At 39.1% G+C, this 144179-nt stretch overlaps 2 protein-coding genes across 15 annotated transcripts in view; both read right to left on the minus strand.

Annotated features, from left to right (window-relative positions):
- Window positions 1-25389: 25389 nt before the first annotated feature.
- Window positions 25390-72355, minus strand: blmh (bleomycin hydrolase). Its single transcript, XM_061925632.1, has 12 exons — window positions 72209-72355; window positions 61295-61492; window positions 56825-56934; window positions 56547-56688; window positions 56028-56116; window positions 55834-55926; window positions 41497-41652; window positions 41259-41417; window positions 41117-41184; window positions 36191-36308; window positions 35883-35949; window positions 25390-25662 (listed from the first exon to the last, which is right to left on the minus strand). The coding sequence occupies exons 1-12, from the start codon at window positions 72216-72218 to the stop codon at window positions 25514-25516; spliced, it is 1359 nt and encodes a 452-aa protein (XP_061781616.1). The 5' UTR covers window positions 72219-72355; the 3' UTR covers window positions 25390-25513.
- Window positions 72356-81499: 9144 nt separating this feature from the next.
- The window catches only part of rap1gap2a (RAP1 GTPase activating protein 2a), a 293355-nt gene continuing 230675 nt past the window's right edge, over window positions 81500-144179 (minus strand). For 6 of the 14 annotated variants that reach the window (XM_061925638.1, XM_061925635.1, XM_061925633.2 and 3 more), the window contains 20 exons: window positions 139194-139229; window positions 114977-115009; window positions 114637-114861; window positions 114454-114557; window positions 110193-110271; window positions 110021-110074; window positions 105716-105799; window positions 105530-105630; window positions 102886-103015; window positions 102635-102790; window positions 102481-102552; window positions 98228-98314; window positions 98015-98155; window positions 91124-91273; window positions 90941-91056; window positions 90766-90864; window positions 90567-90687; window positions 85994-86096; window positions 85848-85921; window positions 81500-82773 (listed from right to left, as the gene is read on the minus strand). In XM_061925638.1, coding sequence (XP_061781622.1) covers window positions 82765-82773; window positions 85848-85921; window positions 85994-86096; window positions 90567-90687; window positions 90766-90864; window positions 90941-91056; window positions 91124-91273; window positions 98015-98155; window positions 98228-98314; window positions 102481-102552; window positions 102635-102790; window positions 102886-103015; window positions 105530-105630; window positions 105716-105799; window positions 110021-110074; window positions 110193-110271; window positions 114454-114557; window positions 114637-114861; window positions 114977-115009; window positions 139194-139229 — 1974 coding nt within the window. In that variant the 3' untranslated portion in view covers window positions 81500-82764. Of the gene's footprint in view, window positions 82774-85847; window positions 85922-85993; window positions 86097-90566; window positions 90688-90765; window positions 90865-90940; window positions 91057-91123; window positions 91274-98014; window positions 98156-98227; window positions 98315-102480; window positions 102553-102634; window positions 102791-102885; window positions 103016-105529; window positions 105631-105715; window positions 105800-110020; window positions 110075-110192; window positions 110272-114453; window positions 114558-114636; window positions 114862-114976; window positions 115010-116522; window positions 116556-124748; window positions 124798-139193; window positions 139230-139347; window positions 139548-144179 lie in introns of those variants that run through there. The other 8 variants (XM_061925637.1, XM_061925636.1, XM_061925641.1 and 5 more) reach the window with 4 other exon arrangements.

Here is a 144179-nt window from a genome sequence, read left to right on the forward strand (position 1 = left end):
GGCCACGTAGAGGAAAATCTATTCCCAAGTGGGCCGGACTGGTAGAATCATGTCATGACAACATAAAGATAAAGACAACTTCAGATTGTTTTCTTTGTTTAAAAATAGAACAAGGAAAGTCTGAAAAAATGCGGATAAGATAAAGATTAAGACATTCTGGAGGAAAGTTCTGTGGTCAGATGAAACAAAAATGGAGCTGTTTGATCACAATACCCAGCAATATGTTTGTAAGAAAAAGGTGAGGCTTTTAATCCCAGGAACACCATTCCTCCTGTCAAGCATGGTGGTGGTAGTATTATGCTCTGGGCCTGATTTGCTGCCTATGGAACTGGTGTTTTACAGAGAGTAAATGGGACAATGAAAAAGGAGGATTACCTCCAAATTCTTCAGGACAACCTAAAATCATTTGTTTGGATTTTGGGCGCAGTTGGGTGTTCCAACAGGACAATGACCCCAAACACACGTCAAAAGTGGTAAAAGAATGGCTAAATCAGGCTAGAATTAAAGGTTTTAGAATGGCCTTCCCAAAGTCCTGACTTAAACGTGTGGACAATGCTGAAGAAACAAAGTCCATGCCAGAAAACCAACACATTTAACTTAACAGCACCAATTTTGTCAAGAGGAGTGGTCAAAAATTCAACCAGAAGCTTGTGGATGGCTACCAAAAGCGCCTTATTGCAGTGAAACTTGCCAAGGGACATGTAACCAAATATTAACATTGCTGTATGTATACTCCTGTAGGGGATATAAAAAATTGCTATTGCGACATCCAGTGGACACATTTAGAACAGCAGTTTTTCATTAAAACATTTCAGCTAATTTTTATACTTACCAAAGTCATCTCGCGGGCCGGATATAACCGGATCAGGCCCGCGGGCCGTACATTTGACACCAGTGCCGTATCCCTTTTGCGTTGTCTCTTTATCTAGCACAGGGGTTCTTAACCTTTTGGACCTCGGGGCCCGGGGCCTACTCAAATATTGCCACTGAATTAGTAATTTAACTCTTGATTTTAGTTGTATTCAATAATTACTGTATAGCTAACCTACTTACAGTTTACAAATTTGTCAAATAAAGCATTTGTTAATCGCAAAGATTATTATCAGGCTGATTCCAGAAAGAAATAATAATCAATTATACTGAAAAAAAAGTGACCCTTAAATCAAAGGAAAATAAATTGCATACAATTATGCACTGCTCAAATTAATACATTCTAACTAAATTAATAGTAAATGATAATGTATATGTTTCTTGAGTAAACTGCCAATGGAATTTAAGAGCAAATTAAAATACAGCTTCAAGTTTTTGCGTTTTAAGCAACATCTCGAAGACTTTCGCTCCAGACTTCTTCTGTTTGTTTGATATTGTCATTACTGCCACAAGTGGCGGAAAAATGCATTACAACTGAGTACCGCTGCGGCAAGGACCACGGCTGAGAAACAGATTATTGTTAGGCGGTCCTCTAAGCGGCGTTCACGGCCCTATGGTTAAAAAACACTGATTTAGCACACACCTACTGGGAGGCGCGTCAGCTTTGCTCTTTTTGCACACATTTGAGAAGTTCTGCTCTTTCCCGAGAGATTATTCATAAAACAATTCATAAAGGAAACGACAGCGGTGCCTCAAATTGAGAGGGGCCCCGTAAAGAGTGTTTTTGAGATAAGAGCTAATTGTTATTTTTTTAAGTAAACATTTGAGTTACAAGCACCGGGACTATTACCATCTTAATGATAACGACAAAAAAGGTATTTGATCAAGGGATTTTACTTCACAAAAATACTGAGAGACATGGGTGTTGCAATTTAAGATGGGTTTTAGATAAAAGCTATCTGTGAGGCGTTAAGTTGCAAGTAAAAGTTTGAGTTCCAAGCATTTCCGCCCTTAGTTGGCGTAGCAAATGTCACAGTGAACCCTGTAAAATCCACCCAAAAGATCTGGTCTTACTCAGTCGCATTAGCTTATAGCTAGAGATGGACAAAACTTTGTTTTCCACCCATGGGAAAAAAGAAGAAAGTGAGTGTGAAGGACAGTGCTGAGAAACACAAAACCCAAAACCAGTGAAGTTGGCATGTTGTGTAAATCGTAAATAAAAACAGAATACAATGATTTGCAAATCTTTTCCGACTTATATTTGATTGAATAGACTGCAAAGACAAGATATGCAATGTTCGAACTGAGAAACTGAATTTTTTTTTCAAATAATCATTAACTTAGAATTTAATGGCAGCAACACATTGCGAGAAAGTTGGTACAGGGGCATTTTTACCACTGTGTTACATGGCCTTTCCTTTTAACAACACAAGAGACCAATTTTTGAAACTTTTCAGGTGGAATTTTTTCCCATTCTTGCTTGATGTACAGCTTGATGTACAATTAGGAAGGTCAAGACCTGTCTCCCATTGAAAATGTGTGGCGCATTATGAAGCGGAGACCCCGGACTGTTAAGTTGTTCAACAGTCCGGGTTCTCCGCTTCATAATGCGCCACACATTTTCAATGAGAGACAGGTTAGAAATCCCACTGTTTATATTAAACATGCTTCTCTGATGAGAGTATTTGGCGAGCGCCGTTTTGTCCTACTAATTTTGACAGACCTTGAATGCACAGTTTGTTTACATGTCCACATTCTCCGATGCTGCCACAGAAAGACATGTTTTATGCCACTCCTTCTCTGTCTCATTTTGTCCACCAACGTTTTATGCCGTGTGTGAATGCACAAATGTGAGCTTTGTTGATGTTATTGACGTGTGTGGAGTGCTAATCAGGCATATTTGGTCAAGTGCATGACTGCAAGCTAATCGATGCCAACATGCTATATAGCTTAGCTGTGTGTACATATTGCATCATCATGCCTCGTTTGTAGGTATTTTTGAGCTCAATTAATTTCCTTTACTTAAACTTAGACTTAGACTTCCTTTTTATTGTCATTCAAATTTGAACTTTACAGCACAGATAAGAACGAAATTTCGTTACATAAGCTCATGGTAGTGCAGGATAAAAAAGCAATATGGTGCATGTATAAATAAATATATATATATATATAAATAATATATAAATATATATATAAAATAAATAAATAAATAAATATATATATATATATATATATATATATATATATATATATATATATATATATATATATATATATATATATATATATATACATATATATATATATATAAATAAATAGATTACTGTACAGATAATATATTGCACTTTTTCACATGCGTCCACGTTTATAGGTGTATGTTATATTGTCTTTTTTATTCCAGCGAGTTAATCCATTTTTGGGGGGAGTTGAGGGGATAATTTAATTATGATGCGTTCAAGAGTCTTACGGCTTGAGGGAAGAAGCTGTTACAGAACCTGGAGGTTCTGCTTCGGAGGCTGCGGAACCTCTTTCTAGAGTACAGCAGTGAAAACAGTCCTTGTGTCCTCTGTGTATTTAATTTATATTTGCATGTCTTACATTTGATTTACATTATCTGTATGTAATATTGGCTGCATTTCTGATAGTTGTTTGTGTGCCATGTTGTTCCAGACCACAGCAAACATTACCCAGCTTGCAAAGATTGTAATAAATCCACTAGAAGAAGACAACCTTTAACTTGGACAAACATATCTATACCTTTGGCCATTCTAAGCCATGTTTTCCAGGAGTTATTTCCCACTCTAACGTGTCGACTAAATCTTACATTTCCACAACATCTGTTACCTTCATTATAAGACTAATATAAGGCTTTTAATTTTGTTGTTGTTATTTTAGTCCAATATGACTCTTTCAACATTTTGGGTTACTGACCCCTGGATTAAGGCAACGATCACACTGCAGGGTAGGAGGTCGAACTGTAAACGGAAGTAAACAGGGCTTCAATTCGAGTAGGTCTCAGTCTTGGCGCATTTGTGGCAACTTCAAGGATTTTGTGGAATCAAAGTTGACATTTTCTAAACGGAATTGTGCGTAGAATGAATGAAGACGGCAAGCGTTTTGGCTCTCGCAGTTTGTGGGGCATTCCGACGTCTGCTCCGGAGAACATGTGGACGAGCAGATGGAGACAAGATTGACGTGAGTTCTAAATTACTTTTGCCTGTTTTGTGCTCATTTTGTCAACTATTTATTTTACAACTGTCCTTTTTAGTGAATAATTATGGTGCTTTTTGATGACATTTTGGTCGGATGAAAGCGACCCGATTGTTCAGACTGCAGTTGCATCAGATATATATTGGATTTACTGTATATCCACATACGAAAGAGGCCTGGGTTGGATTTAAAAAATTTGGAATTGCACTGTTCACATTGACATTAAAAGAATCCGATATAGGCATTAAGGCAAAAAAAAAATCGTAATGGAACTGCAGTGTAAACAAGGTCAAAGACAGTGGATGACTGACAAAAGGCTTCACGTCGTTTTTTCCGTATTCAAAAAGTGCGTTTCCCACCTAGGCCTTCAGTGACGTCCGACTTCAATGATTACCTCTCAAAATACCATCATTTATGTCACCACATGACCATTGCTGTAGAAATACTCTACAGAAACACATTTACGCACTACTGAGCATTGGACCACCTCAACAGTGTACAAAACGGGTTATTTTCTGGCGCATTTAAAAATCAATAAACCCGCATCAGCAATTAAAACATATCTTATGTGGTACTGTCAAAATTAAAGTAGCAAAAAACATATTCAACGTGAAAAAATAAATAAATAAAATATTTGAACCCACAATTTGTAGCACCCATTCGACGCCGTATAAGCCAGTGGTACCCCTCGCAGTCGGCTGATTCGAGTTGAAATGGCGGGCATTTCCCCATTTCATCGCTGACATCGTCTCACAAGATGTAGTTTCTCTTTAAAATATCCTTCTTGAAAATGGCCTTGCAAATATATTTCTGCCACCTAAACAATGTTTTGTTCTCTTTCTTTGTGGGTCAACACTTCCTGCTCCCTGCTAAGTTGCAACTTGTGAGTGGATACTCTCTTTGGAATGACAAGTGAGTATCCAATCACAGTCTCGTTAACATCAGGCTACCTAGATGAGCTACTGTCAACAACTTGTGATCTGATTGGCTGTCGCGACTGTCTATCAACTCTTTGTGTGCTCAAATTCATCCGCTAACGGTCCTAGTGAGTATCCAATCACGGGATGTGTAAATGTTACGTTCAACGTGAGGCCAGTTAGAAGGCCTTACTGACAACAACTCGAGATCTGATTGGCTATCGCTACTGTCTATCAACTGTATGTGTCCGTTCACTTACAGTGCACAGACGCCTGCATTGTTGATTCTGAAGGCCCCAGGCAGATTTCGTACAGCATGGCAACATAAGCTAGCTGAATTCTGATTGGATAAAAACTCTAACCTAAAAACAACAGCATAATATGACATGACGAGAATATGAATACTTTAAAAAATTTAGGGACTGTAAATTAAAAATTACTTTTATCTTTAGTTATGATCATGATTTCTGGTTATGTTAGGCCAGCAGAGAATGCCTTGCTGGCCCTGACGGCCCACCACTGTCAAAAAGTTATCGGCACATTTTGATGAAACTTTCAGGAAAAGTCGGAAATAGGATAAGGAACAGGTAGTGAAATTTGGGGGGCGATCCAGATCACTGCCTGAATTTAAGATTTTTCTTTTCCAATTTGTTATTTTGCTAGCGTTAGCAGGAGTGAGTGAACAAGTTACCCGAGTCCTGATTCAGACAAAATGATATGTTCATGACTGGCCCATCTCCGGTTTGTCCTTTTTCAGAACAAATTAAGATAAGTTAAAGTGCCTATGATTGTCACACACACACTAGGCATACTTGCCAACCCTCACGATTTTTCCGGGAGACTCCCGAATTTCAGTGCCCCTCCCGAAAATCTCCCGGGGCAACCATTCTCCCGAGCTTCTCCCGATTTTCACCCGGACAACAATATTATATAAGGGCGTGCCGTGATGGCACTGCCTTTAGCGTCCTCTACAACCTGTTGACGCGTCCGCTTTTTCACCATACAAACAGCGTGCCGGCCCAGTCACATGTTGTATGCGGCTCCTGAATACGCATGAAAGTGGCTGCAAGACATACTTGATCGACAGCCATACAGGTCACACTGAGGGTGGCCGTATAAACAACTTTAACACTGTTACAAATATGCGCCATAACTGTGGACCCACACCAAACAAGAATGACAAACACATTTCGGGAGAACATCTGCACCGTAACACAACATTAACACAACAGAACAAATACCCAGAATCCCTTGCATCCCTAACTCTTCCGGGCTACAATATACACCCCCGTTACCACCAAACCCCCCCAAATCTCCCGAATTCGAAGGTCTCAAGGTTGGCAAGTATGACACTAGGTGTGGGGAAATTATTCTCTGCATTTGTTTGACCCATCACCTTTGATCACCCCCTGGGATGTACGTTGAGCAAATCCGTAGCCTACCTAACAACCAGGCCAGAGTTTGCGGTTAGAATCCCGAGCAGTCCCTGATTGATGAGCGAGGCGATTTTTGACTGCCCGCCTCAATGTCTTAACTCTTGTTTGTCAGGTTCGAACAATGAAAGATGATAAAATAAGAAAAGAAAAAAAAACACTCCCATGGCACATGTTGTCGCTTTACACAAAATAGTTAAGCGCATGACGTGTTGGGAGTTATGTTTTAAAGTCGAGGATAAAAGACCCCTGTAGTGAACAGTATATCAACTCATGACCGTCGGCTTCTCATTTCCCCAAAAGGCGCCTGCTCACTGGATTTTATTCTGCAAAAGTCTTCAATAAAGCTGTGGGCTGGAGGCCGGCTTTTGGAGCACATGCAAACAAAACAACACCCTTTCATCTGGCGCCGACAAATACAAATAATACGCTTATCACACGTTTGGTGACTTCGCTGATGTTTTCCTGAATAGTTTCAGACTCTAAGCTGTTTTGGACACTTAGATCTATTGGCCAACTTTCCTTCTCCGTAACATTTAATCTCTACGTAAGTATGCTTATAAAGTGGCGAGGGAGGATAAATAATCAAGTATCTTTGGCCAAAGGATAACCTGCTGTACGTGGAAAGTGTATCCAGATACAGTTTCGCTCAGTCAGTCAGGACTGGGAACATACATGCTGAATATTTCACTTCTTATAGCAGCTAAATAACCAAGTGGATAAGCAGTATTTCCTCGTGTAGTAGCCACGAGAGAATACTGTAATGCAGATTGTAAATATTATAAAACGCATGCGATAAATCAATGACATTCATGTATTGAGCTTAAGGCTTTAAAACGTATCTAACCCATAATAATTTTTTCTACCACCCCCGTTTAAAATGATGGAATCACTAGACTTGGCGAATATTCATTTCGTTGTTGAATGTTGCCGAAAAAAAAGCAGAACACAGACATGACACAAAACTATTTCAGATGGCAACTTCTTGTTTTTAAAAAATGAGTCAAGAAAATAAAATGTAGGAGTCAGTGACAGTTTCATTTTTAGATCGAGCAGAGTGAAAAAAATATGGAATCACTTATTCTGAGGAAATTATGCATTTTTTTTTACACATTTTAAACGGCGACTGCACTTTTTTTGCCCATCAACCATAATCCTTAAGTGGGAAAAAAACACATCTTTCCTTTTCCTGTACATTCTAAGTAGTAAAAAACTGTTGATAAGAGGCGACTAACAATGCAAATAATGCAGTTTTTTTTCCCGTCTTTATTTCCAAAGTGTTTTTGACTCTGAAATTATGTAACTGATTTTTTTGGCGTGTTGCATTTTGTCAACTACATTTTTTCAATCAAATTCTGCCAACAATTTCATTGAGTAATAATCTGTGAGAAAAATGTGCGTTTAAAAATATCCAGTTTGTTAATATGCAGTGTTTTAAGATTCAGTCTAAAATATATATATATATTTATAAAAATGTGTCACATCCACTTATCTTGCGAAGTTAATTACTCACACATTTTTAATCGATGAAATTGTCAGCATAATTTGATGTAAAAAAAAAAAAAAAACAGTTAACAATTTTAGTGTCCAAAAAAGCTTTTGTAGAGTAGGGAAGAGATTCATATGGCACCATTTCTCTGTGGATCTTGAGTGAGAGCAAAAGGGGTGTTAATCATTTTGCAATGCAGTCTGCAGAAAACTATGGAAAGTGCCACTATACATAGCAACTGACGCTGTGGTCAAAGTTGGAATTGCCACAAAACACATTTTTAAGATATTCAACAGTATACTGCCATCTCGCGGCTAAAGTGGACGGTGTAACATTTACAAAAGAACAATGCTGTAATGTATATTTTGAAATTATACATACACATGTTTTATAATGTCAACAAAGTTCACTTAGCACGAGGTGTGATGTGCGACCGTGTGTTGACTTTATTTGTTGGTTTTAGGTCATTTACACCAGGGTTTTTCAACCACTGTGCCGCGGCACACTAGTGTGCTGTGAGATACAGTCTGGTGTGCCGTGGGAGATAATGTAATTTCACCTATTTGGGTTAAACCAGTAATTATAGTCTGCAAATGATGTGTTGTTGTTGAGTGTCGGTGCTGTCTGGAGCTCGGTAGAGTAACCGTGTAATGCTATTCCATATCAGTAGGTGGCAGCCGGTAGCTAATTGCTTTGTAAATGCAGGTAAAAAAGTGTCTTATGATTAAAACAAAAATAAACAAAAGGTGAGTGCCCCTAAGAAAAGGCATTGACGCTTAGGGAAGGCTATGCAGAACGAAACTAAAACTGAACTGGCTACAAAGTAAACAAAAACAGAATGCTGGACGACAGCAAAAACTTACTGCAGAGCAAAGACGGCGTCCACAATGTACATCCGAACATGACATGACAATCAACAATGTCCCCACAAAGAAGGATGAAAACAACTGAAATATTCTTGATTACTAAAACAAAGTAGATGCGGGAAATATAAGACATGAAACTGCTACAGGAAAATACCAAGAAAAGAGAAAAAGCCACCAAAAAAGGAGCGCAAGACAAGAACTAAAACACTACACACAGAAAAACAGCAAAAAACTCAAAATAAGTCAGGGCGTGATGTGACAGGTGGTGACAGTACACCTACTTTGAGACAAGAGCTATAGTGATCCATGCTTGGTTATGGTTTAAAGTCATACCCAACAATTGCGACAATGACTTTTAACTGTCAACTGAGTTAATGATTTCTGCTGGTGGCGTGCCTCCGGATTTTTTCAACACAAAAAATGTGCCTTGGCTCAAAAAAGGTTGAAAAACACTGATTTACACCATGAGTGGGGAAAGTTGTTTGGATTGGGTCATATAAATTAATCCTGTGCTCAAGTCCCTTTCAAATTAAATTTGAAATGTAGACAATAATGTGCCATGGGGCCTACTGCAGACTTTCAACCTGCAGCTGTTGCAGTGAGCAAAGTCGTCCAAAAGATGACGCCATAGCACAAACAATAACGTACATTTTCAGTCTCTGTGTGTCGGTGTTACGACAATGTAAGTTTGTTGTATACAAAAAATTATAGCCGATAGCGAAGAAAAATCCATAGATTAGCCGCACCTGTGTATAAACCGCAGAGTTCAAAGCTTGGGAAAAAAAGTAGCGTCCTATAATCTGGAATATACGGTAACACCCCACCCCCTTCCCCTGTCCGGTGGGTCTGGCTTACTTGGCCTGGAAAATAACAAAAACATTCAGCGCAACACAGGAGGAGGCCCTTTTCAACCTCCAATGATGAATTTAGCCCAATGAGAGAGATTTAGGCTGTTGTGAGTGACAGGCAGTTAGTTGGTGAAGCAATATCGATGCTGAAACATTCAACTGATGGATCAGTTGTCAAAGACAAGATGAGGGCCACATTTCGTCAGTTCACGGTTATGAGTCCTCATCCTCAATCTTAGGTGTGTATGGGCACTAGAGATGCGCGGTTTGCGGACACAACCGCGGAGTCGGGCGGGTAAAAATAGACTTTAAATAGATGCGGGCGGGTGGCGGTTGAACCAATTCGGAAATATATATACATAGTTAAATGTTGTTACCCACATACGAAAAACGAGCAGCACTCTTTGAAACAGTCAATTATTCATCAGGCACTGCAGCACAACACAACACAACACAACACAACACAACACAACACAACACAACACAACACAACAGAAGAAGAAGAAGAAAAGAAAAAGATGGCACAGCGTCCCAGCAACAAGTGGCGCAAGTGAGCGCTCCTTCAGCGCAGCAGGGCGCATTTTAGAGGCCAGGTGCTCTCGCCTGAATCCTGGCACTGTAGATGCCCTTTTATTCCTGCATAGTGCTAAAAACATACTTGCCAACCTTGAGACCTCCGATTTCGGGAGGTGGGGGTGCGTGGTCGGGGTGGGGCGGGGGCGTGGCTAAGAGGGGAGGAGTATATTTACAGCTAGAATTCACCAAGTCAAGTATTTCATATAAATATACAGTATAATATATATATATATATATATATATATATATATATATATATATATATATATATATATATATATATATATATAAATATATATATATATATATATATATATATATATATATATATATATTACATATATATACTGTATATATATATATATATATATATATATAGTAAAATAAATATATATATATATGATAAAATAAATATGTATATATATATATATATATATATATATATATATATATATATATATATATATATATATATATATATATATCCATCCATCCATTTTCTACGGCTTATTCCCTTTGGGGTCGCGGGGGGCGCTGGAGCCTATCTCAGCTACAATTGGGCGGAAGGCGGGGTACACCCTGGACAAGTCGCCACCTCATGGGCCAACACAGATAGACAGACAACATTCACACTCACATCCACACACTAGGGCCAATTTAGTGTTGCCAATCAACCTATCCCCAGGTGCATGTCTTTGGAGGTGGGAGGAAGCCGGAGTACCCGGAGGGAACCCACGCAGTCACGGGGAGAACATGCAAACTCCACACAGAAAGATCCCGAGCCCGGGATTGAACCCAGGACTACTCAGGACCTTCGTATTGTGAGGCAGATGCACTAACCCCTCTGCCACCGTGAAGCCCTATATATATATATATATATATATATATATATATATATATATATATATATATATATATATATATATATATATATATATATATATATATATATATATATATATATCAAGAGGGACAGAGACAGCGCACAGTGCATGTGGATCACATGTTACCATGGTGAGAAAAGTTAAAGTTAAAGTTAAAGTACCAATGATTGTCACACACACACTAGGTGTGGCGACATTATTCTCTGCATTTGACCCATCACCCTTGATCACCCCCTGGGAGGTGAGGGGAGCAGTGGGCAGCAGCGGTGGCCGCGCCCGGGAATCATTTTGGTGATTCAACCCCCAATTCCAACCCTTGATGCTGAGTGCCAAGCAGGCACTCATGGAGAGACTGGAATGTAATAGAGTGATCTTTGTTTGTGTGTTGCCATCTCCTGGTGAATGTTGGCTATAGCGTACTGGGGTTACTTTTTGGTTGGCCAACGATTTACGTGGTGTTGCGCACCTGACGTCAAGTGTGTGAGTCTGTTCTGAAGTCTACAGTAAAGAGACGTACTTCATCCCCTCGCCTGTTTATTGCCTCCAACTCAATATATTACAACAAGGTCCGCATGGAGCTGGAGGGGGCGTGGCCTCCAGGTCCGCCTGAATTTCAGGAGATTTTCGGGAGAAAATGTGTCCCGGGAGGTTTTCGGGAGAGGCGCTGAATTTCGGGAGTCTCCCGGAAAATCCGGGAGGGTTGGCAAGTATGGCTAAAAAAAAAAAGAAGTAAGTAGACATACGGTTGGATATGTTAAACGAATTAGTCTACGTTACCGAGGCTATACCAAATAAGCCCATGTCTAATCTATATTGAGTTCGGTCAGCTGAATAATTTTGATGGTTACGTGTTGTTTGGGTGCACTACAATGCAAAGGAATTAAGGCAATTGTGTTGTTTATTGTGTTTTTTTTCTATTCGAGATATACTACTCTGTGTTAATTATTTGGCCTCGCTTTCAAGTGAAGCGCATCTCCGATTGGCGACAATGTAAGGCTAGTTAGCCTGCTTTGTTTGTCGCGACCGTCTATTTTCATTATAATTCAAGTTTGATGATAAAGTGCAGTCTTATGGGTTTGATTTCCCCCCTTCGGCTATTTGCCTTGGCCAATAAGTTGCAGGTAATTTATTTAATTCATTTTTGTTTAAATAGGGATGACATACATATTGCGTGATTGACAGCCTAAGGCTTATGAGGCACATTTTTTATTCATTTTTTTATTTCAACTTAAAAACGTATGAGCCTATATGCCTACAACATAGGCTATGTGTTTATCTTTATTTTCCTTCCTGTCATTGACAATGGAGATTGTTTGATATTTTGTCATGGATGCAGATCAATCAAAAAGGTTCATCTTTGTCGCGAAATTGTTCACTGTTTCAATGTACACCCCGCCCTCGTCCCTATTTGAGCATTATAACGTTAACAAGTTAATATTCATTGAAATAAATTCAGAACATTTTTTTTACCTAACGAAAATATAGGCCTAGTCTTTCTAAAACATTTTTTTAACTTCTTAAAAGCCTCGTTCTGCTTGCTGCAACTGTGCGCACAAAGTGTGAGGATGGAACGCACTCCTGATCTGAGGGCATTGGCAACAATAGTCAACACTTTCTTAACGGAAATGACAATAATAATATAATAATGATAAATAATATTATCACGCATTAATATCTCCTAGCCACTAATGCGTGGCCAAGAGATATTCATGCGTGGCACGCATTGAATGTCTCTGCTGCATTGGATCAGTCTCCTTTCTTTAACAGGCAAAAGCTTTATAACCTCACTAATGCCTTGCATCGTCTATATTAGATATATAACAACGGGTGGGTGGCGGGCGGTTGCGGTTTTGATAAAATGTTGGTTCGGGTGGATGACGACTTTTGTGATGCGGTTGCAGATGAAATAATTGCCGATCCGCGCATCTCTGATGGGCACACACCGTGTTAGTTGAGGGACCAAAAAGAGATAAGGTATCAGGCCGAGGAACTCTGTGTTTGCGATCGGCGTTGAAAGGCATTATCCGATCACATACTACACTGTGTTCCAAAATATTATGCAAATTGGATTTAAGAGTCAAAAACATTTATTTTTTTGTTTTTCCCATTAAAACCCATGGATGGTATTGTGTCTCAAGGCTCTGTACATCATTGACATCAATCTGAGACACCTGTGATAAATACACTATTTGATTTCCTATTATGGAGCTAATTTTTATTTGACAGTTATTGAAATATCTTGTGTGACATCATGCACAAAAGTGCACTTTATTTGTTTTAACCTATTGTAGTGGCGTTCTGTACAAAAAGTGCACTTTAATTTCGTGTTGTTTTGATATGTCATCTTAGTGACATCATGCACAAAAGTGCACAAATAGCTTGTTTTAAAAGTCAATTGACTTAGCTGTGATTTACCTCTCTGCATGAAAGTTTAAAATAAGCATATATTAATGCAGTATGAAGAAGAATGTTTTAATGTAGACACATAGAATCATCATACTGCTGTGATTATATGCATCAAGTGTTCATTCAAGGCTAAGGCAAAATATCGAGATATATATCATGTATTGTGACATGGCCTGAAAATATCGAGATATTAAAAAAAGGCCATATCGCCCACAACCAATAACTCACAAATTCAATGAATGCAAGGGTGATATCAAACAAGGGGTCCTATATTAACATGTAACTCAACCTGTTTGATCAAAAGTTATTTCAATTAAAAATATTTTAATGTATATGGTCTTATAATACTACAAATTCAACATGTGACCATTTTGAGTTCTTTACAGCCTATAACATGTCTTGAAACGCTGTTGTGCTTAATAATTTGGAACAGTGGACTTTGAGTTATTTATTGTATTTTGTTATTGGAAAAATACTGTCATCATTTTGAGATTTGTTTAAGGAAATTTTAATTAAACTCTAACAGCTGATGATTTGAAAATTATACTGACTGTCATGTGTATCATTTATTTATGAAAATTGGAGTAGAACGTACTTTGCATAATCATTTGGAACACAGTGTACTGTGTTTCACGAAAATTGGATCGGAGGCCGATCTATCGGCACATTCCTACTTTTTAGGTGAATTCACAACATATTTTTGTCAAGACTTTCCACACTCTGGAGCTGGTGTTGACAAGACAGCATAGGTAGTGGAGCGGTGCTGTGTTCATGCTGTTATAAACTAATGATTTTACTGGCACTCCTCCAGCAAAGTCTTCCGCTTCAGTGTGTCACGGTAGGCAGTGTCCCTAATCGTTAAACAGACATGCAAAGCGATCGATACCAAGGCGGGAATGCTCATCATGTCTTTTCTACTGTATGTCCCTTATGGCAGTACCACCTCAGAAAAAAACTAGGCTCTCCAAGTTCCACCATAATGACCAACAATAAAAGACAGTAGCGTGGTAGGCCAAAGTATTCATTAAAAACAAGGCAGGTGTTTTAGCTAACAAGTATATTTAATACAAACCCCGTTTCCATATGAGTTGGGAAATTGTGTTAGAAGTAAATATAAACGGAATGCAATGATTTGCAAATAATTTTCAACCCATATTCAGTTGAATATGCTACAAAGACAACATATTTGAGGTTCAAACTGATAAACATTTTTTTTTTTTGCAAATAATCATTAACTTTAGAATGTGATGCCAGCAACATGTGACAAAGAAGTTGGGAAAGGTGGCAATAAATACTGATAAAGTTGAGGAATGCTCATCAAACACTTATTTGGAACATCCCACAGGTGTGCAGGCTAATTGGGAACAGGTGGGTGCCATGATTGGGTATAAAAACAGCTTCATAAAAGATGCTCAGTCTTTCACAAGAAAGGATGGGGCGAGGTACACCCCTTTGTCCACAACTGTGTGAGCAAATAGTCAAACAGTTTAAGAACAACGTTTCTCAAAGTGCAATTGTTAGAAATTTAGGGATTTCAACATAATATCATCAAAAGGTTCAGAGAATCTGGAGAAATCACTCCACGTAAGCAACATTGAATGACCGTGACCTTCGATCCCTCAAACGGCACTGTATCAAAAACCAATCAATCTCTAAAGGATATCACCACATGGACTCAGGAACACTTCAGAAAACCACTGTCACTAGATACAGTTCGTCGCTACATCTGTAAGTGCAAGTTAAAGCTCTACTATGCAAAGCGAAAGCCATTTATCAACAACATCTGGGCCCGAGATCATCTAAGATGGACTCATGCAAAGTGGAAAAGTGTTCTGTGGTCTGACGAGTCCACATTTAAAATTGTTTTTGGAAATATTCGACATCGTGTCATCCGGACCAAAGGGGAAGCGAACCATCCAGACTGTTATCGACGCAAAGTTCAAAAGCCAGCATCTGTGATGGTATGGGGGTGCATTAGTGCCCAAGACATGGGTAACTTACACATCTGTGAAGGCACCATTAATGCTGAAAGGTACATACAGGTTTTGGAACAACATATGTTGCCATCTAAGCGCCGTCTTTTTCATGCCTGCTTATTTCAGCAAGACAATGCCAAGCCACATTCAGCATGTGTTACAACAGCGTGGCTTCGTAAAAAAAGAGTGCGGGTACTTTCCTGGCCCGCCTGCAGTCCAGACCTGTCTCCCATTGAAAATGTGTGGCGCATTATGAAGCGTAAAATACGACAGCGGAGACCCCGGACTGTTGAACGACTGAAGCTCTATACAAAACAAGAATGGGAAAGAATTCCACTTTCAAAGCTTCAACAATTAGTTTCCTAATGCACTTTGTGACTTCAATAATAAATATGGCAGAGTCATGTTGGCATTTTTTTCCATAACTTGAGTTGATTTATTTTGGAAAACCTTGTTACATTGTTTAATGCATCCAGCGGGGCATCACAACAAAATTAGGCATAATAATGTGTTAATTCCACGACTGTATATATCGGTATCGGTTGATATCGGAATCAGTAATTAAGAGTTGGACAATATCGGAATACCGGATATCGGCAAAAAAGCCATTATCGGACATCTCTACAAAAAAAACCTTTTCACATTGTCATTATGGGTTGTTTTGTGGAACATTTTGAGGACAATAATGTATTTATTCCATTTTGGAGTAAGACCGTAACTTAACAACATGCGGTAAAAGTGAAGCGCTGTGAATACTTGCCAGTCATGTTTGAAGGCAAATGAAAAGAACAACATGCTCATGTTCATTATTCACGGATTCCGGTGAAGTGGATTGGCTTTCTGAGAACATTTTAGGAGATCAAGGGAGCAGCGGGAGTCAACTTGTGATGCGGTTCCAGACAATGCAAACAGAAAATGACATATCTAAATGAAAGAACTATCTGTTGACATGATCACACGCTCCTTCAGTAGCAAAACTCAGAAGGTTAGGCACTGATAAAGGTGTTAGTTATAGACATGCAGTCAGGGTGTTTGGTATAGATAAGTAGTGAGAGTGTTAGTTATAGACAGGTGTTACGTATAGACAAGTAGTCAGTGTGTAAGTTATAGCCAGCTGTTCAAGATGTGAGGTACAGACAAATACTTTAGTTAGTGTGTTAGTTATAGACAGGCAGTCAGGGTGTTAGTTATAGACATGTACTTAAGTTATATAGTGTTAGTTATAGACTGGTAGTTATAGTGTTAGTTATAGACAGGTAGTAAAGTGTTAGTTATAGACAGGTAGTTAAGTGTTAGATATATATAGGGAGTCAGTGGGTTAGGTATCGACAGGTAGTCAGGGTGTTAGTAATAGAGAGGTACTTTAGTCATAGTGTTAGTTATAGACAGGTAGGTATAGTGTTAGTTATAGAGAGGTACTTTAGTCATAGTGTTAGTTATAGACAAGCAGTTATAGTGTTAGGTATAGACAGGTAGTTATAGTGTTAGGTATTAGTTACAGACAGGTAGTTATAGTGTTAGGTATAGACAGGTAGTTATAGTGTTAGGTATTAGTTACAGACAGGTAGTTATAGTGTTAGTTATAGACAGGTAGTTATAGTGTTAGTTATAGACAGGTAGTTATAGTGTTAGTTACAGACAGGTAGTTATAATGTTAGTTACAGACAGGTAGTTATTGTGTTATTTGCGGACATGTAGTATTAGTGTTAGTTACGGACAAGTAGTTATAGTGTTAGTTATCGGCATGCAGTCAAGGTCTTTACTATAGACAGATAGTTATAGTGTTAGTTGCAGACAGGTAGTATTAGTCATAGTTACAGACAGGTAGTTATGGTGTTAGTTATAGGCAGGCAGTCAATGTGTTAGCTATAGACAGGTAGTTATAATGTTTGTTACAGACATGTTGTTATAATGTTAGTTACAGTGTTAGTTATAGGAAGGCAGTTATAGTGTTAGGTACAGACAGGGAGTCAGGGTGATAGTTATAGACAGGTAGTTATAGTGTTAGGTATAGATAGGTAGTTATAGTGTTAGGTATAGACAGGTAGTTATAGTGTTAGTTACCGAAAGGTAGTTATAATAGTGCTATTTGCGGACAAGTTGTATTAGTGTTAGTTACGGACAAGTAGTTATAGTGTTAGTTGTAGGCAGGTAATCAAGGTGTTAGCTATAGATGGGTATTTATAGTGTTCGTTGCAGACAGGTTGTTATAGTTTAAGTTACAGTCAGGTAGTATTAGTGTTAGTTACAGACAGGTAGTTATGGTGTTAGTTGCAGACAGGTAGTATTAGTGTTAGTTACAGACAGGTAGTATTAGTGTTAGTTACAGACAAGTAGTTATAGTGTTAGTTATCGGCATGTAGCCAAGGTCTTAACTATAGACAGACAGTTATAGTGTTAGTTGCAGACAGGTAGTATTAGTCTTAGTTACAGACAAGTAGTTATGGTGTTAGTTATAGGCAGGTAGTCAATGTGTTAGTTATAGACAGGTAATGTTAGTAACAGACATGTTGTTATAATGTTAGTTACAGTGTTAGTTATAGGAAGGTAGTTATAGTGTTAGGTATAGGCAGGTAGTCAGGGTGTTAGTTATAGACAGGTAGTTATAGTGGTAGGTATAGATAGGTAGTTATAGTGTTAGGTATAGACAGGTAGTTATAGTGTTAGGTATTAGTTACAGACAGGTAGTTATAGTGTTAGTTACAGACAGGTAGTTATAATAGTGTTATTTGCAAACAGATATAATTAGTGTTAGTTACAGACAAGTAGTTATAGTGTTAGTTATCGGCATGTAATCAAGGTCTTAACTATAGACAGATAGTTATAGTGTTAGTTGCAGACAGGTAGTATTAATCTTAGTTACAGACAAGTAGTTATGGTGTTAGTTATTGGCAGGTAGTCAATGTGTTAGCTATAGACAGGTAGTTATAAAGTTAGTTACAGACATGTTGTTATAATGTTAGTTACCAGTGTTAGTTATTAGAAGGTAGTTATGGTGTTAGGTGTAGACAGGTAGTCAGGGTGTTAGTTATAGACAGGTAGTTATAGTGTATAGTCAGGGTGTTAGTTATAGACCGGTATAGTGTTAGGTATAGACAGGTAGTTATAGTGTTGGGTATAGACAGGTAGTTATTGTGTTAGGTATAGACAGGCAGTCAGTGTGTTAGTTATAGATAGGTATAGTGTTAGTTATAGACAGGCAGTCAGGGTGTTAGTTATAGACTGGTACAGTGTTAGGTATAGACAGGTAGTTATAGTGTTAGGTATAGACAGGTTAGTTTTTGTGTTAGGTATAGACAGGCAGTCAGTGTGTTAGTTATAGATAGGTATAGTGTTAGTTATAGACAGGCTGTCAGGGTGTTAGTTATAGACTGGTATAGTGTTAGGTATAGACAGGTAGTTATTGTGTTAGGTATAGACAGGCAGTCAGGGTGTTCTTACCTTACTATGACGATTTAGGCACATGGAGTCGCCTTATCAACACGGTCCAAACCCGATGGCACACGTTTGGGTATTGTGTTGACGGTATTGTGCTGTGCTGGACTTAAGACGCCATCACACATGCTCCAGCATGCAGACCCCCCTACATCTACATATGCAGGATCCTGGCGCCTAATCCAAAACTCACTGGTGCATACTTACAAGAAGGACCTTCAGGATACAAGAAGTGGATGTGGACGTCATGAAGATCATCAAGGTGGAACTGTCAACAGCGTTGATGAGTCACAGATTACAAGTCACAGGTTGTGCAGCTAACCTATTTACTGACACCTGCAGCCGACAGGGCCAAAAGGCACCATGCCAGGTATAGGAGTCTACTTAGCCTTGTGTGTGTTGGTGTGTGTGATGACGTTTTATTAAGGCCAACCTAGTTACACACTCATGTTGACATCGAGCAAAACTGTGTCCTCTTACCAGTCTCGCCTTTATTATAAGAATCCAGGATTGCAAGTGTTGAACGTCATTCCAGTCAGCATCAGCTGAAGCACTGGGTTAATCCTCACACTCACACAAATCCACACACAGGCATGCGCACACACACAGACGCACAAAACAGGCGGGGAAATGGAACAAGGCAATGAGACAGGGCAGGTTATTTCTACAACTCCATTAGCAGTTGTAAACAGAAAGCATTGGTAGACACATCACAAGGAGATGCCTGAGGAGCGTGCGCAGGTTCTAATTCTGCGTTGTTCAGCATCCTTTTTCATGGTTATCTTCCCTGAGGTGGAATTTAGAAGTTATTTTCTGTTGTATTAAACATGCAACATGGAGTAGACAGAAATGCACACACGCACAAACAGGATGTGCACTCATGTACAGTACATACTGCTTTGCTCAAGGGTACTTCAGTGAACTGATACCTCTCCAACATGTCCCAATGTTTGGGACCATAGCAGGACCTGAACCATACTTGCCAACCTTGAGACCTCCGATTTCGGCAGGTGGGGGGCGTGGTTGGGGGCGTGCTTTAGAGGGGAGGAGTATATTTACAGCTAGAATTCACCAAGTCAAGTATTTCATATATATATATATATATATATATATATATATATATATATATATATATATATATATATATATATATATATATCAGAAATACTTGACTTTCAGTGAATTCTAGCTATATATACACACACACACATATATATATATATATATATATACACACATATTTATTTATTTTATTATATATATATATATATTTTATTATATATCTATATATATATATATATATATAAAAATATAAATATAAATATATATGTATATATATTTATTGTATTATATATGTATATTTATATTTATTATATATATATATATATATATATATATATATATATATATATATATATATAAATAAGAGAAATACTTGAATTTCAGTGTTCATTTATTTACACATATACACACACATAACACTCATCTACTCATTGTTGAGTTAAGGGTTGAATTGTCCATCCTTGTTCTATTCTCTGTCACTATTTTTCTAACCATGCTGAACACCCTCTCTGATGATGCATTCTGCTTCGTCTCCTTGTTGTGTGCGCAGTTGTGCACTGCACTCTCTAAAAGCCGTAGATGTTATTGTCACATATGCATGTACAGTAGATGGCAGTATTGTCCTGTTTAATTGTGTCACAACATTGCTGTTTACGGCAGACAAACTGTTTTACGTTAGACGAAAACGTGACTGCTGTTGTTGTGTGTTGTTACGGCGCTGGGAGGACGTTAATGAAACTGCCTAACCCTAACCCACATAAGAAACCAAGAACTCGCCCTCGATCATTCTACAGTTATAACGTCATTGGGCAGGCACGCTGTTTATATTGTGGGAAAGCGGACGTGAAAACAGGCTGTCGACACGTCACTCAGGTCCGCCTGAATTTCGGGAGATTTTCGGGAGAAAATTTGTCCCGGGAGGTTTTCGAGAGAGGCGCTGAATTTCGGGAGTCTCCCGGAAAATCCAGGAGGGTTGGCAAGTATGACCTGAACACAACACTTAAGAGCAACATACAGGATCTTAAGTTGTCAAAGTACTGGAACACAAATCAACAAGATAGATTCAACCTTCAACCCTTTTCATAACAATGCATTGTCTTAAAGACCTGCTTATTACCTCCAGCAGTATTGTAATTACTGGTTAACTCATACATTCTTTTATCATATTTAAAGGAAAAATGTGTACCCATTTTTCCATGTTGAAGTGGTGTAGGGTAAATATATATATATTTTTTTTTATTAGTTAATTCTGCCTTTTAACCTTAATGTATGGACGATTTGTGCCAAATGTAAATACATTAATGCTGTCAAAAATAATGAGTGAACTCACGTAAAAAAAATATTACATTATGTACACACTGTACGCAGATTAATCACGCAATTTATTTTGACCCCACATGTTCCTTTACTGTAAACCGCGGATGGTTACATGAAAGGTAGGACGGGTCAAAATACACCCTGACTGGACTTTAGACAAAAACGTTTTGAGCAAATAAATGACACGCATTCAAGTAAAACATTAAAAAAAAAAGCTTTACATGGATGATATTCTGACAATGAAATTGCATTAGTGTTCAAATATTGGGGTCTTTTTAAAATGTATCTAAATTATGCGAGCGAGTAATGACCTGTATATAATTAATATTAAACAAAATATCAAAGGGTGATCAGATTAATCTGATTTAAAAAAATAAAATAAAAGTCATATGACAGTTCTTAAATACATAATTAAAATCCAACATGGTAAAAACATTTTACAAATGGTCTTACTTGTTAAATTATTTATTTGCTATTGTCTTAAACAATAATTATATTGGCATTATGTATTATTAGATTTTTCTTCATGATCAAGCTATTCATTTACACATTATTATAATTATTTAATACTTTAGACTTAATAAATGTAAGATTTTTTAATGTTTAAATGCCATTTCACAGTCACCTTTCACCGTGTAATGAATAGTATAAATACATCCATCTTTTACTGTATAAATAGGTAATTAAATATATCGGTCATGAATTAGATATATAAGATTATTTTTGAAATAAATGTTTCACATTTTGCTCATTCATATTCAAATTAGTTATTAACAGTCTTAGTTATTAACAGAGTTAGTGCTGCAAGAGATTCTGGGTATTTGTTCTGTTGTGTTTATATTAAAGTTAAAGTTAAAGTACCAATGATTGTCATACACACACTAGGTGTGGCGAGATTATTCTCTGCATTTGACCCATCACCCTTGATCACCCCCTGGGAGGTGAGGGGAGCAGTGGGCAGCAGCGGTGGCCGCGCCCGGGAATCATTTTGGTGATTTAACCCCCAATTCCAACCCTTGATGCTGAGTGCCAAGCAGGGAGGTAATGGGTCCCATTTTTATAGTCTTTGGTATGACTCGGCCGGGGTTTGAACTCACAACCTACCGATCTCAGGGCGGACACTCTAACCACTAGGCCACTGAGTAGGTGTGTAGGTGTGTATATTGTGTTACGGTGCGGATGTTCTCCCGAAATATGTTTGTCATTCTTGTTTGGTAAGGGTTCACAGTGTGGCGCATATTTGTAACGGTGTTAAAGTTGTTTATGCGGCCACCCTGCAGTCACTCGTGTGTGTGTAAAAACCGCATGTACTATGTGACTGGGTCGGCACGCTGTTTGAATGGAGGAAAAGAGAACGTGACGACAGGTTGTAGAGGACGCTAAAGACAGTGTCTTTATGGCACGCCCCCAATGTTGTTGTACGGGTGAAAATCGGGAGACATTCGGGAGAATGGTTGCCCTGGGAGATTTTCGGGAGGGGCACTGAAATTCGAGAGTCTCCCGGGAAAATCGGGAGGGTTGGCAAGTATGGAGTACTATGATAAAAATAGATACAATCAGCCAGTTACTCTTAGCTAATACGCGGTGCAACCACAACCCTATAAAAAGGGAGGGTTACAGATTTGCACCCACAGAATTTGTTGGATCTGACTAAATGTATATGAATTTTCACTTCCTTTAGCAGTCCTGAGATTAATCATACCACACCATACCAACTTTATTTATAAAGCCCTTTAAATACAGCTCCAGTTGAAAAACAAAGGGCTGTACACCACAGACAAAAAACATATAAAAACAGAAAATTACAGACAATGAAGACAATGAAGGCACATAAAGGAAGGCGATATAAAACACATGCATATGGTTCTGTTTCAAATGTGGCTAAATGCAATTAAAAAACGCGATGCGACCCTTGTGGGGACATAGTAGAAATTGGCGGAGCATATGATACTATTTCCTGTTTAATACACTGAGGGCGTTTACACTTTTTACCCCGATGTCCCGAATAAGTATAAAAAAATACGTGGTCACTTTAGTGCTTACTCCTTTGCATTCACTCAATATTTATAGTAAATAATGCTCTCAGTTGATCATACAGTGTTTGTGACATGTACATTGTCCGACGACCTCGCGCACCCTTTAAACTTTACCCGCGTTCTTTTGTTCAACATTTAGAAGTCAGGTCTTCTGGGAGATTTTACAAGGATTTATTAAAACAGGTTAAATGTTACAGCGTTGGTCTCGCTACCGCAAAAACATTTTCGATTGTGTACCGCCCACAAGCAAGCTTCTGCAAAAATTAAGCCCCGATGGAAGAATTCTTCGACTTCGACTCGAGTGCAGCTGGGATAGGCTCCAGCACCCCCCGAAAGGGACAAGCGGTAAAAATTGGATGGATGGATGAAGAATTTTTCACTCTCTTTATGGAAAAATACAGCAGTCCATGGTCAACGAGTGTTCATGAGTTATTATTTTCAAAGGATTGGATGTATCAAAACACACATGTCTCAAAACAATAGTGATAGCAGTCAGGCAGTGAGTGTGTGTTCTTCAAATGAAGTCTAATGAAGTTAGCTGTGAATTAAGTGCATTTTTTTAAGTGTATATTTGCTATAGTATTCTAACACTCCCAAAACAAGACTTCTTCCGGGTCACCTTACAACTGTGGAACTATCCCTTCTATGGCTATTTTCTTTTTTTACCAGCAGAGTTTTAAACAAAGAGCATATGAATTGTATAAAGACGTCAAAAAGGTTCCCCAGCACCTGAATCTGGTCAGTTATGGACGTTCGCATTAATCCAGGTCATTGTATTCTCGGAACATATAATTGCTCACAACTGCACTGTTTGGATCGTCTTAGAACAGGTTTCATTTCAAGCTCGGAAGACTTTGATTGGTCAGATCAGTCTGGTCTATGTGACTAGATATGGCCAATCTAAGTCTATGAAAACAACTGAGAACCACACAAAAATACTCACTAAGATCAAATAAACAGTCGGTAAGACCATATTGTTGTTGATTAATGGTGTCAAGTTTATGTAGTTTGTTTATATTCAGGATTACGTTTACTGTGTTGGTTACATTTATTTTGGTTTATAGTTTGGGAATTAGTTACTTTGGTATTTGTTTGTCTTAAATATGTTTTGGTATGTGGAGAGTTTAGTAAAAGAAAAAAGGGAAAACACGGTAACAATATTAACTGGTACTGAATGTAAAAATACAAGAATTAAAGATAAAGTGTCATGATCCGTGGTCCGGATCATGTTTTTTTCTGTCACGTGTGGTGCGCATGGTGATGCGGGGTTTTGTTCTCCCAGGAAGCAAAGGACGAATCCGGACAGGACTTACAGGTGACGACATGATTTAATAGAAAAATAACACAAAACAGGTACAAAACAGAAAACAAACCGACAGGATGAGATGCCGAACGCACTGGAAGCTAAGGCTAACACTTAGCACAGACTATGAAACTTAGCAGGGTCTAGGAGACAAGAACGAACTTACGTGGCAGTCGCGTGATGCAAAAAAACAAAGAAAGCAGAACGAGTGATGAACAAAGGTGGGCTTAAATAGCGTCTCTGATGAGCAACAGGTGCGCGTGCAAGGCAGGTGAAAATCAAGTAACCATGGTGACGAAACAAACTCACAGGAGCACAATTAATAACAAAAGGAGTCCAAAACTAACAGAAAACACAAAAACATGATCCGGACCACGGATCATGACAGTACACCCTCCTCAAAAAACATGATCCGGACCACGGATCATGACATAAAGGCTACTACCATTTGATGATACTTACATAAAAGCTAATGCTAAAATTGTGTAAGTGTTTCTGCTACTGTTAATTAAAATGTTCCAACTTTGTAAATATTTACTCAGCATATTTTATGCGTTGAACATTTTTGAAGCCGTAACTTAATTTATGTACCGGGGTTTAGATACATGGTAAAAAGACAACTGTGTTTATTATTGCAAGTTGAAACCTGCAAACACAGAAACCGTGAGAAACCCCTTTTTCGTGTGGGGGCTGTGCACAACTGATACACTTGATGAACTAAGCGGAGCATGATTCGTTTCGGATAAAATACACAAGCAGTCTGGTAGAAAAAAAAGAAATATTTATTTCATTGAGAACAATGGCATTATTCCAAAGGAATGTTGGGAGGTAAAATCAGCTTAGGGAAGAGACCAGAGGTTAAGGCTTAAAAACTTGGGTGTCTACTTAGGCCAGTGAGCCCATTGGGTCCCAGGCCGGAAGTACGAAAGGTTCTTGCTGCATTACTTCCAGGACTTCAGGAGAGAGGAACTTCTTGTCCACCACCACTTCATACACATATTCTGAGAACCAATCATCTGTCATGATGAGGTAACCTGCAGGCAAGGGATGCACACACAGAAACAAATTAACACAGACAGTTGAGCTTCTACCACATTTTGAAAGACAGATTGCCTCTTAGATACAAACCCCGTTTCCATATGAGTTGGGAAATTGTGTTAGATATAAATATAAACGGAATACAATGATTTGCAAATCCTTTTCAACCCATATTCAATTGAATGCACTACAAAGACAAGATATTTGATGTTAAAACTCATAAACTTATTTTTTTTTTTACAAATAATAATTAACCTAGAACTTCATGGCTGCAACACGTGCCAAAGTAGTTGGGAAAGGGCATGTTCACCACTGTGTTACATGGCCTTTAATTTTAACAATACTCAGTAAACATTTGGGAACTGAGGAAACACAGCTAAGCTTCTCAGGTGGAATTCTTTCCCATTCTTGCTTGATGTACAGCTTAAGTTGTTCAACAGTCCGGGGTCTCCGTTGTGGTATTTTAGGCTTCATAATGCACCACACATTTTCAATGGGAGACAGGTCTGGACTACAGGCAGGCCAGTCTAGTACCCGCACTCTTTTACTATGAAGCCACGTTGATGTAACACGTGGCTTAGCAGTCTTGCTGAAATAAGCAGGGGCGTCCATGGTAACGTTGCTTGGATGGCAACATATGTTGCTCCAAAACCTGTATGTACCTTTCAGCATTAATGGCGCCTTCACAGATGTGTACGTTATCCATGCCTTGGGCACTAATACACCCCCATACCATCACATATGCTGGCTTTTCAACTTTGCGGCTATAACAATCCGGATGGTTCTTTTCCTCTTTGGTCCGGAGGACACAACGTCCACAGTTTCCAAAAACAATTTGAAATGTGGACTCGTCAGACCACAGAACACTTTTCCACTTTGTATCAGTCCATCTTAGATGAGCTCAGGCCCAGCGAAGCCGACGGCGTTTCTGGGTGTTGTTGATAAACGGTTTTCGCCTTGCATAGGAGAGTTTTAACTTGCACTTACAGATGTAGCGACCAACTGTAGTTACTGACAGTGGGTTTCTGAAGTGTTCCTGAGCCCATGTGGTGATATCCTTTACACACTGATGTCGCTTGTTGATGCAGTATGGCCTGAGGGATTGAAGGTCACGGGCTTAGCTGCTTATGTGCAGTGATTTCTCCAGATTTTCTGAACCCTTTGATGATATTAAGGATCGTAGATGGTGAAATCCCTAAATTCCTTGCAATAGCTGGTTGAGAAAGGTTTTTCTTAAACTGTTCAACAATTTGCTCATGCATTTGTTGACAAAGTGGTGACCCTCGCCCCATCCTTTGTGAATGACTGAGCATTTCATGGAATCTACTTTTATACCCAATCATGGCACCCACATGTTCCAAATTTGCCTGTTCACCTGTGGGATGTTCCAAATAAGTGTTTGATGAGCATTCCTCAACTTTATCAGTATTTATTGCCACCTTTCCCAACTTCTTTGTCACGTGTTGCTGGCATCAAATTCTAAAGTTAATGATTATTTGCAAAAAACATTTTTTTTTATCAGTTTGAACATCAAATATGTTGTCTTTGTAGCATATTCAACTGAATATGGGTTGAAAATGATTTCCAAATCATTGTATTCCGTTTATATTTACATCCAACACAATTTCCCAACTCATAGGGAAACGGGGTTTGTAAATAGTTAACTCCTGGTTCAACGCAGCATTTCATCATTTAAACAGAACATACTCAATAACGCAAAATCCCAAAGTGTGGAACACTAAGAATTGGACTGAATCTTTAGATTCTGGGCCAATGGGTACACTTTCAATATGATTAAAAAAACTAAACAAAAATGTATTAAGCAACATTGTAAAAACCAGCAAAAACCCAAACAATGCATTGAGTCTCCCTGCCTATTATGAAACACTGAGCTTAGGAAGTTGAACATTGACATGGCTACATTTTTCTGTATGTAAAAAAAGGAGGTATAAAAAACATACCGTAAAGCTAAACTGATGGAGGAAGCCAATGATTCGGAGGAAATTATTCAGATGGAGATGCACAACCATGCTTCTTTTCTTGCTTGCATGCATCCCATTTATGGCCAAGAGTGAAAGTCTGAGCAAGTCTAACTCAAAATGTGAGAAGCAGGTGGAAAGGCTTCAGGCTGAGTGACCAGACCTTATGCAGAGCTCAGTTTGTTTTCTCTCGTTCCCCTTCCTAACATGTTCTGAGAATCCCACACACAGTTATCAAAGACATCAGAGTGACCATTATTGATATGAACCAATGGGAACCTACATGCTGGATGTCATTATTTGTTTTTAGGGCAAGGTTGACTGTCTTCTGTAACAGCAGGAGGACGGTGGCAGCCATTTTTACAGCCAGAAAACTAGAAGCATTTATAGGAGAGATTTGAAGTTCAGCTTCTACTTGACTGGATGGTCGATTATACCCTCCCATTTGTGGAAATATACTATGGAGGTTTTCTTCGACGCTCTGTACAAATCAAGGTTCATAAATGTACAATTGTGTTTGTTTGGCTTGGAGGATATCATAAACTTTTGGTTTGAATTAGAATGCATATTTTGAACAAAGCCCTTTCGTCAAACATCAGTTTCTTCAACACGGGGCAATCTGTTTTCTACTTCAAAACAGTACCATTTTTACTCGTCTCAGGAAAATGAAAACCACATTAAATTGAAAGCATTAATTGTAACATGACACGCTTAAAGAGGACCTACAATAAATTTTGTCTGTTCTGATTGATACATGTTAGAATGTTGGATAATCGCGTTAAACAATGTTAAAGCATCATATTATAAGGTTCATGCATTGGGGCGTGAACTTGCATACAGTTTTGGACGCCTATGTTTGCAGGGTTTTGCAGTCTGGCTAAGTTGTGACGTCACAGCAAGATGGACGTACTTATTTGTATCTAATGTAAAGCTATCAGCAAGAGGGAGAGAATCTCCGTATGAGGCCAGGTGAGTTTGTGGAAACACAAAACAAATAGGATAAAGTATTATATTCTAATCATCTATATATTTTTATGTAATCTTGGCATGTGCATAAAACAAAAGGAAAAAAATAAACTTATTTTAATGTAGCTCCATATCGATCGGCGAGTGTGCAGGTGTACTTAATGTTGTGGCCAGGTGAATCTATATAAGGTTTATTTTCAACTGTGTCTAAAAAAATAGCAGTGACGTTGTCAAGATATATATTTAAACTAGAGATGTCCTATAATATCGGTCTGCCGATATTATCGGCCGATAAATGTTTTAAAATGTAATATCGGAAATTATCGGTATCGGTTTCAAGCTCCCGATTTTCCCGGGAGACTCCACCCGGACAACGTTATTGGGGGCGTGCCTTAAAGGCACTGCCTTTAGCGTCCTCTACAACCTGTTGTCACGTCCGCTTTTCCTCCATACAAACAGCGTGCCGGCCCAGTCACATAATATATGCGGATTTTAAACACACACAACTGAATGCCATGTATACTTGATCAACAGCCATACAGGTCACACTGAGGGTGGCCGTATAAACAACTTTAACACTGTTACAAATATGCGCCACACTGTGAACCCACACCAAACAAGAATGACAAACACATTTCGGGAGAACATCCGCACCGTAACACAACATAAACACAACAGAACAAATACCCAAAACCCCTTGCAGCACTAACTGCTCCGGGACGCTACAATATACACCCCCCGCTACCACCAAACCCCGCAAATGGTAAAATCCGAATAAGTCTTTTCAACTTGTTTAAGTCGGGGTCCACATTAATCAATTCATGGTAAAGTTACATTGTTTAATGCATCCAGCGGGGCATCACAACAAAATTAGGCATAATAATGTGTTAATTCCATGACTCTATATATCGGTATCGGTTGATATCGGAATTGGTAATTAAGAATTGGACAATATCGGAATATCGGCAAAAAAGCCATTATCGAACATCTCTAATTTAAACTGTGTAAATTCTCAAAAGATAATAATGTCACTTTTGGAGAGGGTGGTGCTTTATTTGCAATCTGCAGACAGACTCAAAAACGAGTTATAAATGTGACTGTGGAGCAGAATGTATGCAAAAATTTCTCTCTACTATCTACACCACAAGAAAGTTTGCAAATGTAGATTTAAATCATCATAGGTCCCCTTTCACAAACAACAAAGCTCAAAGACAAAAAAAGGTGCCGCTAAACATGTTAGGAACCATCACATATCCCATTACTGGGAGTGCTCTCTGTTTCCCAGCATGTTTTGGGGCACATGTTTTGTACAAAAAGGTGCTTTAATTATTTGTTAAGCATTAACTTAGTTGTTGTTTATCATTCCTGTAGTTGTTGTGTTTACTTACCGTTATATGTTGTAATGTCATTTTTTTGTTCAGACCATGAATGCAGTTGTGGTTTGTCAAGAGGGATTCAAGATCGCCACATTTGATCTATGATTGAACCACCCAGGGATGAGAGGCAGCACATACTCTACACTAAACTATGGTGTAAGGTAGGGGGCAACAAAATATGGCCGCAAATTTGAGAGCCCTGGCTTAGATACTAATACAGCAGTGTCTAGTGCTGCAGCACATGGTTGGTTAAGGTTAGAATACAATATGTGTTTATCTTTGCTATTTCCAGCCTTGTCTAATAAAATGTTAAAAGTGCAGTCCAATGATTAATCTATTTGACACCTATAAAAAAAAGAGCCAGCAGACACCAAAGCACAGCAATTGAATTCATTTTATAATTCATCTAGTAGCAATAAAATTATAAAATGAAATTGCTGAATATATGATACACCTAAAATGTTTATTTCTGACCGTCCACCAAAATGTTGACACACACACAGGACTATACTGTCCATAGTCTGTCTGTGCAGCGCAAGCACTGATCCTGCAGCTATGTGTGGAATTGTTAGTGTACTCGTGCTTCTGACAAGCGTGAAACAAAACACCAAATAGTGCTCACAAAAAGTGGTGAGTGTTGATGGATCACATTGCGTGTGATGTTTAATTATATTTGCATTTTCTCCACCCAGTATTATGGGTGTTTTGATGATTAACTAATACTTTGTACAATAGTTGAAGACAAAGACGCAAAATGAATAACACGCCTCATTCTGCTCACTTAACAGATGCAATTCATTTTGTACACGTTTAGTGGTTCAGCTTTGCGTGTGGTATCAAGTGTGCGAGTGTTTTAGTGCACAAAAACCTTTAGAAAATCAGGCCCTCAGTGTTTTTATCAGGATAGGGAGGTTTCTCTCCCAAAAGTCACATTAATGACGTGCAATCAAGCCCAACTGAGGGTAATGTGACATCTAATTAAAATAATGATTAAAAACACAATGCTTCGGCAAGCATTCTTCCAAAACGAGTAATTTCAGATATGTAAGCGCTTTAATAAGGTGGACACAGAAAGTTAAATCTCTCCTGAGAGACTCTTCTGGCTTAGAGAGAATATTGAAAGCCCCAAAGGGAGCTAGAACCTCTCCTTGACTCCCTTCTTAAGTCACTTTTAATGTATTATTCTATTAATCAAAATCCCTAAATGGATTTTACCTCTACAATGTGCTCATTCATGGTCTGTCTCATGACTTTCTAATGCACACTCTGACTCCAAACATCTCTTTCCTCCTCCAGCTTTTGTCAACAAACCGGGCCCCCGGATTCCCAAGAGGATGACACTTTTTCGAAACAAAGCGTTATCAATTTGGCTACAGAATGACTTGGTCTCTTTCCACTCCTCATCTGCTGTTTATGAAATAAGATATTAGTGAATACTACTCTTGTGACTGTGGGAGTATTCACATATTTTCCAAAGCAGTCACTATGATTTGTGGGCTCAAACAAATAGTGTGAGACTTTGTCTCCGTTTCTCTCTATGTACTGTGCTGCACTGTATATGTGTGTTGCCAGATGACACATGACTGACCTGAAATACTATCATACAATTTACAGTAGAATGGCCAACCCAAAAACAAAGAGGATAGAGGGGTCAGAGGAAGATGAACCAACCACAGGGATGAAATGATGGAGGGAATAACAAGAGCAGACAGTAAAGTCTGGTGCAGTAGTGCAAAAAAGCAGCTGGAAAGTGTGACCTGTTGCATAAAGACATTCTGGCCGCTGATAATGACATATGTTCCATCTCTCCTGACTGCACTTATATCAAATATTTTGAAGCCTATACATTGCAAAATAAATTAATTTCCGTGCGTAAGGGTAAGTGTGGGCAATGGGTGTCAAACTGGTTCGATAGCAAACCATCTCCAAGCTACACATGACATATTTGCACATATGTCGATACGCAGTATGTATCATTATCTCTAAAAAATTGGAGGATGAGGACAAACTGTTACACACTACGTAAGAGCAGGCAGAAGCAGAAAAGAAGACTAAAAGCTAAAGCTAAACTAGCTTGAAACACACAGGAAATAAGTTCTTAGTAAAGTTTAAGAATAGTAGATGGAACCGTGTTACAGCAGAAAGTAAGCAGCTATTGACAGGAAATTAACAAATGGATTAACATGAGTCAAGGATAATATAATGGGGCTCTGTTGGTGTGTAGCAGCCTCTCGTACACATAAGGGGGAGGGTGGATCGATCCATATATCATTGGCGTAGATACCCACGGTAATATCCATACTGGAGTTCAAAGAGCGCTATTTTCATTTTCACAATTGTTTTTGTTTTTGTTTACATCCTTGTAGAATGAGGACTTTGAGGCGAAAACTAATTATTTAAAAGAGTAGTACAGTGGAACCTTGACTCACAAACTCTTCTTTTTGCGAACTTGTGGTTTACAAACTTTTAAAATTGAGCTAAATATGCCTCTGTGTGCGAACCATGTCATGCCTCTTTTGTGTAATGCTAGCAGTCATTTTGTGCTTGCTCATATTGAAGGGATTGAGGAAGATGGCTTCGTACCACAGCAAGGCTTTAATTGTGATGAGAACGCACTTTTATGGAAACAGATACAAAAGCGGACCTATTTCGCAACTGGCAGACTACCTCTCTTTCAGTGGCGCGCACACTCACACATCCATCCATCCATCCATTTTCTACCGCTTATTCCCTTTGGGGTCGCGGGGGGTGCTGGAGCCTATCTCAGCTACAATCGGGCGGAAGGCGGGGTACACCCTGGACAAGTCGCCACCTCATCGCAGGGCCAACACAGATAGACAGACAACATTCACACTCACATCCACACACTAGGGCCAATTTAGTGTTGCCAATCAACCTATCCCCAGGTGCATGTCTTTGGAAGTGGGAGGAAGCCGGAGTACCCGGAGGGAACCCACGCAGTCACGGGGAGGACATGCAAACTCCACACAGAAAGATCCCGAGCCCGGGATTGAACCCAAGACTACTCAGGACCTTCGTATTGTGAGGCAGATGCACTAACCCCTCTACCACCGTGCTGCCACTCACACATCCATCCATCCATTTTCTACCGCTTGTCCCTTTCGGGGTTGCGGGGGGTGCTGGAGCCTATCTCAGCTGCATTCGGGGCAGAAGGCGCCACCTCATCGCAGACACTCACACATAAATGTATTATTATTTTAGTGTCTGAAACGCATTATCTGAGTTGTATTATTAAAACTTATTAGAAAAATGTATTCAGTTTTCGTATGATTTGGTCTTTGTAGGACTTGTCCACATTGATTGCACTGAAAATTTTATTGTGCTTGTAAATACTTTAATATGACGTAACTAAACCAGTGAATTGATTGACCTTTTGGAATGGATTACTAAAAATAATCGAGGTATCACTATGATGCATTTAGCAAGGAAGATTATGAATGAAAGTGAGGGCTTACAGTCAGTCACCTTTCGATGACGTACAGGTTGGATGAATGCGACCTGAACGCTCAGACTGCAGTCGCATCGGACACATATCCAATTTATATTCATATATAAAAGAGGCATAAATCTGTTTTTTTTGCTGTTCACATTGAAAAATATCAGATACCTTTCACATACAGTGCATTAAAAAGTAATTACAGGGCTTCACTTTTTCCACATTTTCTTATGTGACAGCTTCATACCAAAATGGAATAAATTCATTTTTGTCCTCAAAACTCAACACACAATGCTCTATAAGGACAATGTGAAAGGTTATTTTTTAAGTTTTGCAAATTTATTAAAAATAATAAAGTAAACATTTGCTCATTACTTTGTAAATGCACCTTTGGCAGAAATTAAAGTGTAACATGTTTTTCAATACGATGCCACTAGCTTGGCACACCTATCTTTGGGCAGTTTCGCCTATTTCTTATTGCAGCACATCTCAAGCTCCATCAGGTTGGATAGGAAGAGTCGGTGTGCAGCCATTTTCAGCTCTCTCCAGAGATGTTCAATCAGATTAAAGTTTGGGTTCTGGCTGGGCCACTCAAGGACATTTACAGAGTTGTCCTAAAGTCATTCCTTTGATATCGTGGATGTGTGCTTAGGGTTGTTGTGCTACTGAAAGATAAACCGTCACCCCAGTCTGAGTTCAAGAGTGCTCTGGAGCAGGTTTTCATTCAGGATGTCTCTGTACATTGCTGAATTCATGACAAGTCTTCCAGTTCCTGACACTGAAAAACATCCCCACAGCAAGATGCTGTCACCACTATCCTTGACTGTAGAGATGGTATTGGCCTGGTGATGAGCAGTGCTTGTTTCTTCCAAACATGACGCCTGGCATTCACGCCAAAGAGTTAAATTTTTGTCTCATCAGAACAGAGAACTTGGATTCTCATGGTCTGAAAGTATTTCAGGTGCATTTTGGCAAACTTTAATGAAGGAATGGCTTCCGTCTGGCTACTCTACCATACAGGCCTGATTGGTGGATTGCTACAGAGATTATTGTCCTTCTGGAAGTTTCTCATCTAAGTGCAGAGGAATATTGTACCTCTGACAGAGTGACCATCAGGTTCTTGTTCACCTCCCTTACTGTCACACATCTTCCATTCAAGGTTGATGGAGACCACTTTGCTCATTGGGACCTTCAAGGCAGCAGATTTTTTTCTATACCCTTCGCCAGATATGTGCCTCAAGACAATCCTGTCTTGGACGTCTACAGACAATTCCTTCGACTTTATTCTTGGTTTATACTCTGTCATGCTGGCTGTCCAGAGTCGGGACCCGGGGTGGACCGCTCGCCTGTGCATCGGTTGGGGACATCTCTGCGCTGCTGCCCTATCTCCGCTCGGGATGGTCTCCTGCTGGCCCCACTATGGACTGGACTCTCACTATTATGTTAGATCCACTATGTACTGGACTTTCACAATATTATGCTAGACCCACTCGACGTCCATTGCACCGGGCTCCCCTAGAGGGGGGGGGGGGGTTACCCATATCTGCGGTCCTCTCCAAGGTTTCTCATTGCCATCCCACTGGGTTGAGTTTTTCCTTGCCCTGATGTGGGCTCTGAACCGAGGATGTCGTTGTGGCTTGTGCAGCCCTTTTAGACACTTGTGATTTAGGGCTGTATAAATAAACATTGATTGATTGATTGATGTGTGGGACCTTATATATATATATATAGACAGGTGTGTGCCTGTTCACATCATGTCCAAACAACTGAATTTGTCACAGGTGGACTCCAATTAAGCTGTAGGAACATCTCAAGAGTGATCAGTTGAAACATGATGCCCCTGAGCTTACTTTTAAGCTTCATGACAAAGGCTGTTAATATGTATGTATATGTAATTTTTAAAGTTTTTTTTAAATACATTTGCAAAAATTCTACAAAATGTTTTGCATTGTCATTAAGGGTATTAAATTAAGTTGATTGGCAACACTAAATTGGCCCTAGTGTGTGGATGTGAGTGTGAATGTTGTCTGTCTATCTGTGTTGGCCCTGCGATGAGGTAGCGACTTGTCCAGGGTGTACCCCGCCTTCCGCCCGATTGTAGCTGAGATAGGCTCCAGCGCCCCCCGCGACCCCAAAGGGAATAAGCGGTAGAAAATGGATGGATGGATTAAGGGTATTGTGTGTAGAAATTTAAAGACAAAAATTAATCTATCCTCTTTTGGAATAAGGTTGTAACAAACTGTGTAAAAAAGAGAAGTGCTGTGAATACTTGCCAGATGCACTGTATGGGCAAATAAATGAATAAAAAAGCAGAATTGACCAACAGAACAAGGCGAAAGAGGTGGAAGACAAAATAAGTTCAAAAGAATTCAATGTATTTGACTATACAATACAGTATAAAAAACAACCCACATCTCGAAAGTACTAGTTTTGGTTACCTTTGTTCCCACGGTCATCGCCCCAGGAGTTTTCCACCCGCCACTTTTCATAGCCTTCTTTTCCTTCCTAAGAAAGACAGATGGAGAAGATGATGAAGAGATTGCAGCAAAGAAAGTGTCCTCACAGCTGGTGTCACTTACAAAGGGGAAACTGACAGCACCATGAATCTATTTAGCCAATTAACAAAGGATAAACTTGGAAGCAATGAACCCTGGTAAAATGAATCAGGCTCTTTCCGCTGTTCCTTTTGGTCACGCCAAACTGTAGCCAGGATGGACCTTAACATCATGTTTTTGTGTGTGCCCACCTTGTCCGTGACAGCAGTGAGGATCATGGCGTGCGTCATTAGAGAGTCTCCACATATCAGGCGCTCGGCCTTAGTAAGGTTCTTCACTGAAACGCCAAACACCAGCTCATGGTTGAAGCTGCGAGCACACAAGTGGGAGTTTTTTAAATCATGTCCTCAAAACAGTCTGCATTCAAAATACATTTTGATTTAGAGAATGTAACTGAGCCATTTCCTCAAACCTTTAAACCCATACATCAATTTTCACTGTTTGTTCCTTTTTAAGTAAGTAAGAAGTAATAACAAGTAAGGTCATCATGCTCAACTACATTGTGGGTAGTTGTCGATGATGTGCCTTTTTAATCCTGATATATGATAGACTTTAGTAGAGAAAGAGGTGAAGCATGTTCTAAGAATGTGGAAAGCAAAAAGAGCTTGGTAAATTCAAATCCCACATGTATAAACTGAATATATTACTTTGTTCCCCATGTTCTAACCATAAATTCCTGGTTATCGTTGACATTCGCAGAAACGAGCTGATCCTCAAAAGAGACTACCGGTAAGTCAAAAATATTGCACAAAACTGGTTTGATTCTGAGACTAGATTTAAACCTGCCACCAATATCTCAACTAGTGGTGCACATGCAGGGCCAAGAACATTCCCATTTTTTGAAAAGACAGATTAAGCGGATGAGCTCTGCTCTTGTCATGTGATGCCACACAAACATCAGTGATGCAACAATTAAGGTATACTGGTTTAGTTTTTGTATGCCCCAAATTGTTGCCCTAGATTGCACATGGCCAAATATTTCAGGTAACAAACTACTGTTTGCCTGTGTATCATTGTTGTGGGGCCAGGGGACAAAGAAAGTTATGAGTATTAGCATTTTGATAAAAAAAGGTAAGAATTCAAGAAAAAACTCCTAGCAAAGAACGAAGCTCCCTCTCTGTGCATCACCAGCTTCACTAACAAGAGTCATCAACAAAGGTAAAAGTGATGTGAGTGTCTCAGTTTTATTTGTACATCCATCCATCCATTTTCTATCCTCTCATTTTTATGAATTGCTTTCTGCATGTAAAACTTAAAGTGTTTTGTGTTCATATTATGGTACATTTGGAACGGATTAATTATTTCTTATGTAAACATTTTTTTTTGGTTTTCATCTGAACTTTTGGAACGGATTACTAACAAAAATTTTTAAGAATTAAAGGTCTCCTGGTCTTGACAGATTATTGGAACTAGGCCCACAAAGCTTTATCTCATACATTCCTTATCATTTGAACCCACTTTGGACCCAAATACTTTGTGATGTCAAACGTAAGACGACATGCATGATTTAAGAAAACCTGACAAGATCTTAGTTCACCCAGGAAAACATGAACCGGAACATATACTCCCCCCTCCAAAAGTAAACTGGTCTATGTGACGTAGACCATAGAACAGGGATGTGGCGATTAATCGACTGCTGACCTGTATTGACCGATTTTTGTGAAAAAGTATGTGATCGGCTGTTGCCGATTTCTGTATGACTGACACTGTTGATTTTTGGTCCCTCGGCTGACAAGCTGTAGCTAATTATGTGTATCCATACAATGTGTGGAGCCGCTTGCCAAAATTAATAATAATCACTTCCATTACAGCAAATAAACTGCATTTTCTAGTTTCTTAAGTATCATTATCAGGTATCACTGGAGGACAAATCTATACATGTTACACACCGAGAGCAAGCCAGGAGCAGGCATGCAAACCGCTGAGCTTAAAGAAGTTCAGATGGAACCACGTTCGAAGCCCAGACTTCCCTCTCCCCAGCCACTTCGTCCAGCTCCTCCCGGGGGATCCCGAGGTGTTTCCAGGCCAGCCGAGAGACATAGTCTTCCCAACGTGTCCTGGGTCTTCTACCGGTCGGACGTGCCCTAAACACCTCCTTTGGGAGGCGTTCGGGTGGCATCCTGACCAGATGCCCGAACCACCTCATCTGGCTCCTCTCGATGTGGAGGAGCAGCGGCTTTAGTTTGAGCTCCTCCCGAGTGACAGAGCTTCTCACTCTATCTCTAAGGGAGAGCCCCGCCACCTGATATCATTTTGGCCGCTAGTACCCGTGATCTTGTCCTTTCGGTCATAACCCAAAGCGCATGACCATAGGTGAGGATGGGAACGTAGATCGACAGGTAAATTGAGAGCTTTGCCTTCCGGCTCAGCTCCTTCTTCACCACAACAGATCGATACAGCGTCCGCATAACTGAAGACGCCGCATCGATCCGCCTGTCGATCTCACGATCCACTCTTCCCTCATTCGTGAACAAGACTCCGGGGTACTTCAACTCCTCCACTTCGGGCAAGATCTCCTCCCCAACCCAGAGATGGCACTCCACCCATTTCCGGGCGAGAACCACGGACTCAGACTTGGAGGTGCTGATTCTCATCCCAGTCACTTCATACTCAGCTGCGAACCGATCCAGTGAGAGCTAAAGATCCTGGCCAGATGAAGCTATCAGGACCATGTCATCTGCAAAAAGCAGAGACCTAATCCTACAGCCAACAAACCGGATCCCCTCAACGTCCTGACTGCGCCTAGAAATTCTGTCTATAAAAGTTATGAACAGAATCGGTGACAAAGAGCAGCCTTGGCGGAGTCCAACCCTCACTGGAAACGGGTCTGACTTACTGCCGACAATGGAAAACATTTACAGTTAATACATGTGATTAGTATTGGTATTGACTGATCTCACTCATTGATAATTGATATCAGAATCAACCCTAAAAAACCCTGATTGGAAAATCTCAGCCAGAGAACGGAAAAAGGAAGCCATCGACAAATGAAAAAGGTACATGAGTCTTTCACCTGGTTGTCAAATACAATATGGAAACAATATAACACTTAAAAATCTAATATGGCAAAACAATTATAAGCAAAAAACACATGTAAAATGGCATCATAAATAAGAAAGTGATACAACTGGCAAACAAGTAAAGGTTTACATGTCAGAGGTGAAAAGACGAATTATCATTCACAGTGGAACACACTACCAACTTTATATTATATGGGTCTGAGCTTGGCTCTCAACAAATGGAACGCAGCATAAGACCGCCGTAACCTCACTAGGAATAATTGTATATCTGAGCAGTCAGGATTGTTCTGAATTTACCAGCTCAAGGAAAGCACAAGTGCTGAAAGATAAAACCATCCCATCAGTAGGCATCCCAGTGAGAGTGGACATTGTAAGTCACTGTGTTGTGTTAATTGAAATGTTTAGCGCATAGCAACGAACGCTACCGTTGCTATACGCTCTGTGAAATCTATGTGCCCAGGAATTACATTTTGGTAATATTCAAAATGACCAAAAACAAATATTACATATTATTATGAACGTGCCTGTTACTACATTGCATGCATACTCACAAAATGTATATACAACTGTGTTGGAGGTTTTTGGATGGCTTTTAGAGGGCTTTTTATATACCGTATTTTTCGGAGTATACGTCGCTCTGGAGTATAAGTCACACCGGCCGAAAATGCATAATAAAGAAGGGAAAAAACATATATAAGTCGCACTGGAGTATAAGTCGCATTTTCTGGGGAAATGTATTTGACAAAACCCAACACCAAGAATAGACATTTGAAAGGCAATTTAAAATAAATAAAGAATAGTGAACAACAGGCTGAATAAGTGTATAAATGGGTTGTACTTGTATAGCGCTTTTCTACCTTCAAGGTATTCAAAGCGCTTTGACACTACTTCCACATTTACCCATTCACACACACATTCACACACTGATGGAGGGAGCTGCCATGCAAGGCGCTAACCAGCACCCATCAGGAGCAAGGGTGAAGTGTCTTGCTCAGGACACAACGGACATGACGAGGTTGGTACTAGGTGGGGATTGAACAAGGAACCCTCGGGTCGCGCACGGCCACTCTTCCACTGTTATCCATCCATCCATCCATCCATTTTCTACCGCTTATTCCCTTTTGGGGTCGCGGGGGGCGCTGGAGCCTATCTCAGCTACAATCGGGCGGAAGGCGGGGTACACCCTGGACAAGTCGCCACCTCATCGCAGGGCCAACACAGATAGACAGACAACATTCACACTCACATCCACATACTAGGGCCAATTTAGTGTTGCCAATCAACTTATCCCCAGGTGCATGTCTTTGGAGGTGGGAGGAAGCCGGAGTACCCGGAGGGAACCCACGCAGTCACGGGGAGAACATGCAAACTCCACACAGAAAGATCCCGAGCCCGGGATTGAACCCAAGACTACTCAGGACCTTCGTATTGTGAGGCAGATGCACTAACCCCTCTACCACCGTGCTGCCCAGTGTATGTTATACGACGCATAAATAACCAACTGAGAACGTGCCTGGTATGTTAACGTAACATATTAAGGTAAGAGTCATTCAAATAACTATAACATATAGAACATGCTATACGTTTACCAAACAATCTGTCACTCCTAATTGCTAAATCCCATGAAATGTTATACGTCTAGTCTCTTACGTGAATGAGCTAAATAATATTATTTGATATTTTACGGTTAAGTGTTAATAATTTCACACATAAGTCGCTCCTGAGTATAAGTCAAACACCCGGGCAAACTATGATAAATACTGCAATTTATAGTCCGAAAATTTCGGTAGATTGTAATCCCATTACCTGCATTGTTAGGTGCCTTTTACAAGTAGTTTTTCACTGTTCACTGAACGCACAGAAAAGGGAAATAAGTGTGTTCTTATATCACAAAAGGATTGCGGATGGGCAAAATTAAAAAAGAACAGTTTCCCATTAAGAGTAGTAGACTAAATGATTGTACTGTAAAAAAAAGTCAAAAAGTGAAAAAGTCAGATTTTCCTTTAGATATTTTGGAAACTATATTATGAACAAACCACTGTTTTGTAACGTGTCGCGGCCCCACACAAAACATTTTTCTTTTCCCCCCCTACTTACACATTCATGTCGTTAATCCCCAGCTTGCCATGGAAATGTTTATCCACGTCACATCCGAACCACACTGCCTAAAACATAAAGGGTAGCCATTTTTCATTAATCCAAATGCACCTGGAAGTTGCTGCTGCTTATGCCAACATACTTCTCCCGCCTTTATGGAATCAGCTGCAGCCTTTTTAAGAAGCTGGATGGGCTGATTGTTGTAGAGAGTCTTGCCACCTTCGACCATGTTTCCGAGGAACTCTACACTGTACAGCTTTCCGTAAGGATTTTGGGGTCGAGGGTCATTAACAAGGCAGATCTGACGATGAGATGTACGTACAAGCTCAGAGACTGAACAGGAGAGTAACACATAGTCTTGGTATTAGGGACCCACGTACTTTGTCCTGAAGGTTGTATAGGGGTTTGACGTGCTCCCTGTAGAATTCCTGGGGGGTGAGGGGTCCAATGCGATGGAAGTTCTTATCCTTGTCCCTGTACTCCCAGCAGATGGTGTCAGGTGGGTTACCGAGACAAACACTGGCCACTCGGAACACCTACACAGCAAAAACATAGTTTAGTCATCAATTTATTAACTGTAAGCTAGTGTTACACATGATACTGCATATGTTAGAAGTAGAATTCAGTAAGAGAAAGAGATGGTCGATATGGCCTTAAAGCTGTATTGTGATATATATTGCAGTCTCATGCGATAACAATATATATGACCATATACAAACCCCGTTTCCATATGAGTTGGGAAATTGTTAGATGTAAATATAAACGGAATACAATGATTTGCAAATAATTTTCAACCCATATTCAGTTGAATATACTACAAAGACAACATATTTGATGTTCAAACTGATAAACATTTTTTTGTTGTTGCAAATAATCATTAACTTTAGAATTTGATGCCAGCAACACGTGACAAAGAAGTTGGGAAAGGTGGCAATAAATACTGATAAAGTTGAGGAATGCTCATCAAACACTTATTTGGAACATCCCACAGGTGAACAGGCAAATTGGGAACAGGTGGGTGCCATGATTGGGTATAAAAGTAGATTCCATGAAATGCTCAGTCATTCACAAACAAGGATGGGGCGAGGGTCACCACTTTGTCAACAAATGCGTGAGCAAATTGTTGAACAGTTTAAGAAAAACCTTTCTCAACCAGCTATTGCAAGGAATTTAGGGATTTCGCCATCTACGGTCCGTAATATCATCAAAGGGTTCAGAGAATCTGGAGAAATCACTGCACGTAAGCAGCTAAGCCTGTGACCTTCGATCCCTCAGGCTGTACTGCATCGAAAAGCGACATCAGTGTGTAAAGGATATCACCACATGGGCTCAGGAACACTTCAGAAACCCACTGTCAGTAGCTACAGTTGGTCGCTACATCTGTAAGTGCAAGTTAAAACTCTCCTATGCAAGGCGAAAACCGTTTATCAACACCCAGAAACGCTGTCGGCATCGCTGGGCCTGAGCTCATCTAAGATGGACTGATACAAAGTGGAAAAGTGTTCTGTGGTCTGACGAGTCCACATTTCAAATTGTTTTTGGAAACTGTGGACGTCGTGTCCTCCGAACCAAAGAGGAAAAGAACCATCCGGATTGTTATAGGCGCAAAGTTGAAAAGCCAGCATCAGTGATGGTATGGGGGTGCATTAGTGCCCAAGACATAGGTAACTTACACATCTGTGAAGGCGCATTAATGCTGAAAGGTACATACAGGTTTTGGAGCAACATATGTTGCCATCCAAGCAATGTTACCATGGACGCCCCTGCTTATTTCAGCAAGACAATGCCAAGCCACGTGTTACATAAACGTGGCTTCATAGTAAAAGAGTGCGGGTACTAGACTGGCCTGCCTGTAGTCCGGACCTGTCTCCCATTGAAAATGTGTGGCGCATTATGAAGCCTAAAATACCACAACGGAGACCCCCGGACTGTTGAACAACTTAAGCTGTACATCAAGCAAGAATGGGAAATAATTCCACCTGATAAGCTTAAAAAATGTGTCTCCTCAGTTCCCAAACGTTTACTGAGTGTTGTTAAAAAGAAAGGCCATGTAACACAGTGGTGAACATGCCCTTTCCCAACTACTTTGGCATGTGTTGCAGCCATGAAAGTTAGTTAGTTAATTATTATTTGCAAAAAAAAATACAGTTTATGAGTTTGAACATCAAAAATCTTGTCTTTGTAGTGCATTCAATGGAATATGGGTTGAAAAGGATTTGCAAATCATTGTATTCCGTTTATATTTACATCTAACACAATTTCCCAACTCATATGGAAGCGGGGTTTGTATTATTTTGCATTTAGATGAATGGATGGATGGATGATGATATAACTATTTCAAAATGGGTTACAAAGGCTCCTGATTTGGCTGCTGACATGGGCAGAAACGTTTTGCGTCATTACTTTCTCAAAACTATTAGTAATATACTTGCTAATTTACTATTAATATCTTGTTACTTCCTGTGTAACATGGTTTTATCTAAACTTCGGTTAAAATGTACTAAGAACTTATTATTTTGTTGTTTGGATACATTAAATTAGTTAATTACAATACTACAAATTTGGGTATTGATCCCATATCAAGTAGTAACGGGCAGTATCGGCCACATTGATGCTGATACTCATACTTCCAAATTTTCTAGATCATTTAATGAGTACATTTTTATCATAAACACAATAGCAGTGTAACAGTATCAAATATTCAAAGTATTCCCTTTTACTACAAACAATATTTTGATCAAAACAAAGTCAATAGTGCAAAATCAATATTATTGGACCTAAAATCCTTTGGTTTTTGCCTTTAAAGTTCTTCTGTGTCCAGGACCTTCTGAGTTTGTAATCATTATCCAAAACAACAACGAATTATTTTGTGATCGTAAAAAATATTGATCTAATTACTGTGGTATCAACCCTATACTGATAACATGGTATTGTCACAGTCAATTTTTGTATTGATTCGCCCACCCCTGTTTACATTCAAGAACTGTAGTTTAGCAGTTGGCATGATTTATTGTATTGTGTTACATTGTGTAGTGCAGCATGTTTAGCTCGTCATTGTCCTCCAGTGATAAAGTTACATGTAAGAAAAAAAAAATTATTTGCAGAACACAGCCCTAATGTGTCATCAACATGCATTAAGTATTAAATAAAGTATTAAACGTTCTATCGTCAGCCCCATTTATATAATTAATATCGTCGTACACTGTTTATATTGCACAGCCCGAATAAAAGCCTTTAAAAATACTGTCTTACGAATTTTAATACACATAAAACTAAACAATCCCAAGATCACCGCAACTTCCATCCATCCATCCATTTTCTATCGCTTGTCCCTTTCAGGGTCACGGGGGGCGCTGGAGCCTATCTCACTTATCCCGCCCATTTGTTCTCTTTTTTTTTTAAGTTCACTATAACATATCTTTCACTTTCCCTATTTGTGCCCCACATCCTTTTTTTGTGCGTCTTCCTGCTGTACTGAAGACTTATTTCCTGTGGGCTTAGTCGTACTGTTTGGACTAGGCTGTCTGTTAATCTGGCCCTTCTAACCTCGGATATAGTTATCTCAAGAATTTTCTTCATGTTATGCACCCCTCCCATCCTCCATTCTCCACTTCTAAAACACAACATAAGAAAACTGATGTCCTAAACAATAAAAAGGCTTCAGAGCACCACTCTCATTTGTGCGGAAATGTAAAACATGTATCCCTGTGCAGGTTAAAAGGTTATAACAAACGGCAGAGACCTATAGAATTAAAACATGTCCAATATCTGCACTGTTTTATTATGCACTTGCATTGGTAACAAATCAATAAACAATGAATAGTCACTTTAAACCAGGACTAAAAGCTACCTAGCAAAACACTCAAGACACAGTAAGTACTTTTCATATTGGGAATTCCGAGTGAGGACCTCAACATTCCTAAACATGCGACCACATCATGAAATAACTTTAATTAAGAGTTGAATGCCTTCTTATCCCCAAATCAGCAACTCCCACATTTCAACACATATGTTGTGAAGGAATGGCATGCTGTAGTGACCATCCTCTTGTAACATCTTTGCGTATTAAGATTAACATACATCATAAATCTTTAGAAACACAGTTTTGTTCATTTTAAGTCTTTCATTTAATTATAAAAGCTTAACACAAACAGTGTGTCCATTGACGAAACCCACACTGCATCCTCTCCTGTTAAGGAACTCATTAGAAATGGAATTAAAGTAGAAACACAACTTTCACAGTTACAAGTGTTGTATATGCAAGCGTATGCTCTGTGCAATGTGCCTTGACTTGAAATCTTAGATCACTCTATGTCTTGCCATTCATCACTCAAGTACGAATCAGTCTGTACGCCGTACTCTTACTGAACTATAGCAGGTCGTCAACTTTTGATGCAATCATATCTATGTAGGGATGTAATCATAAACTTTGATAATGATAACCCCGGTAAAACGCCAGGCAATTAGTATTACCGTTTTTAAATTATAATTATTGAAAAAATTGTGACTGATAACAGCACTTTGATAAACTCACAAACTGATTTGGATAGCGAGCTGGCGCCAAAGACTAACATGAAAACAAGAGACAATAACGTTTTTGCCCTTTAAGAAACGAAATACCCCAGTCTAAACATTTATAAACACACTACTGTCTGAACAAATAAGATATTCAATTGTGCTGTGTTTTCTCTCTGAACAGAGTGATCGTTCTATACTCGGAGGAACACAAGACGGAGGTGTTTTTAGAGTAATACGCCACAACGCCTGCCAGAAATAATAAATAATAACAGCTTTACTTTGTTAAAGGGGAACATTATCACCAGACCTATGTAAGCGTCAATATATATCTTGATGTTGCAGAAAAAAAGACCATATCATTTTTTAACCGTTTTCCGAACTCTAAATGGGTGAATTTTGGCGAATTAAACGCCTTTCTATTATTTGCTCTCGGAGCGATTCCCGTTGTGACGTCACATCGGGAAGCAATCCGCCATTTTCTCACTTTCGTCGGTGTGTTGTCGGAGGGTGTAACAACACGAACAGGGACGGATTCAAGTTGCACCAGTGGCCCAAAGATGCGAAAGTGGCAAGAAATTGGACGAAATTTGTTCAAAATACGAGGGTGTGGGGAAAGCCGACGAAATGGTCAGTCGTTTGTTCCGCACACTTTACCGACGAAAGCTATGCTACGACAGAGATGGCAAGAATGTGTGGATATCCTGCGACACTCAAAGCAGATGCTGACATCAACTCCAAAACTAGACAGATCAGCTTTCAGGAAAAGAGAGCGGATGAGGGTATGTCTACAGAATATATTAATTGATGAAAACTTTATTCATTACTCGCGGTTTTACGTAAATTATTATACATAAACTGTGTTTACCAATAATTTAGATTAAAAACATTTATTTTTTTCAATCATTCGAGTACATTCGGGTAGTCTTGTGTAATGCAGTATTTTGTGTCTATTTAGGTATGGTTAACCTGAGTGCTGAAATCGTGGAAAAATATATGTTCTTCGCGCGCCTGAAATGGGCTGTCTGCACTCTCAAAGTGCATGTTGTTGCCAAATGTATTTCATATGCTGTAAACCTAGTTCATAGTTGTTAGTTTCCTTTAATGCCAAACAAACACATACCAATCGTTGGTTAGAAGGCGATCGCCGAATTTGTCTTCGCTTTCTCCCGTGTCGCTGGCTGTCGTGTCGTTTTCGTCGGTTTCGCTTGCATACGGTTCAAACCGATATGGCTCAATAGCTTCAGTTTCTTCTTCAATTTCATTTTCGCTACCTGCCTCCACACGACAACCATCCATTTCAATACATGAGTAATCTGTTGAATCGCTTAAGCCGCTGAAATTCGAGTCTGAATCCGAGCTAATGTCGCTATACCTTGCTGTTCTATCCGCCATGTTTGTTTGTATTGGCATCACTGTGTGACGTCACAGGAAAATGGACGGGTGTATATAACGATGGTTAAAATCAGGCACTTTGAAGCTTTTTTTAGGGATATTGCGTGATGGGTAAAATTTTGAAAAAAACTTCAAAAAATAAAATAAGCCACTGGGAACTGATTTTTAATGGTTTTAACCCTTCTGAAATTGTGATAATGTTCCCCTTTAAGCACTTTCCATTTAAATCTTAAAAGTGTTACAGTACAAACCAACATATAAAACAATAAAAGCTTAGCCATTAAAACAGATAAAATACGAACACTAAAACACTATCAGGTTTGTTCGTTATTAATAAAAATGCTTTTTCAAAAGATTTCAGTGTGTGCGAGTACTTTTAGAGCACATTCAACAATACTGCAATAATAATAACCGTGATAAGTTCAGTTACAATAACCGTGATATGAAATTTTCATATCGTTACATCTCCACTACTATGTCATCGCTCAACGAGGATAAAAGTAAAAGCGATATTATCAGACATTGGCACCATTCATATCAATTACGGGTGCATGATAAATATTGGATTGACAATTATTGGGACGGAATAAGGAATTACGATATCACACCGAAAAAACAGATAACATAAAAAAACAACTGTGATAACTGAAAAATATAAATATAAATATACATATATATATATATTTTTGATTGTCAGTACTGTGCTGTGGCCACTGTGTTAGGGTGAGCAAATTAAGTGCCTCTTTTCTTCTACGCGCCGTTCCGTGCTGTGAGCCTGCAGCAAACTTCCCCTAAACTCATTGTAAACAAACATGCGTCAATTGTGTAGGACTTCAGTTTCAGATGAAGACCTTTTACATCCTCTTCTCACCAAATGTTTTACAAACATTCCGCGCTTTATCATATCAAACATTATGAGCCACCTAATGCGCCAGAATCTCTACAACTGTGTTCTGAAAGCCTATGGACACACGTGCTACTAAACAAGCTGCCCTAAGCCAGCTGCAAAGTAGTTCCTATTGACGCGGCATTTGAAAAGTGCAAAAGGTTTTCCAGAGAGACCGAAAGCTAAAGTAAAGTAATTTCATCATGAAAATGATGGCTCTGGAAGACCAGTCATTATCCATCTTTGAAAACATTGGCCTTTGTCAGAACAAATCTACAGGTACAGTTTGGGTCGCTCTTACCTCTTGGTGTGCAAAACCTAGTTAAATCTTAACTTAAAAAAAAACCAAAAACATATTAATAAGTTATCGGTATCGGCCTTGGGAAGCAGGAAGTTATCTGTACCAGCTTAAAAAAACAAAACATAATGTGCCTCCCTAGTATTAATAACATCCCACTCATCCTGCCTCTCTGCTGTAACCAAAAAAATATGCATGCTTACAAAGAGCTGGCTGATTAACTGCTGCTTTCTGAACTTAACACAGCAAATAATTTGCAACATCTGTGTTGTCCATGTGTTTACTTGTCTAAAAAAACAAACAAATAAAATAAAAATAAAAACTGGCGTTAGAGAAAAAGTAGAACTGGCTAATGAAAACAAGATAAATGTTGATTATATGTTTGTAAAAGTACCATGTGTATTTATTGTTGTTGTTATGCATTGTGCAGGAAACACCTCTGTGTACATAACTTAATAGTGCGGTCATACATGACATAATGATGAATACATACGGTACAAGTCAAGTATTTAGGGGATGGTGTGGCGCGGTTGGGAGAGTGGCCGTGCCAGCAACCTGAGGATTCCTGGTCCGATCCCCAGCTTCTACCAACCTAGTCACGTCCGTTGTGTCCTTGAGCAAGACACTTCACCCTTGCTCCTGATGGGTCGTGGTTAGCGCCTTGCATGGCAGTTCCCGCCATCAGTGTGTGAATGTGTGTGTGAATGGGTGAATTTGGTAATAGTGTCAAAGCGCTTTGAGTACCTTGAAGGTAGAAAAGCGCTATACAAGTATAACCCATTTACCATATTTGGAAACAAAATAAAACTGTTGGTTTTAAGAGTAAAGCACTTTGAACCTTTGTTGTTGTGTTTGTCACTTCCTACTATTCTCAGACAAAACCACCAAATACTCCATCCATCCATCTTCTTCCGCTTATCCGAGGTCGGGTCGCGGGGGCAGCAGCCTAAGCAGGGAAGCCCAAACTTCCCTCTCCCCAGCCACTTCGTCCAGCTCCTCCCGGGGGATCCCGAGGCGTTCCCAGGCCAGCCGGGAGACATAGTCTTCCCAACGTGTCCTGGGTCTTCCCCGTGGCCTCCTACCGGTCGGACGTGCCCGAAACACCTACCGAGGGAGGCGTTCGGGTGGCATCCTGACCAGATGCCCGAACCACCTCATCTGGCTCCTCTCGATGTGGAGGAGCAGCGACTTTACTTTGAGCTCCCCCCGGATGACAGAGCTTCTCACCCTATCTCTAAGGGAGAGCCATTTCTTGCTTGTACCCTTGATCTTGTCCTTTCGGTCATGACCCAAAGCTCATGACCATAGGTGAGGATGGGAACGTAGATCGACCGGTAAATCGAGAGCTCTGCCTTCTGGCTCAGCTCCTTCTTCACCACAACGGATCGATACAGCGTCCGCATTACTGAAGACGCCGCACCGATCCGCCTGTCGATCTCACGATCCACTCTTCCCTCACTCGTGAACAAGACTCCGAGGTACTTGAACTCCTCCACTTGGGGCAAGATCTCCTCCCCAACCCGGAGATGGCACTCCACCTTTTTCCGGGCGAGAACCATGGACTCGGATTTGGAGGTGCTGATTCCCATCCCAGTCGCTTCACACTCGGCTGCGAACCGATCCAGTGAGAGCTGAAGATCTTGGCCAGATGAAGCCATCAGAACCACATCATCTGCAAAAAGCAGAGACCTAATCCTGCAGCCACCAAACCAGATACCCTCAACGCCTTGACTGCGCCTAGAAATTCTGTCCATAAAGGTTATGAACAGAATAGGCGACAAAGGGCAGCCCTGGCGGAGTCCAACCCTCACTGGAAACGGGTCCGACTTACTGCCGGCAATGCGGACCAAGCTCTGACACTGATTATAAAGGGAGCAAACCGCCACAATAAGACAGTCCGTTACCCCATACTCTCTAAACACCCCACAGGACTTCCCGAGGTACACAGTCGAATGCCTTCTCCAAGTCCACAAAGCACATGTAGACTGGTTGAGCAGACTTCCATGCACCCTCAAGGACCCTGCCAAGAGTATAGAGCTGGTCCACAGTTCCACGACCAGGACGAAAACCACACTGTTCTTCCTGAATCCGAGGTTCGACTATCCGCACCAAATACTTAAATGTGGATTTGATTTAAACAGAGTTTAAACAAAGTGAACCAAGAGATTCATGCAGTTTCTTGTCATGGGTGAATGTACAGTTAGGATGTGATGAAAACCAGGGTGCACTCACAGTCAGCACACCAGTAAAGGTGGACAGCATCACATCTACACTTTGCAAAGTAGGAGTGACGGAGCACTTTGATGTTTTGAAGTGGACTCCCACTGATTCAAATATGGGGAGGAAATAATATTATACTTGCTTTAAAGATTCTAAGGTTACTCCGCATGCATGTGCACACACACATGCACATAGGAGAATGTTTTGAAACCAAACAAATGATCCTTGAATAACATCCGCTTGAAAAAAAAAAGATAAGAAACACTGAGCATGAAAGAAGACATTGTTCATTGTATGTCAATTAATGCTACTGTCTAGAATATAACCTAATGTACTGTGTTGACCAATATGAATACCTGTGCTTATCAAACAAACTTGCGTACACCGGTGTTCTCCAACTGTCTCGTGACATGACCGAATCCTTCATCACAGCTGGCCGTGACTGGAGAGTGTTTCGCAAAACAAACCACTTCCAGGTGGACAAACAAACACAGACTACTATCAGCTTCTCCAACCAGACACGCAATGCTGTGTTGGCAACTTTTGCTCTTACGTGTGTGTGTGTATGTGCATGTGACAAACATTCCGTTGTTTAAACAAGCAACAGACCACCAGTAGAATACAACAAAACCGCCAACAACAAAGGCCACTTAACCAGACCTCAATGGGCGACTGATTGACTAAGCACACACAAAAACGCAATGTGTGCACAAAACATGTGCAACACCTCATATAAAAAAGACCAAAGCTTTGGAAGGATTTATGGGTGTTATAAACGTTTGTCACTTTAGAGTAAATGTTTTTGCAAGTGTTCAATTTCCTCAGGACAACAAGTTACAGAATGTCATCTTTGACTTTGTGTACTGACTTTATTGGTATTGTATATTCCAGTTTGCTTTACAATCACTCTATTCTATTATAGTAATGTATACATGCATTCGTGTGCACACACTTGCATACAGAATCAACAATCTCTTATAATTACAAATTCAAATCTACTGTTGGCCTTAGTGCATGTGTAAAATAAAAATATACATGAAAGGCACACAAATTCTTGTATACTCAGTGAAATATGATCTAACAGCCCCCTCTTCTGGTTAAAATGGAACATTATTATAGTGGTGTTGTCAGCTTAGAAGGGGAATATATGATGATTTTCCGCTTTTCTGACTTAGAAATGTTGTTAAAATGTTAGATACTCATGTTAAACCATGACAAAGTATTCCATCATAAGATTCATGCATTTGGATGTGAGCTTGCACGCTGTTTTGGATGCCTCTGAACGCTGTGTTTTGCTGCCTCTTTTCAACACTGGGCCATTTGTGAAGTCACAGGCTGACGAACGTACTGAAGTGGGCATCCTAGTAACTGTTATTGACCAGCCTCCTCCCCTTTGCTATAATTCATTCTCGTTTCAGGACTTCCCAACTGCTCTGATGTCTATAAAATACAAATTTCCAGGTTTATTTGTCCCCAACATTTTACACAGGACTGTTTTGTCAGCATGGACCAGTAAGTACGAGGTTAGATTAGCTGCTAAACTCCGCTGAAAAAGACGACAACGTTATGACATTACCACTTGGTTTGAGGAAACAAAGGAGAAGGTAGTATAAAGTATTATTTTCATCTAATCGTGGCATTCACACTATCACTGACATGAAGTGGAGCAGGCTTTTTATCGATCCAAGAGTGGGTATGTGTACCTCGTGTTGTGGCTGGTGAATCTACTGTATAAACATTCTGGTAAAACAAAAAGCGATGATGATGTTTGTCTTTAAAGGGGACATATTATGACTTTTAAAAAAAAAAAAAACATTTAAAACACTTTATTGTGGTTTACATTGTATGGTAATGGTGGTTATTTGGTCAACATTTTGCTTAGATTATGTTTTACAGACCATCCTAAAGCCGCTTACTGACCACCTCTTCAGGATGCACCGTTTTTTGGGCAGTCTTATTTACATGCCTCCACTTTGACTGTGTTTTCTCCCGGCCAGCCATGTTACGCTAGGGTTTACCCTTTATGTAACTGATTGTGGCGCACAGCCACGGCAAAATTGAGGCCGCCCACTTTAAAAATATGTTGTGGGTCTTTTTACGTGAAAACAAATGAAAGTAATGTAATATATTATAGCCTCCAGAAGAAGTCAAAAGTCAGACACTATTTTTCACTTTTATTGCAAATTTTATGCTGACAAGCGGCACGATTCCAACAGGTATTCCCTCCGTGCACGTCTCCATGCTTCACTCTCAGATACACAACAACACTTCCTCACTCTCCCCCAATCACCTTTCAGACACAGATGGTGTCTTTGCCATTATGGGAATGATGAACACAAAACTTTTACCACCAGCAAGTCATTACAGTATAAATGGACATATAAAGTTTATTATTTGCGCACTACTGAGTAGTAAAGCACCAAAAATTTGACCACCGGAAAAAGACTTTGATCACCAAAAACAGCACTACTAAAACCGGATGTTGTGACGACATAAACAAGATGCACGCGATGGTCTGGAGCGTAGGCAACATGTCTGCAATGTGAATATATCCGAGCTATGCCTTCGTAGAGCGATCTACATAACGTGCAAATATTAGGAGGACTGTGACTGGTTTTAAGGAGAAAAAGTACAACTGGACCAACAGCGCAGAGCTTGCTGCAGCTCTATTTTGGTCAGAAACATCGAGGGACACAAGTACTGAGTCTCCAAACACTGGTACATTCTATAATAACACCAAAAAAGACGCTAGATTTGTTGCTAGTCGTTTTTAATAAAGAAAAAGTTACTAGAGTCTCTAAAAACTTGAACAATTCTCAACAAAATACATTGTACAATAAGCAGAAACAATTGAAAATAGAGCAAGTTAATATTAATTAGTAACAGAGATTTGTTTTTAAATGTATGTGTACATTTTTTTGAGCCTTTTTAAAGAAAATCATATCATAGCAATTTATACGATGACATCATGTTGACCATGGCCCTACCATGGCTCTAACCACACCCTCACCACCACAGGTATCTTGGCAATGGAGGGGGAAACCCTGTATATGATACTTTGTATTCGAAATGAAGTGTGAAGTGAATTATATTTATATAGCGCTTTTTCTCAAGTGACTCAAAGCACTTTACATTGTGAAACCCAATATCTAAGTTACATTTAAACCAGTGTGGGTGGCACTGGGAGCAGGTGGGTAAAGTGTCTTGCCCAAGGACACAACGGCAATGATTAGGATGGCGGAAGCGGGGATTGAACCTGCAACCCTCAAGTTGCTGGCACGGCCGCTCTACCAACCCAGCTATACCGCCCGAAATGGCAACAGCTGAGGATGCATGTGCATGTACGAGCCAGTCTGCTCCACAGCAAGAGGATAAACAAAAATAAAGAGCTTACTGATAACAGCAAGGACTATAATGACGGACTCGCGCAAAGCTTTACGGGTAAATCTCTACCATAGAGGGAAATATCCGCTGACGTCACAAATCAAAAATTGGGCAAATTCCAAACGACTCGTTTGGAGGAAGTATGATGGAAAGCAAGACTGTCTTATAAATCTCAAACATGCCTCTATGGTTTGATTTCACATATTTTTTGCAGATCCCAAATACACAAAATTAGGTACCAATGGGTAATAAAAAATGGTTTTGCATAAGATTATATTTTTCTGCGTACTTTTATTATTTATAAACATAAATATAAATGTTGATACTTTGGTGATGGTCTGGCTTAGAGCTTTTCATCTGCAAACTGAAGGGAACACCTCCACATGCGGACATACGCAGAAAGTGGGTTATAAATGTGAATGTGGAGCAAAATGTATGCAAAATTTACAATGAAGCATATTCAATACATATCATTTAGAAAAGGGGTTCTTAACCTTTTTAACCCCGGGGTCCAACGTTTCCCCTAAAGAGGAGTCTGGGACTATATTGACACAATTAGTAATCTTACTCTTGAGTTTATTCATATTAAATAATTATATCTAACCTACTTACAGTTTACAACCTTGTAAAGTGATATGATCACAAATTCATCCATCCATCCATCCATTTGCTACCGCTTGTCCCTCTCTGGGTCGCGGGGGGTGCTGGAGCCTATCTCAGCTGCATTCGGGAGGAAGGCGGGGTACACCCTGGACAAGTCACTACCTCATCGCAGGGGTGGGTTTAAGGGGGGAGGAGTATATTTATAGCTAGAATTCACTGAAATTCAAGTATTTCTTGTGTATATATATATATATATATATATAATCCGAAAAATACGGTATGTATTTTATTATATATATATATATATATATATATATATATATATATATATATATATATATATATACATATATACACACACATATAAATAAAATAAATACTTGAATTTCAGTTTCATTTATTTACACATATACACACATAACACTCCTCTCTACTCATTGTTGTATTTGAAAGTGCAATGCTTTGCAGCCAGTAGCTCAGCCTTTGAAGGAGCATAGGTATGGGCAGTGTAATATTTTAGGTTGGAGTCAATAACCAGGCGAGGTGATGAAGTTACGTCTCTTTACTTCATACTTCAGAACCGACTCCCACACTTGCCCATGACAAATTTGTGCTTTGTTTTAAAGATGTGATATTTGCATTTACACTATATGAAAAAAAAATGGAAAATGAATTTTATCTTAGCAGCCTCATTATACTATTGGCTAAGTTTTATATTCATAAATGTAAGTTTCTCATTACCCGACCTGTTTTTTGTGCCTTTAAAAAAGATTTAGAACTCTACATTGAAACACTCTCTACCTCTAACAACCAAAAAGCTGTGAAAACAATGATGCTGTGCTCCAAATTGGGATTATTTATGGAACTTGTGAGCCTATGGCTTTACATTTTGTTACATATATATATATATATATATTTTGCATTCTTCTTTAGTTGCTTTATTGAGTTTACAAACGTTTGTACAAACCCCGTGGCGCTATTTTGTACTGTTTTTGTACTGTTTCTGTACTTTTTTTTCATTATTATTATTTTTTTTGATTGTATGTAAATGTTGAATGTTATAAATAAAGGTTTTGAAAAAATAAATAAAAAGACTCCCACACTTGCCGTCAGGGTGCGCAATACAACGTAAACCGTTGGCCAACCAAAGAGTAACCACAGAACACTATACGATATAGTGTTCTGTGGTTACTTTTTGGTTGGCCAAGCGGACGTGACGATAGGCTGTCCTCACTCAGGTCCGCACGGACCTGGAGGGGGCGTGCCTTAAGTCCGGTTGGAAATCGGGAGAAATTCGGGAGAATGGTTGTCCCGGGAGATTTTCGGGAGAGGCACTGAAATTCGTGAGTCTCCCAGAAAATTCGGGAGGGTTGGCAAGTATGACTCCATCAGACCAAACAGCATTTTGAGACTCACCTCCTCGATCATGGTGTTGATGGCCTCAGAGATCTCCGATTTAGTTGCGTCACTGGCCACCATGTTCCTCAGTCTGAAGCAGTACTCTCTCAGCTGTGAGACACAATTCAACAAAACACCTGTCAGGCATTCAAAGGGGAATTCTATGATTTTTGTTGTGTGGCTTAAGTCTGCAATAAAAAACAATTGCCCACCTTATGATTGAGAATGCCATTCATTCTGCGTGAGGCTTCTGAGCTGTGTGACTCTGGGAAGCATTTCTTTGGGATGACACCATACTTTTCTAGAGTGGACAAAATACAACGTGTATGGTTTTTGAAAAGTGTGTATATTTTGTAGGCTTTGTTGGCATAAAAAATTGCAACATTAGCTAGAGGCAGTCCGCAATGAATACACCTGTTTGCCCGCCAAATGCTTGAGCCAATGCGCAGGATGTAACCGGACATGATGTCACATGCAACCGAGGTATACATAATCTTTGTGAAGGGTTTTCTTTTTTGGCATCCAATTTTGATATTGCTTCCTTTGCAAAGTGGTACCTAATTAAGTGTATTGTATTGCTCTTGAGGAATCATTGCAAACAAAATATTACAGCTCATGTGTCTCTCTCTTCAAATAATAAAAATGTATTAGAAGACTTGCATACATTTTTGTAAAGTGTACAGTAATGCGTGTCGCTTATCTGCAAAGTTTAAAAGATATAAACTACGAACCAATGAGATTGACCAGCATATCCCACTGTCCTCCATCATTTGCTGGGTTGGAGAGAAGGAATTGTAAGAGGCGTCCATCTACCGGCTCCTTGCACTGAGCGGTTTCCACAAAAGCATGGAGGAAGTAGTAACATCTCTCAATCTGTAGAGGAAAAAATACAGCATTTAACTGAGTGGTGATTCATCCTCTCATAATTTAACAACAGTGTGTACTGCAAAAGGTGGAAAAACGACAAAAACATTACAACACGGGGAAAAAAAGCACCTTAAGATATTACCTTGTCCCAAAAGAACAGATAGGACTGACTAAATTCAAACTCCTCTATATTGAACTTTTTCATGAAGGGAAGCCGCATGACATTGAGACATGAGAAGATCCAACATCTCCCTGGTGAAGAAGAAAATAGATTAGGAGGAAATGTCTGCATACCAATGCAATACCCAAACATCTTTTTTAAATTAACCTTGTGACTTAAGGCAAGTTTTATTATGGAATAGGTCATATCTGGCAATAACAATTTGGGATTTGATCTAACCTGTGTGACAAAATGCATCTCTGTAGTTGCACTGAACTGACAGGTATGAGATCAAAAATTCAGTAAACGTGTGCATCTCCTTTTGTGCTTACAGGGAATCAGTGATGTCAAAGAGGAAAAGTAGGATGATGCCACAGAAACATAAAATGAACTTTTTGCAACAAAAGCAGTACACTCGTCTCGGACGTGGCTGTTTTGTACAGTAATGTGAAGTCAAATAAATGGTTGTGACTTCTACGGCAATTTTATCCTATTTTAAACACGATGAGCAGCAAACAACGTCTTTTCTACAGTTCTCCCACATATATTGTTATTATATACAACAAATGGCTGCATTTATAGTACATACACACTCCTACTTTTCTTTAAAATAAAATACAATAGCCCTCTAACATAGACAGGACCAATGGTCCCTCAAAATGTTCATGTGTCTGAGCAAATGCAAAACCAACCAGAGCATTCAGTGGAGCACATGTGAGCAAAATCAGACGTGCACACTGTGGCCATTCTAGCATCAAGCCTGTCCCAAACATGACTTAAAAACAAGTTAAATGTTTTATGATAATAATCAACTGACAAGACATTTTAATGAGATACTTTTTTTTATTTTAAGTGATTTGGCCCACTTACGATGAACATAACAAAAAAAGTCTTGTTTTTCATGAGCTATGTACTAGTATTGTATGTCTGGGTGGGATCCTACTTTAGAATGTGTACCGCTTTCAGAAATAACAATTAGTTCCTCTTCAAACATTTTCATGTGGCAAAATGAGATGTAAGCATGAGATAAAGTGTACATTCCTGTAACTTTCTTTCTGTAAAACTTATCGTTTTATTAGAATTTCTGTAATCTAGTAACAGCATGTCATGATTAATATCCATGAATTAACACTCTTAATAAATGACAAAAGAATAAGCACACATCTGATTGAGTTTTCATAGTGTTAACGACCTGGCATGTACACTTTGTGTGGTGTTGGAGTTTTCCAACTTTTTGTGGCTAAGTGCCATGACTGCTTGTGTTAGTGCAGGTGAGAAGGAGTAAGTGGCTGCTGTTGATATGACAGATGACAACAAGTTGAACATGGTTTGTACGGCAGAAAATGACCAGTTTTTCTAGAGAGAATCTTTTTACTAATGTTTTTGGTGTGGTTACGTCTAAATATAAACAGTTTTGCTCAATAAAGTGATCGACGGAATTTCTGTCCTCTAAAGCGTCTCGACATACGTTACAACAATTGAACAGTGTTGAACAACATTTTGTATCTGTTAGGCTGCTTGTTGTCACCTGTACTCAGAATTGCATTGCAAAATTCTACAGCACAAATGTTTATGTGTTATACTATGTTTAGAGTTCAGATTGGATTTTATTTTGTACGCGGCATAAATTTACTGTGCGCAGAGGACAGCTGAGCAGTGAGCATTTGCGCAGGCGTGCACCTTAGAGGGAACGCTGGACAGGACTCCCAGTCAAGAGTTTGTTGGAGTTTGTATACTTAAAAAGTAGGGCTGTCAAAGTTAATGCATACACAAATATTATCGCATTAGTTATGTATAAACTTAGATTAATCATGCAATTTATTTTGACCACCATGTATAGGAATATTTGTTAATACAATATAAAATAGGATACAAATAACTTTTCAAAAATGGTAAAGAGGAAATAAAAAAAACTGTTTTGTTTGGTGTAATCCTCCATCGGCACATTCCGTACTAGGGCAAGGCAAGGCAAGACAAGTTTATTTACAGAACACAACTGGCACACCAAGCAATTCAAAGTGCTTCACAGAAAATTACAGGAAAATAATATATATATAATAAACATAATTAAAATTAAAATCATAAAATAAACCATAAAAACAAGCATAATTCAAATTAAAACCAAAGAGTGTAGATTAAATAGTTTCAGTTGTCACAATCACAATCAAATAGAAAATTTTCACGCCACATTTTGACTAACATTTTCTACTAAAGTTTGGCCCAGGTGTCGTGCGGTATCGGATATCGTTCTACCAAACACTTCTCATAAATACAAACCCCGTTTCCATATGAGTTAGGAAATTACGTTAGATGTAAATATAAATGGAATACAATGATTTGCAAATCATTTTCAACCCATATTCAATTGAATATGCTACAAAAACAACATATTTGATGTTCAAACTGATACAATTTTTTTTTTGCAAATAATCATTAACTTTAGAATTTGATGCCAGCAAGAAGTTGGGAAAGGTGGCAATAAATACTGATAAAGTTGAGGAATGCTCATCAAACACTTATTTGGAACATCCCACAGGTGTACAGGCTAATTGTGAACAGGTGGGTGCCATGATTGGGTATAAAAACAGCTTCCCAAAAAATGCTCAGTCTTTCACAAGAAAGGATGGGGCGAGGTACACCCCTTTGTCCACAACTGCGTGGCCAAATAGTCAAACAGTTTAAGAACAACGTTTCTCAAAGTGCAATTGCAAGAAATTTAGGGATTTCAACATCTACGGTCCATAATATCATCAAAAGGTTCAGAGAATCTGGAGAAATCACTCCACGTAGGCGGTGGCCGGAAACCAACATTGAATGACTGTGACCTTCGATCCCTCAGACGGCACTGTATCAAAAACCAACATCAATCTCTAAAGGATATCACCACATGGGCTCAGGAACACTTCAAAAAACCACTGTCACTAAATACAGTTTGTCGCTACATCTGTAAGTGCAAGTTAAAGCTCTACTATGCAAAGCGCAAGCCATTTATTATTAACATCCAGAAACGCCGCCGGCTTCTCTGTGCCCGAGATCATCTAAGATGGACTCATGCAAAGTGGAAAAGTGTTCTGTGGTCTGACGAGTCCACATTTCAAATTGTTTTTGGAAATATTCGACATTGTGTCATTCGGACCAAAGGGGAAGCGAACCATCCAGACTGTTATCGACGCAAAGTTCAAAAGCCAGCATCTGTGATGGTATGGGGGTGCATTAGTGCCCAAGGCATGGGTAACTTACACATTTGTGAAGGCACCATTAATGCTGAAAGGTACATACAGGTTTTGGAACAACATATGCTGCCATCTAAGCGCCGTCTTATTCATGGACGCCCCTGCTTATTTCAGCAAGACAATGCCAAGCCACATTCAGCACGTGTTACAACAGCGTGGCTTCGTAAAAAAAGAGTGCGGGTACTTTCCAGGCCCGCGTGCAGTCCAGACCTGTCTCCCATCGAAAATGTGTGGCGCATTATGAAGCGTAAAATACGACAGCGGAGACCCCGGACTGTTGAACGACTGAAGCTCTATATAAAACAAGAATGGGAAAGAATTCCACTTTCAAAGCTTCAACAATTAGTTTCCTCAGTTCCCAATCGTTTATTGAGTGTTGTAAAAGAAAAGGTGATGTAACACACTGGTGAACATGCCCTTTCCCAACTACTTTGGCACGTGTTGCAGCCATAAAATTCTAAGTTAATTATTATTTGCAAAAAAAATAAAGTTTATGAGTTTGAACATCAAATATGTTGTCTTTGTAGTGCATTCAACTGAATATGGGTTGAAAAGGATTTGCAAATCATTGTATTCCGTTTATATTTACATCTAACACAATTTCCCAACTTATATGGAAACAGGGTTTGTACCTAGTCCGTTTGCCCGCGAATCAATCAAAGAGTCCAATGCATTGATCACTCAGCCATGACTGCAAAATAAGTCAGCCCTTTGATAAAGGTTAGAAACAATAGCATTCAAGAAAGAACTTGTGCTGTTCCCTCTCCTCTTCCCTGTTCGCCGCCTTCAACAACAGAAGTCTTAAATAAAAGGTGAAAGTGAACATACACGTTAATTTATTAATTTCAGATGTATTTTTTATGTACTTTCCACTGTTTTATTTGGTAAAACTACAAGTATTCTTTATTAAAACGTTTTTTTGTTTTTTTTATTCCGAGTGTCTTGAACGGCTGAATCGGAATTCCATTATTGCTTATGGAAAATTGTTTCGGTTTTCGTACGATTCGGTCTTAGTGGGACCTTTTGGAACAAACTACTGTACCAACAAAAAACGAGGTACCACTGTATTTAGATATAACGTTGACTTTTGTTTATGAGCATATTGGAGAAAATATCCCACTTGCATGAAAAAGTGCTGGTGCATGGGCCTACCAGACGCTATTACGCAAACCATTTAAAAACACATAGATCCGAGATAAGAATAGACTAGAATGTCTACCTGAGCTTTTTTGGTTGGTGACAGGCTTGCCCTCTGTGGGGATAGCGTGCTGGAAGATGTGTACTGTATCCTGGACAGTCTGCCGGTGGAGACAAACCTCCAGCGGGTCGATGCAGGTTGAAACGTTCTGAGCCAACAAGTAGCGTGGCTCAGCCTGCAGGCGCTTCAGAAAGGTGGCTACCTTCTCCTGACTCAGACCTGGAGGCGCAGAAAAAGAAGGCATGATTAAAAACTGAAGGGAGAGAAGCGAACACGAGGAGTAATAACTATGAGGATTTTTCTAATATCACAATACTCATATGCTACACTTAAAAAGGGACCTATGATGATTTTTATGTCCTATTAATGTTGTTAAAATGTTGGCTACTCATGTTAAACAATGTCAAAGCATCAAATTTTAAGGTTTTGGCGTGAGCTTGCATTGAGTTTGCAGGGTTTTGCTGTCTGGCTACATTGTGACGTCACAGTTAAGTGGTCGTACATATTTGGACATAAAGTCAAGTGCTTAACCAGAGCTTCAGGCTATGAGGAAACACAAAATAAAGGTAAGATAAGGTATTATGTTCATTTAATCTTGGCATGTGCATAAACACAGACATGTGACATAGAATGACATAAATGCTGCTGAAAGCATCTGTTTTTTGCAGATTGGAGATTGTGCAAGTGTACCAAATATTGTGATTGGGTGAATCTATTAAATGTTTATGCGGTTTATTTTTCACCGTGTCTGGGAAAAAAAATTGCGGTGACGACTTCAAGATATACATTTAAACAGTGTACATTTTCAAAAGATAAATTCCAATACTTTTTGAAAGAGAGGGGTGCGATTTTACTTGTAATCTGGGAACGCCACCACAAACGAACATGTTGCAAACAGACTCAAAAAACTGGTTATGAAAGTGACAGTGGAGCAAAATTTACGTGAAGATTGAACACAAGGAAGTGTTTTAAATGTAGATTCAAATTATCATAGGTCTTCTTTAAATGATTCACACTCCCCACTTAAAGGTGTCATATTATGTTATTTTTTTCTCAATTTAAAACATGTCTTTGTGGTCTACACAATATGCAATAATGGTGCTTTGGTCAAAATGTTGCATCGATTATGTTTTACAGACCGTTTTCAAGCCGCTCTCTGACCATCTCTTCAGAACGTGCTGTTTTGTGGGTGGTCTTATTTATGTGGCTACAGTTCTACTATGTCTTGTCCCTGCCATCTTTGTTGTAGTTTTAGCACTTCCACAGCGAGTCTACTAACAGATATAAATTCTAACTACCGTATTTTTCGGACTATAAGTCGCAGTTTTTTTCATAGTTTGGCTAGGCTCCAGTGCGACTTATATATGTTTTTTTCCTTCTGTATTATGCATTTTCGGCAGGTGCGACTTATACTCCGAAAAATACGGTATATGCTAATTTGTATTAGAAATGACATGGATGTACGAGCCAGTCTACCCCACAACAAGAGGATAGAGAAAACGAAGGAGCTTATTGAGTACTCGCGGTAAGCTCTTTGGGTAAAACTTTACCATATATGGAGATATCTGCTGACGAAATAGGGCAGAAAACTTCACAGGACAGAGCAAATTCCAAACGGCTTGTTTGGCGAAGTATGAAGGAAGGCAAGACTATTTTATAAATATCTCTGCAATGTCTCCACAGTTTGACTTCATATTTTCGGTACTTACGGGAAACCCAAATATACATAAGCAGGTACCATCAGGTTAGAAAAGTTGGTTCTGCATAGTAAAGCACCTTTAAGTACCAGTAGAGTGGAAAAACAAGTTGACTTTATATGCTTAATTGTGTTTCATTCGACCCCGAGAAGGACAAGCGGCAGAAAATGGATGGATGAATGGATGTTTCCATTAAACCATGTCTAATTGTATTTGCGATTTGCAAAGTATTTAAAAGCACTGTTTAAACATCACAAAATGCCAGAAATTCAGTCAGCCATTTTGAACATTCGGATATTCCGGAGATTGACGTCACTGTAGTAACGCTTCTGCACTCTGACCATAGTACCAGATCAGTCATACTGAAAATACGCAAAAATTACAGAGAGATGTGCTGTCTATCATTCATAATCCCTATATAAGACATGAACACATGTTTTTCTTTTTTTTTTGCATTCTAAGTCGTAAATAAATAAATACATAAAAAGTCTGCTAACAATGTTGTCAATGGGGGCTCTCTATTTCGCCCACAAAACCCCCTAAATAACCATCCAAAACCCGCCAACAATACTCTTCTTATATATTGTGACCTGAATACTAACCAAATATTAGCAATGTTGTTATTATAAGCGCTAACGAAGACAAACTACTTTTAGCGGCAGATTGGTAACACACAGCTCAGTAACCCTGCTTTACTGTGAGCTGGCCGCGATGTCCTGCTGCTCCCGCGTCTCGGATCATCAAAGTTATTCTAGATTATAAATCATGCCTCTCATCTGGATATTAGGATCATTTAGTCATGAATCTAGAAGTTGTTCATATGTGACATTCAATTCATACCCGGAGATGGAGACCAACACACACAACCGAAGGCGATGTCTGATGTCTGTCCTTGTTAACCCTTTGTGTGCATCATGATTCATTTAAACGGGAAGATATGGACATCCTATCAGTTGTCATTGCAGTGAAAGCAAACATTGTACAGTAAGCGACCGTTTTATTATGTTTTTTAGTTTGTATTTCTTGCTACATGATACAGCTACATGATGCTTTGTGTTTCACTAAACCTGGATTTGTTTAGCGGACCTTCTAAAACCTGTAGATCTTATATACAGGATCAACAATATAATGTTCCGGATTATAACTTTTCCCAAAGTAATCGTTGGCTCTCACAAAGTCTGCATAATTTGCATTGTTGTTGGTGATGAAGGGATCTGTGATTCCTACCTCTACGTCACACGATCTGGCTAGCTCATTATCTCTCAAAATGGCTCGAAAATCTTTGTGAGATCGATACTATTTTGATCATATCTATTTATTCACAAACTTTATAAGTCTTTCGGTTTCATGAATCAAATATATATGATAACAGCTTCAATATAGAGGCAACTTGTTTTTCCACTCTACTGGTACTTGGCCATGCAACCATGGTTCAGAATCCAATTTTTGTGAGTTATGGGAATCCTAAATACACAAAAACAGGTGACAACAGGTAAGAGGAGTTGGTTTTTCATAATTTGACTCCTGTTAAGATCTAGACTGCCTTTTTTTAGTATAGAAGACAGTATGCTTGCAATTACATATGAGAAGAACATATGTTGTAACTTATGACCTGGTTTTAATTGATGACTAAGCGGATACAGAGACCTTTGACTGACTTAGAAAATCTTGTTTAGCATTTTAAGTGTGAATGGGAAAACAAGAAAATAATTATTTTTGTTCTTAAATAGACTGTTTAGTCATGTACTTTGCCGAGTCAGGGTTAAATCCGTTTGATGAAACCACAGGTTAGAACTATGCTCAGATTAAACTTGTGCAGACATCAATAAAGAGACAGATAAGTCAATCAGAAGCTGACAACAGCTATCTGCTTGCCTTGTGAAACTGCTCCAACTTGCTACAGTATAAAAGGCTGACATAATCTGACTATCGGGGTTCTTGCACGATCCAGCGCGCATTTGTGACGTGTGTCGACAATGACACAGAGAGCCTCAGTAAGTATATGTCTTTGTGTTGATGCAAATAAATGTAACTGATTGAAATGTCGAAAAAAGTGTCTGACGAAGTTTCTTCCCCCTCTGACCAAAACAAACACACGGCAATTGAAGTCAAGGTTTTAGGAATCCGTCACCGAACACTCCCCACTTGAGCTCTTTTTGTAGTACTAGGGCACTCGTGTCACAATAATGCTTGGGAAATGTCCGGCCTTATTAGACATGACAAGTGACTGCTGTCTATTTTCCTTAATCAATACGGATAGGCTCCAGTCACCCCCGCTACCCCAAAGGAAGACAAGCGGTAGAACATGGATGGATGATGGAATACGGCTATCGTAGTAGGGCTGGGCGATATTGAGTTTGTAAGATATATTGATATATTTTTATATCATTGAACCAGGAAAAGAAATCACAACAGACATCCCAAATGACGACGAGAGAGTCGAAGAATAGAGGGAATTTTCAAGATTTATATAATTTAAAAAAATAGTGGAAGATGGCAGAGGGATTCTCTTAGATGTTTCTTTTAGCGATGTAGACAATGTGCAATAAACCCACAATGCGTCTACTTGGCCACATTTGGACAAATGCATGCGTTTGGATAAAACATTAATTTGAGTTGAATACCATGTAAGCCCAAATCAAAACTGTTGTCTAGTTGCTAAGCCGGGCATATTTCGCACGAGAAATGCCGCCAAAAATGTGTGCCGAAGTGAGGAAGATCATAGCCGCACAAATAAGTCAAGTCACTTTCTTGGCGCTGACCAGAACCGTACGTGTGTGACAGTCCATTACATCCTCGACTGGGAATTAAAAAGTGCCTGCCTGCAAATGTATTTTTTTATCCGAGTTTGCTGCATTTTGTATTATTTGCACAGCTATGTTATTTATTTTACGTAGAAAGAATATTTTTCTATATTATTTATATTATGTAATTCTGTACTACTTAAACAGTTAATTTTATGTGCTGTTAATACCCATCTTGACTAACTGGGTTAATAAAAGTGCCACTGACTGTTTACAGTACAGTTGTCATTCACTTCAATTTCACTGAATACCGCTCAAAAATGAATATCTTTATATGTATACTTTCACCGAAAAATATATCAATAAATATATTAAGATGTGAGTAGCATACATTAAAAATGAAAAGACAAGACTTGGCAAAGCATTGAACAGACTATTCATGGTAGTATTATAGTAGTACTATAGTGGCTGTGGGAGCTAATTGGTCCGTGAAGGTGAAACTCGATTGAGGGGAAGTGGCGCACAAACACTGTGCTTGAACACTTTGCATGTTGTCTAGATTCTGAGCGCCAATGTTAACTGCCGGCGACAGAAAACTGAAAAGCGGAGTCACCTCTCCTCTTGGCACTCCCAGTCTTAAAAATTCCAACATTATATGAATTGCCATCCAAGTGGTTGGAGGGAGGCCAAGTGCAGAGCTGCAGAGTGACTTGTAACTTTCCACAAGAGGTTTGTACAAGTGCCTACAAATTAGTCAAATGCTTTACCAGTGTGCATGAAGACATGATTAAAATCCAATACACACATACATAGATATATATATATACATACATACATACATATATATATATATATATATATATATATACATACATATACAGATATATATATATATATATATATATACAGATATATATATATATATATATATATATATATATATATATATATATATATATACACACATATATATACATATATATACATATATATATACATACATATATATACAGATATATATATATACATATATATACAGATATATATATATACATATATGTATATATATATGTATATATATATATATATATATATATATATATACCGTATTTTCCGCACCATAAGCCGCCCTGGGTTATAAGCCGCGCCTTCAATGAACGGCATATTTCAAAACTTTGTCCACCTATAAGCCGCCCCGTGTTAAAAGCCGCATCTAACTGCGCTAAAGGGAATGTCAAAAAAACAGTCAGATAGGTCAGTCAAACTTTAATAATATATTAAAAACCAGCGTTCTAACAACTCTGTTCACTCCCAAAATGTACGGTAATGTGCAATCAATAAGCATCAATAACTTAATGTTGCTCGAACGTTAATGTCACAAATCAAATCAAATCAAATCAACTTTATTTATAAAGCACATTTAAAATTTACCACAGGGGTAGCCAAAGTGCTGTACAATGAGCAGGTTAAAAGATAAAACAACACACAAAATAAACATAACGCTCACTTTCTGAAGTTATTCTTCATTCATAAATCCCTCGAATTCTTCTCCTTCGGTGTCCGAATTAAAAAGTTGGGCAAATACGGGATCCAAAATGGCCGGCTCCGTCTCGTCGCAGTTCTGTGAATCCTGCCTTCCGGAAAGCTCGGACCACAGTTGTGACCGAAATATCCGCCCAGGCATTTACGATCCACTGGCAGATGTTGGCGTATGTCGTCCGGCGCTGTCTCCCTGTCTTAGTGAAGGTGTGTTCGCCTTCGGTCATCCATTGTTCCCACGCCGTTCGCAGTTGTGCTTTAAATGCCCTGTTGACACCAATATCGAGCGGTTGGAGTTCTTTGGTTAAATATTGCCTTAAGTTTAAATTCTGCGTTATACGCGTGTCGCTTAGTAGGAGCCATTTTGTGGTCTTTACAGATGTAAACACACAAATGAAATGAAACGCAATATCCGGGGGCTTCTCCTTCTATGGGGGCGGGTGGTTGCTTACAGTAGAAGAAGAAGCGCTTCCTCTTCTATGGGGACGGGTGCTTACCTTGGCGGTTGCTTACCATAGAAGAAGAAGCGCTTCCTCTTCTACGGGGAAAAAAGATGGCGGCTGTTTACCGTAGTTGCGAGACCGAAACTTTATGAAAATAAATATTTATATTAATCCATATATAAGGCGCACCGGGTTATAAGCCGCACTGTCAGCTTTTGTGAAAATTTGTGGTTTTTAGGTGCGGCTTATAGTGCGGAAAATACGTATATATATTAGGGGTGTTGGAAAAAATCGTTTCAAATTCGAATCGCGATTCTCACGTTGTGCGATTCAGAATCGATTCTCATTTTTTTTTAAATCGATTTATTTTTTATTTATTTAAAAAAAATTACTTTATTTTTATTAATCAATCCAACAAAACAATACACAGCAATACCATAACAATGCAATCCAATTCCAAAACCAAACCCGACCCAGCAACACTCAGAACTGCAATAAACAGAGCAATTGAGAGGAGACACAAACACGACACAGAACAAACCAAATGTAGTGAAACAAAAATGAATATTATCAACAACAGCATCAATATTGGTTACAATTTCAACATAGCAGTGACAGCACAGATAAGAACAACATTTTGTTACATAAGCTCATGGTAGTGCAGGATAAAAAAGCAATAAGGTGCATATATAAATAAATAAATATGTATAAATAATATATAAATATATTTATAAAATAAATAAATACATATAAATATATATAAATAAATAAATAGATTACTGTACAGATAAATATATTGCACTTTTTCACATGCGTCTCCGTTTATGGATATGTGTTATATTGTCTTTTTTATTCCAGCGAGTTAATCCATTTTGGGGGGAGTTGAGGGGATAATTTAATTATGATGCGTTCAAGTAGTCTTACGGCTTGAGGGAAGAAGCTGTTACAGAACCTGGAGGTTCTGCTTCGGAGGCTGCAGAACCTCTTTCTAGAGTCCAGCAGTGAAAACAGTCCTTGGTGGGTGTGGGAGGAGTCTTTGCAGATTTTCTGAGCCCTGGTCAGGCAGCGGCTTTTTGCGATCTCCTGGATAGGAGGAAGAGGAGTCCTGATGATCTTTTCCGCCGTCCTCACCACTCTCTGGAGAGACTTCCAGTCTGAGGCACTGAAGGCTCCAGTCCAGACAGAGATGCTGTTGGTCAGCAGGCTCTCTATAGTGCCTCTGTAGAATGTGGTGAGAATGGGGGGAGGGAGCTGTGCTCTTTCATCCGACGCAAAAAGTGCATGCGCTGCTGAGCTCTTTTTACAAGAGCTCCGGTGTGTAGGGACCAGGTTATATTGTCAGTATATACACACACATTTTATATATATATATATATATATATATATATATATATATATATATATATATATATATATATATATATATATATATATATACATATACATATATATATATATATGTATATATATATATATATATATATATATATATATATATATATATATATATATATATATATATATATATACACCGTATTTTCCGCACTATTAGCCGCACCTAAAAACCACAAATTTACTCAAAAGCTGACAGTGCGGCTTATAACCCGGTGCGCTTTATATATGGATTAATATTAAGATTCATTTTCATAAAGTTTCGGTCTCGCAACTACGGTAAACAGCCGCCATCTTTTTTCCCCGTAGAAGAGGAAGTGCTTCTTCTTCTACGCAAGCAACCGCCAAGGTAAGCACCCGCCCCCATAGAACAGGAAGCGCTTCTTCTTCTACTGTAAGCAACCACCCGCCCGCGTAGAAGAAGAAGTAGCGCGGATATTACGTTTCATTTCCTTTGTGTGTTTACATCTGTAAAGACCACAAAATGGCTCCTACTAAGCGACAGGTTTCCGGTTCATGAAAAGACGCAATCTCTCCATCCGCACACGGACTACTATTTCGCAGCAACTGCCTAAAGACTTTCAAGAAAAGCTGGCTACTTTCCGTGCATATTGTAAAAACAAGATAGCTGAAAAAAAGATCCGGCCAGAGAACATTATCAACATGGACGAGGTTCCACTGACTTTTGATATTCCTGTGAACCGCACTGTGGATACAACGGGAGCACGTACGGTGAATATTCGCACCACAGGGAATGAGAAGTCATCCTTCACTGTGGTTCTAGCTTGCCATGCTAATGGCCAGAAACTTCCACCCATGGTGATATTCAAAAGGAAGACCTTGCCAAAAGAGACCTTTCCAGCCGGCGTCATCATAAAAGCTAACTCGAAGGGATGGATGGATGAAGAAAAGATGAGCGAGTGGTTAAGGTAAGTTTACGCGAAGAGGCCGGGTGGCTTTTTTCACGCAGCTCCGTCCATGTTGATATACGACTCCATGCGCGCCCACATCACGCTGGTTTTTAATATATTATTAAAGTTTGACTGACCTATCTGACTGTTTTTTTGACATTCCTTTAGCGCAGTTAGATGCGGCTTACAACACGGGGCGGCTTATAGGTGGACAAAGTTTTGAAATATGCCGTTCATTGAAGGCGCGGCTTATAACCCAGGGCGCCTTATGGTGCGGAAAATACGGTATATATATATATATATATATAAGCTGATTATTACTGGTAATGGTACATTTAGATGTTTATAGATACATACTCAGATTATATATGTAATGTATATATGTGTATGTACTGTATAAATATATACATATATATATATGTGTATGTATATATATATATATATATATAGGCAATCAACAGAACAACTTGATTTATAAGCTGATTATTACTGCCGATGGTAAATTAAGAAGTGTATAGCTAAATATTCAAAGGCTTAATTTTTCTCAGGTTATATATGTAATGCAGTAAGATTTTATGTACATATATATATATACATATATATATATATATACATATATATATATATATATATATATATACATATACATATATATATATATATGAGATATTTGTTAATAATCAAGTATGTAGTAAGGTAGTAACATCTTATGTACATGCTTGATTATTAACAAATATCTCATATGTATATATATATATATATATATATATATATATAGGCAATCAACAGAACAACTTGATTTATAAGCTGATTATTACTGCCGATGGTAAATTAAGAAGTGTATAGCTAAATATTCAAAGGCATAATTTTCCTCAGGTTATATATGTAATGCAGTAAGATTTTATGTACACGCTTGATTATTAACAAATATCTCATATATATATAATGAGATATTTGTTCATTTGTTAACAAATATCAAATATACACGCTTGATTATTAACAAATATCTCATTATATATATATATATATATATGAGATATTTGTTAATTTGTCAACAAATATCTCATATATATATATATATATGAGATATTTGTTAATAATCAAGTATGTAGTAACGTAGTAACATCTTATGTACATGCTTGATTATTAACAAATATCTCATATATATATATAATATATATATATATATATTTATATATATATATGAGATATTTGTTAATAATCAATTTATTATTATTAACAAATATCTCATATATATATATATATATATATATATATATATATATATATGAGATATTTGTTAATAATCAAGCGTGTATATTTGATATTTGTTAACAAATTAACAAATATCTAATATATATATATATATATATATATATATATATAATCAAGCGTGTACATAAGATGTTACTACATATCATCTGAATATGTATCTATAAACATCTAAATGTACAATTGCCAGTAATAATCAGCTTATAAATCAAGTTTTTCTGTTGATTGCCAATATATATATATAGGCTCCAGCGCCCCCCGCGACCCCAAAGGGAATAAGCGGTAGAAATGGATGGATGGATGGATATATATATATATATATATATATATATATATATATATATATATATATATATATATATATATGAAATGTTTGTTAATAATCTAGCATTTACATAGGATGTTACTACATTACATATATAATCTGAAAAAAAATTAAGCCTTTGAATATTTATCCATAAACATCTAAATTTACTATTGCCAGTAATAATCAGCTTATAAGTCAAGTTGTTCTGTTGATTGCATGCATAAATATATATATATATATGAGATGTTTGTTAATAATCAAGCATGTACATAAGTTGTCTGGTTCACTTCCCAGTAGTAGTGCAGCATGTCCAGTCATTGTGTCCTTTATTACGGTTCTATCAACTAGTAAACTACTGCGGTTATAATCTCCACAGTTCTAGCCATTCATATCTTTTTAATGGCGTAACATAATGCAAATGTCTATTTTGGCCTGAAGAATCCGGAGGTGCTATTAAGCCTGCAACAAAGACGCCGTGCTTCAAAGGTGGACAAGCTAGCTAGAGGAATGCTAACTTTAGCCGATTAGCTTCCTCAGTTGTCATCCTCGAGCTGTCACGCAAACAGCCCGCCGGCGCACAGCAACACCAATGAGGACAAAAAACAAGACAAAAGGCAATGTTAAACTTACCGGTTTCCATTTCTTCTCAGACGTGAAGGAGAGTAGCGGACTTCGTACGATTTCACCGGCTCTTTGTTGATGTCAGACACCGACAGTTAGTCAATGAGAAGGCAAGGGTGCGTTCGTTTGCACACCCGAGTCCTGTCTTTGACGTGGAGCTGGGCGGAGTTTAAAGTGAACTATTTCAAGTGCGTTGCTCCCACCCGAACCAGACACGCCACACTTTGTTACCAAAGTACTGTAAACCGGTTCAATGCCTATCGATGGTAAATGAATATTTCGACAGCAGCCTATATAAACTTTATTTGCTACATTTTTACATCTTGAAAACAGGATTGGCGTATGAATAAAAAATCACTTTAGGACCGCAGAGAACGTTGATATTTAAAAAAAAAATAAAATAAAAATTAAAAAAAAAGGTAAAGAGTAGACACACCTTTTTAATCAGGCTTATGTTGTTAAACCAGTGGTTCTTAACCTGGGTTCGATCGAACCCTAGGGGTTAGGTGAGTCGGCCTCAGAGGTTCGGCAGAGGTCAAGACACACCCGACTCATCGTGTAAATAAAAACTTCTCCCTATCGGTGTATTACGGATATGGCAACAGCAGAAGTCAGACTGATTTGCAGGTGTGTAATTTGTTGTGAGTTTATGCACTGTGTTGGTTTTGTTCTTTGAACAAGGTGATGTTCATGCACGGTTCATTTTGTGCACCAGTAAAAAAACATGGTAACACTTTGATATGGGGAACATATTCACCATTAATAAGTTGCTTATTAACATGCACATTAGTAACATATTGGCTATTAACTAGTCATTATTAAGTACTTATTAATGCCATGGCCTTATTATAACCCTAACCCTCTAACCCTGGCCCTAACCCTAACCCTAACCCTAACCAAATAACTCTAAATTAAGTCTTTGTTACTTAGAATTTGTTCCCCATACTAAAGTGTAACCAAAAACATACAACTTTGTCTTGAATTTGAAAAAAAAACACATTTTATTTTTCACTAAAGAAGGGTTCGGTGAATGCGCATATGAAACTGGTTGAGTTCGGTACCTCTAACAAGGTTAAGAACCACTGTGTTATACCCCTCTTTTAAGATGTGCTATTTGGATTTACACAGTATGAACTTTTTTTTACCTTTGCAACCTCATTAATTATACTATTGGCTTTTTGATTGATTGAAACTTTTATTAGTAGATTGCACAGTACAGCATACTTGCCAACCCTCCCGGATTTTCCGGAAGACTCCCGAAATTCAGCGCCTCTCCCGAAAATCTCCCAGGACAAATTTTCTCCCGAAAATCTCCCGGAATTCAGGCGGACCTGAGTGACGTGTCGACAGCCTGTTTTCACGTCCGCTTTCCCACAATATAAACAGCGTGCCTGCCCAATCACGTTATAACAGTAGAATGATCGAGGGCGAGTTCTTAGTTTCTTATGTGGGTTTATTGTTAGGCAGTTTCATTAACGTCCTCCCAGCGCGGTAACAACACACAACAACAGCAGTCACGTTTTCGTCTACCGTAAAGCAGTTTGTCTGCCGTAAACAGCAATGTTGTGACACTCTTAAACAGGACAATACTGCCATCTACTGTACATGCATATATGACAATAACATCTACAGCTTTTAGAGAGTGCAGTGCACAACTGCGCACACAACAAGGAGACGAAGCAGAATGCATCATCAGAGAGGGTGTTCAGCATGGTTAGAAGAATAGTGACAGAGAATAGAACAAGGATGGACAATTCAACCCTTAACTCAACAATGAGTAGATGAGTGTTATGTGTGTGTATATGTGTAAGTAAATGAACACTGAAATTCAAGTATTTCTTTTATATATATATATATATATATATATATATATATATATATATATATATATATATATATATATATATATATATATATATATAATAAAATAAATAAATATATATACACAGGTAAAAGCCAGTAAATTAGAATATTTTGAAAAACTTGATTTATTTCAGTAATTGCATTCAAAAGGTGTAACTTGTACATTATATTTATTCATTGCACACAGACTGATGCATTCAAATGTTTATTTCATTTAATTTTGATGATTTGAAGTGGCAACAAATGAAAATCCAAAATTCTGTGTGTCACAAAATTAGAATATTGTGTAAGGGTTAAATTTTGAAGACACCTTGTGCCACAAACTAATCAGCCGATTAACTCAAAACACCTGCAAAGGGCTTTAAATGGTCTCTCAGTCCAGTTCTGAAGCCTACACAAACATGGGGAAGACTTCAGATTTGACAGCTGTCCAAAAGGCAACCATCGACACATTGCACAAGGAGGGAAAGACACAAAAGGTTATTGCTGAAGAGGCTGGCTGTTCTCAGAGCTCTGTGTCCAAACACATTAATGGAGAGGCAAAGGGAAGGAAAAACTGTGGTCAGAAAAAGTGAGCGATAGGGATCACCGCGCCCTGGTCAAGATTGTGAAAAAAAACCCATTCAAAAATGTAGGGGAGATTCAGAAGGAGTGGACAGCTGCTGGAGTCAGTGCTTCAAGATCCACCACCAAGAGACGCTTGAAAGACATGGGTTTCAACTGCCGCATACCTCGTGTCAAGCCACTGTTGACCAAGAAACAGCGCGAAAAGCGTCTCACCTGGGCTAAGGAAAAAAAGAGCTGGACTGCTGCTGAGTGGTCCAAAGTCATGTTTTCTGACGAAAGCAAATTTTGCATTTCCTTTGGAAATCGAGGTCCCAGAGTCTGGAGGAAGACAGGAGAGGCACAGGATCCACGTTGCCTGAAGTCTAGTGTAAAGTTTCCACCATCAGTGATGGTTTGGGGTGCCATGTCATCTGCTGGTGTCGGTCCACTCTGTTTCCTGAGATCCAGGGTCAACGCAGCCGTCTACCAGCAAGTTTTAGAGCACTTCATGCTTCCTGCTGCTGACCTGCTCTATGGAGATGGAGATTTCAAGTTCCAACAGGACTTGGCGCCTGTACACAGCGCAAAATCTACCCGTGCCTGGTTTACGGACCATGGTATTTCTGTTCTAAATTGGCCCGCCAACTCCCCTGACCTTAGCCCCATAGAAAATCTGTGGGGTATTGTGAAAAGGAAGATGCAGAATGCCGGACCCAAAAACGCAGAAGAGTTGAAGGCCACTATCAGAGCAACCTGGGCTCTCATAACACCTGAGCAGTGCCAGAAACTCATCGACTCCATGCCACGCCGCATTAACGCAGTAATTGAGGCAAAAGGAGCTCCAACCAAGTATTGAGTATTGTACATGCTCATATTTTTCATTTTCATACTTTTCAGTTGGCCAACATTTCTAAAAATCCCTTTTTTGTATTAGCCTTAAGTAATATTCTAATTTTGTGACACACGGAATTTTGGATTTTCATTTGTTGCCACTTCAAATCATCAAAATTAAATGAAATAAACATTTGAATGCATCAGTCTGTGTGCAATGAATAAATATAATGTACAAGTTACACCTTTTGAATGCAATTACTGAAATAAATCAAGTTTTTCAAAATATTCTAATTTACTGGCTTTTACCTGTATATATACATATATATATATATATATATATATATATATATATATATATATATATATATATATATATATATATATATATGGGGCAGCACGGTGGAAGAGGGGTTAGTGCATCTGCCTCACAATACGAAGGTCCTGAGTAGTCTTGGGTTCAATCCCGGGCTCGGGATCTTTCTGTGTGGAGTTTGCATGTTCTCCCCGTGACTGCGTGGGTTCCCTCCGGATACTCCGGCTTCCTCCCACTTCCAAAGACATGCACCTGGGGATAAGTTGATTGGCAACACTAAATTGGCCCTAGTGTGTGAATGTGAGTGTGAATGTTGTCCGTCTATCTGTGTTGGCCCTGCGATGAGGTGGCGACTTGTCCAGGGTGTACCCCGCATTCCGCCCGATTGTAGCTGATATAGGCTCCAGCGCCCCCCGCGACCCCAAAAGGGAATAAGCGGTAGAAAATGGATGGATGGATATATATATATATATATATATATATATATATATATATATATATATATATATATATAGCTAGAATTCACTAAAAGTCAAGTATTTATATGAAATACTTGACTTGGTGAATTCTAGCTGTAAATATACTCCTCCCCCCCCCCCCCCCCCCCCCCCCACCTCCCGAAATCGGAGGTCTCAAGGTTGGCAAGTATGCAGTACAGTACATATTCCGTACAATTGACCACTAAATGGTAACACCCAAATAAGTTTTTCAACTTGTTTAAGTCGGGGTCCACGTTAATCAATTCATGGTATAAATATATACTATCAGCATAATACAGTCATCCCACAATTTAATCATCAGAGTACATACATTGAATTATTTACATTATGTACAATCCGGGAGGTAGGTTGTGGAGGGGGTTGATATCAGCACTTCAGTCATCAACCATTATATCATCTGAGAAATGGACATTGAAACAGTGTAGGTCTGACTTCGTAGGATATGTACAGCGAGCAGTGAACATAGTGAGCGCAGAAAGCATAAAGTAAAGTAAAAGTACCAATGATTGTCACACACACACTAGGTGTGATGAAATTTGTCCTCTGCATTTGACCCATCCCCTTGTTCACCCCCTGGGAGGTGAGGGGAGCAGTGGGCAGCAGCGGTGCCGTGCCCGGGAATCATTTTTGGTGACTTAACCCCCAATTCCAACCCTTGATGCTGAGTGCCAAGCAGGGAGGTAATGGGTCCCATTTTAATAGTCTTTGGTATGACTCGGCCGGTGTTTACCGATAATAAAAAAAACGATACCGATAATTTCCAATATTACATTTTAAAGCATTTATCGGCCGATAAGCCGATATTATCGGACATCTCTACTTTCTACCTCTAACAACCAAAAAGCTGTGAAAACTATGATGCTGTGCTCCAAATTTGGATTATTTATGGAACTTGTGTGAGCCTTTGGCTTTACACTTTGTTACATAGTTATTTTGCATTTTTTTTTAGTTGCTTTATTGAGTTTACAACCCTCTGGCGCTGTTTTGTACTGTTTTTGTACCGTTTCTGTACTTGTTTTGATTATTATTATTTATTTGCCTGTATGTAAATGTTGCATATTATAAATAAAGATTTATAAAAATTAAAAAAGCTTCTTTTATTCTTTATTATATTTGTTATCTTTATTTTGATTGTGTTATTTTTTATTGAATTCTTTGCAATTATCACTACGATTATTCTCGTAACATTATGTTTTTATTAATTAATTTATGTATTTATGTATGTAGCCTTTAGCACCCCCCAAGACCCCAAAAGGGACAAGCGGTAGGAAATGGATGGATGGATGGACATATATTTTATGTTTCATCATCTCTTCTTTCTTTTTTTCTGTAAAGCACTTGGTGTTGCCACCTGCCTGTGCATGAAAAGTGCTATATAAATATTGTTTGATTGATTGTGCAATTAGTATGCACAAATGCATTAATAATGTATTTTTGTTTTGTTTTAATGGTACTCAAATATATTGATATTACAAAGCTATAAACATTTACTATATAACAAGCATATTAAATGTAACACACATCCGATTTGCTGTGAGGTGGATCTTTCGGTAGCTAGCTTGCAGTGTACTTTCAAAATCAGCTGGGATAGGCTTCAGCTCACTTGTGGCACTGAATAAGGGGTCAAAACATGGATGGATGGAGTAGGAAGAGGGAAAAGTCTGTTTGAGGTGTGGTGTTCATTTGAGTGAATCCCAAACCCAGCACTTCGTTTTGTACTGATGCCAGAAGTCAGCTGGGGTAGACTCCAGCACTGGGTGTATGGATGAATGCATAGATGGTTTGTGAACTTAAACCTATATTACTTACCTTTCTGCGAGTGTAAACATGAACTGCTTTGTTTAAAGGCCTACTGAAACCCACTACTACCGACTACGCAGTCAGATAGTTTATATATCAATGATGAAATCTTAACATTGCAACACATGCCAATACGTTAGCTTACTAAAGTGCAATTTTAAATTTCGCGTGAAATATCCTGCTGAAAACGCCTCGGTATGATAACGTGAGCGCGTGACGTCACGGATTGTAGAGGACATTTTGGGACAGCATGGTGGCCAGCTATTAAGTCGTCTGTTTTCATCGCAAAATTCCACAGTATTCTGGACATCTGTGTTGGTGAATCTTTTGAAATTTGTTCAATGAACAATGGAGACAGCAAAGAAGAAAGCTGTAGGTGGGAAGCGGTGTATTGCGGCCGACTGCAGCAACACAAACACAGCCGGTGTTTCATTGTTTACATTCCCGGAAGATGACAGTCAAGCTTTACCATTGGCCTGTGGAGAACTGGGACAACAGAGACTCTTACCAGGAGGACTTTGAGTTGGATGCGCAGACGCGGTACCGTGAGTACGCATGCAGCTGCGGCTTCCAAACATTTGATCGCTTGCCCGTACGTAAGTGCCGCTATGTGCATGTCACGTACGTAACTTTGGGGACTTTGGGGAAATATATGTGCTGTATGAACTTTGGGGAGGTGAACGGTACTTTGGGCTGTGGGATTGAGTGTGTTGGGCATGTGTTTGAGTTGTATTGGCGGGTTATATGGACGGGAGGGGGGAGGTGTTTGTTATGCGGGATTAATTTGTGGCATATTAAATATAAGCCTGGTTGTGTTGTGGCTAATAGAGTATATATATATGTCTTGTGTTTATTTACTGTTTTAGTCATTCCCAGCTGAATATCAGGTCCCACCCGCCTCTCACAGGATCTTCCCTATCTGAATCGCTCCCACTGCCCTCTAGTCCTTCACTCTCACTTTCCTCATCCACAAATCTTTCATCCTCGCTCAAATTAATGGGGAAATCGTCGCTTTCTCGGTCCGAATCTCTCTCGCTGCTGGTGGCCATGATTGTAAACAATGTGCAGATGTGAGGAGCTCCACAACCTGTGACGTAACGCTACTCGTCTGCTACTTCCGGTACAGGCAAGGCTTTTTTTATCAGCGACCAAAAGTTGCAAACTTTATCGTCGATGTTCTCTACTAAATCCTTTCAGCAAAAATATGGCAATATCGCGAAATGATCAAGTATGACACATAGAATGGACCTGCTATCCCCGTTTAAATATGAAAATCGCATTTCAGTAGGCCTTTAAAGAAAATCTACCAATAAATAATGTACTCAAATTATCAATCCAACTGTATTTATATACAGTAGCACTTTAAATGCAAAGGAAAAAAAGAAGAAAACACACGGGACCTAAAATTGAGCCTTGTGGAACCCCACACCTTATTTCATGGATCCATACTTACATTAAAAAAACGTTTTATATTATGACTATACTTTGTTTTTAAGTTTCTTCTAATTCGGGGGTCAGCAGCACGCGACTGTTTAGCGCCACCCTGGTGGCTCACTGGACCTTTTTCAGAGATGTGTGAAAAAAGATGAAGAAAAAAATAAATGTTTTGTTTTAATATATTTTCTGTAGGAGACCAAACATGACATAAACCTTCCTAATTGTTATAAATCCCACTGTTTATGTTATACATGCTTCTCTGACCGTTTTGACCTACCAATTTCAGCGAACTGTAGTTACTGACAGTGGTTTTCTGGAGTGTTCCTGAGCCCATGTGGTGATATCCTTTACACACTGATGTCGGTTTTTGACGCAGTACCGCCTGAGGGATCCAAAGTCACGGGCATTCAATGTTACGTGCAGTGATTTCTCCAGATTCTCTGAACTTTTTGATGATATTACGGACCGTAGATGGTGAAATCCCTAAATTCCTTGCAATAACTTCTTGAGAAATGTTGTTCTTAAAACTGTTCGACAATTTGCTCACGGATTTGTTCACAATGTGGTGACCCTCACCCCATCTTTGTTTGTGAATGACTGAGCATTTCAAGGAAGCTGCTTTTATACCCAATCATGGCACCCACCGGTTCCCGATTAGCCTGTTCACCTGTGGGATGTTCCAAAGTGTTTGATGAGCATTCCTCAGTTTTTTTTGCCACTTGTGCCAGCTTTTTTGAAACATGTTGCAGGCATCAAATTCCAAATGAGCTAATATTTGCAAAAAATAACACGGTTTTCCAATTCGAACGTTAAGTATCTTGTCTTTGCAGTCTATTCAATTGAATATAGGTTGAAACGTATTGGCAAATCATTTGGATTCTGTTTTTATTTACGTTTTACACAACGTGCCAACTTCACTGGTTTTGGGGTTTGTACAAAAATGGGTAACAATAGGTAAAAAAGAGTTGGTTTTACAACAAATGATGCGTTCAATGACTATAGAAATATTTACTATTTGGCGGGAATAGCCACAAACATATCGTATATTAAATATTTTAAGTTTATACATTAGTCCTTCTCAATAATTCCTTGAAATATTTCAACATCATCTACATTATAAAAAACAACAACAAACATTTGTGTATTTTAGATGATTATGTGTTTTGCATGGTTTATTTGATTACAAATAAACAAACAAAAATGTTGAATAATAAAAAGAGGCATTAGTGTCAATGACGTTTATCATTATTAATTACATTTTAGATGGAATTTGGGCTTTTTATTAGCTTTAAACTATATTCATCAAAAATATGGTGAAAATAGATTAATTTAAACTTTTCACCGTGTGTAGTGTATCTATGCAACTGGATAATTACGTTAGGTCAGGAAAAAACACAGAGGCTATTTTATCCCTACAAGCCTGTTTCGCAGGTTTCCCTGCTCTTTAGTGGATTTTATTTTCAAATAAAATATCTTTAAATAAAATCCCCGGAATGAGCAGGGAAACCTGCGAAACAGGCCTGTAGGGATGAAATAGCCTAGAAAATAAAATATTTTCAAATAAAATCCCCTGAAGAGCAGGGAAACCTGCGAAACAGACTTGTAGGGATGAAATAGCCTCTGTGTTTTTTCCTGACCTAACGTATATTCCGCTCTACCTTGGTATTGAGCACTCTATAACGGATAAACCACAGAAACCTCGACAATTGAATAATAATGTTTATCCATCCATCCATTTAATAGGGTACGTCCTATTAAAATTAGAATACATTTGAAAAGTTAATTTAGATACAGTGAGAGGGACAAGCGGTAGGAAATGGATGGATGGATAAACATTATTATTCAATTGTCGAGGTTTCTGTGGTTTATCCGTTATAATTAACTTTTCAAATGTATTCTAATTTTAATAGGACGTACCCGCATACATGAGTGACAAAAATGATGCATCCATCTCACACATTTTTATGTAAAAAAGGACAAAGAAAAACGAGAACTGCAAAACTGACACAAAATACAACATTTTATTTGTCGAATAAATTTCCAGCAGCACAATACATAACGAAATATACATTTACATATTTAGACGGCTTTGAAATTCATATATTTCTTAACCTAATTTACCTAAGTACCTTTCAGTTGTTGTTTTTTTCCTTTTATACAATGCCAACAAAAATAATAAATTAAGTTTATTAAAAGTGAAAAGGCTGCGAGGCATTCAGGCTGCTGCAAACATAACGACAATGCCATTTTTCAAGCGTGTCTCTACATTATTTCTGTCCCCGGCTTCCCTTCCATCCAAAACGATGATCACTGGCAGAAAAATAGAAAATGAACCCGCTTTCGAAGAAAGTGTTTGGTCACGTCGGCGATATAGGTGGAGATCTTTTTTATTCTGAAGGTGAAATATTTCAAACTACTCTTCTTGTGCACATAAGCGACTTCAAACAACAAAAAATTTTGTTTTTACCAGAACTGTTTTTCTAAAGGATCAATCAGCCTTTTCAAGTCATCAAGTTGTTAGAGGAAACGGTAACAACAACAACAACAACAAAAAAAAGCTTAATTACACACAAACACAGCTAGCAAGCCACGACGGGAGGTATCAGCGTGTGAAATGTTTACCGTACTGAAGTGAAATGTCTCTTTTTAAGAAATGCGGCTGTTGAAGATTTCCATTCCTATCACATAGTGAGAGTAAGAAGCAGCTTTGGCTAAAATTAGACACAGTTGAAATGTCCCTGCAGGAGTAGCGTGTACTGCAACGTAGTTTTCCCCGTGCATGGCAAATACACAAACGCTATGTCCGCGGGATCCCAGCAGCAGCATTCATACAGTAGTGCGGCAGCTAGCGAGGTAACCATAAAGGTTTGAAATACAAAAATGTTCCCAAAAGGACACAGCAAACTCAAATCCTACGGACGACTCCACTTCCAATTGCAGGTTGTTTGTTACCAGTACTGTACTTTACTGCACTGCCAAAAAGTCCCTATAAAGCCTCATGTTGCTATTCAGCTAATAAATAATATTGCCCCAGTTAGGTCACAATTTACCCGACTATGGACTACTTTGTCTGCCAAAAGATGGTCAAAAAGATCCACTTTTCTCTCTACGCTTTAGACTTCACAGTATTGTCAGCTACTTTGGGTAGTGGTGTCGTTCTTAGTCCCGCCCATAGCGGTAGAAAAGTGGTTTCATGGTGATTCCGCGTTTTGTTTTGACATTGTGTTTTGCACAGATCCATCCGGACTTGATGCGAGAGTCTTGCAATGCAGCTACTCCGACTGAAAGAGAGAAGACTGGTTACAGGTATGTCAACATTACATTTCATTGGTAAATTATCATAGCATACATGCTCTTTTCAAAAGGGATTTTACTCAGAAAATAGACAAAAATACTGAGGGGTCCACAAATTACGGGACTGGCCTGCTGACGCCTACGGGGATGTCCCAAGTTAAAAAAAGGAACTTTTTAAAAATTATTTTTTTTAAATTTGTCTTGTTAATCATTTTGTTGATGTAGATGCCGATATCTACTATTCATATTTACTTTACACAACACAAGTGTGGTTTCTTGTTGCCTTATTTGTATTATTTGACTTTATTAAATGTTTGTTTTACTGTTCGGCGCAGCCGGATGGGAGCAGGAAAAGATAAAAAGAAGGGAAAAAAAGGAAGACAGAATGGGAAATTGTAGGGACGAAGTGGGACAAGACAGAAAAAAAAAAAAAAAAAAAAAAAAAAATATATATATATATATATATATATATATATATATATTTTTTTTTTTTCCTGTCTTGTATATATATATATATATATATATACATATATTTAATTTTTTTATTTTCTATTTTTTTTTTCTGTCTTGTCCCACTTTGTCCCTACACATGTTAGGTCAGGAAAAAACACAGAGGCTATTTCATCCCTACAAGCCTGTTTTGCAGGTTTCTCTGCTCTTCAGATGATTTTATTTTATATATATATATATATATATATATATATATATATATATATATATATATATATATATATATGATATAATATTATAAAATTCCCTGAAGAGCAGAGAAACCTGCAAAACAAGCTTGTAGGGATGATATAGCCTCCTTTGTTTTTTCCTGACCAAACATATGTTCCGCTCTACCCCGGTATTGAGCACTTGACTATATACAAAGTTTGTATATATATATATATATATATATATATATACCGTATATATATATATATATATATATGTATATATATATAAATGTATATATACTGTATGTGTGTATATATATGTATACAGTATATTTGTACGTATAAATATATTTATATATACATATGTATTTATACTGTATGTATTTATACTGTATGTATATGTATATGTGTATATACATATATTTATATATGTATATACACACATACAGTACATACATACACACACATATACATATTATATATATATATCTATATATATATATATATATATATATATATATATATATATATATATATATATACTTGAAAAGTATATACAGTGTATATTACCGCTGTATTTTTTTATACCGTTACATCCTTATTAGCTAGCAAACATAACTAGTTTCACCCTCATCTGTAATTTGTGACAATCAGCAATTACATCCATGTCCTTGTGTCTTAAAATATTTCTTATTCAACAACTGACTGTAATTTAGAAATATGTTGTGGGATGGCTAGCGAGTAGAGTTGTATAGTGTAGCTAAAACTGGCTAGTAACAAATACTTTCAGCTGACATTGTATACTTCACATGTTTTTACTTCTATACCGATGTTGTACTTTGGTTGACCCTTGTTCTCTTTACCTTTTATTATAGACAGATACAATGCTAACAACACTTTCGAAAGTCAGCAAGCGGCGGCGTAAAGTTTGCAAACAGTCACCAACATTCAGACAAAAAGCCATGCACTGCAAAAAACTCATTTCGAGAAAATAAAAAATTTCAATTTTAAGCATCGATTTCTTATTTTTGGTCCTAAAAAGACAAAATATCTTATATGAGTAAAAAAAACAAAATTAAGAACGTATATCTCGTCAATTCTTGTTAAGGTTTTTTTTTGTCAGAAATAATTTTTATTTCCCAATACATTGAAAACCTAATATGATCATTCCTCCATCTAAAATATTTGTCTTAAATGAAAAATAAAACTGGTTACCGTATCTGACTTTCTAAATTTTGGAACAAACTCACACATATAAAAAAATATAAATATGTCTATTTACAACATTTATTTTAAGGAATAAATAAATTAATAAATGAATATTGAGGAGCGCCTGGGAGCCAATTTTGTTACGGTTTGGTTGCAGCTTGCTGCGCGGTTCGTTCTCCCGGGATGCAAACGGACGACTCCGGACAGGACTTGCAGGTAGGAACATGATTTAATCTTTGAAAATCAACGAAGCACCAAAAACAGAAAAACAAGACGAAGCAAGAAAGTGCCGATCGCACTGGATGCAAGGGCTAACAATTAGCATAGACTAGAGATAGGAATACTCACGTAACAGAAGCGTGACACAAACAAAGAACAGGACGAGTGACTGGCAAAGGCAGGCTTAAACAATGTCTCTGATTACAAACAGGTGAGCGTCCTGAACACCAGAGACAGGTGAAAATCATAAGTAGCCATGGTAACAAGCAGGAACTGAAGGAGTCCAAAACAAACAGAAAACACAAAACATGATCCGGACCACGGATCATGACAAATTTTGGCCCAGATCTCGTTTTTAATTGGCCCTTAGCATATTGTAAAAAAAAAAATAGGAATGAATTGATTATTAATAAGGTGTCAACTTTTTAGATTGGTCTCCTTTTCATATTCCTAGGAATCATTGTAGTTCTGCCTAAAACAAGCATAACATTAGAACAACTTGCAAGTTTACCAGCACAGATTTCTTCATAATAAAAATAAATTATCCTAAATTTAGAATATTTAATACTATTTTGCTAGCCTCATAAAAATACATTTTATCTCAATTTATGAATTTAAAAGGACCATTGGGCTTAATCTTAGGACATTTTACTTAAATCTAGCTATGTGAAGAGAGTAACCTGCTTTAACCGAGACCTATTTCTTATTTTAGGACTCATTATATTCTTAAAGTCAGAAGAAAAATAGGTGATGTTTTAATCGTTTGAGCCGAGCAAATGTTGCTTAACCAATTGGCAGAGGTTTTTACTTGAAGTAAGGAAAGTTATTTTAAGATAATGTGAGCTTGTTTCGAGTTTGGCTGTTTTTGCATTGTGGATAGCTAGGTGAAATAGCTAGGTGTCCCATTACTTTTGTCCATGCACTATAAAATATATATTCGGTACTAAAAAGACAATAAATAAAGGGCATACGTTGGTGGATGATTGACTCATTTTGTCAAATTTGAACTTCAAGCTGGACCTCGGTGAAGTCTTACTTTTCCCATCTGGAGACAAAGAAAAAGAAACATGACTCATAGGATGGAAACAATTTAGACTCGTCGTGGCACAAAAATGACCTGTGGGACTGCGACACATGATGATGGGGGTTCCTGACACCGGACTGTCGATGCTGATCGAAGGACTGAAGACAGAAGAAGAGGCCATAGAGGGATGGCTGACCTACAAGAAAAAAGGGTGGAAGCGGAATATGAGTAAAGATAAGAAATACAAAATGTGTTTTTTGCACATACTTTTATCAAGCAGAGAGTTTTTGGACTGATACAACATTAATGGGAGTTTTGGCTTTTCCACGCTTCCTTGTGGTTTATATCAGGGGTTCTTAAACTTTTTGACCCCAGGGCCCGCTAAATTTTGTAAAATTATATGAAACACAAAAATAAGTATCAAGGCTTAGGTCAGTCTGATTACAAACATAGGTACCGGGTATTGACATTTTTTTTTTTACGTACAACTATGCAGTGGTAAAATAAATAAATTGTAACTAAATTAATAAATAAATATATAAATATATATACGTTAGGTCAGGAAAAAATACAGAGGCCATATCCTCCCTACAAGCCTGTTTCACAGGTTTCCCTGCTCGTCATATATATATATATATATATATATATATATATATATATATATATATATATATATATATTCCATACACATATTTATTATATATATATATATATATATAATATACAAATAAATGTATATGTGTATTGTATATATATATATATATATATATATATATATATATATATATATATATATATATATATATATATATATATATATACATACATATATATATACATACATATATATATATATATATATATATATATTCCATACACATATTTATTATATATATAAATATATATAATATACAAATAAATGTATATGTGTATTGTATATATATATATATATATATATATATATATATATATATATATATATATATATATATATATATATACATACATACATATATATATATATATACATACATATACATACATATATATATATATATATATATATATATATATATATATATATATATATATATATATACATACATATATATATATATATATATATATATATATATATATACATACATATATATATATATATATATATATATATATATATATATATATATATATATATACACATACATATATATATATATATATATATATATATATATATATATATATATATATATATATATATATATATATATATATATATAGATATATATCAGTGACGTGCAGTCACTAGAGGCAGGTGAGGCCCCGCCTCACCTGCCATCATGGAAAGAAAACAAATGTAAAAAGAAAAAAAATTAATTAAATTGTTATATGTATCCAGTGATTATACTATAAAGTTATTTTCCATTTAACTTCACCAGTTTTAGATTATTTTTATTCAAAATCGCTGAATTTTCACATTTGCCGTTCAAATACTGAGAAGAGACGGTGCGGTGAACCGTTTCTTCTCCAGTTGAGGCACGTCACTCAGTGCCTCAACATGGATTCCGGACTCGGCTAACTGCTGGCCTGCTGTGCAGTGAGACCGTATTGCTATATGAACTATATTATACATTTCCATAGTTTAGTTAGCTGAGGTGTATAATGTACAGTGTATTTTGTCAACAACTGTATGTGTGTAACGTATTTCTTGTGCCGAGCGATCATAAAACGGCTGCAAAAGACGCACTGGCTGAGGCTCGTAGTAATCCGCCTCCTGCACCCCCGCCGTAGAATTGTTATATCAACTAAAGCCCACACTTAAACTTTCCACGTGCAAGATTGAATTTATTTAAAAAAGTTATTTCATAAGAAGCCAAAAAGTGCAAAAACAATAATGTTCGTGTTGGAGGAGTTGTGAATGACTGCAGGGTCACAACATTAGGTACACCTGCAGACTGCAGGTGTATCTAATTCACAACTCCTCCAACACAAACATTATTGTTTTTGCACTTTTTGGCTTCTTATTAAATAACTTTTGTAACCTATTTTCATGGGCTTTCCTCTTTGTGATGTTAAGTTTCTGTTATGCGCTGTTATACAGTATATGCCTTGAGCTCTTATTTTGAAGGCGCTAAGAGCGGAAGTGATGACACGGAGTGGAGCGGAGGTTTTTGAAAGAAGGTAAATAAAGTGGTCCTCGTGTAAACTGGAGCCTCCGTGTTTGTTATTTTGTAGTTTCATACAGTATAGGCAACATTTATAAACCCTCGGTTACGCTTTTTTAAATAGATTCAATCTTGCACGTGGAAAGTTTAAGTGAGGGCTTTAGTTGCGGCGCATGGACTTAATGTATAAGTAAAGGTAAGACCATAATAATGTTTTTTTTTATTAAATGTGCTTTTGTGTGTGATACAGTTTGTATGTGTAAAGTTAAAGTTAAGTTAAAGTACCAATGATTGTCACACACACACTAGATGTAATGAAATTTGTCCTCTGCATTTGACCCATCACCCTTGATCACCCCCTGAGAGGTGAGGGGAGCAGTGGGCAGCAGCGGCTTGGTGATTTAACCCCCAATTCCAACCTTTGATGCTGAGTGCCAAGCAGGGAAGAATGCTGGTATGAGCTTTTAAACATAACCCGTTAACTGCTGCCAATCAAATGGTGAATAAGATACTCTTTAGGGTTCATATGTTTGTAAATCTGACTGTGATGAAGTCAGTGCCTCACCAGCCATCAACCTCACCGCACGTCACTGATATATCTATATCTATATCTATATCTATCTATATATATATATATATATATATATATATATATATATATATATACACCATTAAACTAAAGGTGGCATATAAAAGAAATGTATTCACATCCGAATAGCAATTCTTATTTATCACAATTCTAAATAGATATTCTTTTTTCAAAAATGTATTTTTGATTTTTAGGCCATCTCTGAGCTGTGCGTATACATCAAAAGTCAGCAGCCAGACAAAGCTACTGTTACATGTACCATGTTTTAAAAAGGTTTTATTATACCAAATAACATATTGCAAGAACCACTTTGAATTGAAGATCCCGTTGAATCAAATCGTCACTCCAAAAATTTTAATCAAATTATTTATTATTTCTGGCGGGCATTGTGGCGTCCAACTCCGTTCAGCCATCTTTGAACGCACCGTAAAAACTAGGTCTGATATTCCTCTGAGTAAATGTGCACAATGGAATATCTTAGTTGCTTAGAAAGCAATGTGTTTGTATACGTTTAGATTGGGGTATGTCATTTCTTAATGGAAAAACGTTTTCATGTTAGCATTTAAGTTAGCAAACCAGTGGCAGTAAATCTGTGAGTTCATCAAAGTGCAGTTATCAATCACGTTTTTTCAATAATTTCAATTTAAAACGGTGATTTCCCCGCAGTTATCATTATCACCATTTATCCAGTGGTGTGCCGTCAGAGCCAGCAAGGCTCTTTCTCTGCTGGCCTAACATAACCAGAAATCATGATCATAATTAAAGATAAAATAATCTTTTTATCTACTTTCCCTAAATATCTAAAATGATTCATATTCTCTTCATGTCATATAATGCTCCTTCCAGCGCTGTTGTTTTTAGTTTTAGTTTGTATCCAATCAGAATTCAGCTAGCTTATGTTGCCATGCTGTACGAAATCTGCCAGGGGCCTTCAGAATCAACAATACGGGTGTTCGTGCACTGTAAGTAAACGGGGACATACAGTTGATAGACAATTGCGATAGCCAATCAGATCACGAGTTGTTTAAGGCCTTCTAGTTGGCCTAAGGTTGAACGTGACTTTTACGCGTCCTGTGATTGGAACTCATCGGGACCATTAGCGGATGAATTTGAGAACACACAGTTGATAGACAGTTGCGATAGCCAATCAGATCACAAGTTGTTGACAGCAGCCTGATGTTAACGAGACTGTGATTGGATACTCACTTGTCATTCCAAAGTGAGTATCCATTCACAAGTTTCAATTTAGCTGGAAGCGGGAAGTGTTGCGCCGTAGCCAGACCGGGATAGCAGAGAAGGAGAATGAAACGTTGATTAGCTGGCAGCTACTGTATATTTTTGCAAGGCCATTTTCAAGAAGGATATTTAAAGAGAAACTACATCTTGTGAGACGATGTTGGCCAACCTAGGAAGCTAGCTCAGCTGTTCTGGCGATGAAATGGGGAAATGCTCGCCATTTCCACTCGAATAAGCCAACGACGAGGGGTTCCACTGGCTTCGAATGGGTGCTACAAATTGTGAGTTCAAATATTTAATATTTTCACTTTTAATACATTTTTTGCAATCTTAATTTTGACAGTACCACACAAGATATGTTTTAATTGCTGATGCGTTTTAATAGATTTTTAAATGCGCCAGAAAATAACCAGTTTTGTACTCTGTTGATGTGCTTCAATGGCCAGTAAATGTGTTTCTGTATAGTATTTCTCCAGCAATGGTCATGTGGTGACAAAGTATGGTATTTTGAGAGGTAATCATTGAGGTCGGGCATCATTTAAGGCCTAGGTGGGAAACGCACTGCCCGCCACTGCGTTTATCATTACATTCGCACTCCACACAGAAAAAGCCTGTGTCACCACCACAAGCCTTCCATCATGCCAGTTTATCCACATGCCGTACTGAAACCCACCGTCTCTAATTCCTCCAAAGCTTCCGTATCTCCTGTAATGCTGCTGAAGCTGCTGGTGCTCGACGACGATCGAGAGATGTTCGGTCGGCCGTTCCCTCCGTCCTTGAGTTTCACAAAAGGCCTGTAAAAGGAAGCATATCTATTGACAGACTATACATTCGTTTTTATCTTGCCGGAAAAACTATCAGTCGTCTCTCACCTCTCTTTGTTAGGACAGATCTCAGGTGAGCTGGGGTTGGACGACGTCTCTGACCTCCCTTCTTGGGACAAGGGGCAGGTATCTGTGGACTTTTGATCACTGTACAAAATAACACATTTAAGGCTTGATGTAATTAAACAAAATGACAGCGGGCGTTTGGGCAGAGATCACTAACCTGCGAGGAGCGCATTTGTCCGACGGACTCTCGATGCTGGAGTGGAGACGAGGGAAAAGTCCCGATCGCCTTTTCACGGGGCTCTTTAGCGAAGATTTGGTCGACAACGCAGGAGGCTGACGATAGAGGGTTTCAAATTGAGGAAATAATGCCAAACATGTTGCCGTGCATCCCTAAGCTCACATTGTAGGTGCTCTTTGTGCATTCACTGGTGCTCTGTGGCATTGCTCCGCCACTTAAACTGGCCGGGACCCCGCCTCCACCCCCGGGGCTCCTGAGGCGGTGAGACCCCACCATTGTCTCCATTGAGTGACTTCTCACCCGCATGGCTCTCTAAAAACAAGAACAGGATGTGCATGTTACTAGTATATACTGGACCAATTAGGTCAACATGGATTTCAGGTACATTTTATCAGCCGGTAATGACCACAAGAGGGCAGTATTCCCCACAAAACTCACAGTTTCATGATTTTTAGTGTTTCCCAACCTTTATCCAGTTTGGGTAAATATTTTTATATTAGAAAAATGTCACAAAAAGTATATGTACTGTTTGAATGGTTAAGTGTGTACTATTTGCAACCAATTGATGCATTATTATATTAATTACATATATTTTGGGTCACGTCACCTGCTGCGGCCCAGTGTTTGGGAATTGTTCATTTTAGATATTTAGACAACTGTGCTACCCACAACCCAGTAGCACAGTCGCCAATCAAACTGCTTTACTGTAAGGTCGGCCACCGCCTCCTTCCTGAAGCTTCTTTTTGGAACTAACTCAGGTTGAAAAATGTTCCCAAGGAGAATATTGGCGATTTTTGTGTGCCATGTTGTTCCAGACCACAGCAAACAATACTGCAAAAAATATCTTAAAACATTTATATTTTTCGGTGATAAAAAATAGTCCGCCGTAAAACAGGATAATTCGTAACCAATTTCAGTAGAATATATTATGTTCATGAATTAAAAAGATTTTTAACGACACAAAAGTCAAACAGAAGCATATTAAAAATATTTATTCATTTTGAGTCAAGCATCAACTGAAGACAAATTGCCATAGCCAGTGAAGCAATGAGAAAAGCGGCCGCTGGAAAAGTCTCCGAAAATCGCAACGCGGTTGTCCAGAGTGCCTGTGAAGGAGAGTGATGCTTGTCAAAAACAAAAACATGAAAAAAAAACAGTGACATGGAGCATTTACAATCAAATACTGCAAAAGTGGTGCAATTTGGAGCTCAAACAAAACCACACTTATTTATTTGAGCATTTTATACCTTTTAAGCCTCTCTGTAAGGGTGAGTTTTACTTTATTTTAATTTATAGTTAATTTCTCATTACGTCGTTACGTCTTGTCTTGATTACTGTAACATATTATTTGCGGGTCTCCCTATGTCCAGCGTTAAAAGACAAATTGGGACAAAATGCGGCTGCTAGACTAAAGTTGGATCATATTACGCCTATACTGGCCCACCTGCACTGGCTCCTGGTACACTTCAGATGTGATTTTAAGGTTTTATTACTTACGTACAAAATGTTAAACGGTTTAGAACCATCTTATCTTGCTGATGTTTTTGTACCATATGTTTGGTCCGGAAACTCTGCAGGTTTCAACATGTCAAATTTAAGACTTTTTAAGACTTTTTTTTAAGACCATCTTGAAAATAATTTAAGACCATTTCACATCCATACGGACAAAAAATATGACGACAAAGTGAAATCAGAGGTCCAGAATGAATTTTAAAGGCCTACTGAAACCCACTACTACCGACCACGCAAGGGATACAGTCCGTAAGCACACATGATTGTGCGTGCTGCTGGTCCACTAATAGTACTAACCTTTAACAGTTCATTTTACAAATTTTCATTAATTACTAGTTTCTATGTAACTGTTTTTATATTGTTTTACTTTCTTTTTTATTCAAGAAAAGGTTTTTAATTTATTTATCTTATTTTATTTTATTAATTTTAAAAAAAAGGACCTTATCTTCACCATACCTGGTTGTCCAAATTAGGCAAAATAATGTGTTAATTCCACGACTGTATATATCGGTTGATATCGGTATCGGTAATTAAAGAGTTGGACAATATCGGCTATCGGCAAAAAGCCATTATCGGACATCCCTACTCTAAAGCGTTTTTTATTCGGGTTCTGGAATAGTTAGAGATGCTACCTCAGTAGAAGCATTTAAGTCCCAACTTAAAACTCATCTATGTTCTCAAGCTTTTTTTAATGGAACCCCGTTTAGACCAGTTGACCTGCCACTTCTCTTTTCTGCTACAGATGGCGGAAACGACGCAGCTCGGGGGTCGGCGTCGGTTGGTGAAGCGGCGAATGCGTGGGATGTGGGCAGGGTACATGTGTTCGTCCGTAAGCATAAGACGGGGGTCAGCAACCCGCGGCTCTCGAGCCGCATGCGGCTCTTTCGTGCCACCCTAGTGGCTCCCTGGAGCATTTTTTTTAAAAAAGGATTGAAAAAGGAAAAAGATGGGGAAAAAAATATTTTTTTTGTTTTAGTATGTTTTTTGTTTGAGGACAAACATGACACAAACCTTCCCAATTGTTAAAAAGCCCACTGTTTAACATGTTTGTGTGTATGCTGCACTGATGAGAGTATTTGGTGAACATCATTTTATCCTACTAATTTTGGCGGTTCTTGAACTTCTTGTGAACTGTGATGCACAGTTTGTTTACATGTAAAATCTTCCACTCCTTTGTCTAATTTTGTCCACCAAAAGTTTTATACTGTGCGTGAATGCACAAAGGTGAACTTTGTTGATGTTATTGACTTGTGTGTAATGCTAATCAGGCATATTTGGTCAGTGCATGACTGCAAGCTAATCGATGCTAACATGCTATTTAGGCTAGCTGTATGTACATATTTTAGCTTTTAACTTTTTCAACTGTTTTTAACTTTTAAACTGTTTTTATCTAACAAACTGTTCTTAGGGTAATTTATATTTGCTTTTTAAATGTGTATTTTTATTTCTGTTTTAAATGTTATTTTTTAGTCTGTCCTTTGCCTCTATTTCTTTGTGGTGGACAGCCCTTTGTTTTTCAACTGTGCTTGTCTTTAAAGGGCTTTATAAATAAAGTTGGTATGGTATGGTATGGTATATTGTATCATTATGCCTCATCTGTAGGTATATTTGAGCTCATTTAATATCCTTTACTTTTATCCTCTTTGCATACAATTTAGTTTTGTATGTCTCACGACACATTATCTGTATGTAATACTGGCTGCATTTCAGATAGTTGTTTGTGTGCCATGTTGTTCCAGACCACAGCAAATATTACCTAACTTGCCAAAGATTGTAAAAAATCTATTAAAAGAAGACAGCCTGCCGTTTCCTTTAACTTGGACACACACATCTATACCTTTGGTCATTAAAAGCCAGTAATTTCCAGGAGTTATCTCACCTTCTGAGTAGCCTCTGACTTACTAATGGTTTCTAATGTTGTAAATTTTAACATTTCTGTCAATGAAGATTTGGTTCAGCCTGCGACACATAGTCATTTTGATAGTAGGCTAATATAGCTAATATAGACACTTACGTCATGTGTTGCCTTCATTATAAGACTTATATAAGACTTTTCATTTTCTGCGGCTCCAGACAGATTAGTTTTTTGTATTTTTGGTCCAATATGGCTCTTTCAACATTTTGGGTTGCTGACCCCTGGCCTAAGACGTCGCTTGCACCGCGTTCTGCATAGTGTTGTCGCAATAACACAACAGGTTGCTATGGAGACGACCGGGATATTAGTCCAAAACAAAGTCAGCAATCAACAGGTATCCATGAGGGAATTTGGAAGGGGTGTATATTCTTCTCAGGTTGGCTATGAACACGTCTGTGCTAAAATTTCATATGTCATTCATTCATTGATTTTTTTACATGAGCTTATTTGGCCAAAACGGGGGCCCCCCCCACGGATCCCAGTGTCATAGGCACGACGCATGATCTGCGTATAGGGAGGTCGGCAATGGGTATACCAATGCACACACTTGCACAGCCACTCTGGTTGGGCTCGGTTACATTGAAACAATCCCGATACTCACTGGAACATTTAGTGAATCAAACAAGCACTTGTTGCAGGAAAGCATCGCAACAGTAAAGTTGAAACTTGAAGAGAAGACCCCAGTGGTTGTGACACCAGCCAGTCTAGAAATTGAGAGTGTGGATTATTGGGACACTGGAGGATGGAAAAACTGTTGCCTTGTCTGACTTTATGTGACGGGTTTTGGATGGAAGTTATGATGTAATGATGTGGGAGATGTATTCTGGTTCCCTTAGTACAGGGTTAGGGTTATCTATGGCCCCCGGGATGATATTTGATTAGTATTAGAACCGGCCCGCAGGCCACAGCCGCCTGCTGCTGTTTTGCACGCACCAATTTTCAAAATGGGTTCCCAGGGACCCCATCAAGTCATAAAAATGGGGTGCCGACAGGACATTTTTGGGGTCCCACTTTTTTGTAACCGTTTTGGAAACAATTGATACATGTATGCATTATCCTGTTATATCTTCAGTTCAGTTCAGTTTTAGTTATTTTCGAACATGCATACGATACAATAATTAAAGTTAAAGTTAAAGTTAAAGTACCAATGATTGTCACACACACACTAGGTGTGGCTAGATTATTCTCTGCATTTGACCCATCACCCTTGATCACCCCCTGGGAGGTGAGGGGAGCAGTGGGCAGCAGCGGTGGCCGCGCCCGGGAATCATTTTGGTGATTTAACCCCCAATTCCAACCCTTGATGCTGAGTGCCAAGCAGGGAGGTTATGGGTCCCATTTTTTTATAGTCTTTGGTATGACTCGGCCGGGGTTTGAACTCACAACCTACCGATCTCAGGGCGGACACTCTAACCACTAGGCCACTGAGTAGGTGTTTAATAATGTAATGCATCACAAAATTCCAGTCGTTTCATAACAGCGCGCCCGAAAAGGAGTAAGACGAAGCAGAGCTTATTTAATCCTACCCCTTTTCATACCATAGCAATTTTATCCAATTTTATCTCACATTCTATATTGTGTTTTGGAAAAAGGCTGTCATAAACGCTATTTTATTCATAAAAAAAAAACAATAGAAAAGAAAACACATTTGTATGCATATGTAAATGTATTCAGTTATAAACATTCATTCACTTTCTTCTTTGCTTCATGGATCTAAACTTCACCGCTGCCGGTATTTTTTTTCTATATTTGTATTGTAATCTTTTCAGAATGTGTTTGTTCTACAAACCCCGTTTCCATATGAGTTGGGAAATTGTGTTAGATGTAAATATAAACGGAATACAATGATTTGCGAATCATTTTCAACCCATATTCAGTTGAATATGCTACAAAGACAAAGACACACTGATAAACTGTTTTTTGTTGTTGCAAATAATCATTAACTTTAGAATTTGATGCCAGCAACACGTGACAAAGAAGTTGGGAAAGGTGGCAATAAATACTGATAAAGTTGAGGAATGCTCATCAAACCCTTATTTGGAACATCCCACAGGTGAACAGTCAAATTGGGAACAGGTGGGTGCCATGATTGGGTATAAAAGTAGATTCCATGAAATGCTCAGTCATTCAAAAACAAGGATGGAGCGAGGGTCACCACTTTGTCAACAAATGCGTGAGCAAATTGTTGAACAGTTGAAGAAAAACCTTTCTCAACCAGCAAATTGCAAGGAATTTAGGGATTTCACCATCTACGGTCCGTAATATCATCAAAGGGTTCAGCAAATCTGGAGAAATCACTGCACGTAAGCAGCTAAGCCCGTGACCTTCGATCCCTCAGGCTGTACTGCATCAACAAGCGACATCAGTGTGTAAAGGATATCACCACATGGGCTCAGGAACACTTCAGAAACCCACGGTCAGTAACTACAGTTGGTCGCTACATCTGTAAGTGCAAGTTAAAACTCTCCTATGCAAGGCGAAAACCGTTTATCAACAACACCCAGAAACGCCGTCGGCTTCGCTGGGCCTGAGCTCATCTAAGATGGACTGATACAAAGTGGAAAAGTGTTCTGTGGTCTGCAAAGTCCACATTTCAAATTGTTTTTGGAAACTGTGGACGTCGTGTCCTCCGGACCAAAGAGGAGAAGAACCATCCAGATTGTTATAGGCACAAAGTGGAAAAGCCAGCATGTGTGATGGTATGGGGGTGTATTAGTGCCCAAAACATGGGTAACTTACACATCTGTGAAGGCGCCATTAATGCTGAAAGGTACATACAGGTTTTGGAGCAACATATGTTGCCATCCAAGCAACGTTACCATGGACGCCCCTGCTTATTTCAGCAAGACAATGCCAAGCCACGTGCTACATCAACGTGGCTTCATAGTAAAAGAGTGCAGGTACTAGACTGGCCTGACTGTAGTCCAGACCTGTCTCCCATTGAAAATATGTGGCGCATTATGAAGCCTAAAATACCACAATGGAGACCCCGGACTGTTGAACAACTTAAGCTGTACATCAAGCAAGAATGGGAAAGAATTCCACCTGAGAAGCTTAAAAAATGTGTCTCCTCAGTTCCCAAACGTTTACTGAGTGTTGTTAAAAGAAAAGGTGATGTAACACAGTGGTGAACATGCCCTTTCCCAACTACTTTGGCACGTGTTGCAGCCATGAAATTCTAAGTTAATTATTATTTGCAAAAAAAAAAAAAGTTTATGAGTTTGAACATCAAATATGTTGTCTTTGTAGTGCATTCAATTGAATATGGGTTGAAAAGGATTTGCAAATCTGTGTATTCCGTTTATATTTACATCTAACGCAATTTCCCAACTTATATGGAACGGGGTTTGTATTTTTGGCCAAAGTAAGAAAAAGAAAACAATCTGAAGTTGTCTTTATTTTGCGGCCCCTGGGCTAAAATGAGTTTGACACCCCTGCCTTAGCATCAAAAGAGCATCATCATAGCAGGCCTACCTGAGCATCTTTGCTACCAAGTGTGATTTGTTGTTGACATTTACTTAGCCTACACAGCACAAAACACCCATGCTGTAATAGCAACTTGTCCTACAACATAATTCCGCCGCCAAAATAAAAGTCACAGTGGGAGAAGAACACACAATGTTCACCTTAAATGACTCCAGCAGACCCCCGTGTCCTCCGTTCTCCAGCTTGTCCTCCTCCTCCGCCTGGCTGAGACCCAGAGTGGCCTGACTTTGTCTGTGGAGTTCATCGTGCAGGTTGTCCAGCAGAGCAGCTCGCGTTCGACCCTGATACGAGATGTACATACACATATTCAATAACGGCCGGTTTGGTAAATAAAGTGTGTCTGCACGTGTCACCTCTAGTTTGGCAAACTTGTCAGATTTGTAGCAAGCATTTTCTGCATTGATCAGCTTTGTCAGCAGGAAGTCCCGAAACTCTGGGCCCTGGAGAGTAAAGAAAGAGAGCAGTCATTACCCCAAATAATTATGGCCCGATGCCCGATAGGTTCTGCGCAAATTGGGTTGCAGGAATTTTAATTTGCTACGGTATCACCATAATGCAAAACATGTTGCGGCAAGCACGGAGTGGCCAGCCCACACTCGGACAGACGACGGCGTCCAGAGCCAAGATAAGTGAGGGCATGTTTGGCAAATTAACCAACGGGCTGGAGAATCGGGGCGCAGTGGACCGTACATAACAAGGTGCTAGAAATAGCGCCGCCTGATGCATGAACAGTAAAAAAACAGTTTTCAAGACACAGGAAATGCTTGAGCTCACGAAAAGGACCTTAAAGGGATGATTACAGCCAACTGGAATTCGGGTGTCCCATTCAGTAGAAAACTGTACAATTCCATTCCGTTTATACGCCTTACTCAGTGGCCTAGTGCAGTGGTTCTCAAATGGGGGTACGCATACCCCTGGGGGCAGAGCTGGCCCAAGGCATTAGCGTACTAAGCGCTTGCTTAGGTCCCCGCGGCCACCAGGGGGCCCCCAAAAGCAATTAACAAAAAATTCTTCTTTTTTTTTTTTTTTTCATGTATGAGTCTGACTGATGATTTCTAAATGATCAAAGATATATTATTGTACAAAAACACAATTTTAGGTCAACATTTTTGCACATTGCTGTTTCAGGTTTTTGTTACCAAAAATAATAAAGTGAATCAGAATCAGCTTTTATTGTCCAGTTATGTTTAACACACATGGAATTTAACTTCAGTAGACTGCGCTCTCTTTGTACAAAGTAAACAGTAAATATGAACAATTAACTAAAAATATAAACTAGTAATTAAAGACTAATATGTACAAGACTGATGAGACAAGATGACACTTTTACTGTAAATACAAAGCTTTATCACTTGGACTGTTCAACCCCAGGCCACTCTTGTAGCTGAATGTTTTCTACATTTTAAGATTAGGAACCATATGTGGCACTCTGGACATCATTCGTTCATTCATTGGTATTATTTATGTTCTTAACTGGGCCACCCCCATATCTTTATAAATGACATGTCATTTGTAAAGACATGCCAGGCTGACAATAGGATAATGTAAACAACACTGCCAGAGCCGCAATGAGTTTATAGTAGGTGTGTGAATGATCAACAATCAATATTATTGGCAGAAATAGAGGGCCCCAAAATCAAATTTTGCTCAGGGCCCCATGGAGGCTTGGGCCGGCACTGCCTGGGGGTACTTGAAGGTATGCCAAGGGGTACGTGAGATTTTTAAAAAAAATTCTAAAAATAGCAACAATTCAAAAATCCTTTATAAATATATTTATTGAATAATACTTCAACAAAATAAATGTTTAGAATTAAGTTCATGAATCCAGATGGATCTCTATTACAATCTCCAAAAAGGGCACTTTAAGTTGATGATTACTTCTATGTGTAGAAATCTTTATTTATAATTGAATCACTTGTTTATTTTTCAACAAGTTTTTAGTGTTTTGTATATCTTTTTTTCCAAATAGTTCAAGAAAGACCACTACAAATGAGCAATATTTTGCACTGTTATACAATTTAATAAATCAGAAACTGATGACATAGTGCTGTATTGTACTTCTTTATCTCTTTTTTTCAACCAAAAATGCTTTGCTCTGATTAGGGGGTACTTGAATTAAAAAAATGTTCACAGGGGGTACATCACTGAAAAAAGGTTGAGAACCACTGGCCTAGTGGGTAGACTGTCCGCCTTGAGATCGGTAGGTTGTGAGTTCAAACCCCGGCCGAGTCAAACCAAAGACTATAAAAATGAGACCCATTACCTCCCTGCTTGGCACTCAGCATCAAGGGTTGGAATTGGGGGTTAAATCACCAAAAATTATTCCCAGGATGGGTCAAATGCAGATGACAAATTTCATTACACCTAGTGTGTGTGTGACAATCATTGGTACTTTAACTTAACTTTAACTTTACACATACAAACTGTAGCACACAAAAAAGCACATTTAATAAATAAAACGTTATTATGGTTTTACCTTTACTTAGAAATTAAGTCCATGCGCCGCAACTAAAGCCCTCACTTAAACTTTCCACGTGCAAGATTGAATCTATTTAAAAAAGTGTAACCGAGGGTTTATAAATGTCGCCTATACTGTATGAAACTACAAAATAACAAACATGGAGGCTCCAGTTTACACGAGGACCGCTTTATTTACCTTCTTTCAAAAACCTCCGCAACGTGACATCACTTCCGCTCTTAGCGCCTTCAAAATAAGAGCTCAAGGCATATACTGTATAACAGCGCATAACAGGAACTTAACATCACAAAGAGGAAAGCCCATGAAAATAGGTTACAAAAGTTATTTAATAAGAAGCCAAAAAGTGCAAAAACAATAATGTTCATGTTGGAGGAGTTGTGAATTAGATACACCTGCAGTCTGCAGGTGTACCTAATGTTGTGTCCCTGCAGTCATTCACAACTCCTCCAACACGAACATTATTGTTTTTTCACTTTTTGGCTTCTTATGAAATAATTTTTTTAAATAGATTCAATCTTGCACGTGGAAAGTTTAAGTGTGGGCTTTAGTTGATATAACATTTCTACGGCGAGGGTGCAGGAAGCGAGCCTCAGCCAGTGCGTCTTTTGCAGCCGTTTTATGATCGCTCAGCACAAGAAATACGTTACAAACATACAGTTGTTGACAAAATACACTGTACATTATATACCTCAGCTAACTAAACTATGGAAATGTATAATATAGTTCATATAGCAATACAGTCTCAATGCACAGCAGGCCAGCAGTTAGTCGAGTCCAGAATCCATGTTGAGGCACTGAGTGACGTGCCTCAACTGGCTGCTGATCACCGCACCGTCTCTTCTCAGTATTTGAACGGCAAATGTGAAAATTCAGCGATTTTGAATAAAAACAATCTAAAACTGGTGAAGTTAAATGGAAAATAACTTTATAGTATAATCACTGGATACATACAACAATTTAATTTTTTTTTTTTCTTTTTAAATTTTTTTTCTTTCCATGATGGCAGGTGAGGCCCCGCCTCACCTGTCTCTAGTGACTGCACGTCACTGCCCCCAAGTCAATATTTGCCCAGCTCTGATCTACGGAATCCTTGTTACGATGTTAACCTCCTCTTGATAGCCAAGGTTGATCGTCTTCTCAGCACTACGCGAGAAGGTTTGATCTGAGGACCTTACTTAACCATCCAATCTCTACTGCGTTTGTTTATCTGAAGGTTTTAGCCATTTTGAGGTGTTACAAAAGTTGAAAATGAGATCTTCACTTATAAGCTCTCCATTAGCTGATTGATTGATTGAGACTTTTATTAGTAGATTGCACAGTACAGTACATATTCCGTACAATTGACCACTAAATGGTAACACCCGAATATGTTTTTCAACTTGTTTAAGTCGGGGTCCACGTTAATCAATTCATGGTATAAATATATACTATCAGCATAATACAGTCATAACACAAGTTAATCATCAGATTATATACATTGAATTATTTACATTATTTCTCCCGTGTCGCTGGCTGTCGTGTCGTTTTCGTCGGTTTCGCTTGCATACGGTTCAAACCGATATGGCTCAATAGCTTCAGTTTCTTCTTCAATTTCGTTTTCGCTACCTGCCTCCACACTACAACCATCCGTTTCAATACATGCGTAATCTGTTGAATCGCTTAAACCGCTGAAATCCGAGTCTGAATCCGAGCTAATGTCGCTATACCTTGCTGTTCTATCCGCCATGTTTGTTTGTATTGGCATCACTGTGTGACGTCACAGGAAAATGAACGGGTGTATATAACGATGGTTAAAATCAGGCACTTTGAAGCTTTTTTTAGGGATATTGCGTGATGGGTAAAATTTTGAAAAAAACTTCGAAAAATAAAACAAGCCACTGAAAACTGATTTATAATGGTTTTAACCCTTCTGAAATTGTGATAATGTTCCCCTTTAAGGATTTAACTGCCATAAGAAACATATGTTTAATGTACCTCAAGATTTTTTGTTAAAATAAAGCCTATAATGCCATTTTTTTGTGGTCCCCTTTATTTAGAAAAGTACCGAAAAGTATCAAAATCATTTTAGTACCGGTACCAAAATATTGGTATCGTTACAACACTAGTTTGTATCGACCTTTATCTCACCTTTTTGAAGACAGCTGGGTTTGGGAGAAGGGGTCCAAAAGGAGGGACATCCTCCCTCGCAGTGACAGATACCTGTTGAGATAAAAGGACATCCAATCACACACTAATGGAGACATAAATCAAGACAGAAATGTGAGAAGACAGTACTATTAACCTTGTATATTGTGTTTTCTGTACACGGGTTCTCAGCTTGGATTAGCACATAAGCGTGCAGAAAGTTGGATGCAATTATGTCAGGAACAAAAGGCGTTGGTTCTTCCTGGAAAACGGCTGCAACAATGTCATTTCCTATGTGCCTTTTCCTCTGAAGCTGAGAGGGCAGAGGAGAGCATATTGCTTCTCACACAGATTGATGTGCGGAGGTGATGCGGTAAGAATAACAAGGTCAAGACCAGAGCCAACAACCTGCTGGATGTCCCCATCGGTGAAAGGGAGCTTGGTTGACACGTGGAACATGATCTCTCTCTGTCTGAAAACCGTGTATACAGATTCTGTCCCTGTCTGTCCGTGGGACACATCTAGCCCTCCGCGAAATCTGCAATGACACAAAAAGGGCATGTCGGTCATCATCATTTTCAGTTTGGTTGCTAAAGCAAAATTAGTTTAATTCCTGTACACTGCATGACCAAAGTAAAGTGGAACTTCGATTTACGATGACCCATTGAGTGCCTTGCAGCACGGCTATTTTGTGCCCGGGAGCACATTCATTGTGGGCGGGCTTATTAAACTATGCTGCTTATTTGATAGCCACTGTGCTAAGTGCTACATTGTGTGCCCTTGTAAAAGTTTTTAGCCTTTTTTTAACAACAATTTTTTAGTTTTTCTTGCTCAATGTGAGTCCAAAGAAAGTTATGGACAAGCGATATATGGTTTGAAACATTCAGGAAGTAGCGACAGCGTTGTCGACACTGCCAAGAAGATTACCAAACAAGTTAAAGTCCATCCATCCATTTCCTACCGCTTATTCCCTTTTGGGGTCGCGGGGGGCGCCGGAGCCTATCTCAGCTACAATCGGGCGGAAGGCGGGGTACACCCTGGACAAGTCGCCACCTCATCGCAGGGCCAACACAGATAGACAGACAACATTCACACTCACATCCACACACTAGGGCCAATTTAGTGTTGCCAATCAACTTATCCCCAGGTGCATGTCTTTGGAAGTGGGAGGAAACCGGAGTACCCGGAGGGAACCCACGCAGTCACGGGGAGAACATGCAAACTCCACACAAGTAGTCTATTTTATTAATTCTTAATAATTGTAGCGTTCTGGCTGTTAAAGTTCTGTGATTTCAAACTGTGAATACACAACAGCTATACTACCATTGATTGTTTTGTCCCCAGGTGCATGTCCGAAGACATGCACCTGGGGATAGGTTGATTGGCAACACTAAATTGGCCCTAGTGTGTGAATGTGAGTGTGAATGTTGTCTGTCTATCTGTGTTGGCCCTGTGATGAGGTGGCGACTTGTCTAGGGTGTACCCCGCCTTCCGCCCGGATGCAGCTGAGATAGGCTTCAGCGCCCCCCCGCAACCTCAAAAAGGGACAAGTGGAAGAAAATGGATGGATGGATGGATGTTTTGTTAAACTTATATAGCAGTGTGCTGCGTTCAGTAACACTCTGGAAACACGGATACTGTGAGCCTTATCTACGAAGATCCATACTTGCCAACCTTGAGACCTCCAATTTCGGGAGGTGGGGGGTGGGGGGTGAAGGCGTGGTCGGGGGTGGGGCGGGGCGTGGTTGGGGGCGTGGTTAAAAGGGGAGGAGTATATTGACAGCTAGAATTCACCAAGTCAAGTAATTCATACATATATATATATATATATATACACATATATATATATATATATATGTATATGTCTTAATAAGGTTATCCAAAAAATAGTGCTCGATACCGTAGTAGAGCGCAATATATGTATGTGTGGGAAAAAAATCACAAGACTATTTCATCTCTACAGGCCTGTTTCATGAGGGGGGGTTCCCTCAATCATCAGGAGAAATCTCCTGATGATTGAGGGAACCCCCCCTCATGAAACATGCACCCCACCAGTTTCATATGTGCATTCACCGAACCCTTCTTTAGTGAAAAATAAAATGTTTTTTTTTTTTCAAATTCAAGACAAAGTTATATGTTTTTGGTAACACTTTAGTATGGGGAACATATTCTAAGTAACAAAGACTTAATTTAGAGTTATTTGGTCAGGGTTCGGGTCAGGGTTAGAGGGTTAGGGTTATAATAAGGTCATGCCGAATAAGGCATTAATAAGTACTTAATAATGACTAGTTAAGAGCCAATAGGTTACTAATTTGCATGTTAATAAGCAACTAATTAATGGTGAATATGTTCCCCATACTAAAGTGTTACCATGTTTTTTTACTGGTGCATAAAATGAACCGTGCTTGAACATCACCTTGTTCAAAGAACAAAACCAACACATTGCATAAACTCACAACAAATTACACACCTGCAAACCAGTCAGCTGTTGCCGTATCCGTAATACGCCGATAGGGAGAAGTTTGTGTTTACACGATGAGTCGGGTGTGTTTTGACCTCTGCCGACCCCTGAGGCCGACTCACCGAACCCCTAGGGTTCAATCGAACCCAGGTTAAGAACCACTGTTCTAGTTCTTACTGGTCAAACATGCGGATGGAGTATTCTCTCTCCGTTGTCCGTCTTTGCAGCACGATTACCTCCTTCTCACAACAATTTGTGCGTAACTGTTTGAACATACCTACAAAACATCTAAATATAGACCCAAAACAGCCTCAGCAAAACATGATTAATCACTTTGCTTATGAAAACTGAGAATTATTGCAATGCTCTGACTACTGTACTTATTCAAGGTCCACGTTCTTGTAGGACTTGAACATGAAGGTCAAACGGGAACTTTGTTGTTTATGGCCAATAAAGTTTGTTTCACCGTACCACTCTCTCAATTTCTTTTAATCTTCACTCATTCGTTACTTCTTTAAAGTGGTATTTGAGTTTTATATGGTCTCTCTATTTTCCAAGCATTTAATTCAAGTGCTTTCTATCGCATCTCACCCTTTAAAGTCATGAAGTTCAATGTTGTCACCGAGTATACTGAGAAACTCCTTGAAAGCTGGAGTCTCTTCGCTGTTCCCAAACAACTCTTCCTCTGACGTCTGCAGGGAGAAGAGGAGTATCAGTGACACTTCAGTTTATAAACAAGGTCAAATAACGCTGGGCTGGTTTGTGCAAAACGCTTACCTGTCCGAATTTTTGGTAGATCACACCGAATTTGAAGGTGTTGTTGACCTCGTGCTCGTCGTAAGCTACAATCAACTGAGAGCCCTGTGCAACAAGAAGAACTATTACTCCTCACGCCTCAAGTGTTTAGCTGTAGAAAACATGTTGTTGTCCGCTTCAACGTGTCTCCAGGGTAGATTTAGTTGGCTCTTGTTGCGTCAGGCCGACATGTGACCAACTCTCACAATCCCCAGCGAGCCCAGTGATCTTGAGGAAGCCTCTTGCACACCGAAACACAGATGGTACGTTTCCCTGCCTGAGGTGGCGGCCCAAAGGGGAACGCCGTCATTGCCGTTCACCAGCCCCACACAGGAATGAACTAAGCAAATCCACCATGTCCACCATCAATCCCTTGGAACAATGCACTCTTTAGCCAGGTGTACATGGACACAATGTATTTATCTGATCATCATTCGGATTAGAATGTGACCCTGAAAAATAAGATCTGATTATGACGTGCATTTTCATGTATCACATCTTAAATCGGAATATTTTACTTACACAAGCGCAGAACATAACATGAACGGAAAGTTATGTTATTGCTCACTGCATGTGCTGAAGAAGCAGTCGACTTCCACTGTAAACAAACACGGCTTTTTGCATTTCTGCTTGTCCGACATTATCGCGGTATATAGTTGACATTTTTTCCTTCTGTTCACTACTTTTGTTTTACCTCTCTTTTTGAAATCTAACTGTTCTGTGCCATTTATGTTGCGATATGTATAAGTTGCCGCACGTTGTCATGTTTCAACATTCTGTGCATGTGTTTGAGGCTAGCAGTTAGCACATGGAGTAGCTGTAATGTTGTGACTAAAACAGCTCGTTAAGATGACGACTGCATCCCTTGATTGATTGAAACTTTTATTAGTAGATTGCACAGTACATATTACATATACAATATACATATTTTTATATATATAAAAATATGTAATTTTTTTCATATATCAAACATACAAAATATGTATGTTCCTCAAAAAATATTGTAAAAACTTATATTTGCTGTGAAGTGATTAGAGCTTTGAATAGGTCAATAATTCACAATAACATTGATTTTGATTCATTATATTTTTGGAGCTATGACAGTTTTTAAGAAAAAAAACAGCCTCCATGGTAGCTTTGTGTTATCAGACACAACATTGCAACTTTTTCTCGCTACAGTACACTTATTTTCCACTTTTTTTTTTAATAGTGTTTATATTTTGTGCTGCGGGCCATTAAAACATCAGCTGCGGGCCGCAAATGGCCCCCGGGCCACACTTTGGCCACCCTTGCTGTAAACGATATGCGTTTCATACTTGCACTATATTTATCATGTCATGTTTGGAATGCTTAAATACTATAATTTAGAGTCTCCATGTACTAAATTATCTGCCTGATTTCCACCTCTCACTAAATCCAGCCCTGTCATTAACTTTTGAATTATTTCCGATTTGACATACCTCACAGACATTTTGTATTATATCCCTCATAAACCTTCTACCTTGCTAACACTCTGCCAATCTCAATAGCTATGTGCACATGGACACATTTAATCGGATTAAAAGCCTTACCGGAATAAAAATGCTTCATGTAAACACCCCATTCGGAATATTCTGACCCGATCACACACGTTCCGATCAAAATTTCATTCTGATTTATGCCGAATGTCATTCGGATTGTAGCCCCATAAAACACATTTTCTGAAATTCAGGTTAGATTTATACTTACTGTGCATGTCTTTGATGTCAGCTATACTTTGGTGACAGAGGTAGGATTAAATATAAAAATCTCGGAATGAAGCGATTGTCTTGCTGTTGTCTCCCCCCACTGAACATGTTTTTTTTGATTGATTGATTGATTGAAACTTTTATTAGTAGATTGCACAATTCAGTACATATTCCGTACAATTGACCACTAAATGGTAACACCCGAATAAGTTTTTCAATTTGTTTAAGTCGGGGTCCATGTAATCAATTCATGGTAAGAAGAAGCGTTATTTATTGTTGTGTTCGTTGCTTTAAAACGAGAATAGCACAAACAAAATTATGTTTTGGAATGCCATGTGTCGATGTAACAATAAAGGAAGGGATGCGGTTGTCGTCTCAACGAGCTGTTTTAGTCACGACATTACAGCTACTCAAAGTGCTAACTGCTAGCCTCAAACACATACACAGAATGTTGAAACATGACGACGTGCGGCAACTTATACATATCGCAACATAAATGACACAGACCAGCTACATTTCAAAAAGAGAGGTGAAACAAAAGTAGTGAACAAAAGGAAAAAAATGTAACTACATACCGCGATAATGTTGGACAAGCAGAAATGACTGTTGTGTTTGTTGCTTTAAAACAAGACTAGCAAAAACAAAATGATGTCTTGGAGTGTCATGTGTCGATGTAACAATAAAAGAAGGGATGCGTTGTCGTCTCAACAAGCTGTTTTAGTCACGACATTACAGCTACTCAAAGTGCTAACTGCTAGCCTCAAACACATACACAGAATGTTGAAACATGACGACGTGCAGCAATTTATACATATCGCAACATAAATGGCACAGAACAGCTACATTTCAAAAAGAGAGGTGAAACAAAAGTAGTGAACAAAAGGAAAAAAATGTAACTATATACCGCGATAACATTGGACAAGCAAAAATTACTGTTGTGTTTGTTGCTTTAAAACAGGGGTAGGGAACCTATGGCTCTCGAACCAGATGTGGCTCTTTTGATGACTGCATCTGGCTCTCAGATAAATCTTAGCTGACATTGCTTAACACGATAAGTAATTAATAATCCCGCTGGCAATCACAGTGTTAAAAATAACGTTCAAAATATAAAACATTCTCATGCATTTTAAACCATCCATCTGTTTTCTCCCACACCTGTTCAAGAAGTCGCATTAATGGTAAGAAATATTTTATTTATTATTGGTTAGCTTCAGAATAACAATGCTATTAAAACGAATAAGAGACTTATTATACTCTAAAAATGTTGGTCTTACTTAAAAATGCACGCATTTAGTTTAAAAATATTATATGGCTCTCACGGAAATACATTTTAAAATATTTGGCTTTCATGGCTCTCTCTGCCAAAAAGGTTCCCGATCCCTGCTTTAAAACAAGACTAGTAAAAACAAAATTATGTTTTGGAATGCCATGTGTCGATGTAACAATAAAAGAAGGGATGCGGTTGTCATCTCAACAAGCTGTTTTAGTCACGACATTACAGCTACTCCAAATGATAACTGCTAGCCTCAAACGCATACACAGAATGATGAAACATGAAGACGTGCAGCAACTTATACACATCGCAACATAAATGGCACAGAACAGCTACATTTCAAAAAGAGAGGTGAAACAAAAGTAGTGAACAAAAGGAAAAAAAAACAACTATATACCGCGATAACGTTGAACAAGCAGAAATGACTGTTGTGTTTGTTGCTTTAAAACAAGACTAGCAAAAACAAAATGATGTCTTGGAGTGTCATGTGTCGATGTAACAATAAAAGAAGGGATGCGTTGTCGTCTCAACAAGCTGTTTTAGTCACGACATTACAGCTACTCAAAGTGCTAACTGCTAGCCTCAAACACATACACAGAATGTTGAAACATGACGACGTGCAGCAACTTATACATATCGCAACATAAATGGCACAGAACAGCTACATTTCAAAAAGAGAGGTGAAACAAAAGTAGTGAACAAAAGGAAAAAATGTAACTATATACCGCGATAACATTGGACAAGCAGAAATGACTGTTGTGTTTGTTGCTTTAAAACAAGACTAGCAAAAACAAAATGATGTCTTGGAGTGTCATGTGTCGATGTAACAATAAAAGAAGGGATGCGGTTGTCGTCTCAACGAGCTGTTTTAGTCACGACATTACAGCTACTCAAAGTGCTAACTGCTAGCCTCAAACACATACACAGAATGTTGAAACATGACGACGTGCGGCAACTTATACATATCGCAACATAAATGGCACAGAACAGCTACATTTCAAAAAGAGAGGTGAAACAAAAGTAGTGAATAGAAGGAGAAAAAAAATTACTATATACTATGATAACGTCGGACAAACAGAAATTACTGTTGTGTTTGTTGCTTTAAACAATATATATATACATATACTTAGTATTGGTTTTGATAATGAAAAATATCAAAATGGCCACCGCATGCTTTGATTTTTCAGAGTGCGGCACTCAGTGGGAAAAGTTTGGACACCCTTGGTTTACAGTACATTGACGGCTGACTCATGTGAATTGGATTCTGTGACTTTACAGTGAACTTACTCGAGGGTAAAGAACCGGGCTGAACTTCAGTCCTGTAGCATCTTCACACAGAAGCTGCAACATAAGACATCATAAAGCACATCTGCTTTTACTTTGATGTGTAGTGAGTAAGTATGATATACAGCGCTGGTGTAAAGACAAAGTATGGAAGAATGGCTTTTATGTATCTTACTTTCGCAATCTGATGTACACTGGGCAGCTGGTTGATGCCGGCTAAGGATATCCTATCGTGAATTGTTTTGATCCTTGACCTGCAACACAATGATGAGAGAAATAAAACCACTGAGCACCGAATATATACTATATACAGAATCATGAAATAAATGTTACACATTAGTGCACGAGTTAGAAACACTTTTTCATGTTACAACTTTTTCAATTATGATACGATACCGATATTGGAGTCTTGAGTATGGGCTGATACCAATATCAGCACAGATTATTCATACTTTTATTATATTGTAGTGCGGAATGTTGCAAAAAAGGCTTGATTTGGGTAAATTAAACAGAGAGCAATGGTAGGTATGAAAAACACTGACCTATTTATTGGAAAGGAATGTACTAATTGAAGTTGAAGTGGAGTGGTAATTTGTTCTAGTCGCCATAATTCATGTATTTTTTGTTTTTATTGGTATTAGTTTATTTTGAACATGCATACAGTTCTGTAATCTATACATCACATGTTTATTATTTCACATTCTAACATGTCTGAAAATGAGTAGTAAGAAGCAGAGCTTATTTAAAAGGGGAATTGCTTTACTTTTTTTAGAAAATTAATCTATAATTCACAATCTTTATGTGAGAAAAGAACACATGTTTTTTCAATTTTATATGTATTCTTTATTATAAATAAAGGCTAGCAAAAAGTCAGCTAACAATAGAAATAATTGGATTTGTTCTATTCGGCCGATAAAGCGCTATAATAAACATCTACAAACATCCATAATCGTTTTTATATACAAGCTGTAAGTATATATGTATTGCAGTAACAGGCACGTTATAATAATAACAACATGTAATATTTACATATTTTGCTCATTTTTAGCATATGGCAGTGTATTAATTTCACTTATGCATCACATTTGCCTTTTTTCTAATACATTTATTTGATCATTGTTTTTTAGACACATCCTTGGAACAAGTTGTCAAACATACATCAAATGTGCCGAGTAAAATATAAAAATAATATTTATCAACACTGGGTGAATGTGGTAGTCAAAATGTAAAATATATATAAATAATATTTATCATAAAAAATGTAATAATAACGATAATTATGTTAATAATAATAATAATAGTTAGGTGTGAATGAATGATGGGTTCCCACTTCTCTGTGAGCGCTTTGAGTATCTAATAATAGAAAAGTGCGATATAAAATCTAATCCATTATTATTATTATTATTATATTAATAATAAATCAAGTAAGAAAGCACAGACAGAAGTCAACATACAACCAGATACAGCTGCATTCCTAAATGGCCTTAGAGAGCTATAGTGACCCACAGGCACACAAAAGGCTCATCAACCACCCACATTTCAATTGTTATTTAATCAGGGTTAATTTGGAGATCGGTTTCTCCTACGTATCTTTAGAAAAGCACCCCACATTTCCTGAAACGTCACAGAACAGCCGTTCAATGTCAGCCTAATCTTCTCAAGTTTGAGAAAATACAGGACATCTTTAATCTGGGTGTGGCAGGGAGGCGCTGTTGCCTTCCAATTGAACACAATGAGTCTCCTAGCCAATAAAGTAGCGATTGCTAGAAGATTCCTTTTAGATTTGTTAAGGGTCGATGGCTGAGGTGCTATCCCCAAAAAGTTCGCTTAGAGGATTCGATTCAATCCTTTCGCCAGTGACCACAGACAGAGTGTTTTTTTGTACAACAGCTGTTCAGGGATGGGCAGAGCCAAAACAAATGTTTCAAATTAACTGGAGACTGTTCACACCGAACACATAACACAGATATGCCATACAGCGTTCGCATTTTCCTTAAACAACAACACTATGACTCAAGGAAGACATTGTGAGAGACAACAAAGACTACTTTGGGACAAATGATGATCCAGAAACTTATATTTTTGAGCCTGAATATAAGGAATCCTTCCCCCTTTTCATGTCATAACAATTTCCAACACATTTTTTTTTACCTCCTGTCCCAATCTGCCACACAACAAACTAATAAAATAGACATCAACAAAGTTCACATGATAGATAATTAATACGCTGTGATTTACATAATTTGCTTAATATGTAGGAGATGGTGGATTATGTCCCACAGTTAAACTTGTGATTTAGTATGTTGAATGATACAGACATGTTTGTAACTGGATACTTTTGAACCAACTCAGTAACCTTGTGGTTAGAGTGGCCGGCTTGAGACTGGGAGGTTGTGAGTTAAAAACCCCGGCCGAATCATACCAAAGACTACAAAAAAATGGGACGCATTGCCTCCCTGCTTGGCACTCAGCATCAAGGGTTGGAATTGGGGGTTAAATCACCAAAATGATTCCCGAGCGCGGCGCGCGTTGCTGCTCACTGCTCCCCTCACCTCCCAGAGGGTGAACATGGGGATGGGTCATATGCAGAGGACACATTTCACCACACACAGTGTGCGTGTGACAATCGTTGGGACTTTAACTTTCTGGTATGCAGATACTTTGTATCTGTAATATGCAACTTGAATTATTTGATGCCTGTTTATATTGACAAATGTGGTATTTTAGAACGCAACATTCTTCATTTAAAGACACTTTTTTACTAATGTATTGGAGATTCTCGATGCAAGCCAATATAAACTGATGCTGATATTGGACCGAGATTAATATCGGATTGGAACACCCTTAGCCTAAAGGAGGTAAATATTCCCTTTTCTGTCAAAAAAAAAGACTGCAATTTCGTTGTAGACACCACTTAATTAAGTAACATAAAGACCACTCATACTAAAGACTATAAAAATGGGACCCGTTACCTCCCTGCTTGGCACTCAGCATAAAGACTTGGAATTGGGGGTTAAAATCACCAAAATGATTCCCGGGCGTGGCCAACACTGCTGCTCACTGCTCCCCTCACCTCCCAGGGGGTGAACAAGAGGATGGGTCAAATGCAGAGGACAAATTTCACCACACCTAGTGTGTGTGTGTGACCATCGTTGGGACTTAAACTTTCTGGTATGCAGATACTTCGTATTGTTTATATTGACAAATGTGGTGTTTTAGAATGCAACATTCTTCATTTAAAGACACTTTTTTCACGAATGTATTGGAGATTTTTGATGCAAGCCAATATAAACTGATGCTGATATTGGACCAAGATTCGGGATGTCCGATAATGGCTTTTTGCCGATATCCGATATGTCCAACTCTTTAATTACCGATACCGATATCAACCGATATATGCAGTCGTGGAATTAACACATTATTATGCCTAATTTGGACAACCAGGTATGGTGAAGATAAGGTACTTTTTTAAAAAAATTAATAAAATAAGATAAATAAATTAAAAACATTTTCTTGATTAAAAAAGAAAGTAAAACAATATAAAAACAGTTACATAGAAACTAGTAATTAATGAAAATTAGTAAAATTAACTGTTAAAGGTTAGTACTATTAGTGGACCAGCAGCACGCACAATCATGTGTGCTTACGGACTGTATCCCTTGCAGACTGTATTGATATATATTGATATATAATGTAGGAACCAGAATATTAATAACAGAAAGAAACAACCCTTTTGTGTGAATGAGTGTAAATTTTTTTTTAAAAATAAAAAAACAACAACAAAAAACCCCCCCAAAAAACGATACCGATAATAAAAAAAAACGATACCGATAATTTCCGATATTACATTTTAACGCATTTATCGGCCGATATTATCGGACATCTCTAACCAAGATCAATATTGGATTGGAACACTCTTAGTCTAAAGGAGATACATTAACAGGTAAAGTATTTCCTTTTCAGTCAAAAAAAAAAAGACTGCAATTTCATTGTAGTCACCACTTAATTAAGTAACGTGAAGACCACTCTGCAATTTTTCTTGATTTAGGAAGAATTTTAAGATAGTTTAAAAAAACAAACATAATTACATATATACCGTATTTTTCGGACTATAAGTCGCAGTTTTTTTCCAGTGCGACTTATATATGTTTTTTTCCTTTTTTATTATGCATTTTCGGCAGGTGCGACCTATACTCCGGTGCGACTTATACTCCGAAAAATACGGTACATAACAAATTGCTAAACAAAGGAAGACATACTGTATAATAGTGAGACTATTGAGATGGTCAACAGATACATTGCTTGCATGGCATTAGTGTAACTTTTTAAGTCTGCCAAGACAATTATATGGATTAATCTGACATGTGCCACCTTAAAGACATGCATAATGCATAGTGCACTCCACATACTACATGTCATACATGTCAAGCGTGTACCTGAGCATGATCCGTAAGAACTCTTGACCCTCCACCTCCTCGTGTTTCAGGGACATGATGAGGTTCCCTATGCTGCTGCCTGTGCAGTAGTAGTTCATGTGCTCCTGCAAGAAGTCACATTTTTAGAAATAAAGCAGCGCATTGCACGCTTTATTGCAGCTTTATTACATAACAACCACACACCTTGCCCAGGAAGTGTTTGCGGTATGCCCGGGCGGTGCTGTTGCACTCCAGACGGTGGCCGTGTCCCTCACCGGGGCTCATACCCTCTCCCCCATCCTCGTCTTCCTCACAGAAACTGGACTCTGAAGAGGACGGCGTCCCAGCTGGTGCCTCCCCGTCCTCGATCCAGTAGCCACCGAACTGTGGCAAGATAACTTGGGGGTACGGTCCACCTTTCTCCAGGACCTTGGAGACGAGAGCGGCGGCGGGGGGGGGGGGTTGGGTAGAAGCCGTAGAAAAAGATCAACAATGATGATAAATCATCTGGTGAGTGTGCACTACTCTGCCGCAGGTGACTCACATCTTCTATCCGTGGGTAGGGGATATAGTCATCCTGTGAAGAGATGTAAACAGACGGTAATCACATATCAAGTAGTGGTTTTAAAAAAAGGATACAACTTGAAAGGTTCATTTATGATGTAATACACTGAAATATGCAAACATCAATAAAAGTGAGTCATCCATTAATGATGATGCAGGTCTTGTCAATTTGGATCTGTTACAACCCTGGAATCAGGGCGAGCCTCATGGCATAAACACTTTATTTCGCTATTAAGAAAGGCTCTGACTACCCGCCAATTTAGACAGTTTACATTTTCCTTAACTAAGGACAATGGGCCCCATTCAGCAGTAAGTTCCTAACTTTTCCTCTTATCTTTCTTCCTACGTGATTTCCTAAGAAGAGTCCATTTAAATTCATGACGTGTTCTTAAACGGCCAAATTGTTCCCACCTGCTGTTCTTTAGTTGCTGAATTCCAAATAGTTAGCACGTGCGTGTCTATCATAATTTGCATATCAACACGCCCTTATTTCCCCAATATGCATATATAAAAAAAAACGTCATTCCCTAATTTGCGTAGGTAAACACCCTTAATTCCCCATATAAAGGCACAATTCCGGCGGAAAAAAAGCCGAACATCAGACACACGGAGAAAACACAAACAGATTACAGAAGAGAAATTCGTATTATCCTGCGGGGGAATACATAATGTCAAAACGTGAGTTTAAGAATGGGGTGGACAGCTCTCGGTAGCTTAAAGCGTTCAAATAAATATTCGTCATTTCGTACATGGTCGTGAAATATACGCTCCCTGCCCAGGGCACAATCTGCGGCATCTTGCCATCTTGCAGTGTGTGTGTGTGTGTGTGTGTGTGTGTGTATTTTGAAATGTCTATATATTGCTCATTTTGCTATATGTCTGTCTGTGTGTCTGTCTTATCTATCTATCTATCTATCTATCTATCTATCTATCTATCTATCTATCTATCTATCTATCTATCTATCTATCTATCGATCATATATTAATTTAACATTAGACAATAGAAGTAAGGGAACTTGTCACACTTAAGCACAAATAGGCCACCCTAAGAGTGCTCTGGAGCACTCGTAGATTTTGTTCTTACCTACGAACAAATCCCAGCTAAGAAAACATTGGTGAATACAAAAATCTCCTTAAAAACTTCGTAAGTGGGCCTAAGAACAACATTTGTTCTTAAGAACGGTTGCTGAATGGGGCCCGACGTGATTAACAGCTTTTGGTCGTTTTTAAAGACCAAAGTGGTGCCACAAAAAGCACCGCCTGTATTTGTTTGCACAGTGTAACGCCGCAGCAGGTGCGTGACCTCTAAATGCTGCTGAAGCCCATCTGCCAATCATTTTGACTAAAGCAGCAGCCAGCGCAAACGCAAGGCAGCAAGGACAAATTTGCAGTCAGAGTTCCTTCCACTTATTAAATCATGAGGTTACTGATTTCATTTGGAAGCACTAAGAGACGACAACGAAGGCACACAGACATCACGACACAAAGCCAAGACGCGTGAGCGTGTGTCTGTTGACCGGCCACACCTTCCATTTTTTGCTCTCTTCGACTTTGGGGACCTGAATCCATTCGCAGCATGAGGACGGAAAGCACATGAGTCAACAATCAAAGGTCAGTATGCAATGGTGCCAATATTGGGCCTCATTCTCACGAGTCAGTTCTTAAAACCAGCGTTCATTAAGACTTCTGAGTTGACTGAAAGCACCTGCTGGTTTATCCCAATCAGCAGGAGTTTTTTTTTCTATGAAGAACCCATTCATATGCAGCTTACTTGCACACATAAGTGGAATTAGGTTTGCAAAGTGATTGGTCTTGCCTTTTTTTGAATTATTTCGGAACATCTCCATCAGTATATTTTTAGGAAAATATTTTGGTAACACTTAAGTATGGGGAACATATTCACCATTAACCTCTTCAGGCCCAAGCTGTTTGTCTACATGCTTTTTTTTAAATTTCTCTTTGCTATTTGGGCTTATTGGACCCTAATTAGAATAAAAACTAAAAATCATCTTTTTACATGATGTACTTAGTCCATAAGTACACAAACGTGTACTTCATGTGTTGTGACATGCTCATTTTTATTTTTACACTTTTTTTTTTCCAAATTCCATTGTATGTTATACTCTTCTGACACCACCAGATGGCAGTATAAGTGTCCATATGTCGGCATAAGACCCCAATTCAGTAGTGTACACAATTTTGGAAATAATATCTAAAAGGTGCTGTCCACGCATGTGGCCACTAACATGCAAATTAGTAACATATTGGCTCTTAATTAGTCATTGTTAAGTACCGTATTTTTCGGAGTATAAGTCGCACCTGCCGAAAATGCATAATAAAGAAGGAAAAAACATATATAAGTCGCACTGGAGTATAAGTCGCATTTTTGGGGGAAATTTATTTGATAAAACCCAACACCAAGAATAGACATTTGAAAGGCAATTTAAAATAAATAAAGAATAGTGAACAACAGGCTCAATAAGTGTACGTTATATAAGGCATAAATAACCAACTGAGAACGTGCCTGGTATGTTAACGTAACATATTATGGTAAGAGTCATTCAAATAACTATAACATATAGAACATGCTATACGTTTACCAAACAATCTGTCACTCCTAATCGCTAAATCCCATGAAATCTTATACGTCTAGTCTCTATTATTTGATATTTTACGGTAATGTGTTAATAATTTCACACATAAGTCGCTCCTGAGTATAAGCCGCACCCCCGGCCAAAATATGAAAAAAACTGCGACTTATAGTCCGAAAAATACGGTACTTATTAATGCCTTATTCTGCATGGCCTTATTATACAACTAAGAGCCTTCCCTCAATAACCTCAGCATTTTCGCTTATTAGTAACCCTAACCCTAACCCTAACCCTAACTCTAACCCTTATATGTTCCCCGAGTGTCCAAATAACTCTTTGTTACTTAGAATATGTTCCCCATACTAAAGTGTTACCAATATTTTATTATCATACTAACCATTCCCACACCAATGTAGCTTAGACTTTTATGAAAAAAAACAAACCCCGAAAACATTCATATTGACAAGATGTCAGAACACGGGTGTCAAACAGATCTGGCTCGCCACATAGTTTTTTATGCAGCCCTCCTCATCATTTTACGTAGCCCGCGAAAACCTGGAAATAATGTGTGTCAATGAAAAACTTCACCTTGTTCAGTTTGAAAGTAATTGTTGGTTCAATTTTGACAGAAAAATTGTACTGTGTGCAATAGGGCTGCAACTATTGATTATAGTAATAGTCGACTAGTCAAGCAATTATTGCTTATGATCTGCTGTACACGTTTAGTCCGGGACTTGATTTTTAACTCATTTTTAGAACCTATAAATAAAATCACTTGTAAACTATCCATCCATCCATCCATCCATCCATCCATTTTCTACCGCTTATTCCTTTCAGGGTTGCGGGGGGTCCTGGAGCCTATCTCAGCTACAATCGAGCGTAAGGCGGGGTACACCCTGGACAAGTCGCACTTGTAAACTAAGACATATAAATCACTGAGAAACAAATGGTTTTACTTTATTCCACAAAGTATATAACCACAGTGAAAAAATAAGTCAATAGCCAAAATTCAAGATGTCCTTTAAACATGACACACAGAGCAAAACGTATTTTTGTCTAGTACTGTTAGGGTTATCTAGCTGCAATTAATGACCTAAAGCGGGGGTCAGCAACCCGTGGCTCTTTAGTGCCAGCGTTGTGGCTCCATGCAGCATTTTTAAAAAAGGAACAAAAAATAAATGTTTTTGTTTTTTTTGTTTTAGTATGTTTTTTGTTTGAGGACAAACATGACACAAACCTTCCCAAGCCCACTGTTGAATATGTTTGTGTGTATGCTTCACTGATGAGAGTATTTTGTGAACATCGTTTTGTCCTACTAATTTCGGCGGTTCTTGAACTCACCATAGTGTGGACTGTGACGCAACAGTTGGTTTACATGTAAAATCTTCCATTCCTTCTTTGTCTCATTTTGTCCACCAAATGTTTCATGCTGTGCGTGAATGGACAAAGGTGCGCTTTGCTGATGTTATCGACTTGTTGGAATCAGGCATGTTTGGTCAGTGCATGACTGCATGCTAATCCATGCTATTAAGGCTCACTGTATGTACATATTGCATCATTATGCCTCATTTGTAGGTATATTTGAGCTCATTTAATATCCTTTACTTTTATCATCTTTGTATATAATTTAGTTTTGCATGTCTCATGACACATTATCTGTATGTAATATTGGCTGCATTTCTGATAGTTGTGTGCCATATTGTTCCAGACCACAGCAAACATTACCTAGCTTGCCAAAGATTGTAATAAATCTGTTAAAGAAGACAGCCTGCCGTTTATTTAAACTTGGACACACACATCTATACCTTTGGCCAATAAAAGCCAGTAATTTCCAGGAGTTCTCACCTTCTGAGTAGCCTCTGATTTACTAAAGGTTTCTAATGTTGCAAAAATGTGTAGAATAAATATTACATTTCAACATTTCTGTCAATGAAGATTTGCTTCAGCCTGCGACACATAGTCATTTTGATAGTAGGCTATTATAGCTAATATAGACACTTACGTCATGTGTTGCCTTCATTATAACACTTATATACGGCTTTTCCTTATTTGCGGCTCCAGACAGATAGTTTTTTTTGTATTATTGGTCCAATATGGCTCTTTCAACGTTTTGGGTTGCCGACCCTGACCTAAAGGAATACAAGTGTAAATATGAACATTCACGGCGGCCTACCAAATAAATTTGCATTGAACGACTCGTTGACAATAGCAAATCGTTGTCGATTAATTTTCATAGTCGACGTTGTCGATGCTTGCTAATTGTTGCAGTCCTAATTGCATATATTCCATACTTTTATTTGATCTAATCATGCAACAAGTCAGGACTAGGACTATGGCGTGATTTGTTCTCCCGTGGTGCAAATGATTTCGACCAGACATGGCGTGAAGGTGAAGACATATTTAATTTTAACACTCAAAAAAAGAAACAAACAAAAGGCGCTCACAGTGGAGGTACAAAACTTGGCTATAAAGACAAAACTTGCACAAAGGCAGAAACTATGAACAATGAAACAAAAACACTAACTGTGGCATTAATAAACAAAAACTTACTTGGACATGGCATGAAGTGCGCAGAGGTAAACAGAGTGTGACAGGGGTATGAATGCGGGATGTCGCCAGAATGACGAACTGAAAACAATGAACTTAAATACTATAGACATGATTAGTGAAAGCAGGTGCGTGACTCAAAACGTGAAACAGGTGCGTGACGTGACAGGTGAAAACCAATGGTTGCTATGGTGACAAAACAACAAAAAGTGCACAAAAAGTCCAAAAACAAAACCGAACATGACTAAAACAAAACATGATCACACAGACATGACACAACAAGGTATTTCAAGCATTTTTTTGGGTTATCAAAAATAAATACTTAAATATGTACTTGTCACCTTCACTTATGATTTCAATGCAAATGATCTGTAATAATCAAATGCATATAAGATGGTGTAGTAATATGTTGCAATAATCATTAATGTTCATATAAATTGATTGTTAAAAGCGCAAAGAACTGCAATGCGACCCTCAACATAAACACGTTTGACACCCCTGCCTTAGAAGACCCCGACATCTATTTGTGAATAAAGCCCAATATAATTATTATGTAAGTATAACAAAACTTATTGATAAGAACCTCTGGTGAACGAGGCCCATTGATACCGTATTGCTTTTGATCAGTCAGTCATATATAGGGATGGGTACCTTTCACATACGGTACCAAATTTGGATACTTTTGTGTTAGTTCATGTGGTCCTGAATATTAATTGTTCAACAATAAAATCTCATTATGGAGGGGGGGGGGTGTGGTCTGCGGGCCTGCCGCGGAGCGGGGTGTTTAAGGACGGGCCTCGAAGTCAGCGGCAGGTGAGTAGATTGCCCAGCTGGGGCTTGTTATGTAATCACCTGTCGCCCTTATTAGCAGCAGCCGGAGCGAGAGACGTGGTGAGAGTTGCTGGTGAGCAGAGGATGACAGCGAGATACATTTTGCTGGAAAGCAAAACCACACTGCTTGTGAAAATAAAAGACTTGTTACCCAGACTACCGGGCCCACGAGAGCATCTTTGTGATCAGAGGACCCACAGGAGGGTAACCTCCACACTCATATTTAAATTAAAAAAAACATCACTGAGGTGATAATAATAACTGTTGTCCAGTTTTGACCAATTATTTAGGAGATCATTTGGCCATACTCAAAAGCCCCTCACGTTACTGCAGGGCGCCATATTTGCTAGCAACTTTGAAACCGAGTTGGCCATCGTCTCTTTGCAGAGCTATGCAATTAGACCGACACAATGTGTCAGGATGTTGCTGCACCGTCTGTAAGTTTGCGGGGGGGTGTATATTGTAGCGTCCCGGAAGAGTTAGTGCTGCAAGGGGATCTGGGTATTTGTTCTGTTGTGTTTATGTTGTGTTACGGTGTGGACGTTCTCCCGAAATGTGTCTGTCATTCTTGTTTGGTGTGGGTTCACAGTGTGGCGCATATTTGTAACAGTGTTAAAGTTGTTTATACGGCCTGCCTCAGTGTAACCTATATGGCTGTTGACCAAGTATGGTTGGCATTCACTTCTGTGTGTGAAAAGCCGTAGATACTATGTGATTGGGCCGGCACGCATAGGAAGTGCCTTTAAGGATTATTGGTACTCTGTACTTCTCCCTACGTCCGTGTACCACTCCGTACAGCGGCGTTTTGAAAAGTCATAAATTGTACTTTTTTAAACCGTTACCGATAATTTACGATATCACATTTTAAAGCATTTATCGGCCGATAATATCGACAGCCCGATATTATCGGACATCTCTAGTTTGCTTGCTAAACTGTACTTGCTAGCGTCATTTATAGAACAGGCGTCACCCTACAGTCCACAAATATCTCTTACGTGTGACTGCCATCTACTGGTCACACCTGTCATTACACCATGTACCACAACCAAAAATAAGCACAACCAGAATTAATACACGTTTAATGCGCACTGTGGATTTTGAGAAAATGAAAGGAATTTTCATAACTTTTATGGACAGAATTTCTAGGCGTTGAGGGGATCCGGTTTGGTGGCTGCGGGATTAGGTCTCTGCTTTTTGCAGATGATGTGGTCCTGATGGCTTCATCTGGCCAGGATCTTCAGCTCTCGCTGGATCGGTTCGCAGCCGAGTGTGAAGCAACTGGGATGGGAACCAGCACCTCCAAGTCCGAGTCCATGGTTCTCGCCCGGAAAAGGGTGGAGTGCCATCTCCGGGTTGCGGAGGAGACCCTGCCCCAAGTGGAGGAGTTCAAGTACCTTGGAGTCTTGTTCACGAGTGAGTTAAGAGTGGATCGTGAGATCGACAGGCGGATCGGTGCGGCGTCTTCAGTAATGCAGACGCTGTATCGATCCGTTGTGGTGAAGAAAGAGCTGAGCCGGAAGGCAAAGCTCTCAATTTACTGGTCGATCTACGTTCCCATCCTCACCTGTGGTCATGAGCTTTGGGTTATGACCGAAAGGACAAGATCACGGGTACAAGCGGCCAAAATTAGTTTCCTCCGCCGGGTGGCAGGGCTCTCCCTTAGAGATAGGGTGAGAAGCTCTGTCATCCGAGGGGAGCTCAAAGTAAAGCCGCTGCTCCTCCACATCGAGAGGAGCCAGAAGAGTTGGTTCGGGCATCTGGTCAGGATGCCACCTACCTAGGGAGATGTTTAGGGCACGTCCGACCGGTAGGAGGCCATGGGGAAGACCCAGGACACGTTGGGATGACTATGTCTCCCGGCTGGCCTGGGAACGCCTCGGGATCCCCCGGGAAGAGCTGGACGAAGTGGCTGGGGAGAGGGAAGTCTGGGCTTCCCTGCTTAGGCTGCTGCCCCCGCGACCCGACCTTGGATAAGCGGAAGAAGATGGATTGATGGATGGATGGATGGAAAGGAATTTAAGAGGACCTTGTAGTCTGAAAAATACGGTAGTTTATAGGGGCATCAGAATTTAATTTAAAAAAATAAAGATAGTGGAACATTTTGGTGGTCTTTGTTAAATGTATGATAAGATTCATGCTTATAGATAAATACACAATAATGCTAATCTCGCAGTATGCTGAGAGTAACATTTTGTCCCGAGAAGCACAAATTGAGTACTGCAAAACATGCAACATGCACTTCACTTCAGCGAGGGCCATGCGACACACTGCACTGTAACTTCAATATCCTGCAGGTCGGTGATGGAGTGTCTGTGCATATTGACGGGGCAGCTTTTACAGTCACTGGGGAGTCATTGTCGACAATAGAAAACTGATCACAAAAGGTGCTCTTAAGGGATTCAATTTTCTGTCTCCGACAGAGACAAAGAGGACAAAGAAAAGGTGGAAAGGGGAAAAATATTAAAAAAAAAAAAGAAATGAGAAGAGATGACCTTCATCATCGCCACCTATTACAACATCGAAGCAGACTTTGAACACACAGTTCCCAACGCCGAGGTGTAGGCAGCAGAGCTCAAGAGAGCAGATCGATGCACGCTGAGGTTCAGAGAAGATGGATGAGGGACCACAGTTCTTGCTGTGGGAGATTCTTTCATCACTCGGCTGCACTGACCAGCTCCCGTCCACCAATCATGTGTCCAAAATGTCTCTATGATGTGCTCATCGTTTAAGCATTAAGGTTTGGAGGCAATCAGGCGAACAACTACTATGTTTGGTTCAAATAGGACATACAACAGTGTAATTTCACCAATCAGCCCAAAAAAGAAACAACAATACAATAGTGTGTTATATTAATTAAATGATAATAATCCCATTACAATTTGAAACCTCACAAATTAATTGTTCATTACTAGGTTCTCGGGTTACATGTATACAGCAACATACATATACAGTGGTCAATAAAGCTTTCTATTTTATTCTAACCTAATATTAGATTATGTAATATATACAGTTGTAAATAGAGATGTCCGATAATGGCTTTTTTGCCGATATCCGATATTCCGATATTGTCCAACTCTTAATTACCGATTCCGATATCAACCGATACCGACATATACAGTCGTGGAATTAACACATCATTATGCCTAATTTTGTTGTGATGCCCCGCTGGATGCATTAAACAATGTAACAAGGTTTTCCAAAAATAAATCAACTCAAGTTATATGGGGTCTATGGGGATTTGGGGCACTAGGAGGTTAACCCCTTTACTACTGTTACCCCAGGTGGCCCTTGGCAAAGGCCTAGTACCTGACTGCCCCCTAGCCAGGGATACCGTGAAGATTTCAACGGCGGAGCAGGCGGAAGACGGTAGATTTAAGAACTACCACAACGGATGCGATGACGGAAGAAGGCTGCAGCAGAAAAGGGTCCCCAGTCGTCTTGGACTCCATCCCACTGGACCCTGACCCGATTTGGTCAAGGATCGTGTGGTGACTGTCTGTGCACCAGTCTCCCCACGTTAAACAAAGTCACGCACATGCATCCTCCATAAAGGGATACACCCCTACCAGGAGGATCGTCTTGATGATGATTTTGGGTCCCAAGGCAAACCTAGTTTTTGAAACTTGCCAACTAACAAAAACGATATAGTATAAAGTACAAACTACCACACAAGCTGCACATTAACGCACAATTAGTGTCACGTATCCCAACTTTTACTGTAATTTATAGGAACATTAATCAACATCTCGTATAGTTCACCATTTTGAGCGCTTTAATACTCACATATTTGTGATGAAAAGCGTCACTCTCCACGTCACATCTGCATCCTACACTGTAGAGCACATACAGTCTGTGTCACTGAGAAATAAGTTGACACCTTCGGTACAGTCGTCTCTCGTTTTGTCGCTGTTGACCGTCGTCAAATAATTTACGCAAAGTAGGTATTATTCATTTTAAATCAGATATAGCGAGAACACAAAAAAATTACCTTGTAAATATGTTTTTAACATTATGAAAGCCCTTTCGATACCTGACAAAACACCCACACAGTCACCTTTACACTTGTAATCCAATATAGTAATGCCGCCTGAGACCACGAATCAGAGGCCACAATACTGAACAGCACACTCTGATTGGTTAGGTCTTATAGTGGCCAATACTACTATAGTATTCATATTTCCACTTCATTTGGAATATTCATTCTTAAAAATTGCGTAATTTAGGCCCGAAATTACAGAGCCCATAAAGGGACATGGAGATCTCGCAATAATTTTGCGAGATCTCGCAATACTTTTTGCGAAATCTCGCAATACTTTAAGCGAAATCTCGCAAAAGGTTTTTTTCCTTTAGGGGCTCCGTTCTGCATACATAGAATCTGCTTTAAAAAATATGTGATACAGAGAACCCGCAAACTTCGACGACTCCACTTGTCATTATTATTATTATTATTTATTATATATATATTTATATATATTTATTTCTTATATTAATATATATTCCATCCATTTTCTACCGCTTATTCCCTTTGGGGTCGCGGGGGGCGCTGGAGCCTATCTCAGCTATTATTATTATTATATATACATTATATATGTCCACTGTTATTATTTATGTAAAAAAAAAAAAAAATATATATATATATATATTTCCAAAACGGCACCAACTATTGGACTAATGCGCATTAATACGGAATGGTCCATTGCTTGAAAAGGGAGGGATCGATCAAGCATTTTGATGTCATTTTAACCGCAGTAACTGAGACAAAATAAATAAATCGTTGTTAGGTGCTCCCTAGAAATCAAAGTAACTTTAATATGATTAGTAATTTGGAAATAATGAAACGGGTTAGCTTACTTGTTACTGAAATACGTGGTCATATTAGAGCAGGGGTGTCTGGGGGATGTCTAAAATGTTTAGCCGAGCGGCATGCATAGTATATATATATATATATATATATATATATATATATATATATATATATATATATATATACATTAGTGATGGGTTGATGAGGCGTCATGAAGCGTTTCGACACATTGCAAAACTGTATTGATACTGTGTCACTAAATACTGACATCTGCTGGACATTAAAAATCCCTACAGGCAACCTATGGACCGACTCAACTGACACTGATTTTATGACCTAGTATATACAATAATATAAACCAAGTCATTGTATTTCATTTAGGATTATTTCATATCTTCATTTAAATAAAAATATATTTTTAATCTTTTTTAGATACAGTCAATAAATTATGTGAACATGTATCATAACATGGAAATATAAGAGAACGTGTTGTGAATGAGGATGCTTGTGGACTGGGGAATTTATTATTATTATTTTTTTTTTTACACATTTTTATTAAAAAAAAACTGTTTTTCCAACGTATTATATTTTAGACAATTTCTCTTCTTAGTTATTATTTCTCCGGCTGTAGAAAAGACCCGCTCACAGGCCACAGAGGAGACGTCAGTGTGACACAGTTCGTGTATCGGTCACGTGACCGAAAAAGCTCATGATCGGTCACGTGACTTTCTAACAGCAGTACACTCACCGACAGGGTTTTGCTCTATGAGCTCGACGCATGCGCCGATGCATCGGTGTTGCCGGACCCATCACTAATATATATATATATATATACACATACACACACATATACAGTACAGGCCAAAAGTTTGGACACACCTTCTCATTTCAATGCGTTGTCTTTATTTTCATGACTATTTACATTGTAGATTTGTCACTGAAGGCATCAAAACTATGACACCTGTGAAGTGAAAACAATTTCAGGTCACTACCTCTTGAAGCTCATTGAGAGAATGCCAAGAGTGTGCAAAGCAGTAACATATATATATATATATATATATATATATATATATATATGTATATGTGTGTCTGTGTATGTGTGTTCACATATTATAATAATATAATGGATATATATAATTGATAATTACTATAATAGAATATCAAGAGTATGTGAAAGCTCAACCCCTACCTTGTTTACTTCTGTGACAAACTTTTTTAAAGCTTTGTAATAAATCAGAAACATCCATCCATCCATCCATCCATCCATCTTCTTCCGCCTATCCGAGGTCGGGTCGCGGGGGAAGCAGCCTAAGCAGGGAAGCCCAGACTTCCCTCTCCCCAGCCACTTCGTCCAGCTCTTCCTGTGGGACCCCGAGGCGTTCCCAGGCCAGCCGGGAGACATAGTCTTCCCAACGTGTCCTGGGTCTTCCCCGCGGCCTCCTACCGGTCGGACGTGCCCTAAACACCTCCCTAGGGAGGCGTTCGGGTGGCATCCTGACCAGATGCCCGAACCACCTCATCTGGCTCCTCTCGATGTGGAGGAGCAGCGGCTTTACTTTGAGCTCCCCCCGGATGGCAGAGCTTCTCACCCTATCTCTAAGGGAGAGCCCCGCCACCCGGCGGAGGAAACTCATTTCAGCCGCTTGTACCCGTGATCTTGTCCTTTCGGTCATGACCCAAAGCTCATGACCATAGGTGAGGATGGGAACGTAGATCGACCGGTAAATTGAGAGCTTTGCCTTCCGGCTCAGCTCCTTCTTCACCACAACGGATCGATACAGCGTCCGCATTACTGAAGACGCCGCACCGATCCGCCTGTCGATCTCACGATCCACTCTTCCCTCACTCGTGAACAAGACTCCGAGGTACTTGAACTCCTCCACTTGGGGCAAGATCTCCTCCCCAACCCGGAGATGGCACTCCACCCTTTTCCGGGCGAGAACCATGGACTCGGACTTGGAGGTGCTGATTCTCATCCCAGTCGCTTCACACTCGGCTGCGAACCGATCCAGCGAGAGCTGAAGATCCTGGCCAGATGAAGCCATCAGGACCACATCATCTGCAAAAAGCAGAGACCTAATCCTGCAGCCACCAAACCAGATCCCCTCAACGCCTTGACTGCGCCTAGAAATTCTGTCCATAAAAGTTATGAACAGAATCGGTGACAAAGGGCAGCCTTGGCGGAGTCCAACCCTCACTGGAAACGTGTCCGACTTACTACCGGCAATGCGGACCAAGCTCTGACACTGAGCATACAGGGAGCGGACTGCCACAATCAGACAGTCCGATACCCCATACTCCCTGAGCACTCCCCACAGGACTTCCCGAGGGACACGGTCGAATGCCTTCTCCAAGTCCACAAAACACATGTAGACTGGTTGGGCAAACTCCCATGCACCCTCAAGGACCCTGCCGAGAGTATAGAGCTGGTCCACAGTTCCACGACCAGGACGAAAACCACACTGTTCCTCCTGAATCCGAGGTTCGACTATCCGGCGTAGCCTCCTCTCCAGTACACCTGAATAGACCTTACCGGGAAGGCTGAGGAGTGTGATCCCACGATAGTTAGAACACACCCTCCGGTTCCCCTTCTTAAAGAGAGGAACCACCACCCCGGTCTGCCAATCCAGTGGTACTGCCCCCGATGTCCACGCGATGCTGCAGAGTCTTGTCAACCAAGACAGCCCCACAGCATCCAGAGCCTTAAGGAACTCCGGGCGGATCTCATCCACCCCCGGGGCCTTGCCACCGAGGGGCTTTTTAACTACCTCAGCAACCTCAGCCCCAGAAATAGGAGAGCCCACCACAGACTCCCCAGGCACTGCTTCCTCATAGGAAGACGTGTTGGTGGGATTGAGGAGGTCTTCGAAGTATTCCCTCCACCGATCCACAACATCCGCAGTCGAGGTCAGCAGAACACCATCCTCGCCATACACGGTGTTGATAGTGCACTGCTTCCCCTTCCTGAGGCGGCGGATGGTGGTCCAGAATTGCTTCGAAGCCGTCCGGAAGTCGTTTTCCATGGCCTCACCGAACTCCTCCCATGTCCGAGTTTTTGCCTCTGCGACAGCTGAAGCCGCACACCGCTTGGCCTGTCGGTACTTGTCCACTGCCTCAGGAGTCCTATGAGCCAAAAGAACCCGATAGGACTCCTTCTTCAGCTTGACGGCATCTCTCACCGCCGGTGTCCACCAACAGGTTCTAGGATTACCGCCACGACAAGCACCAACTACCTTGCGGCCACAGCTCCAATCAGCCGCCTCGACAATAGAGGCGCGGAACATGGTCCATTCGGACTCAATGTCCAGCACCTCCCTCGTGACATGTTGAAAGTTCTTCCGGAGGTGGGAATTGAAACTCTCTCTGACAGGAGACTCTGCCAGGCGTTCCCAGCAAACCCTCACAATGCGTTTGGGCCTGCCAGGTCTGTCCGGCATCCTCCCCCACCATCGCAGCCAACTCACCACCAGGTGGTGATCGGTAGAAAGCTCCGCCCCTCTCTTCACCCGAGTGTCCAAAACATGAGGCCGCAAATCCGATGACACAACTACAAAGTCGATCATGGAACTGCGGCCTAGGGTGTCCTGGTGCCAAGTGCACATATGGACACCCTTATGTTTGAACATGGTGTTCGTTATGGACAATCTGTGACGGGCACAAAAGTCCAATAACAAAACACCGCTCGGGTTCAGATCCGGGCAGCCATTCTTCCCAATCACGCCTCTCCAGGTTTCACTGTCGCTGCCAACATGAGCATTGAAGTCCCCCAGTAGAACGAGGGAATCACCCGGGGGAGCACTCTCAAGTACTCCCTCGAGTGAATCCAAAAAGGGTGGGTACTCTGAGCTGCGGTTTGGCGCGTAAGCGCAAACCACAGTCAGGACCCGTTCCCCCACCCGAAGGCGGAGGGAAGCTACCCTCTCGTCCACCGGGTTGAACTCCAACGTACAGGCTCTGAGCCGGGGGGAAACAAAAATTGCCACCCCAGCCCGTCGCCTCTCACTGCCGGCAACGCCAGAGTGGAAGAGAGTCCAGCCCCTCTCGAGAGAACTGGTTCCAGAGCCCTTGCTGTGCGTCGAAGTGAGTCCGACTATATCTAGCCGGAACTTCTCCACCTCGCGCACTAGCTCAGGCTCCTTCCCCCCCAGCGAGGTGACGTTCCACGTCCCAAGAGCTAGCTTCTGTAGCCGAGGATCGGACCGCCAAGTACCCTGCCTTCGGCTTCCGCCCAGCTCACATCGCACCCGACCTCTATGACCCCTGCTATGGGTGGTGAGCCCATTGGAGGGGGGACCCACGTTGCCTCTTCGGGCTGTGCCCGGCCGGGCCCCATGGGGACAGGCCCGGCCACCAGGCGCTCGCCATCGTGCCCCACCTCGGGGCCTGGCTCCAGAGGGGGGCCCCGGTGACCCGCGTCCGGGCGAGGGAAATCTGGGTTCCTTGTCAGTGTTATTCATAGAGATCTTCGAGCTGCTCTTTGTCTGATCCCTCACCTAGGACCAGTTTGCCTTGGGAGACCCTACCAGGGGGCATAGAAGCCCCCGGACAACATAGCTCCTAGGATCATTGGGACACGCAAACTCCTCTACCACGTTAAGGTGGCAGCTCAGAGAGGAGTTCAGAAACATCAAGCAGCTAAAAGTCAAACATGGATAAGTGTAGGGAGACTGTTTTGCAGTTTCTTATCATACCTTTTAATGGATTTAAATGGGTCTAATTTCGAATGTGTTATGGTGATAAGACGGTTTTTTTTGTACAAACCACAAAAATCAGTGAGCAGGTTGTGTTATGTGTCACCATGTGTGTTGACTTTTTTGTGCTGGTTGATTTTTTTTCTGCACCATGACTAGGAAAGGTTGTTTGAATTGGGTCATATAAGTAAATGCAGAGCTTGCCATGTCAGTAATGTCCACATCATAGTCACTGACCTGAGTTTCTTACACCACCCACAATAGAGTGACAATTTGCCACTTAACGGATTGCTTAATATTTGTAAGCATGACCAGTTTGACTTTTGAAATCATACTTTAAAATTGATCTCAAGTCTACAATCTCGCGGGTCAAATTGAAGATGCCTGATGCACCCCTGTATTAGAACAACACGTTACTTAGCATGACTGCTGAGAATGTCAGCTTTTGCCTTGTGAAACAGTATTTCTGTCTATTGGCTTTCTGAAAATAGTAGTAGGTAGATTACCCTGTTCATCTTAAAAACTGTAGTGTCTAGCAACTTTTTCTTGGCTATATTCCAGTGAAAGCTTGAAATTTCGATTTACCCATTTATAAAATCCTTATAATTCGGTCTTTGATGCTGTGCAAAACAAACAAACTGTTTGTCCCCTGATAAAAGCCAGATGACTAAAACGCATAAAAGGTCCATTAATCATGCCGTAAGGCATTTTTACTAATGAAGAAAGTGCCTTGTTTTATTTGTGTGTTTTTTGCCGTTAGACACATTAAAAAGAGGGTCATTGCATTTAAACTGTATTGTTGCAAAATATTAAGTGACAAGCTTATTTGTTTAGTATTGTAATATAATAACTGGTTCTGGTATCTCATTAACCATAAAACTGTTTTGACAAGATTATGTAGACACACACAGCAGTTTAGGAAAGGGGAAATAACACTTTCCGTTTTTAATCTTGTAGGAAACTCTGCATCAAACATATTGAGCAATAATGTCACTTTCTCATACCATATAATATAGATTTTTTTTTTTTACACATTTTTTTATGTTTTCATGGGTAGCAGTGAGAGGAACACATTTGCTTTTTGTCATAAATTTAATGTTTTTTGTGATTACTATACTTTCTGTTGTTATTCTGTTAGGGGTGCACGATTCTGCAAAAGCTGCTACGGTATCTCTGACATTTTTTTTTTTTACATACACACCATGTTAATAATATGTCCTGAAGAAATCCCACGGTTCTATTACCTCCGCCATGAGGTCATGTGATCGCAGGGGTTGGTTTGTCTGTTAGTTGGTTAGCGGCGTAACTCAAAAAAGTTATGGGCAGATTTGGATGAAAGGAAACATAAAAAAAACAGGAAAAGGAACAAGTGATTAGATTTTGTGGGCGATCCGGATCATTTGCGCAATGTGTGTATGCTAGAGGTCCTGCCTCTACCCACAGAGACAAATAGAATTATTGACCGACAAAAGCAGCAGTCTCAAACACATGGCCCGCGGGCCAATTGCGTCCCGCGAGACGTTATTTTATGTTAGTGCGGCAAGCGAGTTTTATATGAATGGCGCTTGACAGCATCATACTTGTAAACCCTCCTGATTTTTCTAGGAGGCTCCTGAATTTCAGTGCCCCATCGGAAATCTACAGGGGCAACCATTCTCCTGAATTTTTGCCGATTTTCACCCAGACAACATTATTAAGGGCGTGCCGTGACGGCACTGCCTGTAGCATCCTCTACAGCCTGTACAAACAGCGTGCCAGCCCAGTCACATGTTGTATTTGGCTTCTGTAGACACACGTAAGTGACTGCAAGACATACTTGATCAACAGCCATAGAGGTCACACTGAGGGTGGCCGTATAAACAACTTTAACACTGCTACAAATACGCGCCACACTGTGAACCCACACCAAACAAGAATGACAAACACATTTCGGGAGAACATCCGCACCGTAACACAACATAAACACAACAGAACAAATACCCAGAATCCCATGCAGTCTACAGAAGCCTCATACAACATGTGGCTGGGCCGGCACGCTGTTTGTATGGTGAAAAAGCGGACGCGACAACATGTTGTAGAGGACACTAAAGGCAGTGCCATCACAGCACGCCCTTAATATTATTGTCCGGGTGAAAATCAGGAGAAATTCGGGAGAATGGTTGACCCGGGAGATTGTCGGGAGGGGCACTGAAATTCGGGAGTTTCCCGGAAAAATTGGGAGGGTTGGCAAGTATGTTGCTAGGGCGGGAAAGCCATTCAAAGAAGGTGATTTCATTAAAAAGTGCATGTTAGATTTTTTTTAAGAAATCTTTTCTTGCGGCCCAGCCTCACCCAGTTTCTGCATCCAGTGGCCCCCAGGTAAATTGAGTTTGAGACCCCTGGACAAAAGGGTTCACTCATTTTTTAAAATGTTGCCATAAAACAAACACGCCCATCGAAAGAGTGAACTGTTTTCGGACACGTTTGAAGGTGACAGACGAACACTAATTTGGACATGGCAAAATAATTAATGCGTCCTCAATTAGGGAGTTATGGATTCACCGGGGTCTGTTTGTCTGTCTGTTAGCAACATAGCTCGTAAAGATATAGGTCGATTTAAAATAAAACCTCAAGCAAATGTCAGAATGGGATCATGAATAAGTGGTTAGATTTTGGGGGTGGTCCTGACAAATTTGTATGACATGTGGATGCTAGTAGACCTGCCTCCACCCACAGAGACAAAGAGAGTGATTAGAGGCCAACTGATTAGATTTTGGGGGGTGATCCGGATCACCGTCTGGATTTAGGATTTGTAAAACGATTCCTTACTATTGGGAGATAGGGCCTGGTCGAAGTGTTTCTAGTTGCCATTACTGTATTATCGTTATTAGAAATGTCCGATAATGGCTTTTTTGCCGATATCCAATATTCCGATATTGTCCAACTCTTAATTACCGATTCCGATATCAACCGATACCGATATATACAGTCTTGGAATTAACACATTATTATGCCTAATTTTGTTGTGATGCCCCGCTGGATGCATTAAACAATGTAACAAGATTTTCCAAAATAAATCAACTCAAGTTATGGAAAAAAAATGCCAACATGGCACTACCATATTTATTATTGAAGTCAAAAAGTGCATTATTTTCTTTAACATGCCTCAAAACAGCAGCTTGGAATTTGGGACATGCTCTCCCTGAGAGAGCATGAGGAGGTTGAGGTGGGCGGGGTTGAGGTGTGTGTAGGGGGGGGGGGGGGTGTATATTGTAGCGTCCCGGAAGAGTTAGTGCTGCAAGGGCTTCTGGGTATTTGTTCTGTTGTGTTACGGTGCGGATGTTCTCCCGAAATGTGTTTGTCATTCTTGCTTGTTCACAGTGTGGCGCATATTTGTAACAGTGTTAAAGTTGTTTGGACGGCCACCCTCAGTGTGACCTGTATGGTTGTTGACCAAGTATGCTCGCATTCACTTGTGTGTGTGAAAGCCGTAGATATTATGTGACTGGGCCGGCACGCGAAGGCAGTGCCTTTAAGGTTTAGTGGCGCTCTGTACTTCTCCCTACGTCCGTGTACCACTCCGTACAGCGGCGTTTTAAAAAGTCATACATTTTACTTTTTGAAACCAATACCGATAATTTCCGATATTACATTTTTAAAGCATTTATCGGCCGATAATATCGGCAGTCCGATATTATCGGACATCTCTAATCGTGATTATTGGACTCCTCATTTTTTTTGCTCTTGTCTTTTTGCCATTCTTTGTGAATGATCCTGGAGGGACAACTGATTGGGGACAACTGATTGGGGACAACTTCAGTGCCGCATTATCCCTCGAGTAAAATGGCTCGTTTATTTTGCAGCTTTCTTCTTAAATTAGTATAATTTTTACACTATCCATCCATCCATCAATTTTCTACCGCTTCCCCCTTTCGGGGTGGCTGGGGGTGCTGGAGCCTATCTCAGCTGCATTATTATAATCATGTTTTTTTTATTTTCAGCCTCATCCGTGTAGCAGATTATTATATTCATATGTATATATTTCCATCATTTTATGACTTTCCATACTGCTTGTCCTCATTAGGGCCACGGGTGTGCTGGAGCCCATCCCAGCTGACTTCAGGCGAGAGGCGGGGGGTGCATCCTGGACTGGCCGCCATCCAGATCACACGGCACAAATAAACAAACATTCCCACTCCCATTCACACCTATGCACAGTTTAGAAACTCCCATCAGCCCAACATATGTTGCGTAAACGCCACACAGAGATGCCTAAACCGAGATTCGAACCCACAATCCCTCTAACCACTAGGCCACCGCGCCGGCGTCATTTGCATATTTGCAGTGACTAATTCATGCATCCTCACGGTCTCCTCAGACATTTTCTTCACCACAAAACAAGCTGCAAAACATTATTTTCTCTCTCCTCTCTCTCTCGCCTTTCCACCACTTGTTCCACTCTCCTTCACAATTTTATGTGCTTTCCACGTCTCCTCCCACCTTTTCTTCTCTTTTACTCCTATCGTCTTTTTTTTATTTTATTTTTTTAAAGCCCCCACCCCCCCGGCCCTTCTTCTGTGCTCACACTTCTCAGAGCTTGTGCCCTTGGAAGCCCGTGGCGGGAACAAAGAGGTCAGAGAAAGGGGAAAAAAAAAATCAATTCCATGCTGAGAGTAATGCCAGTCGTGCCATCCTCAGCTTCCAGCATGCTTATTATCTAATAAGAGCAAGCGACTGAGCCCATCTGGCTGACATACACTAATTGAATCTGCAATGGCTGTCTCATCTTTATGTATGTTAATCAGACATTTCACATATTGAATTTCTGGTGAACTGAGGAATGAACTGGCAATGGTGATCTATACAATATATGGACAAACGTATTTGGAAGTCTGGTAAAATGGGCTAGAATTATAAAACCTTTCTTGAATTTTAGCTCCATTTCAACTAGGGATGTCCGATAATGGCTTTTTTGCCGATATCCGATATTCCGATATTGTCCAACTCTTAATTACCGATACCGATATCAACCGACACCGATATATACAGTCGTGGAATTAACACATTATTATGCCTAATTTTGTTGTGATGCCCCGCTGGATGCATTAAACAATATAACAAGGTTTTCCAAAATAAATCAACTCAAGTTATGGAAAAAAATGCCAACATGGCACTGCCATATTTATTATTGAAGTCACAAAGTGCATTATTTTTTTTTAACATGCCTCAAAACAGCAGCTTGGAATTTGGGACATGCTCTCCCTGAGAGAGCATGAGTAGGTTGAGGTGGGCGGGGTTGAGGTGGGGGGTAGGGGGCAGCGGGGGGTGTATATTGTAGCGTCCCGGAAGAGTTAGTGCTGCAAGGGGTTCTGGGTATTTGTTCTGTTGCGTTTATGTTGTGTTACGGTGCGGATGTTCTCCCGAAATGTGTTTGTCATTCTTGTTTGGTGTGGGTTCACAGTGTGGCGCATATTTGTAACAGTGTTAAAGTTGTTTATATGGCCACCCTCAGTGTGACCTGTATGGCTGTTGACCAAATATGCCTTGCATTCACTTGTGTGTGTGAAAAGCCGTAGATATTGTCATTCTTGTTTGGTGTGGGTTCACAGTGTGGCGCATATTTGTAACAGTGTTAAAGTTGTTTATACGGCCACCCTCAGTGTGACCTGTATGGCTGTTGACCAAGTATGCGTTGCATTCACTTGTGTGTGTGAAAAGCCGTAGATATTATGTGATTGGGCCGGCATGCAAAGGCAGTGCCTTTAAGGTTTATTGGCGCTCTGTACTTCTCCCTACGTCCGTGTACACAGCGGCGTTTTAAAAAGTCATACATTTTACTTTTTGAAACCGATACCGATAATTTTGAAACCGATACCTATAATTTCCGATATTACATTTTAAAGCATTTATCGGCCGATAATATCGGCAGTCCAATATTATCGGACATCTCTAATTTTATATGAGACTTTTTTCCCTAATTTTTAGGATTTTTTATACTCTCTACTAGGGTTGTACGGTATTAGTATAGTACCGCGATACTAATAAATCATTTTCGGTACGATACCATGCGTCCGTTCTCCCTTTTCTGTCCACACACTGTTTCTGCTTATAAGTACTCCGTGACTGTGCGCTGCCGAACATGCTCCTCTGCTCTTAAACCAACAATGTCACGAGGGATCGGTACTCTGAAACGTACCGGTCCCGCAACCCCCAACGTACAATTGTCAATGGAACCATTATGCAGCAGAAAGTAAGCAGATATTAACGAGTAGATTAATAAGAGTCAGAGAGAGGATAATATAACAACTGTTGATGTGTCAGCATTGTACACGACGTGTAAAAGGAGGGAGTATCGATCCAAAAATTGGTGGTAACTATAAATATTCAAACTTGGTGGTGTTGATCGATACCACAGTGCTGAGGTTGAGATTTTGACATTTTTGTTGTTTATGTTAATGTTTACAAACTAATACTAATATTAACCTGTACACAGAAACCAAATGATTTAAATAACTAACTGATATGCAGTGTTTGCTTTTGTTTGCTTGTGAATGGTATCAATATTGGTATCGACCGATCTCTCTCATGGATGATCGGTATTGGAATTGGCAGCATAAAACCCTTGTTGGAACATCCCCAAATTTTGATGTGTATGTTGCGGTAAGTGTTGGTCTCGAAGTCGCACAGGTAAAAATCGCAATTAATGTCAAACAACAAAGGCATAGTGCAGCAAGGAAGTGCACAAGAAGCATAAACACTTGAGCGAGGGAACGCACGAAGGCAAGCAAAGCAAAGCAATGATCCAGCACCCGTCCAGAGGACAGGTGCTGTCATATAAAGAATTGTGATTGGCATCCAGGGACAGGTGTGTCCTGATTGCCAATCAGAAACAGGTGAGAAAGTCAGACCAGAGAAGTGGTTGCAAATGAAGCAAACAGGAAGCGGAAGGAAAAATAAGAGCACTAACAAGAAACAATACAGAAACTGAGGAAACAAACACAAATCCAAGACAGTCATGATGGATCATAACTGTCTATTTAAAACCAGCTAACATTTATTGTATGGAAAATAACCCATTTTATGTTTTGTTTAAAAAGAAAAAACAGCAACATTTAATTAATAACTATTATTACATCGGGTCTGGTTCAAATATAGATATGAGGTCTTTAATTTGATTTGCTGTTGTACTCTGTCTCAAAGTGTTAACATGTGCTCAATGTTTCTTTACCATTATTGCTATGTTGTCTATTACCATTGTTGGTATTTTGTCCATTACCATTGTTGGTATTGTTCATTCTTCCTACATTGCTGATACACATTATTGTTACAGTGTAATAATTATTGTTACCTGTGGTAATGCCAACATCATACAACATTTGCATTATAATCCTTGAACAAAGTAACAGTGAAATTCAATGTATTGATCACTGAATGGATAACTGGGGGGGGGGATTAAATATGTCATCTTCTTCTCACTTCCTTTCAGGCAAAACTGGCTTTACCTTTTGCATTATATTAATTAATAGTATTATGTGTTGTCTACCTCAGTGTTGTTCAACCTTTTTTGAGCCAAGGCACATTTTTTGCCTTGAAAAAATCCAAAGGCACACCACCAGCAGAAATCATTAAAAAAACAAAACTCAGTTGACAGTAAAAAGTCGTTGTCGCAATTGTTGGATATGACTTGAAACCATAACCAACCATGCATCAATATAGCTCTTGTCTCAAAGTAGGTGGACTGTCACGACCTGTCACATCACGCTGTGACTAATTTTGACTTTTTTGCTGTTTTCCTGTGTGTAGTGTTTTAGTTCTTGTCTTGCGCTCCTATTTTGGTGGCTTTTTCTCTTTTGTTGGTATTTTCCTCTAGCAGTTTCATGTCTTCCTTTGAGCGATATTTCCCGCATCTGCTTTGTTTTAGCAATCAAAAATATTTCAGTTGTTTTTATCCTTCTTTGTGGGGACAATGTTGATTGTCATGTCATGTTCGGACGTACATTGTGGACGCTGTCTTTGCTCCACAGTAAGTTTTTGCTGTCGTCCAGCATTCTGTTTTTGTTTACTTTGTAGCCAGTTCAGTTTTAGTTTCGTTCTGCATATTCTTCCCTAAGCTTTAATGCCTTTTCTTATGGGCACTCACCTTTTGTTTATTTTTGGTTTAAGTATTAGACACCTTTTTACCTGCACTTTGCCTACCGCTGTTTCTGACATCTACAAAGAAATTAGCTACCTGCTGCCACCTAATGACATGGAAGAGTATTACACGGTTACTCTAACAAGCTCTAGACAGCACCGACACTCAACAACAACACATAACTTGCAGACTATAATTACTGGTTTGCAAACAATATTTTTAACCCAAATAGGGGAAATTAGATAATCTCCCACGGCACACCAGACTGTATCTCACGGCACCTTATACTTTTTTTGATGTCATTGCCTGAAATAAATGAAAAAAATAAATAAAGACAAAAATTATATGGGCCTTTAAGGGGTCAAAATAATAAAAATTTGGTATTTTTTATTTGGACTTGAAATGAACAAAATAAATACATTAATAATACATTTTTAATGGTTTTATACCCATTTAAATCGTTCTCCTATTGCTGTCCTTACCATTGCATGAGGTGTTAAAATTAAACCTTACCTCGAGATCTAAGTGTGCCGCGACATTTGTCCACTTTGCATGGTTTTCAAGTCAATGAGAGGCAAAATAAAAACACTCCAGTAAAATAAGGAAGCATGACATCATACCTGCATTCTCTCCAGCATATCGAAGAACTCTGCAGACTGAGGGAGAGAGAAAAAGGGAATTGTTAGAAACCGACGCCCAAAGCCCGCCATCAAACACGAGCTCAATATCTTGACACCGAACGCAAACGGCAATTTCTAAATGTAAACATCTTACTGTGCACTGACAACATGAGGCCTGCCACTGAAGTTGACCGTGTTCTTGCAGTATTAGCATAAGCCAGTCAAGAGGGCAGCGCCCTTTTTTTCACACCCGTGTGCACGCACTCTGATAAGCAGCCACTTCCTCCAAAAGGAACACACACACACACACACACACGATACATGTGCATCCCTGAATGCATTTACATGGGCCTCCTCCTGGGGTTGCCACCTTGTCACACAAACAAGCTGCCAGTGTGAAAATGGCCGGCAAAGCTTTGTGTCTTCGCCTGCAGGCTTCAACACGTGTGGAGGGAGTATTGACTGTTACGCAAGCGCACGTGAAACCATGGGGACCAAAAAAGAATCAACAAAAAAAAAACATCCCGCTTTAAAGGGCAGTATTACCGGAAACAATTCTTGAACATCCACTTTACACGCCGGAGTTCAGAAAATAAATGTCATCCCCAAGAACTGGGTGGAGGGGCTGCCAGAGACAGGGAACAGTCTTCAAAGGCGTTTTACAACCGTTTGAATGATTCCAGCAGTAAAAACCTGGAGATAACTACATTTTGAGGGGCACTAATAAAACCCAGTGTTACCTGAAATTACTTTGGATGAAACCTATAAATCTAGCGTGGCTCCCGTCACATATAAACGTTATCACAGGGTTGATGTTATGAACTGGGCAGGCATGAACTTCATGGTCCAAAAAATGATGTCGCTGATGACGGCTGATTGGTGCTATGACCAAAGTTCAAGCCAACTGTTGGTCCAAAATCCAAGTTGAAGCTTCTTAGGCCCCGTTTACACTAAGCCGGATAATGTTATCCAGGGTAAATCACACAACAATGACCCGTTTAAGACAGGGGTGCTCACACTTTTTCTGAAGGCAAGCTACTTTTCAATTGATTAAGTCGTGGGGATCTACCTCATTCATATATATAATTTATATTTACTTATTTATGAAATATATGTTTTTCTTAACAAGTTAAAGGTGTTTAATGATAATGCAAGCATGTTTAACACATATAGTTAATATTGTTAATAAATTAAAGGTGTTTAATGATAATGCAAGCATGTTTAACACATATAGTTAATATTGTTAACAAGTTAAAGGTGTTTAAAGATAATGCAAGCATGTTTAACACATATAGTTAATATTGTTAACAAGTTAAAGGTGTTTAATGATAATACAAGCATATTTAACACATATAGTTAATATTGTTAATAAGTTAAAGGTGTTTAATGATAATGCAAGCATGTTTAACACATATAGTTAATATTGTTAACAAGTTAAAGGTGTTTAAAGATAATACAAGCATGCTTAACACATATAGTTAATATTGTTAATAAATTAAAGGTGTTTAATGATAATACAAGTATGTTTAATACATAGAGTTAATATTGTTAACAAGTTAGAGGTGTTTAAAGATAATGCAAGCATGTTTAACACATGTATTTAATATTGTTAACAAGTTAAAGGTGTTTAATGATAATGCAAGCATGTTTAACACATATAGTTAATATTGTTAACAAGTTAAAGGTGTTTAAAGATAATACAAGCATGTTTAACATATAGTTAATATTGTTAATACGTTAAAGGTGTTTAATGATAATGCAAGCATGTTTAACACATATAGTTAATATTGTTAACAAGTTAAAGGTGTTTAAAGATAATACAATCATGTTTAACACATATAGTTAATATTGTTAACAAGTTAAAGGTGTTTAAAGATAATACAAGCATGTTTAACACATATAGTTAATATTGTTAATAAATTAAAGGTGTTTAATGATAATACAAGTATGTTTAATACATAGAGTTAATATTGTTAACAAGTTAGAGGTGTTTAAAGATAATGCAAGCATGTTTAACACATGTATTTAATATTGTTAACAAGTTAAAGGTGTTTAATGATAATGCAAGCATGTTTAACACATATAGTTAATATTGTTAAGAAGTTAAAGGTGTTTAAAGATAATACAAGCATGTTTAACACATATAGTTAATATTGTTAACAAGTTAAAGGTGTTTAAAGATAATACAAGCATGTTTAACACATATAGTTAATATTGTTAACAAGTTAAAGGTGTTTAAAGATAATACAAGCATGTTTAACACATATAGATTCCTTTCTTTCATGAAGACAAGAATATAAGTTGGTGTATTACCTGATTGTGATGACTTGCATTGATTAGAATCAGACAGTGGTGCTGATAACGTCCGCATTTTCGAATGGAGGAGAAAAAAAGTCCTCCTTTCTGTCCAATACCACATGAAAGTGGTTGGTTTTTGGCATCTTATTTGTCCAGCTTTCGTACTCCTTTGTATACACTTTACAAGAAATACATTGTCGGCAAACTCCGTAGCTTGCTAGCTTGTGCACGCCAGCTTTCTGAGACTCTTATTTTGTTAGCGCAACTGTGCAACTGTGCAGTCGGTCTTTGGAGTTTTGACGACAAGTACGGCGCCAGAGTCTGTTGAAATAAAGTGTTTCTCGCCTTCCAGTCGGTAATTTTAATGAGCTGGCAGCAGCCAGCGTCATCTCAGAAGACCCTCGGGTGCCGTGAATGTCAATCAAGTGACGAAAGTGAAGTCATAGTGAAGATTTATGATCGCTCATTTTTAGGACTATTTTTTTAATGCCTGGCTGGTGATCGACTGACACACCCTCCGAGATCAACCGGTAGCTCGCGATCGACGTAATGAGCACCCCTGCTTTAAGACCCTCGCCCCCCTCCGTCCGCAGGCGCATCGCGACCTAATAAGCATGCGCAGAAAATGCGCACGTCATAGTCACCTCCAGTGTTGCTTTGTGTGCAACTTCTTAAATTTACTTATCTGAACAATATCCAGTGTTGTGGTATTTCAATTACCGTATTTTTCGGAGTATAAGTCGCTCCGGAGTATAAGTCGCACCGGCCGAAAATGCATAATAAAGAAGTAGGGATGTTCGATAATATCGGCCTGCCGATATTATCGGCCAATAAATGCGTTAAAATGTAGTATCGGAAATGATCGGTATCGTTTTTTTATTATCGGTATCGTTTTTTATTATTTTTTTATTTTTTATTAAACCAACATAAAAAACACAAGATACACTTACAATTAGTGCACCAACCCAAAAAACCTCCCTCCACTCATTCACACAAAAGGGTTGTTTCTTTCTGTTATTAATATTCTGGTTCCTACATTATATATCAATATATATCAATACAGTCTGCAAGGGATACAGTCCGTAAGCACACATGATTGTGCGTGCTGCTGGTCCACTAATAGTACTAACCTTTAACAGTTAATTTGACTCATTTTCATTAATTACTAGTTTCTATGTAACTGTTTTTATATTGTTTTACTTTCTTTTTTATTCAAGAAAATGTTTTAAATTTATTTATCTTATTTTATTTTATTAATTTTTTTAAAAAGTACCTTATCTTCACCATACCTGGTTGTCCAAATTAGGCATAATAATGTGTCAATTCCACGACTGCATATATCGGTTGATATCGGTATCGGTAATTAAAGAGTTGGACAATATCGGAATATCGGATATCGGCAAAAAACCATTATTGGACATTCCTATAAAGAAGGGAAAAAACATATATAAGTTGCACTGGAGTATAAGTCGCATTCTTTGGGGAAATTTATTTGATAAAACCCAACACCAAGAATAGAAATTTGAAAGGCAATTTAAAATAAATAAAGAATAGTGAACAACAGGCTGAATAAGTATACGTTATATGAGGCATAAATAACCAACTGAGAACGTGCCTGGTATGTTAACATAACATATTATGGTAAGAGTCATTCAAATAACTATAACATATAGAACATGCTATACGTTTACCAAACAATCTGTCACTCCTAATCGCTAAATCCCATGAAATCTTATACGTCTAGTCTCTTACGTGAATGAGCTAAATAATATTATTTGATATTTTACGATAATGTGTTAATAATTTAACACATAAGTCGCTCCTGAGTATAAGCCGCACCCCCGGCCAAACTATGAAAAAAACTGCGACTTATAGTCCGAAAAATACGGTAACTGGAATCCAGTGTGCTGTTGGGCCCTATTGTAGTGAATCACACCTGAGCCATCATAAATTAATCAAATCTTTATTAGACACGTAAACAATGTGATACTGAACATTTAACATTAATCAATCTAGGGCAGTGTTTTTCAACCTTTTTGGAGCCGAGGCACATTTTTTTTTATTGAAAAAATGCAGAGGCACACCACTAGCAGAAAACATAAAAAAATGTAACCCAGTAGTCGATATTGACAGTAAAAAGTCATTCTGGCAAGTGTTTTATATGAATTCAAACCATAACCTCTTGTCTCAAACTACTGTCACGACCTGTCACATCATTTTTGGTGTTTTCCTGTGTGTGGTGTGTTACCCTCCTATTTTAGTGGCTTTTCCTGTTTTGTTGGTATTTTCCTGTAGTAGTTTCATGTCTTCCTTTGAGGGCTATTCAACCCGCACCTGCTTTCTTTTAGCAATCAAGGCTATTTCAGTTGTGTGGACACTATCCTTCTTTGTGTGGACATTGTTGATTGTCATGTCATGTACGGATGTACTTTGTGGACGCTGTCTGCTCCACATGCTGTAAGTCTTTGCTGTCGTCCAGCATTCTGTTTTTGTTGACTTTGTAGCCAGTTCAGTTTTAGTTTTGTTGTCCATAGCCTTCCCTAAGCTTCAATGCCTTTTCTTAGGGGCACTAACCTTTTGTTTATTTTTGGTTTAAGCATTAGATACAATGTTTACAAAACAATTAGCTACCAGCTGCCACCTACTGGTATGGAAGAGTATTACAGGGTTACTCTGCAGAGCTCTAGA

Source organism: Nerophis lumbriciformis, linkage group LG30, assembly GCF_033978685.3.
Source record: "Nerophis lumbriciformis linkage group LG30, RoL_Nlum_v2.1, whole genome shotgun sequence".
NCBI lineage: Eukaryota > Metazoa > Chordata > Actinopteri > Syngnathiformes > Syngnathidae > Nerophis > Nerophis lumbriciformis.

Bases quoted from the DNA above. Each gene is read 5' to 3' on its own strand.
- blmh (XM_061925632.1), bottom strand. The intron at 55,927-56,027 runs GTGGGCAATTGT...TGTGTCTCACAG, and splicing joins ATGGCATTCTCAATCATAAG to CTGAGAGAGTACTGCTTCAG. The intron at 36,309-41,116 runs GTAAGTAGGGGG...GTGTGCTCGCAG, and splicing joins GGGATTAACGACATGAATGT to CTTCAACCATGAGCTGGTGT.